The sequence below is a fragment of the Neovison vison genome, chromosome 7 (assembly GCF_020171115.1).
Source record: "Neovison vison isolate M4711 chromosome 7, ASM_NN_V1, whole genome shotgun sequence".
In the NCBI taxonomy this organism is placed as follows: Eukaryota; Metazoa; Chordata; class Mammalia; order Carnivora; family Mustelidae; genus Neogale; species Neogale vison.
In genome coordinates this window covers 43,048,664-43,158,694 of record NC_058097.1, presented here as the reverse complement: position 1 = coordinate 43,158,694, position 110,031 = coordinate 43,048,664, and the positions used below count along the sequence as shown (strand labels likewise).

At 39.0% G+C, this 110,031-nt stretch overlaps 2 protein-coding genes and 2 pseudogenes across 5 annotated transcripts in view; all 4 read right to left on the bottom strand.

Moving 5' to 3' along the window:
* LOC122913301 (calcyclin-binding protein-like) overlaps positions 1-1,833 on the bottom strand; it is a 5,401-nt gene extending 3,568 nt beyond the window's left edge. The window contains 1 exon segment of the mRNA XM_044260067.1: positions 1,807-1,833. Within this exon segment, the coding sequence (XP_044116002.1) occupies positions 1,807-1,833 (27 nt within the window).
* Positions 1,834-6,136: 4,303 nt separating this feature from the next.
* On the bottom strand, positions 6,137-88,989 carry LOC122911612 (zinc finger protein 260). 4 transcript variants are annotated; one of them, XM_044256518.1, is made up of 8 exons: positions 88,472-88,989; positions 87,367-87,426; positions 72,073-72,167; positions 70,812-70,938; positions 63,589-64,968; positions 20,990-20,998; positions 8,377-8,619; positions 6,137-8,307 (listed from the first exon to the last, which is right to left on the bottom strand). In XM_044256518.1, exons 3-8 carry the CDS (start codon positions 72,124-72,126, stop codon positions 7,415-7,417), a joined length of 2,706 nt encoding a protein of 901 aa, XP_044112453.1. In that variant the 5' UTR covers positions 72,127-72,167; positions 87,367-87,426; positions 88,472-88,989; the 3' UTR covers positions 6,137-7,414. The 4 variants fall into 4 exon arrangements, with proteins under 4 accessions (XP_044112453.1, XP_044112451.1, XP_044112452.1 ...); XM_044256515.1 differs by lacking the exons at positions 6,137-8,307; positions 8,377-8,619; positions 20,990-20,998; positions 88,472-88,989 and adding an exon at positions 87,592-88,459 and having other exon boundaries at positions 63,094-64,968; XM_044256516.1 differs by lacking the exons at positions 20,990-20,998; positions 63,589-64,968; positions 70,812-70,938; ... (1 more) ...; positions 87,367-87,426; positions 88,472-88,989 and adding exons at positions 18,773-18,981; positions 21,663-21,709 and having other exon boundaries at positions 6,137-9,101.
* On the bottom strand, positions 39,384-40,363 carry LOC122914618 (annotated as a pseudogene).
* On the bottom strand, positions 58,913-60,166 carry LOC122911617 (annotated as a pseudogene).
* Positions 88,990-110,031: the final 21,042 nt, after the last annotated feature.

Genomic DNA, 110,031 nt, shown 5'->3' with positions numbered 1-110,031 from the left:
TTCACATTTCATCGAAGACTACTAGCTTGTAGAGAAGTTTGCTGGATTGCTCAGGCCAGATGTGATTCATAGTCATTAGGCAGTTAAGTGAGCAGAGCGTAAGAGATAGGTATATAGAGGGTCTTTGGGGCACCACTGTGGACACTCCTGGAACCTGGAGCTGTAGAGAACTTTCTCTGTAGGAACCTAGCACATATCCATGAAGGTGTTGGGCCAGAACAGCTCCAGGTAGCTATGTGGAACAGAGGTCAGATTATTTGCTTGCATGAGCCCCCCAGTGTGCATGTATAGGCTTATGAAGAGGGTACAAGGAGTACAGACCTAGTTGGGGTATAGACACATGTTTGAAAATCTGCTGTGATGCCTCTGACTCGGTCAAGAATGGAGAAAACATGGTGGCCAAAAGCTAGAGAAAAGTCTTCAGAGGCAGTTTGTAATGAAGTAAACTATGGGGCAAAACTTCAGAAAAGAGAACCTACTTCCAGAAACCTGGAAAAGAAGCCACACCAGAACTAAGGAGAACTCACTCCTTTTGAAATCTCTCCAGTACCCTCTCATGACCAAGCTTACCATTATGCCAGCTAGTTAAAAAAAAAAAGGGAGGGGGGCGCCTGGGTGGCTCAGTGGGTTAAGCCTCTGCCTTCGGCTCGGGTCATGGTCTCGGGGTCCTGGGATCGAGCCCCGCATCGGGCTCTCTGCTCATCAGGGAGCCTGTATCTCTCTCTCTCTCTCTGCTTGCCTCTCTGCTTACTTGTGATCTCTGTCTGTCAAAAAATAAATAAAATCTTTTAAAAAAAACAAGTTTAAAAAGATCTGTTATCACCCATCAGGCAACAAAAGGTTAATTTGGACCAGAGAGTCAATAAATTCTCCAATCAACTATTTGGATTTACCTCTCTAGAAGAGAAAAAGTAGGACAAGAAGCCAGGAGTATTTAGGAGGAAAAAAAAAACTCTTCTCTTGAAGAATAGATGAGTGGGGGAAGATGCATTCTTCACTAACATTCACAAGCTTTTTCTTCAGTTAATTCAGTGAATCTGGCTAGAAGTAACCCTCTGAAACCCATAGTTTACTAGTATAGTCTTGCCTGCATCTTTTTTTTTTTTTTTAAGATTTTATTTATTTATTTGACAGACAGAGATTACAAGTAGGCAGAGAGGCAGGCAGGAGAGAGACGGGGGAAGCAGGTTCCCTGCCGTGCAGAGAGCCCGATGCCATGCAGGGCTTGATCCCAGGACCCCAAGATCACGACCTGAGCAGAAGGCAGAGGCTTAACCCACTGAGCTACCCAGGTGCCCCTTGCCTGGATCTTCTTGAGACCAGTGCCTCCATACTAACTCTTGCTATCTAGGACATCCTTTTGTTTTGTTTTGTTTTTGTTTTTAAAGATTTTTTTATGAGAGAGAAAGAGAGGGAGGGAGATAGTTAAGAGAGAACATGAATTGGGGGGTGGGGAGAGGAAGAGGGAGAAGCAGACTCCCCAGGATCATGACCTGAGCCAAAGGCAAACACTTAACTGACTGAGCCACCCAGGCACCCCCAGGACATCCTTTTGAATTGCTAATGGACATGTATAATTTGTCTCCAGTAGTCTCTGAAATGGGTCATTAATAACACAGTAAAACTAACCCCAAGGTCTTGTTTTGCCCAAGGGCCAACAATTCAGTGACAAAGATTCTTGGATCAAACTTTAGACTCCTGAACCTTCTAGACCTATCTGTGTACTTGTTTATAAACTCAAGATTTAGTAAGAATCCTTAGTTTAACTAGAACCCTCTACCCTTAATACGTGATCACCCCTGATACCTGATCAGGTTCCTCATCCTCCACCATCTCTCAGGTGGTGTGTGATCATGCTGGCCTGCTTTCAGCAGGAATCCTGTTTGGTTGATTTAGCCAGAACACCCTTACCCCTGGTGTTTCCTCTTAGAAATTTTCCCTCCACCGACCCTCACCCTGCTCCATGACTATGCATCTCAACTTGCCCAGTCTTCTATTCAGACATGGATTTGCAGTCTTGTAGATTTTTTTTTAAAAAGAGTTTTATTTATTTTACAGAGATCGTAAGTAGGCAGAGAGGCAGGCGGGGGGGTGGGGGTGGGGGGAGGCAGGCTCCCTGCCGAGCAGAGAGCCCGATGTGGGGCTCTATCCCAGGACCCTGAGACCATGACCCGAGCCAAAGACAGAGGCTTTAACCCACTGAGCCACCCAGGCGCCCCCATCTTGTAGGTTTTATGAGCAGTGCCTTCTCCTTTTCCCCACCTGCATTTTGAGTATTGTCAAACAGATGGTACTTGCATCCTTCCTTCATGTATCCTCAAGAGAGGTTGGAATGGATGTACACAATAATTTACAAACATGGTCCACTCTGCTTCCTCCAATTTGAGGGGGAAACTGGGTTGCTACCTGCTCAAGACCATGATTAATACCATGCCAGGGAGGGTTGGGACAAGAATAAAAATGACACAAAAGAGACTAACATTTGACGATGGCTTTTGACTTGCTTGGGCATTTGCTTGTTTGTATAAACCACTGACTAATTTCCAGAGGTACTACAGAGGAAGTTTTTGGCTTTTTTGTTTTTAAGTTTCTGTAAGGGAATGATAGCTTGATGATTCCTAGTTGAACATTTTCAAGATGTCACCCCTGGAACTGTATTTTTCACTTTTCCTGTTTCACCAATTTTTATTTTTAAATGAATAAGGTAGGGGAAGTTTTATAAATTGCTAAAAATTAGACCTTATTAATAATGTAGTTGGGATTTTACTCTCCTAATGAAAAGTGCTTTTGTCTTACCATATACTAGGAGCACAGGAGAATTAAGCAGGAAAGGGATTGTCTTAGTTCAGGCATTAAAACAAAATACCATAGACTGGGTGGTTTAAACAACAGACATTTATTTCTTACAGTTCTAGAGGCTGGGAAATTCCAAGATCAAAGTGCTGGCAAATCCTGGGAAGGTCCAATTCCTGGAGTAGACAGCTGTTTTCTCACTGTGCTGCACTCACATGACCTTTCCTCAGTGTATGCATGAGAAAGAAATCTCTTCTTATAATCTCTATCTTCCACTTCTATATATGGGTACTGTTCCCATCATGAGTGTCCCACCCTCATGACCTAATCTAAATCTAATTCCTTCCTAATAGCCCCATCTCCAAATACCATCACACTAGGGATCAGGGTTTTGAAGTATGAATTCTGAGGGGGCTACAAACGTTTAGTCCATAATATGGACTTTTCTCATTCACGCAACTAACAAAGTTTTTAAAATATAATATTAAGCAGGGATGGCATTCAAATCCCTTTATTTAGGACCCTCATGCTGAAAGACAGGATTACAGTTTGAACAAATGCAAAGGCACACTACAATTTGGGTCAGAAAGCCTTAAAATCCAAATGTCCTTTCTCCCAAAATAAATATATAAATTTAATGCAGTTCCAACTAGAGTATCAAAGGGTTTTTGTATTTTGAGAACAGTCTTCAATTATATAGGAAGAAAACTTAGAATAGCCAATAAAACAATGAAAAATGGCAAGGACTTGGTCTGTTACGCAGTATCAAAATACAGTAAGGCTAATGTTAAACCAACTTATTAATATGGTATTAGTATAGAAGTAGAAAAATAGATTAGTGAAACAAGAGAATACAGAAATAGGTCTTGGTATAAATGAAAGTACAAGGCAGTTTCAGTTGAATGAGGAAAAAATCATGTGGTTAAAGGATTATATAGCTGAGTTTCAGCTGAATAGAAAAGGATGGTGTTGGTGAGGAATTAAGAACAGGTCTCTCCCACTGACCCATATCTGGAAAGAGGACCTTAGATTTGACTTTCTACCAGTTTCCTTGATGAAAACAGCTACTGTAGATTCCTCATTTGTACCTGGTTGGGGGTGGGGAGAACTGTGAATTGGCATGTAGACATCGATAGCCTATGGGACTAAGGCATCATAAATCTTGGGAAACCAAGGCAGCAGTTTCACTGTGCTCAAGTGGGTATCAGTCTTACAAATGGATGTGCTGCAAGGGGGCACACCACACGGATGCAGTAGTGGGTTATCATAAGATGTCCTGGATGAGAATGTTAGTGTTTCAGCGCTTAGGTGAACCACACCCCTTCTGACCTTTTCTCCCCCGAGCCACACGGAGGCCTTGGAAGCTTGTGCTGCTTGCTTGGGCAGTTGCAGTATTGTGAAGGCAGTTATGTTTTTGTTTGTTTGTTTGTTTTGGTCAGGGCAAGGCTAATAATAAACTGGGTTAAAGCCTGTTCTCTTTGATTGCTGGTTCAAATCCGTGATTGCTGCTGGTGGACACCACAAGTTGGTGTCAGAACTGTGTGACTGGCTGCTAAGTAGATGGGTTATTTTAACAAATTGTGCTTGTATAACTGGAAACCCATCCAGAAGAAAATAACAAGGAATCCTCATTTCAAATGACATTAAAAATTAAGTTCTAAATGGATTAATATTTACATATTGAAAAAAGCAAATAATAACTTGCAAGAAAACCTAAGAAATAGACAATCTAGAGGTTAAAGTATCTTCTTAACCAACCCATAAGCTTAGAAAAAATTAATACATATCTGGTTACACAGAAATTTAGAGTATTTTTATGGAAAAATCATTTTTATAACAAAAATTAGACAATTCCTAATGTCTATTAAAGAGCTAACAATATGAAAATTTACAAAGAAGCAAATCTAGGAGCAAGTGGTTACATTCATTAAACATGAATTTAAGTAGTATGTTACCATCCATCTGTTGCAGGGTTAAAGGAAAAGTTGTGTTTTTGAAAATGATAGCATCTATAAAAATTTTAAAAATAGCCTATGTCCTTTGATCTAACAATGTCTTGCCTGTAACCTATCCCCCAGAAATAAAAACATCTGAAATTTAAGTCTGATTTTGAGAGTATTTACCATAGTGTTGTTTGTGGTGACAAGTAACTACCAAAAAGTTGAATCAACAGGGGAATGTCAGAGTAAATTTAAAGTATACAGTATCACAGATATTACTCATCTTACTCTATGTGACGATCCTAATCATTGTTGCACCCTGGCACTAGCTAACTATAGGCACCAAAAGGTAATCCTAGTTTAGTCTGAACTGAGAGTTCTTAGTTGCTCTGGTGATGTCAAAGCTGCACAAGCTCAAAGGCAATCAAAAACACTTAAGAAATATGAGAGAAATGCTTACTGAGGAATGGAAGAAAATAGAGGATAATTTAGATTCATGTAGATATACATGTTATTTGGGTATGTTACCCCAGACAAATCAGTTCCCTGGCATTTATAATCTTATCTCAAGGCCAACCATCAAAACCACTAACAAGCAGTGTAGTGGTATGGTTCTATTAGCATTTCATTATTTTGAATTTAAAAGGAACTGATATATTTGAAATATGCCTAAGATATGAATGTTGGCTACACATTTTTATCACTATTCGAAAAGAGCACTAACAACTTTTTATATGTCAAATTGTTGTGGAAAGGGACCAAGTAAACAAAAACCCTCAAAAAGATTTGCTTCAAATATAAGAATATTGTTTAGGTCTCAGATCTCCTTTTTTAGCACCATTTTCTGCAAGGAAACAAATGGGGGATTGGTTGAGTATATCTAGCAGAATAGAAAAAAAAAAAGTGAGGTTAAAACTGAAGGAGAGTTGACATTTTACTCAGTGGCATATTTAAAAATTTAAGGGTAACTTGGTTTCCTCATTTTAAAACACCAAATCCTTAATGCCAATACTGGTTATGTGTACTTTTAAAGTTTCTGATAAATATTTTCAGTAGAAACCAATTCTTAATATCAAGTCTGTGCATGTATTATTAAATGGTATGATCCTTAAATGTGTGTAACTCAACCAACCTGTAGCACATTCATGCTATAATTTTAAGTAGAGATCACACAGATTAGTGATGTCACATGCAAGAGTAAATTTAAATTAAGCTACCATCCCAATTTTAAGAAATGACTTACAGTAAAGATATTATTTTAGAAATATTTCCTATAAAATATTAATATCTATCTGGGATTGGGAGTCTATTATTACATATACTCCATGTACAGCTTTCCTACCTCTATGTTTTTTAATTTTCAGAAATATCACAAAGAAAAGAACACACATATTACCACAACCCAGAGGTAACTAACATTTTGTCAGATTTACTTAGAATCTTTTTAATGATAGGTATTTAACCAACTGAGCCACCCAGGCGCCCCTATGATAGATGTTTAGATACAAAACTGAAGTATCTAACTACCACGGTTGGTTCCATTTCTTTTCCACTACCATTCTTTCTAGAGGCAACCACCTTTGGGAATTCGAGTGTGTATCTTTACAATCTATTCTTTAGTTTTACATAAAAATGTTTATCCATAATCAACACTTAATACTAGTGTTTGCTAGTGTTGATTTAATTCAAATTCACAGTTATGATTATATTTATCCCTTCGTTGTTTTTACTCTACATGACTTTTCAGGTCTTTCTCTGTTAATATATTTAAATATATATCACCTGTTATACTCAACTACTAGAGAATATTCTGCTATGTGCCTATAACACATTTTATTTATCCATTTCACAAGCAATAGACATTTGTTTCCAGTTTTTTTGCTAATGTAATTCATGCTTCAACATAAAGATACATGACTCCCTAGACACATGTATTGGTTTCTTGGGGATATGCATGTATACTTGAGAGTATCCTGGAATCTATTTTAGAAATTCCCTCCTACTCCACAAAAGTTTTAAAACATTCTCCTACAAAATTCTTATATTATGAAGTTTTGCTTTTTGCATTTTAGTCTTCGATACTTTTGGATTTCATAATAAATACTTTAATGTATTACCACAGCAGAGATCTATTATTTTCCCACATGAAGAGTCCGTTACCCTGAGACCATTTTTTGAATCATCCATGATTTCGTTTCCCTACCAACCTTGAAACCACCTCTATCAATTAACAGTTCCCTATAAATACATGCATGTTTCTGAATACAATATTCTATCCCAATCTCTGTTTTCTACAAATGAATTAAGAACAAATAATTCTGATTACACATGTAGTGAAACACTTTTAAAATGACAATTTTGTCTCTCAGTGTCAAATCTTTATACCTCTTCATGCATCAGGGAGGCCTTCCAGAACCATGTTGCTTAGTGCTCATGACTGGATCCGTACTTAATGAGATCGCTCCTAAAAGTACAACATTAACAGTGTCTGTTGTGGGAGTTCTGGGAATAGAGGTTTTCATGATATTACGATACTTACTAAAATTGTTAGTATTTAAATTTTGAGTTGTTGAAGTATTTTCCACATTCACGTCGCTTTATTGTAAAACAAATTTTCAGTATACCATTAAAGTGTGAGTTCTGATGAAAGTTTTCCTAAATTCAAGGCATTCGTAGAGCTTTTAGTGAGTATGGATTCTCTGGTGTCTAATATGATGTGACTTCTGGCTAAAAGCTTTCCCACATTCACTACACTGGTAAGGTTTTTCTCCAGTGTGGATTCTCATATGCAGAGCAAGAGTTGAGAACTGAGAGAAGGCTTTCCCACATTCATTGCAACCATAGGGCTTCTCACCTGTATGGCTTCTCATATGAACAGTAAGAGATGAGCTTTGACAGAAGGCTTTCCCACATATTTTACATTCATAAGGTTTATCACCCGTATGAATTCTCACATGTACAATGAGTGATGTGATTCGAGAGAAGGCTTTTCCACATTTATTACATTCATAAGGTTTCTCTCCTGTATGAATATTGTGATGTTTAATGAGGTATTGCTTCTGCCTAAAGATTGTTCCACATTCATTACATTTATAGGGTTTCTCTCCAATATGAATTTTCTCATGCTCAGTGAGATTTGATTTGCCACTGAAGGCTTTCCCACATTCTTTACATATATAGGGTTTCTCTCCTGTATGACTTCTCTGGTGTCTAATGAGGCTAGACTTCTGAATGAAAGCTTTCCCACACCCTTTGCATTCATATGGTTTCTCTCCAGTATGTATTCTTTGATGGATGATGAGGTTTTCCTTCTGGCTAAAGGCTTTTCCACATTCGTTACATTTAAAGGGTTTCTTTCCACTGTGGATATTCTGATGTTTAATGAGGTATTGCTTCTGGCTGAAGGCTCTTCCACATTGATTACATTCAAATGGTTTCTCTCCCGTATGAATTTTCTCATGCTCAGTGAGATAGGATTTGCCACTGAAGGCTTTTCCACATTCCTTACATGCATAGGGTTTGTTTCCAGTATTATTTCTCTGATGTTTAATGAGACCTGGCATCTGAATAGAAGCTTTCCCACATTCATAAAGTTTCTCTCCAGTATGATGTTTCTGGTGAGAAAGGAAGTTTCTTTTCCGGCTGAAGGCTTTTCCACATTTATTACATTTATATGGTTTCTTTCCTGTATGACTTCTCAAATGTAGAGTAAGGGATGAGACTCGAGAGAATACTTTACCACATTCAGTACATTCATGTGATTTTTCTCCAGTATGCATTTTTTTATGTTCTATGAGGTTTTGCTTCAGGCTAAAGGTTTTTCCACACTCATTGCATTCATGAGGTTTCTCTCTACTATGAATCTGATCATGCTGAAGGAGATCTGCTTCAGGCTGAAGGCTTTCCAACATTCTTATCATGCACAGATATTTTTTCCAACAAGAATTCCTCAGTATTTCTTGACATTTGACATAAATAAAAGCTTTTCCACATTCATCAAATTCATGTGTTTTCTCTCCAATATTAATCCTTAGGTGGCTAATGAAGTTGAATTTATGATGAAAGACTTTACATTGTTTATACTGAGATTAGACAATTACAGATTGGAATGAAATATATGACATCATTGTATTCTTAATCGATCTTTCTTACACTGAAGTATAAACTATGTTCTAAACTTCCTTAAACTGAATCCCATACACAGAGATATAATCTTAAAAAATTAGTGTCTGTGTTTAGAGGAAATACTTTTCTGTTACCCAGGTTTTCTGAATTTCTTCTTAACTGTATTTCCATGGAGAAGGAGGAAACTTAATTCACATGTCTTCCATGTTGTGTCTATTGACTTAAAAATTTCCCAGACCTTTTCTAAAAGGGAATACAAAACAGAACAAACAACAAAAGAATCACTGAAAAGAGCTAATAATATACCATGCCTAGCATGTAGTAAAAATTCAATAAAATAGCTGTTATATCATCAGTATCACTCTACTTGTGATTTTTTCCCAGTATTATTAATATAATTTCAGAAATGTGGTATTATAAAATAGACTCATTTCAAACCTAGTCTACCATTATAAAAGAAAGCATAGATACAAATAACATTCATAGATACATGTAGCTTAAACTGCTTTTATTATATAGGATGAAGGGAATTGAAGGGAATGAAGGGAAATGAAAAGAATTATTATTAAAAAAGGATGTGTGGTGGGCGCCTGGGTGGCTCAGTGGGTTAAGCTGCTGCCTTCGGCTCAGGTCATGATCTCAGGGTCCTGGGATCGAGTCCCGCATCGGGCTCTCTGCTCAGTAGGGAGCCTGCTTCCCTCTCTCTCTGCCTGCCTCTCCATCTACTTGTGATTTCTCTCTGTCAAATAAATAAATAAAATCTTAAAAAAAAAAAAAAAAGGATGTGTGGTTAAATAAGATTCTGTGTCTTTCTGAAACTCCATTAAATAACAGTTAAGAGATGAAGGCCATATGCTCATAAACATTAAGAGGTTGAGGAGATATCAGTGGATGAAAGTTTTAGGAAATTTTGAAAAGAAAGCAAATAACTGTAAGTTAACAGCAGAATCGAATGACTTAAATAGAAAGCCAGCAGAAGGGGCTGACACCTAGAACCAAGGTTATTTGGGACACAGCTGGCAACATAAAGGCTCTGTAACTGGAGAGACTGGGTGAAAATGGAAGGGGAGACTTATAAAAATTATAAAAGCAGCAACTAATGGTATAAATGGGATGCTCCAAATTTAGTGATGACAGGCATAGAAGATCACAGTAACATATTAAAAAGAAGGTAATGAGTAAAAGTTCATATGCAGACGAGGGCCCCAACCCCTTTCTACTGCTGCTTGTTAGAAAAGCTGGTGGTTGCTGGTGTCAGGCAATGGAGGGGTTCTTTTCTGAAAAAATGAGAAGACCATGAAAACATTTATAGATATTAACATATGGAGTCATATAAAAGAAACATCTAAATAGGGACGCCTGGGTGGCTCAGTTGGTTGGACGACTGCCTTCGGCTCAGGGCGTGATCCTGGAGTCCCGGGATCGAGTCCCACATCAGGCTCCCAGCTCCATGGGGAGTCTGCTTCGCTCTCTGACCTTCTCCTCGCTCATGCTCTCTCTCACTGTCTCTCTCAAATAAATAAATAAATAAATAATCTTAAAAAAAAAAAAAAAAAAAGAAACATCTAAATATCTGACTGAATGATGCACAGCAAAGCCCACCATTTTGTAAGCCCCAACCTTGCACACAGATTACAGCAATATTTCAGGTACCTCATTGTTAAATATTAATATAGCACTAAGGATCACAAAAATTTGATGAAAGCCCTAAGGTGAAAGATAGATCAAACAGGAAAAAACAAACAAACAAACAAATAAAAAAAAACAAGAAAAGGAACAAAAGAACACACATACAATATTATAATTAGTATTACAGAAAGCTAAAAGGTTGTATAGCACTGACATATTAACTTCTATAAAGAAGTATTTTTTTTTAAGATCTTATTTATTTATTTGACAGACAGAGATCACAAGTAGGCAGAGAGGCAGGCAAAGAGAGAGGAAGGGAAGCAGGCTCCCCAGTGAGCAGGGAGCCTGATGCAGGGCTCGATCCTAAGACCCTGCGATCATGACCTGGAGCCGAAGGCAGAGGCTTTAACCCACTGAGCCACCCAGGCACCCTTACAGAAATGCTTTTTGCAATAAACAATATGATGTTGACCTAAAAAATTCAATAGCTTTGGGGGAAAAAAGTCCAGGAAATCTCCCAGAATCAAAAAAGGAAGAATGCAAAGAACAAAGGGAGAAAGAAATAATGATTGGAAATTTGTGGGTTAGTAGAGGCATCTAGGAGGTTCAACATTTCCTTAAAGGAGTTCCAGAGAAAATAAAAAGGAAAATGAATGCAGGAAATTTTCTGGATCTCTGCATGTTAACAATCTGACTATATATATAAATGATGTATTTTAAAAGATTTTATTTTATTTATTTTAGAGAGAAAGAGAAGATGGGGAGGGGCATAGGGAGAAAAGAAACTTAAGCAGACTCCACAATGAATGTAGAGCCCGACAGGGGGCTTGATCTCAGAACCCTGCGATCCCTACCTGAGCTGAAACCAAGAGTTAAACACTTAACCAACTGTACCACCCAAGTGCCCCTAAAGTATTTTATTTTTATGTAATCTCTCCACCCATTGTCAGGCTCAAACTTAAAACCCTGAGATCATGAGTGACATGCCCTACCAACTAAGCCAGCCAGTTGCTCCCAAGCTGATATTGTTTTAAAATGGTTAAATCAAAAGTAGGCAAAATAGCTGTATAAAATGTGGGAATAAACACCAGTAGACTCAGTTAAATGAGATGAAAGTGTTGCCTATGTGGGGCAGGAAGGATGGAGCAAATAAAACTATAATCCTATTTCACATAAAAAGAAAAAAAAAGTCTTTTATTTAATGTCTACACCCCACGTGGGATTCGAACTCATAATCCTGAGATCAAGAGTTGTACACTGCTCTGACTGAGCCAGCCAGGTACCCCCTATTTCACTTTTAAAGGCCCCAATTCATTATATCTACAGAGATGTCCTTGACTTGAGCCTTTCAACTTGAACTGACCTATAACTGTACAGTAACTATAGACTTTGCTCTTTTTATCTGGTTGCAATGGAGTTTCACATGGCTAAACAAAGTACATAAAGATTTAGTGAAAAAAAGGAAAATAGGCCAGAAAACTGTCATTTTTGCTTTGAAATCTGCTTTACTGCAGTATTTTGATGATTGATACTATCATTTCTAGATACAGAAACGGTTACTGCCATCAATTTCAGTTTTCCTTTCATTATTCCTGAAATAAGTGGCACCAAAGCTCTTTTGTGAAGAGCTGTTTTCTTGTCCTCCCTCGGAATTCTTTATTTTATAATTGCTTTCTGTCCATTAAGTGGAAATCTTCCATGTGATCCTGCTCTGTCTTGTCCCTCTCAAAATTTTAGCTTCATTTTTTCTTTTTTTGAAAGATTTTATCTTAAAGATTTTATTTTTAAGCAATCTTTAAAAATTTTATTTATTTATTTATTTGACAGAGAGAGAGACAGACAGACAGACAGACAGTGAGAGGGGAATGCAAGCAGGAGGAATGGGAGAGGGAGAAGCAGGCTTCCTGCTGAGCAGGGACCCTGATGCACCCAAAGTGGGGCTCAAACTTACAAACCTGAGATCAAAGTCCCATGCTCTATGGACTGAGCCAGCCAGGTGCCTCTCCTGAATTTCTTATAAACCATTGCAAGAACTGACTCTGGTAGTACACTATCCCTCATATCAATGCTATAATTTACATAATTAGAAAACAAAAGCCCTCAACCTTTATGCCATATGCAAAAACTCACTCAAACTGAAACAAAGACCTCAAATAAGTGTTAAAACTATTCATATAAAAAGAAAAAATGGTAGACTTCATCAAAATTAAAAACTAATGCCCTTCAGGGGTGCCTGGGTGGCTCAGTCCTTAAGCGTCTGCCTTCGGCTCGGGTCATGATCCCAGGGTCCTAGAATTGAGCCCCAAATAGGGCTCTCTGCTCAGTGGGAAGCCTGCTTCTCCTTCCACTCCCCCTGCTTGTGTTCCCTCTCTGTGTCTCTCTCTGTCAAATAAATAAAATCTTAAAAACAAACTAATGCCCTTCAAAAACACAGTTAACAAAAAACTCAAAAAGATAAACAATCTAGTTTTTAAAATGGGCAAAAGACTAGAACAGTCATTTTACAACATCAGATATATGGATGAAGTACATTAGACTTTCATTTTAACTAGTGATCAGAAATGCATATTAAAATCCCAGTAAGGGGTGCCAGCGAGGTTTAGTTGGTTAAGTGTCTGCCTTTTGCTCAGGTCATGACCTCAGGATTCTGGGATCAAGTCCCATCTCAGTCTCCCTGCTCAGCGGGGAGTCTGCTTCTCACTATGCCCCTACCCCCTGTTCATTCTCCCTCTGTCTCTCTCTCCAATAAATAAATAAAATATAAAAAACAACAACAACAACAACTCAGTGAGATCCATTATACACCCACTAATACTAAAGCTAAAACAACTGCCAAACCAAGTGTGAGACTGTGAAGCAACTAGAACTCTGAATGATGGGAGTAGTAGGTGGGGATGAAAAATGGTTCAACTACTTTGGAACACAATCTGAGAGTATTTTTTAAAGTTAAATATACACTTACTATTCTATGTACCAATCCCACTCCTAGTCATTTATTTAAGAAAAATTAATATGAATGTTTGCACAAAGACTTAATATATGAATGTTCGTAACAGCATTATTCATAATAGCCCAAAATGGAAATAATCTAAATGTCTATCAACTGATGGGTAGTTGTCCATACTTATAATAATAGCAAAAAAAGGAATGAAATATTAATCTATACAATATGAAGTAATTTCAAAAAATTTAAAAGAAATTAAATGTTAACGATTAAGCAGTACATGACCACATTTATACTGAAATTCTAGAAATAGCAAGCTATTGTACATAAAGCCAATTAGTGATCACCAGGGATTGGGGGGGGGCATGGTTCAACTGCAAAAGGGTACAAAGAACTGTTGATGAATCTGTTCTGCATGTTTGTTTCAGTGTACGTTTTTTGACTGTATACAATTACCAAATTTATCAAATAATATACTTTTATGGTAACTTTTATGTAAATTAAACCTCAATAAAGCTGAAAATGTAAATCCACACTTGAAGCTCTGTAACAATCACTGATTATTTAATAATCATTTTGCTTGTGCTTGAGGACTGCAGATCCAAAGGATAAAATACTGGCCTTCCTCTCAATGAGCTCTAATGTATGCCTTAAACATGAAGTAGAAATATAAAAGAGTATGTACTTAGGATCCTGTTGCTCTGGAAGCTATAATATGGTATGTGAGTAGAGAGATTAGAGAGACTGGGCTGAAAGTGATAATGATACATTTTAATAAAAAATGAAGTTCAAGGATAAACCATGGATAGGACTTTGAGAGATGGGATTACTGCACAATCAAAGACAAAGATGCAATTTCATATATATGATGGGGAAGGCAAGAAGAATGAGGCTGATCCTGTTTAAAACTAGAATAATAATCGCAATCACCAACTGTGTGGTAAAGAGAGGAGGGAGACTGAAAACATACTAATGTATAAAATACATATAACTCCTTAGCAGGGGCTAAAGAAATGAAGGATGAAGACTAAGAAAGTTACAAATGTAAAGGCAACCAAGAGAATATTATAAAATAATAAAATATAATAAGCTTTCCAAATTTTCAGAAGGAAAGACATTTATATCCAAGAAAGGAAATCAAAGATACTAAAGGATAAAAAAGATGAGGTCAAATTTAAAATAGAATGCATAATATTAAATATGAGAACCAATACTAACCATATTGTTCCTCTCAATAAATACAACTAAAATAAAAAAACTATTAAAAAAACTATAGGGGTGCCTGGGTGGCTCAGTGGGTTAAGCCTCTGCCTTCGGCACAGATCATGATCCCAGGGTTCTGGGATCAAGCCCCACATGGGGCTCTCTGCTCAGCGGGGAGCCTGCTTCCCCCTCTCTCTGCCTGCCTCTCTGCCTACTTGTGATCTCTCTCTGTCAAATAAATAAATAAAATCTTTCAAAGAAAAAAAAATCTTCAAAGGAAAAAAAAGGGAAAAGAAAACAGGAATAACATCTTGTTGGTAACCAAAACTCCTTGAAGTTTTATAGGGATGACATCAATATACTTCATACATATTGATCAGAATTGAATTTTTCATACTGTAAATTTTTTAAAAAGATTTATTTTAGAGAGCAAAACAGAGAGCGAGCTAAGGGGGAAAGAAAGAGTGAGAATCTTAAGCTGACTCTTTACTGAGTGTGGAGCCCAACGCAGGGCTTGAACTCACCACAAGATCAAGATCTGAGCCAACATCAAGAGTTGGACCCTTAACTGACCTAGCCACCCAGGTGCCCCTCATACTGTAAAATTCTGAACTGAACTAGGCAACATCATCTGAAAACCAGGCAAAATGGTTCTTTCAATAGCATTTAACTTGTGGTTTAAAAAATATTTTCAAGGGACGCCTGGGTGGCTCAGTTGGTTGGACGACTGCCTTCGGCTCAGGGCGTGATCCTGGAGTCCCGGGATCGAGTCCCACATCAGGCTCCCAGCTCCATGGGGAGTCTGCTTCGCTCTCTGACCTTCTCCTCGCTCATGCTCTCTCTCACTGTCTCTCTCTCTCAAATAAATAAATAAAATCTTTAAAAAAAAAAATTTTCAAAATAGAAATCAAGATAATCTAATGCTAAGCAAACTACTTTTGTGCTGTTATGTCTGATCTGGGTAGTCGCAGCAGAAATCCTATGGTCTACAAAGCCTTATGTATTTACTATCTGGACCTTTACAGAAAAAGTTTATTGACCTCTTGGCCCTACATGATGATTTCTTCCTCCTCCACCTGGCTGGAACCAGGAATGCACTGTTGATCCCGTTTCAACCACAACTGAATGATAAAAGAGACAACCTGGAAGAAATCTGGATCCTTAAAGAACCGCAAAGACCAAAGCGACCATGCAGCTCTTCACTATTCACCACCTTAACTGTTATATGACCAGGAAATCAATTCTTACATTCCTTAAAGCAGTACATTTAGGGTTTATTATAGTCACTTAGCTTTACCATGACTGATACACTTTTTTTAGTCACATGCTTTACAGTATCAAGTATCTGCCGATGCCTGGCTCAACTCAAGCATTTGTGGTAACAGAAGGTAGTCACAGACAATAAGAAAATGAATGGACAAGATGCACCGTAGATGGCCATGTTTCGATATTCACAAAAACACGTACTAGTATATAGTTTGCCAACCCCTGCTCTAACAGGTCACCATTTCCAAAGAACATGTTTGTTTTTTTAAAAAATGATTTTATTTATTTATTTGGCAGACAGAGATCACAAGTGGACAGAGAAGCGGGCAGAGAGAGAGAGCAGGAAACAGGCTCCCAGCTAAGCAGAGACCCCCAACTCGGGGCTCGATACCATTATGCTGGGATCGTGACCTGAGCCGAAGGCAGAGGCCCCAACCCACTGAGCCACTAAGGCGCCCCTCCACATAATATAGTTAAGAGTTTGCTTGACATTTGTGCATTCTGATATAATATTTTGAAAATATTTAAACACTAGTCTGGACCTCTTCCCTCAACTGATTCACATATCCACTCTCCACTCAAAATCTGCACTTGGGGGACGCCTGGGTGGCTCAGTTGGTTAAGCAGCTGCCTTCGGCTCAGGTCATGATTCCAGCGTCCTGGGATCGAGTCCCACATCGGGCTCCTTGCTCAGCAGGGAGCCTGCTTCTCCCTCTGACTCTGCCTTCCACTCTGTCTGTGCTCACTCTCGCTCGCGCTCTCTCTCTGACAAATAAATAAATAAATAAATAAAATCTTAAAAAAAAAAAAAATCTGCACTTGGATATCTAACAGGGGTCTGTTTTACCCTGCCCCAGACCAAACACTTGTTCTCCCAAATGAACTCCCTCTAAATTCTTCTCATCTCATTAAATAGCAACCTCATTTTCCCAGTTGCTCAAGCCTTGAACAACTGTCTCCTAGATCACACACCTATTACATCTCCACGTCCTATTGGCTTTATCTTCAAAATATGGTTAGGATCTGGCCATTTCTCATAATCCTCACTCACTAGGACCACCAAAGTATAAGCCACATCATGCCCTGACTGGACGATTTAACAGGCTCCTCATTGGTTCTTTCTGCTTTTGCCTTCGCCTCTTTATAACTCTTCTCAACACAGCAACAGCTGTTTATTCTTGTCACAGTTAAATCATGTCATTGTTCTGCTTGAAAGCCTCCCTGTATACTCATAAACACATTTAGAAGAATACACAGTTAATAGTGGCTGCTTCTGGGAACAGAAATGGAGAAGTAAGGGCCAGGATTGAGAAGACATATCCATTATTTTACTCTTCTATTGAGTATATGTATTGGATTTTTTTTAATTTATTTTTTTAAAAGATTTTATTTTTTTGATAGAGATCACAAGTAGGCAGAGAAGCAGGCAGAGAGAGAGGAGGAAGCAGGCTCCCTGATGAGCAGAGAGCCCGATGCAGGGCTCGATTCCAGGACCCTGGGATCATGACCTGAGCAGATGGCAGAGGCTTTAACCTACGGAGCCATCCAGGCACCCCTGTATTGGGTTTTAAAGAGAATATTATTACTTATTTTTAAAACTAACAGGTGAATTCATAGGATGTCAGGACAGATTTCTGAGCCTGCTTATATTGTCAAAAAGGAAGAGGGGGAGAGATGTTGTGCTATGATGGCTGGAGGTAGGAAGAGAGTAAGAAATAGGATAGGGGTACCTGGGTGGCTCAGTCATTAAGTGTCTGCCTTCGGCACAGGTCATGATCCCAGCCTCCTGGGATCCAGCCCCACATAGGGCTCCCTGCTCAGTGGGAAGCCTGCTTCTCCCTCTCCCACTTCCTCTGCTTGTGTTCCCTCTCTCGCTGTGTCTCTCTTTGTCAAATAAATAAATAAAATCTCTATTTATTTAAATTAAATAAACTAATTTTAAAAAACAAAATAGGATAAGAGGGTAAAATTCAACTCTGAGAAATATAACAATGGAAGTAGGGAGAAATGACAGAAAGTTAAATTTTATTAGAATTTTTTTTTTTTAAACGATTTTATTTATTTATTTGAGAGAGAGACAGTGAGAGAGAGCATGAGCAAGGAGAAGGTCAGAGGGAGAAGCAGACTCTGCATGGAGCTGGGAGCCCGATGCGGGACCCGATCCCAGGACTCCGGGATCATGACCTGAGCCGAAGGCAGTCGTCCAACCAACTGAGCCACCCAAGCGTCCCAGAATTTTTTTTTTTTCTAAGAGAGAAAGAGCAAGCAGGGGATGGGAGGGGAGAGGGAGAGAGAGGAAACTCCCTCCCAGGCAGGCTCCATGTCCAGCATGGAGTCCAATGCCGGTCCTATCCCATGACCCTGAGATCATAACCTGAGCCAAAATCAAGAGTTGGATGATCAACCGCCTAAGCTGCAAGGCATCCGTAGAAAGTTTAATTTTAAAGAAAAGAATCTACATGCTAATATTTGACAGATACAGATCTTGTAATCCTTGGCAAGATGACTGAATGCTTAAGGGAAGGAGTCTAGGTATCTAAAGAGAAGTAAAAAATGAAGAATGTTAGTGAAAGAGAGAACACAACATGTAAGTTGTAAAATTTATCAAACTGAGACTATAAATGAAGAGGCTGGCATCCAGAAGAGAGGTTAGAGGGGCAACCAGTCCCCCAGAATCTGAGAGAAAAAAAACACTGATAAGCAAGTGTATCTGGAAATGTTATTTAGATATCTAAAGAATTTCAACAATTGTTACTCCAAATGATAAGGGCTGATAAGACAATGGCCTCAAAAAAATTTTCAGAGATTGCAGGTTGAGTAACTCTAATGAGCCTTTATCCCATTGATACCTGTTGGGTTCTTTCTTACTCACCTGGATAGCACCTCCTTTACATTTCTCTCTCAGACATCCGTTGATCTTGTTAAACTGGCACCTTAAACTTCCAAACAGTGACACAGGACTTGGACATTATTGTTGAGGGTCAAAGCAGCATCCCATAATTCAGGTTGAGGCCACAGGACTCCTGGAAGTTTTAAAGGACAAGGCAAGTGCAGTTCCTGTGGATGGACGAGGAAGAGGGCCTGTGAGAAAGAACAAAGTAATAATGACCCTTTGGCTTAGAAGCTGGTACATACGCATACATGTGAGCACATGGAAAAAGAGAGTATTTATACTCTGCATCCCAGGCCAAAGCCATCATGCCATTTAAAGGCCCCACACAGGAGCACCTGGGTGGCTCACTCGATTAAGCACCAGCCTTCAGCTCAGGTCATGATCTCAGGGTCCTGGAATTGAGTCTACGTCAGGCCCCCTGCTCTTCGGGGAGCCTGCTTCTTCCTCTCCCTCTGTCCCTTCCCCCTGCTTGTGTGTGTGTGTGCTCTCTAATAAATAAATAAATTTTTTTTAAAAAAGGCTCCACACATTTCAGAAATGGGAAACATCATTTTCAGGGATTTAGGCGATACAGAGAAATTACAAGACTGAGTTGTTAAAAGAGTTCTACAGAATCACAACCTAAACAGGTATCTTGGAATAGGTACCACTTGTGGCCTTGCTCCTGACCGAACAGTCACAGTTTTGAATATCATTTCCCCTATAAAAACACTTTTCTCATAAATCTGAAGTCATCAACCTTAAATGATATGGATAAAATGTAAAGGAAGTTATTCATGTATTCTTCATGATCAGAGTTCTTAAAAGTTTTAGCTGCCTAATATTTTACCTAGGTTATGTTACTCTAGGAGGAATTAAATATTATAAATGCTCTATAATTACATGGTCATTCACTGATTCAGCAAACATACATATTTATCATTTATTTTGTGTAAGAAATCTGGGCCTCCAATTTGTAATGGGTTATGACAGACAAGAATCAGACTTACTCAAAAGCTCTTCCCTTACTCAAATATAAAAGGCTTCGAATCTGGCTGGACAGTGTTATGAACTGACAAAACAGATAATACAAAGGGGAACTGGATGGAGGCAGGAGATATCAGTGCTAACATTTTGGGCATAAAGAGTTTGAAGTTCCTGGGCAACATAAAGGTGGAGCTGTCCATTAGGTAATTTGGCTATATGAGTAAGTAGCTCAGGATTTGGCTCAAACAGGAATGGACATTTGTTAGTCACCTGTCACGTGAGGCCACAGCAATGGAATTTTGTTCTTAGAGGGTTAAAAAAAAAAAAAAAAAATATATATATATATATATATATATATCTGAAAGTGAGAAAATTAGGAACACTAATAATTAAGGGACAAACAAAAGTTGCTAATGGAGCTTTTTTGGGGGGAATGGTTATTCCTTGGTTTTGACTGGAATTGTTCAAATGAGTAGTCTACTGGAAGACAAGGAAACATTCAAAAATGAGACAATGCTAAACATCTGAAAAGTAATGGAGTGAACACAGAAACCTAATTTCTCCATTCCAGTTAAAAATGGGCATCTACAAAGAGGCAAGCAAAAATGTGTTTCTAACCCTTGCTCTAGCTGTTCCATTTCCCTCCTCATCAACCTTTTTTATTTTCTGTGTAAACTTCAGAAGTTTATGCACCTACAAATATACATTCTTATTCCCACTTAATAAAAAGGTAGTATATTACATATTACCAAAGAGGCACTTAGCTTTCTTCATGAAACAAAATACCTTGCGGACTTTTAAAATCTAAGATATAACATATATTTTCATTTGCTCAAGTCGTCTTTTGGGTTTAGTGTTATATGGATTTTATATATTTCTTGTTTATCCCAAGGTGCTTTGTCTGATTTGTTGCTATTGTAAATAAAGTACTGTCTTCATAAATATTACTGGTTACTTTTTGTATATACCAAAGATATTATTTGTGTATATTTGAGTTTTTGTACCGTGATACTTTTTCATTTTATTAAAAGTTATGTTAAGTGTGATAGAATACTGAAAGAAAGTGTCGTTCTCGATAGAAGAAAATTTGTTTCATTACATTTACAAAGGCCATTTGGTCTGGGGAAAACCTAGTCAAATTACGAGTCACTGCCACGTCGCTAAGAAACAAAGAGGTATTAAATCAGTTACTTGATATCTAGGCACCAAAGACAGGATAACATCCTTCACAATTCTGTGCTATCTACACTACTAGAAACTAGCTCTTAAAGCTCCTCCTTAGTCCAGGGCTTTTCAAAGCTGCCTCACCAAAGTTCCTCCAAAGAATTACGAAAAGTCCATGCACAGGGGGAGTCTAGTAATTCAGTAACAAGTTTTTCGGAAATATTTACTTTTAAAAATTGTTGATCCTGATTTTGTTTCCTACTCCACAATGAGCCTGCCTTTATATAAAAATTACTTTAAAAATTATTCTCTCTTGATGTCTTAGCTATTTTCCTTTCTTTCAGAAAAATGGATACTCCGGAAAGATACGTCTTTATCATCATTATTTTAGAAACGAGAAAAGTGAGGTTGAGGTTGCTACCCCATAAAGCTCACCATGCCATCCATCCTCACAAACTTGGAACCACACAATTCTCACGCCAGTTACACCCCTACAACCCTCTCACACCCTCCGTAACCCTCCCGCGAACTCGCCCCGGTTTCCTCCTGTGCCCCTGCCCCCATCCGCACAGGCTTTGAACACTGCACGTCACAGAAAGCGATTCCTCCCTTTCAGCCACCCCAGCCCTATCGCGGGTTCTAAGAATCCTCCCCGACAGCCTCCCTAACCGGATTCTGAGTCCAGAACCCCAGGACCCACGCCCAGATCTGCGCCTTGCGAGGCCGAAACCGCACTCACCCGCAGACAAAGACGACTATGGCGAGCCAGAAAGTCTGCGCCTGCGCACTCCTTGGCTAGCTAGCACTCCCAGAGGTCTCCTGGGCTCCGCCGGGCTCAGTACCGGACAGAAACTGTCGGTATTGGCCGGTCCTCCGCTTTTCTGACTGCGGACTACATTTCCCATAAGTTCCAGGGGTCCGAGCGCGCTTTTCGCGCTTTCTTTACTGCCCCAGTTTGTGGGACTGTCTCCCTGAGTCAGAGGACGCAGTTTAATAGTCTACGTCTTTTAACTCTACCTTTGGGAGAGGGCAGTGGTGTGCCTTGGGGTTTAATAAACTCAGTCCAAGCATGTCGGGCTTACTCCAAGTAGGAGCCAAGGTGTAAGACCGAAACATTTCGGGGCGCAGTTCAGGATGGGCGAGGGTCGGACGGACTCTCCGGCACGACTCAAGCCGGCTACCTTCTCCATCGCTAGTGCGGAGCTTAACTACTTTTCCCAGGAGGCATCGCGCGTCCATCGCTCCTCCCCACAGGGAGGCGGGCGGCTTTGAGCTGAGCGGTATTTAGGCTCCAGCTGGGGTCTTTCAGCGGCGCGCTATGGCCACAAATTCGTTTCAGAGGAGGCAGGGGTTGAAAAAAGCCCAGAGCCTGGCGCCGGGACCGAGACTGAGTGTTAAGTAAGTCTGTTAGGGCAGAAGGGGCTGAGGAGGGGCGGTGGTGTAATTTTGTGACTGTCAAGTGATGTGTGTATTGTGCGACTGTGAATGTGTGTGATGCTGTGTGTGCGGGGGTGGATTAGCTTATAACGCTGTGAGTCCTCGTGGTATGATTGTTCATGTGTGACCGTGTGTAACACTGTGGTTGGGGGTTACCTGTGACTGTGTTCCCTGTAGTGGGTATGCCCTTGTGACTGTGTGACCTGGTATTCCACTTTTTGTGCTAGTATAATGAGCTGTGTGACTGAGCCGCCGTGGGTATTGTAACTGTGGAGCGCCGTGTGGGAAGGGAAGGGAGGGTGTTGTGACGCAGGGTGTGATTTTGTGTCTAGTAGTGGGTGTGCAACTGAGCAGCACTGTGTGAATTTGGGGAGATTGTGTTGGTGACTGTGTCACACATAATCATATATGGGAGCAAAGACAAGAAGGCTCTGGCCCTTGACGGTGAAGGCCTTGACTCTTCTCTCTGACCCTGACATTGATTTGGAAGCTCTGGTTTCCTCTCATGGCTAGGGGAGACGTGTGGCAGGTGTAACCAGTTGACTTTCTCATCCGGGCCCCAAGAACGGTCAGCTGTCTCCTTCCCCGTCTCTATCCTTCTCCAAAAAAGGTCTCCGTTGGAGAAGGAAATAATTGTTGTGACAATTAAAACTTAGGTTTAAGGTGACTTAGTATTTTCTCTTTATCTCCGAAATGCTTTATTTTTTCAGACTTGATTTTTTTTTCTTTCTTGGTGAAGGCCTAACAAAGACCCATCAAGTTTTCTGAAACCTCTTTTTTTTTTTTTTTTAGATTTTATTTATTTATTTGACAGATAGAGATTACAAGTAGGCAGAGAGGCAGGCAGAGAGAGAGGGGGGAAGCAGGCTCCCTGCTAAGCAGAGAGCCTGATGCGGGGCTCGATCCCAAGACCCTGGGATCATGACCTGACCTGAGAGGAAGGCAGAGGCTTTAACCCACTGAGCCACCCAGGCCCCTACCTGAAACCTCTTGTTTCTCTTAGAAAATATCTTCCTTGCACTCCCAATTTTTTAAAATTAATATAGCTAATAGTACATTTTTATTTATTTTAAAAGATTTATGAGAGAGAGGGAGAGAGAGATAATGTGCGCACAAATCACAAATGGGGGAGGGAGAGGGGCAGCAGGAGAGAAAGAGAGTCTCAAGCCTACTCTCATTTTTTGCGTGGAGCAGGAGGCAGGGTTGGATCCCGGATCCTGAGACCAAGACGCGAGGGAAACCAAGAGTGGGTTGCTTGGCAGACTGAGCAACCCAGGCCCACACAAATAGTACATTTTATTGAGTGCTGAGTATATTGGTTGTACTTATATACATATAGTAGATTCATGTACACACATATATCCATATTTTCGTTTAAGTGGTACTGTAACATCACATAATTGAAAATTCTTTGAGAATATAGTTTTTTTATTATAATCTCATGGGGGCGCTTATTACACATGCACTCCTTCATTCCTATCACCTGTTTCCAACAATTTATTCCTCCTCTTCCCCCACCCAATCCTCTTACTCTCTGGTAACCGTCAGTTTCTTGTTTATAGTTAATAGTCTGTTTTTTGGTTTGTGTTTGTTTTTCCCCTTCGCTCACTTAAACTCCACATATGAGTGAAATCATATGGTATTTGTCTATAACTTATTTCACTTAGCATTACACTCTCTAGCTCCCTCCATGTCCTTGCAAATGGCAAGATTTCATTCTTTTATTGTGGCTGAATAATAATTCATTGCATGTATATACCACACTTCTTTTTCCTTTCACAATCAGTGGACACTTGGGCTTCTTTCGTATCCTGGCTATTTTTTTTTTAAAGATTTTATTTATTTATTTGACAGATCACAAGTAGGCAGAGAAGCAGGCAGAGAGAGAGGGGGAAGGAGGCGCCCTGCGGTGCAGAGAGCTGGATGCGGGACTCAGTTAGGCAGAGGCTTAACCCACTGAGCAACCCAGGTGCCCCATATCTTGGCTATTTTAAGTAATGGTGCTATAAACATAGAGATGCATGTATCCCTTTGAATTAATGTTTTTGTGTTCTTTGGGTAAATACCCAGTAGTATGATTTCAAGATCAAGTGCTTTTTCTGCATCTATTGACATGGTCATATGGTTCTTATCCTTTTTTCTATTGATGTGTGATGTGTCGGGTATCATTTGCACATATTGAACCACCCTTGCAACCCAGGAATAAATCCCCCTTCATCAGGGTGAATGATTTTTTTTTAATGTATTCCGTTTTTAATTTTTTGAGGAAGCTCCATATTGTTTTCCATAGTGGCTGCACCAGTTTGCATTCCCACGAAAGTGCACAGGTGTTCCTTTTTCTCCACATCCTTACCAACAGCTGTTGTTTTTCGTGTTGTTGATATCAGCCATTCTGTGAGGTGAGATCTTGTAGTTTTGATTTGTATTTCTCTGATGTGGTGTTGGACATCCTTTCATGTGTCTGTTGGCCATCTGTGTATCTTTGGAGAAATGTCTGCTTATGTTTTCTGCCCACTTTTCTTAGATTGTTTTTTGGGTGTTGAATTTAATAAGTTCTTTATATATTTTGGAAAGTAACTCTTTATTGGATATGTCATTTGCAAGTATCTTCTCCCATTCCAGAGGCTGCTTTTGGTTTTGTTGATTTTTTCCTTCACAGTGCAGAAGCTTTTTTATTTTGATGTAATCCCAATAGTTTATTTTTGCTTTTGTTTTCATTGCCTCAGGATACCTATCTAGAAAAAAGTTGCCATGGCCCCAGTGTTCGAGAAATTACTTCCTGTCTTCTTTTCGGCGATTTTTATGATTTCAGGTGTTACATTTAGGTCTTTAATCCATTTTGAATTTATTTTTGCATATGATGCAAGGAAGTGGTCCAGTTTCACCCTTTTGCATGTTGCCGTCCAGTTTTCCCATACTTGTTTTTTGAAGAGATTCTTTTTCCCATTGAATATTCTTTCCTGCTTTGTCAAAGATTAATTTACCATTTAGTTGTCGGTTCTGTTCTGTCATTTCTATTCTAATCTGTATGTCTGTTTTTGTGCCAGTACCATACTGTTTTGATTACTACAGCTTTGTAATAAATATAATGTGAAGTCAGGAATTGTAATGCCTCCAACTTTGCTTTTCTTTATCAAGATTGCTTTGGCTATTCAGGGTCTTTTGTAGTTCCTTACAACTTTAGGATTGTTCTACTTCTTTGAAAAATGCTGTTGGCTGCTTCATTATTGGTGGGTAGATACGCATTAGGTTTTTATAGGTTTATTTTGTATCCTGACACTTTACTCTTTTCATTTATCAGTTCTAGCAGTTTTTTGATGGAGTGTTTTGGGTTTTCTACATATTGTATCCTGTCATCTGCAAATACTGAAAGTTGTACTTCTTCCTTACTGATTTGGATGCCTTTTATTTCTTGCTGTCTGATTGCTGTGACTAGGACTTCAGTTACTATGTTAAATAAAAGTGAGAGTAGACATCCTTGTCTTATTCCTGACTTTCCAGGAAAAGCTCTCAGTTTTTCCTCACTGAGGATGATGTTAGTTGTGGGTTTTTTGTATATGGCCTTTATTATGTTGAGGTATATTCTAATACTACTTTTTTGAGGGTTTTTATCATGAATGGGTATTGTACTTTTGTCAAGTGCTTTTTCTGCATCTATTGACATGGTCATATGGTTCTTATCCTTTTTTCTATTGATGTGTGATGTGTCGGGTATCATTTGCAAATATTGAACCACCCTTGCAACCCAGGAATAAATCCCCCTTCATCAGGGTGAATGATTTTTTTTTTAATGTATTGTTGGTTTTGGTTTGCTAGTATTTTGTTGAAGATTTTTGCATCTCTGCTCATCAGAGATACTGGTCTGTAGTCCCCTTTCTTTATGGTGTCTTTATCTGGTTTTGATACTAGTAATGCTGGCCTCATGGAATGAATTTGGAGGTTTTCCTTCCTCTTTTTTTTTAATAGTTTGAAAATAAATATTAAATCTTTTTAAATGTTTAGTAGAATTTGCCTGTGAGGCCACATCTGGTCTTGGACTTTGGTTTGTTGGAAGTTTTTGATTATTGCTTCTGTCCAAATTTTCTTCCTGCATCAGTTTTGGTAGGTTATATGTTTCTAGGAATTTATCCATTTCTTCTACGATGTTCAGTTTGTTGGCATGTAGTTTTTCATAATCTCTTGCATTTCTGTGGTGTTGGTTATTTTCCTTTCTCATTTGTGTTTTTATTTGGTCCTTTCTCTTTCTTTCTTGATAAATATGGCTAGAGGTTTATCAATTTTATTGATATTTTCAAAGAACCAGCTCCTGGTTTCATTCATCTGTTCTAATGTGGTTTTTATATTTTTGTTTTTTAGTTTCTATACCATTTATTTCTGTTCTAATCTTTATTATTTTCTTCCTTTTGCTGGTTTTAGGTTTTGTTTATTGTTCTTTAGCTCCTTTAGGTTATGTTAGCTTCTAAGCTTATGTTATTTGAGATTTTTCATGCTCCTTGAGGTAGGCCTGTGTTAGTATAAACTTCCCTCTTGGAACCACTTTTGCTGCATCTCAAAGGTTTCAAACCATTGTGTTTTTATTTTTGTTTCCATGTATTTTTTTATTCTATTATTTCCTGGTTGACCCCTTCATTGTTTAGTAGCACGTTATTTAGTCTCCATGTGTTTGTGGTATTTCCATATTTTTTTCTTGTGGTTGAATTCTAGTTTCACAGTGTTGTCAGAAAAGATGCATGGTTACAACTTCATTCAATCTTTTTTTTATTTTTAAGATTTCTTTTTTATTTGGGAGAGAGATAAAAAGAGAGTACAAGCAGGGGGAAGAGCAGAGGGAGAAGGAGGGAGAATTCCAAGCAACATTTCTGTTGAGCCCAGAGCCCACAACAGGGCTCAGTTCTACAACCCATGGGATCATGACCTGAGCTGAAACACTCAACTGAGCCATCCAGGTGCCCCCAACTTCATTTAGTCTTTTGGAATTTGTTGAGGTTTGTTTTTTGGCCTAATATGTGATTTGATGTGGAAAATGTTCCACATGCCCTTGAAAAGAGTGTATATTTCACTATTTTATTATGGAATGTTCTGAATCTATCTGTTACATCTGTTACATCCATCTGGTCTAGTGTGTCATTCAAAGCCTTTTTTTCCTTGTTGACTTTCTGTTTGGATGATATGACCATTGATGTAAGTGGGATGTTAATGTCTCTTACTATTATTGCATTATAGGTTAGTTTCTTTATATTTGTTATTAACTGTTTAAAGTGCTCACATATTGTGTAGGTAAATATTTACAATTATTGTATCTTCTTGTTGCATTGTCCCCTTAACTGTTATATAGTGTCCTTCTTTCTCTCTTGTTTTAAAACAACAGCCATTGTTTTTTTTTTTAAAGATTTTATTTATTTATTTGACAGAGAGAGATCACAAGTAGGCAGAGAGGCAGGCAGAGAGAGGAGGAAGCAGGCTCCCTGCTGAGCAGAGAGCCCAATGTGGGACTCGATCCCATCAACAGCCATTGTTTTAAAGTCCATTTTGTGTGATATATTTATTGCTACTATGGCTTTCTTCTGACATCCATTTGCATAATAAATGTTTCTTCATTCTCTCCCTTTCAATCTGCTGGTGTCTTTAGTTCTAAAATGAGTCTTGTAGGCAGCATATAGATGGGTCGTGTTTTTTTTTTTTTTATCCCTTCTGTCACTTTGTCTTTTTTTTTTCTTTAAAGATTTTATTTATTTTAGAAAGAGAGAAAGCGTGCATGCAAGTTGCGGGGGAGGGGGCGGAAGGAGAGGGAGAGAGAGAATCCGAAGCCAACTCAACACTGAGCGAGGACTCTGACTCAGGGCTGTATCTTTTTTTTTTTTTTTTAAATTTATTTTTTATTTATTTTCAGCATAACCGTATTCATTATTTTTGCATCACACCCACTGCTCCATGCAATCTGTGCCCTCTCTACTACCCACCACCTGGTTCCCCAAACCTCCCCCACCCCCGCCACTTCAAACCCCTCAGATTGTTTTTCAGAGTCCATAGTCTCTCATGGTTCACCTCCCCTTCCAATTTACCCAAAAGCACATACCCTCCCCAATGTCCATAACCCTACCCCCCTTCTCCCAACCCCCTCCCCCCAGCAACCCACAGTTTGTTTCGTGAGATTAAGAGTCACTTATGGTTTGTCTATTTATTACCTTTTTATTACTTGTTTTGTAGTTGTTTCTGAAGACTTTCTCTGATACTTTCTTATCTTTCACTCCTTCGTGGTTTGCTGGTCTTATTTAGTGATATATTTGGGTTTCTTTCTCTCTCTTTTTTTTTTTTTAAAGATTTTATTTATTTATTTGACAGAGAGAAATCATAAGTAGATGGAGAGGCAGGCAGAGAGAGAGAGGGAAGCAGGCTCCCTGCTGAGCAGAGAGCCCGATGCGGGACTCGATCCCAGGACCCTGAGATCATGACCTGAGCCGAAAGCAGCGGCTTAACCCACTGAGCCACCCAGGCGCCCCAGGTTTCTTTCTCTTTTTCTTTGCATATCTATTAGTGATTTTTGGTTTATGGTTTCTCTTAGGTATATATATGACATCTACATATAGCAGTGTGTATTAAATTGATGGTCATTAAAGTTTGAACCCATTCTTTACTCCTCCCATCCCGTTATAGGTATAGGGTGTCATATTTTACATTCTTTTTTTTGTGTGTGAGATTCTTGACTGATTTTTTTATAGAAATATTATTTTTTACTACCTTTGTGTTTCCTACCTTCATACTGTCATTTTTAGTTTATCCTTTCCACTCAAATAGTCCTCTTTAATATTTTTTGCAGAGCTTGTTTAGTGGTCATGAATTCTTTTGGTTTTTGTTTGTGTGGAAAACTCTTGCTCTCTCCTATTCTGAATGATAACGTTGCTGGTTGAGTATTCTTGGCCACAGTTTTTTCCCCATTCAGCCCTGAATTTATCATGCCAGTCCTTTCTGGCTTGGAAAGTTTGTGCTGAAAAGTCTGCTGAAAGCCTTGGGGTTCCCTTTGTATGCAGCTGTTTTCTTTCTTTCTTTTTTTTTTTAATAGATTTTATTTATTTATTTATTTGACAGAGAGAGATCACAGGTAGACGGAGAGGCAGGCAGAGAGAGAGAGGGAAGCAGGCTCCCTGCTGAGCAGAGAGCCCGATGCGGGACTCGATCCCAGGACCCTGAGATCATGACCTGAGCCGAAGGCAGTGGCTTAACCCACTGAGCCACCCAGCGCAGCGCCCCTGTATGCAGCTGTTTTCTTTCCTCTTGCTGCTTTTAGTATTTTTTCTTCTGTTACTGTATTTTGTCAACATGATTATGATTGTCTTGATGTGGATCTGCTTTTGTTGATTTTGTTGGGGGTTCTCTGTGCCTCCTAGATCTGGATATCTGTTTCCTTTCCCCACATTAGGAAGTTTCCAGCTATTGTTTCTTCAAATAAATTCTCTGCTTCCCTTTTTCTTCTTCTGCGACTCCTATATAATATTGTTATTGATGGAGTCACTGGGTTCCCTAAATCTGTTCCTGGTTTGCATAATTCTTTTTTCCCCTCTTTTGTTCAGCTTGATTACTTTTCACTACTGTCCTCTAGGTCATTCATTTGTTCCTCTCTTTCTTATAGACTATTGTCATTCCATCAAATGTGTGTCTTATTTTGTTTATCGAACCTGTTATCTCTGCTACCTTATTCCTTATCCCTGGGTTAATTGTTTCACTGATATCTTCCACTCTTTTGTCAAGACCAGTGAGTATCTTATAATCATTGCTTTAAATTCTCTATCAAGCATATTACTTCTGTTTTGCTTAGATCTCCAGCTGTGGTCTTGTCCTGTTCTGTGGCCTTGTCCTGTTCTTTCATTTGGGACAGATTCCTCTGTCTTCTCATTTTGTCTCTGTACCTGTTTCTCTGTGTTAAAAAGGTCAGCTGTGTCTTCTGTTCTTGACTGTAGTGGCTTTATGAAGAGGAGGTCCTATAGTGCTCTACTGTGTACTGTCCCATGTTCCCTAGGGCCTTTTGCTTCTGGGAGTTTTTCCAATGTGTTCTGCATGTGCTCTGCTGTTGTGTGCAGGCTGCTGTATACTCCAGGTCAGTTGACTGTGAAGGCTGTCTTTGCCTGTTCTGGGCAGTTTTTGGTCCCTGGCCTGAATGTGGTACATTTTTACTAGGTGTGCTCTGGTCTGCTTGTGAAATCAAACCTGTCATTGCTGCCACTGGAACCAAAAGCTCCCAGGTCTGGAGACAAGGTGTTGGCAAGGATTAGAGCTTGTCTTCTGGGGGAGCTGGCTTGCTATGCTGGAACAGAGGAAAGCTGAGTGGGAAGGACCAATCTTCTGGAGTTCTGGGGCTGGGTGGGGAGTTTTAGTGTAAGTAATTTAGGTAGGGAGGGTGGGCCCTGCACTAGTTCCCACAGGTGGCCCTGTGCTTATGCTGACAGGTGAGGGAGGGAAATGGCTCTTGCCATTTCTTTGTTCCTAGAGGGGTCTCTCTGACTGCAAAGGCTACCTGTCTGTGACACACTTTGAGTTGAGTAACTAACCTTCCCCCTGTGTGCCCCAGGTGCCAGATCGTTATTTCCACACTGTAAGTTTACAGGCTCCTTGTCCTGTCTTCTTTCTAAGAGAAGATCCAGTGTCCTCCAAGCTCTCCCAGTCCTGCTGGTTATTTGGAATTGAAGAATCAGTTTATGGAATACAGATTCTGGGATTAACCAGAAAAGTATCCCACCTGCAAGATGAAAGCAAGGGGTTTTTATGAGAAAAGATGTGGGGGGCAATTACCTATTTGGATAAAAGAAAAAAAGTGAATTTTTTTTTTAAAGATTTTGTTTATTTATTTGACAGACAGACATTACATGTAGGCAGAGAAGCAGGCAGAGAGAGAGGTGGAAGCAGGCTCCTTACTGAGCAGAGAGCCCGATGCGGGGCTCGATCCCAGGACCCTGAGATCATGACCTGAGCTGAAGGCAGAGGCTTAACCCACTGAGCCACCCAGGTGCCCCAAAAAAGTTAATTTTTATTCATGGGCAGAACCAATGTGATTACATTGTGTACAATTACAATTACATTGTGTACAATTGTGTTCTCTTGGTGTTAATAAATGAAATTATTCCTCCTATGCATTAGTTATTCTGTCTTCAGAAAGTCCACAGCCAGCAATTTTATTGATCAAGATGTCATTGCCCTGTTGATTTTACAGATAATTGCTTGTAAAACAGTTGCCGCTTCTGGGTCAGACCAAGGGTCTTTTTGCCCAGTTCAAGATTATTAGATCATTAGCCATTTGATTTTTGTTGTTGTTGTCTTTTTAAGTTTGTTTATTTATTTATTTGACTGAGAGTGAACAGCAGGGGGCGTGGGAATGGGAGAGGGAGAAACAGGCTTCTCGCTAAGTGGGGAACCCAATGCAGGGCTCCATCCCAGAAGTCTGGGATCATGACCCGAGCCCAAGGCAGATGCCCAGTGACTGAGCCACCCAGGCGCCCCTAGCTATTTGTTTTGGAAGGGAAAATGGAGTCTTTCTTTTCTCCTTTCCTTCCTTCCTTTTTTTTTTTTTTTTTTTTAAAGAATTTATGTATTTATTTGAGAGAGAGAGAGAATGTGTTCATGAGAGCACAAATAGTGGAGACGGAGAAGTAGGCTGCCCATTGAGCAGGGAGCCTCATGCGGTGCTCGACCCTGGGATCATGACCTCAGCCAAAGGCAACCGCTTAACCGACTGAGCCACCCAGGCTCCCTGAAAATGGAGCTTTTCATGGGGTGCCTGGGTGGCTCAGTTGGTTAAGCATCTGTCTTTGGGTCAGGTCATGATCTCGAGGTCCTGGGATCGAGCCCCGCAGCAGCCTCCCTGCTCAGCTGGGAGCCTACTTCTCCCCTCTCCCCCACACCCTATTTTCTCTCTTTCTCAAATAAATAAGAAATTTTAAAAAAGAAGAAAGAAAGAAAAGGGAGCTTTTGTTAAAAATGAAGTCTCATATCCAAAAATTTTATACAATTATACAATATTAAATTATAATAAAGAATTTAAAGTTGTACATATAGGAAAGTTACTTGGTAAAAAATATTTATAGATATGAAATATGTAGTAGCATTTCTCCATTGTAACTATGAGATTTATGAAAGGAGTTTCTTGTCAGTTTAGTTAAGTCTTCATTTAACACAATGACTGGCACATGAATGGTGCTCAGTAGCTATTTGATGAAAGAATAGTAAATACTTAATAAGTGATAGCAGTGATACTTTATGGTTGCACAGAAGAAACACACACAGAATGCCTTAAGTTTGTGTTACTCTGTCTAAGGATCCTCTACATGTGTTAACTCTGCCTCTAGAGGAGGGCAGTCTTGTGCTAAGGAATATATTAATCCTGTGTTGTTCAAACTGAGTATGAATGTTTTAGCATCTGCAGGACTTTTGATGTGGTCGAAAGATAGTCACTGTTGGTCATGTTTTCTTCAAGGCTTATGTTATTAAATTTCTATATCTACTGAACAGTATTTCAATAACCATCTTTTCAAAAGCATTTAAGCAATCACTAATTTTGATTAGTATAAATTCCTTAAGTTGTTTAAAGTTCAGTTGCAACTTTATTAAGTGTGATACTGTAATTTATAGTAAATAAATGAATTTGTTCTTCACAGCCTTTTCTGGTACAGAGCTTCTAAAACCCTTGCAATTTACTAAGCATAGAGACCTATCAAGATATTTTTGTTTTGTTAATGCAGTGACTTTGGGAAACTATTAGATAACCAAAGCCTGGGCTGCTTGCTAATGGCCCCACAGGTGATTGGCGGGTAAGAAGTTTTAGTCCCTCTCCAACTTTTGTGGAGGGAAGGTTTGGAGGTTGAATCAGTGACCAATGGCCAATGATTTAATCAATCGTGACTACTGTTAAATTTAAAAAATTCAACAGAGTACATTTTAAAGATTCAATTAGCTTTATTAAATGCTTCATGAATGTGGCAGCATCCCATTGTTGCTGAGCCCTGAAATCTGCCCTTTTGCCCTATCAAGCCGGTGGTTATATGCTTAGTACTCAAGGAGGAGGGGACATCCAGGGGGTATTATATCATAAATATCTTTGAAGTTCTATTTGTACATTTCTACTCCCATGATTTCTCTGGTACTTATCATTCAGTTCAGTATTAACTATCAGTGAAATTTACAGGCAGTCATGAAACCCTTTAAGAATGGAGCAGTGAGCATGTATTTAAACCTTATCGGAACTATTCAGGCTATAAGTCAGCCTTTGGGGCTAAAGGTGAACATTTTTCTGCTTCTATCCTTGATCGCTTATCAAGCAGCCTGCATCCCCCGTTCATGTAGCTAGTATTGGGGGGAAAAGAACAAAGTTAATAATTCTTGCAGGGCTGTAGAAGACTATGCCTATGCGTGGCGTGTGGAAATACGTGACAAAGCAGTTTAGTTTATATGAATAAAGAAGTATATGCCCAGAATCACAATCTAGCAAGTAGGGAGAATCCACAATGAGCTACAGAAAGAAGTTTTGTTTTGTTTTAAAGATTTTATTTATTTATTTGACAGGCAGCGATCACAAGTAGGCAGAGAGGCCGGCAGAGAGAGGTGGAAGCAGGCTCCCTGCTGAGCAGAGAGCCCCGTGCTGGGCTCCATGACCTGAGCCAAAGGCAGGCATTTAATGACTGAATCACCCAGGTACCCCAGAACTAAAATTTTTTAAGTGATATAGAGATACCACAAATCTATAAGAGGAAAACATAATTCAAAAGAAATTGGACAAATAATATATATTGTTCATAGAACAGGAAATAAAAATGACTTTAACTATGAGTTTATTAGTCTTCTCAGGCTGTCCTAACAGAATAATACAGACTGGGTAACTTCACAGAAATTAATTTTGGCATGCTTCTGGAAGGTAAAAGTCCAAGATCCAGGTGTCAGCAAGTTGGTTTCTGGAGAGAACTCTATTTTTTATTCAGTTAAGTTGACATGTCACTTAGTATTAGTTTTAGATGTACAATAAAGTAATTTGTTATATGTATATATTACAAAATGATTGCCACAATAATTTTACTTATCATCCATCACATTGTTAGAAAATTTTTTGAATACAAGTCTACTCTCCTAGCTGCTTTCAAATATATCAAGGTCCATCCATGTTGTTGCAAGTGGCAAAATTTTTTTCTTTTATAAGGCTAAATAATATTCGCTTGTGCGTATGTACAAACAGACGTGCGCGTGTGCACACACACACACACACGCACACAGGCACACAGTTTCTGTATCCATTCATTCATTGATGGATGTGTAGTTTGATTCCCTGTCTTAGCTGTGCTAAATGCTGCTGCAGTGAACATGGGGTACAGATATCTTTTCAAGATAGTGATTTCTTTCCTTCAGTAAATACCCAGAATTAGAATTGCTGTGTGGTTCTGTGATATGGTGGTTCTGTTAAGTCTTTGAGGAAACTGGTATTTTCCATAGTGGCTATACCAGTTTTCATTCCCAGCAACAGTACAGAAGCATTCCCCTTTCTCCACATCTTCACCAACACTTGCTACTTCTTGACTTTTTGGTAATAGCTACTCTAGTAGATGTGGTGATATCTCACTGTGGTTTGCATTGCCTTGGTTTGCATTTTCCTGATGATTAGTGGGTGTTGGGTACCTTTTCATCTATCTGTAGGTCATTTGTATGTCTTTGGAAAAATGTCTTTTGAGAGCCTCTGTTAAATTTTTAATTGGATCTTTTTTTCTATTGAATCATATGAGTTCTTTGTATATTTTGGATAATAACCCCTTATATATTATTTGCAAATGTTCTCTCCCATTTCATATTGACTTTTTAATTTGATCTAATCTCACTTGTTTAGTTTTGCTTTAGATGTCAAATCCAAAAAATCATCAGGAAGGAGGTCTATGAGCTTAATCTCTGTAGTGTCCTTCTTTACCTGTTGTTACAGTCCTTGTTTTGGAATTTATTTTGTCCAATATAAGTATTGCTACCCTGGCTTTGTCGTCAGTTCTGTTTATATGGTAAATGCTTTTTTATCCCTTCATATTCAATCTGAATGTGTCTTTAGGTTTGAAATTTAGTCTCTTGTATGCTGCATGTCTTATGTTTTTATTCATTTCATCACCCTCTATCTTTTGATTGGAGCATTTAGTCCACTTACAAAGTTTAGTCCATTTATAGTCAAAGTAAGTATTGAAAATTACGTAGTGATATTTGTTTTATGGTTGTTTTGTAGTTCATGTTCCTTTCTTCTCTCACTGTTTGCTGGCTTTTGTTAGTGATATACTTGGGTTCCTTGGGTGGGTTTTGAGGGGTTTTTTTTGCATATTTATTACCAGTTTTTAATTTTTGATTACCGTTAGATTTCTATATAACATCATTGTGTATAGCAGTCTATATAAAGTTGATAGTCACTTAACTTTGAACCCATTCTAAAATTACTAAATTTTTTTCTTATCTCCACCCCCCCATGTTTCAGGTAATGTTGTCATATTTTACATCTTTTTATTTTGTAAATCCCTTGACTGATTTTCATAGATATACTTAATTTTACTGCTTTTGTGCTTCCTACTTTTCTTATTCCTGTTAATGGTCTTTCCTTTCTGCTCAGAGTCCTCTTTAACATTTCTTGTAAGGCAGGTTTAGTGGTGATGAATTTCTTTAACGTTTGGGAAAGTTTATTTCTCCTTTTATTTTGAATGATAGCCTTACTGACTAGAATATTTGGGGCTGCAGGTTTTTTCTTTTAGTACTTTGACTATATCATGCCATTCCCTCCTGGCCTGCATAGATTCTGTTGAAAATCTAATTGTCTTATAGGTTTCTCTTGTATGTAACTGTTTTCTCTTGCTACTTTTAAGATTCTTTCTTCTTCACTACTTCTTTTGCATTGAAATGATGTGTTTTGGTGTGGATCTCCTTGGGTTGATTTTGCTGGGGAAATCTTTATGCCTCCTGGATCTGTATTTTTATTTCCTTTCCCAGATTCAGAAATTTTTCAGCTATTATTTCTTAAAGTCAAATTTCTTCTTTCTTTGTCTCTTCCCCTTCCGGGATACCTGTACTGCAAATGTTATTATGCTTGATAATGTTGCTGACTTCCCTTAGTGTATTTTTATTTATTATTATTTTTCTTCTTATTCAGCTTTATTGCTTTCCATTACTCCAGGTTGCTGATCCACTCTTCTGCTTCCTCTAGTCTACTGTTTATTCCATGTAGTGTATTTTTTTAAAAAGATGTTATTTATTTATTTGACAGAGAGAGAGCGATCACAAGCAGGCTGAGAGGCAGGTGGCGGGGTTGGGTGGAAAGCAGACTCCCTGCTGAGCAGAGAGCCCAGTGCGGGCCTCAGTTCCAGAACCCCGGGATCATGACCTGAGCCAAAGGCAGAGGCTCAAACCTCTGAGCCACCCAGGCGCCCCATCATGTAGTGTATTTTTAATATCCGTTATTAGGTTCTTCATCTCTGATTCGTTCTTTTTTATGTTTTCTCTTAGTTGAGTGTCTCACTGAGGTCCTCCATTCTTTTCTCAAGTCCAGTTAGTATCTTTATGACCACCACTTTAAACTCTTAGGTATTTTACTTATTTCATTAGCTCTTACTATGGTTTTGTCATGTTCACTCATTTCATTCCTCTGTCTCCTCATTTTGTCTCACTCTGTGTTTGTTTCTCTGTGTTAGGAAAGTTAGCTTGTCTTCTGCATTTGAAAGTGGTGGCCTTATGAAGTAGAGCTGGAGTGTCCTGCTGTATAACATCCCCTGTTCATTAGAATCTGGCACGGCAGGGGACTAAAGTTCAGGGGAATTCAGTTCAAGGACACTTTAGTGGTGTGTGTCCTACTCTTGTAGCTGAGCCATGTTTGCCTTCAATCCAGTCATCTGGAATGGCTCTGTTGTGAGCAGGGTTTGGTCCCTGTGTTAATGGGCCAGTTTGGGATTGCCTTGGGTTTGAGTTGGGCACACCAGACATTTGCCGGAGCTGTGGTAGCCCCAAACTCAGGGGACTCTCCCTGTGTTGATCCCCGAGAAGTTTTTTGGGTGGGCAAAACCTGCAGTCAGACCAGATGTCTACCCCCCCTACTGCTGGGCCCGCAGTTGAACTGATGTGTGTGGTTAGCTTCTCTCCTCAGGGCAAGAGTCCCTTTGGTGTGGTGCTGGTTTCTTTTTGGGCTGCTTGTACACTGTCAGGTTCTGGCAACTCTTTGGAAGGACTCCTGCTATAGACGGGTTGGAGTAGGCAGTTCCACAGGAGAGCCACGAGGGGGAAGGGACCATTCGCATGCTAGGTGGAGAGTGTTTGCATTGGGTCCCACAGGTGTCCATGTATCTCGGTTGGGGGTCAGAGAAGGTAAATGGTGGCCGCCAGCTTCTCTGTTCCTGGAGAAGTCTGAAAATCCCTGCCCCTCCAACACACCTTCCAACATTAACCAATAAATCCTTAGCAAATACCCCAGGTGCCTCACACCACTGCTTGTATGCTGTATTTCATTCAATGTGGCTGTTTGTAATGGTATCTGTTTTAGGGAGGGAACTCTGTTTCTTTCAGACCCCAGCTATTGATTTTTTTAAATTAAGATTTTATTTATTTATTTGACAGAGATCACAAGTAAGCAGAGAGGCAGGCAGAGACAGAAGCGGAAGCAGGCTCCCTGCTAAGCAGAGAGCCTAATGGGAGCTCCATCCCAGGACCCTGAGATCATGACCTGAGCCAAAGGCAGAGGCTTTAACCCACTGAGCCACCCAGGCATCCCAAGCTATTGATTTTTAAAGTTCCCAGTGTTAAGCCTTATTGTAAGAACTTTGTAAAAGTTGTAAAATCTCCCTACGCTTTCAAAACCAAATGTTATGGGGATTCATCTTCCCAGTGTGGGTCCCCCATGCCTGGAGTGCCTGGTGTGGGATCTGCTCCTCTCCCCGATTAGTGCCTGTGGAGGGTGTACCTCCCTCTCATGGACAAGCTTGGTTCCTAACCAAATCTCTGCCTTTCTTAGTACTTTTGATGTGGCCTGTTCTCTGCATCTGCTTGTACAGAGTCTGTTCTGCCAGTCTGTTCATTTTCTGGATTATTTACCTTGATGTCGGTGTTATCTGAGTGTATCTGTGGGAGGAGGTGAGCTTAGGATCCTCCTACTCTACCGTCTTCTCCAGAATTATACTTAAGATCTTTGTTTCTTAGTGTAGGTGATTATTGCTATGATCTTCCCACTTAGAATGGTGTTATAGTTCATCCCATAAGTTTTGCTGTGTTTTTCTATTTTCATTTGTCTCAGTATTTTTATTTTTATTTTTTTAAAGATTTTATTTATTTATTTGACAGACAGAGATCACAAGTAGGCAGAGAGGCAGGCAGAGAGAGAGAGGAAGAGAAGCAGGCCTCCTGCTGAGCAGAGAGCCCGATGCGGGGCTCGATCCCAGGACCCTGAGATCATGACTTGAGCCGAAGGCAGAGGCGTTAACCCACTGAGCAACCCAGGTGCCCCTTGTCTCAGTATTTTTAAATTTCTCCCTCTCTTTTTGAAGATTTTATTTTATTTTGTTTTATATTTTAAAAATATTTTATTTATTTATTTGACAGAGATCACAAGTAGGCAGAGAGGCAGGCAGAGAGAGAGAAAGGGAAGCAGGCTCCCCACTGAGCATAGAGCCTGATGCGGGTCTTGATCCCAGGACCCTGGGATCATGGCCTGAGCCGAAGGCAGCAGCTTTAACCCACTGAGCCACACAGGTGCCCCTAAAGATTTTATTTTTAAGTAATCTCTACACCCCATGTGGGGCTTGAATCTACAATCCCAAGATCAAGAATCACATGCTCCATTGACCGAGCCAGGCAGGTGGCCCTTAAACTTCTCTTTTGATTTCTTTTCTGACCCATGGGTTGGTTAGGAGTGTATTGTTTACTGTCCACATATAAGCAAGTTTTCTTCTTGTGATTGATTGTCTAAAACATGTCTTCTTTGTAGCAGCTAGGCCCTGCCACCACTGTGTTGGCTGAGTTCACAAATCTGTTGTAGCCTGTAGCTTCCCTGTCACTTCTCTGGCTCTCCTCTCCTGTTAAGCTTTGTTTCGTGGCAGTAACTAAAACCTTCTCCACTGATGTAGCTGCTGCTGCTGCTGGAACCACCATAGCCACCTTGGTTTCGTGGTTTGGCGAAGTATTGGCCTCCACTACCATAAGGGCCAGAGCTTCTGCCTCCAAAATTGCCTCTTTTCATGGGTCCAAAATTTGAGGATTGTTGTAATTGCCAAAATCATTATAGCTTCCGCCACCTCCAAAGTTGCTTCCATCATTACCAAATCTGTTATAGCCATCCCCACTGCCACCATATCCACCTTGACCACTGAAGTTTCTTCCGCGACCAAAGTTGTCATTCCCACCAAAACCACCTCCACGACCACCACCAAAGTTTCCAGAACCACTTTGACCTCTTTGGCTGGATGAAACACTAGCCATCTCTTGCTTAGAGAGCGCTTTCCTTACTTCACAGTTGTGGCCATTCACAGTATGGTATTTTTGAATGACAGTCTTGTCTACAGAATCATGGTCATCAAATGTTACAAAAGCAAAAGCCCTCTTTTTGCCACTGTCTCGGTCAGTCATGATCTCAATCACTTTGATTTTCCCATACTGTTCGAAATAATCTCTTAGATGATGTTCTTCAGTGTCTTCTTTAATGCCACCAACAAAAATCTTTTTCACAGTGAAGTGGGCACCAGGTCTTTGAGAATCTTCTCTTGAGACAGCCCTCTTTGGTTCCACAACTCTTCCATCCACCTTGTGTGGCCTTGCATTTATGGCTGCATCCACCTCCTTCACAGTGGCATATGTGACAAACCCAAAGCCTCTGGAGTGCTTGGTGTTTGGATCTCTCATTACCACACAGTCCGTAAGTGTTCCCCATTGCTCAGAATGGCTCCTCAGACTCTCATCGGTTGTTTCAAAGCTCAGACCTCCGAGGAAGAGCTTCCGCAGCTGTTCAGGCTCTTTGGGAGACTCTGACTTAGACATGATGGCGGTGGGAGGGGGGACTTGAACGATGCTTACTCGGCGGCGTCCACAGGCAGAAAGCTACATTGAGTTCTTTTAATTGGGTTTTATCTTCTTTATTTTGAATCGTATTCTTTTGTTTTCTTCATTTTTCTTTTACCTTGTTAGTTTCTGTGCATTAGATAAAACAGTTACCTCTCCCAGTTTTAAAGAAGAGGCCTCACTGAAGAGATGAAACTTACTGTTGAATCCTGCTTCAGCTCTCGGATCTTCCAAATCTTTTTGATTATTCATGTAGCGATTTTGTTGTTCACTGTGGCTCCCAGTAGTTGTGTGTGCTGAGCCTCTTCCAGTATGTGATTTTCTTGTCAATCTGATGTATAGGAATTGCTCAGCTGGTTTCTGGATTCCTTCCAGAGGTTATTGTTTCAGGAGCCTCCTATTTTGTCATCACAGACTAGAGCCCCCAGAACTTTCTTTTGACTGCCGCCTTTCTGTGTCTTCACATGGTCTTTATTATATATATTATTTGCATTCTCAGAGCAGAGTGGGGTTTGGTGTCTCTTACTTCTTTTTTATGGACATTACCCTTTTGAATTATTTAGCTTTAATTACCCCTTTAAGGCTTGGTCTCCAAATACAGTTATTTTGGTGTTAGGGCTTCAACATGTGAATTTTGGCAAAACAACTTAGTCCATAAAAAATGTGAAAAAATATCCTCACTGATAAGGATAAAATGTTAATTAAACTTAAAATTTTTACCTAGCAAAAGTTTAGTATCAACTAGATTTGTCAAGGTGAGGGAAAATATTTTCATACATTACTGGTGTTCATGTTAATTGATATATGCTTTCTGAAGGACAGTTCAGTAATATGCATCAACATTAAAATGAACGCTTAGGGGCACCTGGGTGGCTCAGTGGGTTAAAGTTTCTGTCTTTAGCTCAGGTCATGATCCCAGGGTCCTGGGATCGAGCCCCGCATCAGGCTGTGCTCGGCAGGGAGCCTGCTCCCCCCTCCCCCTGCCTGCCTCTCTACCTATTTGTGATCTTTGTCTGTCAAATAAATAAAAATAAAAGAAAAAATGAACCCTTAATGAAAGTTTTTGAAATATAATTTACATAATATAGTTCACCCATTATAAATGTGTAACAATCGTTTTTTAAAAAATAACAGTGGGGGCACCTGGGGGCTCAGTGGGTTAAGCCTCTTCCTTCGCCTCAGGTCATGATCTCAGGGTCCTGGGATCGACCCCCATCGGGCTCTCTGCTCAGTGGGAGGCCTGCTTCCCCCTCAGTCTCTGCCTGCCTCTCTGCCTGCTTGTGATCTCCCTGTCAAATAAATAAATAAAATCTTAAATAAAAATAAAAATAACAATGGAGCTTTATTTTGTTTTAAAGATTTTATTTATTGAGAGAGACAGAACATATAGTGGGAGAGGAAGATCAGAGGGAACCTGATGCAGGGCTTGATCCTGGGACTCCAGGATCATGACCTGAGCGAAAGGCAGATGATTAATTGACTGAGACACACAAGCACACCATTTCAGTCATTTTTAGTAAATTAGTTGTGTAACCATTACCATAATTGGATTTTAAAACGTTTTTATTATCCTAAAAAGATCGATATGCTGTTTACAGTCAGTTCTTGCTCACACTCTCACAGAGGCAGTACCTGAAGTTCATAGTATATGTGTAGATTTCCCTTTACTAGAAATTTGATGTATATGAAAATGTAATGTATATTCTTCTTTTGTTTGGTTTCTTCAACTTAGCATAATGTTTTTGAGGTAAACCTGTGTTGTATCACTGATCAGTAGTTCCATTTTATTCCTGAATTGTATTCCATTATATAGTTTTACCCCATGTTGTTTATCCATTCTCCGCTCAAGAAGTATTTGGGCTGTTTTCATTGTTGGGCTGTTTATGATTTTTTAAAAAAAGATTTTATATATTTATTTGACAGAGATCACAAGTAGGCAGAGAGGCAGGCAGAGCAGGAGGGGAAAGCAGGCTCCCCACTGAGCAGGGCACCTGATGCTGGGCTTAATCCCAGGACTCTGGGATCATGACCTGAGCTGAAGACAGAGGCTTTAACCCACTGAGCCACCCAGGCACCCCAGCTTTTGCTAATTTTTATAACTAAGTTATTTGCCTTCCTAATATTGAGTACTAAGTTATGAGAGTCTTCTACATGTTTGTTAGAAGTCCTTTATCAGATTTATAATTTGTAAATATTTTCTCCCAGTGTAAGTATTTTGGAATGTGTTTTCATTTTCTTTTCTTTTTTTTAAAAGATATTTATTTATTTGATAGACAGAGATCACAAGTAGGCAGACAGGCAGGCAGAGAGAGAAAGAGAAGGAAGTAGGCTTCCCTCTGAGCAGAGAGCCCAGTGTGGGGCTCGATCCCAGGACCCTGAGATCATGACCAGAGCCAGAGGCAGAGGCAGAGGCTTAACCCACTGAGCCACCCAGGCACCCCTGTGTTTTCATTTTCTTAAAAATGTCTTTTGCATAGCAAGGTTTTCGAATTATAATGAAGTACAGTTTATGAATTTTTTTCATTTAATGTTTGTTTTTGATGTCAAACTAGGAAATTTTTGCTCAATCCCAAGTCACAAAGATTTTGTCCTGTGTTTCTTTAGATTTCTATTGTTTTGGCTCTTGTACTTTTGTAGTGATCCATTTTATTTAAGTTTTATTGCATATCATATTAGGCATGGATCTTAGTTCTTTTTCTTTTTGTATGTGGATGTGTAAATATATGAGTACGATTTTTTGAAAAGACTAGACTTTCCCCATTGAGTTACATTGGCATCTTTGTGAAAAATCAGTTTACCAGGGCACCTGGGTGGCTCAGTGGGTTAAGCCTCTGCCTTCGTTTCAGGTTGTGATCTCAGGATCCTGGAATGGAGCCCCACATCAGGCTCTCTGCCTAGCAGGGAGCCTGTTTCCCCCTCTGTCTCTGCCCGCTGCTCTGCCTACTTTTGACCTCTCTCTCTCTGTGTCAAATAAATAAATAAAATCTTTTTATATAATATCTTTTATATAAAATATAAATATAAAATATAAATCTTTTATATAAAATAAATAAAATCTTTTATTTATTTATTTGACAGAAAGATCACAGGTAGGCAAAGAGGCAGGTGGGGGGCGGGGGAAGCAGGCTCCCTGCTGAGCAGAGAGCCCGATGCTGGGCTCGATCCCAGGACGCTGAGATCATGACCTGAGCCAAAAGCAGAGGCTTAACCCACTGAGCCACCCAGGCACCCCAAATAAATAAAATCTTTAAAAAAACCAGTTTACCATAAATACAAGGGTTTCTTTTTGAACTTTCTATTTCATTGAGATATATGGAAGTCCTTATGCCAATACCAGACTATCTGAATTACCGTAGTTTATGAATTTTGAAATCTTGTAGTGTAGGTTCTCTATTATCTTTCAAAAGTGTTTGGCTATTATAGGTTCTTTATATTTCCCCATAAAATTCAGGATTCTTTGGTCATTTTTTTACAAGAAAGCCTGCTGGGATATTACTGGGAATTTTTGTTGAATCCGTAGATCAATTTGGGTCAAAATGCCTTCTTAACAATATTGAGTCTACTATCCCTCCACTTATTTGGATCCTTATTTTCTCTCAGCATCCTTTTTTGGCTTTTCTTGTACAGTCTTATACTATTTTTTAAAAATATTTTATTTATTTGAGAGAGAGTATAAGAGTGGGGGGAAGGGTCAGAAGAAGTAGACTCCCCACTGAGCGGGGAGCCTGATGTGGTGCTCTATCCCAGGACCCTGAGATCATGACCTGAAGGCAGATGCTCAACTTACTGAGCCACCCAGATCCCCAGGTCTATGTTGTTAAATTTATTTCTAGGTGTATTGTTTTTTTTTTTTTAAAGATTTTTTATTTATTTATTTGACAGAAAGAAATCACAAGTAGATGGAGAGGCAGGCAGAGAGAGAGAGAGGGAAGCAGGCTCCCTGCTGAGCAGAGAGCCCGATGCGGGACTCGATCCCAGGACTCTGAGATCATGACCTGAGCCGAAGGCAGCGGCTTAACCCACTGAGCCACCCAGGCGCCCACTAGGTGTATTGTTTTTCATTCTGTTGTAAATCAAAGTGTTTTATTAGTGTTTTCATTTTCATAGTCTGCATATAGTATATAGAAATAGCATTGATTTTTGTGTATTAGCTTTGTATCAGTGACCTTCCCAAACCTGCTTATCAATTTTATAATATTTAGCCATATAATATTTTATAAGTCAGTTTGTATTTTCTGAATCCAATTGTCAGACTTTTTCTTAAAAGATCAAGTAGTGATGATTTCAAGACTGTGGCCATGTGGTATCCTTTGCAAGTACAGTTGACCCTTGAACAAAATGGTTTAACCTTCATGGGTACACTTATATTCCCCCCCCAGTAAATACAGTACAGTACTGTAAATGTATTTTCTCTTATGATTTTCTCAATATCATTTCTTCTTAAGCCTACTTTATTGTAAGAATACCGTACATTTTATATATATATATATATATAAATACCAAACGTGATAATCAATTGCATCTTATCAGTAAGTCTTCCGGTCAACAGTAGGTTATTAGTATTAGTTTGGATAGAGTCCATAGTTACACACAGCTGTTCGACTGTGCAGGAGTCAGCACAGTTGTTCAACTCTGTTGTTCGATTCTGACATGAAAGCATTATTCAGCAATACTACATAAATGAATGGGCAGGGCTGTGAATCAGTACTTTATTTACAAATTTACGTACTCTTTGTATTTTGTAGGTAAACCACAGGCTGTAGTTCTCTAATCCCTTTTTTATATACATAGTTATGTCATTTACAAATAAACACCATTTGTGTGTGTTTCAGTTTATAATCTTTTTATATCTTGTTGTCTTTTAACATTGGATAGAAAATACTGTAGAAGATAAATGAATAGTGTAAAATCAGAAATCTTTGTCTTACTCCTTATCTTAGGGATAAAGAATTCAACATTTCACTGTTAAGAATAATGTTAACTGTAGAATCTTTTGTAAATGCTCTTTATCATGATAAGGAAATTCTCTTCAAATCTCCCATTGTTGAAAATTTTTAAAAAATCTCAAATGTTTAAGTGCTTTTTAATCATTTATGATAAAACATCATCATGAGATTTTTGTCCTTTATTCTTTTAATAAGGAATATTATATTAATTGGCCTTTAGCTGTAAACCAATCTTGCATTCTTGGGATAAATCCCTTTGGTCATGTTTTATAATCTTTTTTGTTAGTTGCTAAATATGGTTTGCAGTTTTTTTAAAGTAAACTCTATCCCAACCTGGGGCTTGCACCAATGACACCAAGATCAAGTGACATGCTTCACTGACTGAGCCAGCAGGTGCCCCTGATTTGCTTCTTTTTTTTTTTTTTTCTTTTTCTTTAGTGACCTCTGTGCCCAACATGGGGCTAGAACTCACTCATGACCCTGAGATCAAAAGTTGCATGCTGTATTGACTGAGCCAGCCAGGGTCTCCTGGTTTGCTCTGTTTGTTTGTTTGTTTGTTTGTTTAAAGATTTGTACCTCTATGTTCATGGGTATTTTGGTCTCTAACTTTTATGGTGACTTTTTCTAGTTTTAATACTGGGGCAATACTGGCTTCATTGAATGAATTGAGAAATATTCCCTCCTTTATTTTCTGAAGGAGATTGTGAAGAATTGGTATTATTATTTTTTTAATTTTATTTATTTATTTGTCAGAGAGAGAGAGGGAGAGAGAGTGAGCACAGGCAGACAGAATGGCAGGCAGAGGCAGAGGGAGAAGCAGGCTTCCCGCTGAGCAAGGAGCCCGATGTGGGACTCGATTCCAGGACACTGGGATCACGACCTGAGCCAAAGGCAGCCGCTTAACTGACTGAGCCACCCAGGCGTCCCAAGAATTGGTATTATTAAAACAAACAAACATCTCACAAAGAAGCCATGTAGCCCTAGGCTTTTCTTTTGGGGAATTTTTTAGACTCTGTTTCTAAGACTATGCCCATTTTCAACATGGCTTCACATGAAATTAAAATTTTTTCTTTTATTCATCTGGATTTTTTTTTAAAGATTTTATTTATTTATTTGACAGACAGAGATCACAAGTAGGCAGAGAGGCAGGCAGAGAGAGAGGAGGAAGCAGGCTCCCTGCTGAGCAGAGAGCCTGATGCGGGGCTCGATCCCAGGACCCTGAGATCATGACCTGAGCCAAAGGCAGCGGCTTAACCCACTGAGCCACCCAGGCGCCCCTATGCATCTGGATTTTGAATAACATTTAAAACTTTCCTTTTCATCCAGCAGCACACCAGTCAGTTCTCAAACATTTCCATTGCTGCTCCTCCATCCACTCACCACTCTCTCCGGTGACTCTTTTGTTTCTCCCCACAAAGCAATGTAAGTCTTCTGAGTACATCTGAAAAATCAAGGAAACATGATCCCCGCAACCAAGGAATACAATTTTCCAGAACCTGACTCTAAAGAAATGGAGATCTGTGTTTTCCCTGATGGGAGAATTCAAAATACGTGCAAGGAGGAAACTGCAAGAAAATACAGATAGAATGCAATGAAATTAATAAAATGATATGCAAACAAAATGACACTTACTTCAGAGAGTTAGAAATAAGAAAAGAACCAAAGAGAAATACTGGAACTTAAGAATACAGTTAAATAATAAAAAGTGAAATATAGAGATCAGCAGTAGACTTGACCAACCAAAGGAGATAAACTATAAACTCGAAAAGAGGTCATTTCAAACCATTTTGTTAAAGAAGAACAAAGAAAAAAATTAAAATGGTTAAGAAAGCCTATATGAATTAAGGGAGACCATGAAGAAAAGCAATTTATATATTCTGTGGACTCCTGGAAGGAGAAGAGATGGAGAAAGGGACAGAAAGCTTATTTGGAGAAATAATGACTGAGAACTCCTCAAATCTGAGGAACAATTTGGACAGTCAAGTTTAGGAAGCTCATAGGTCCCTAGATTTAACCCAAGGAGATCTTCTCCAAGATGCATTATAGTAAAATGGTCTAATAACAAAGACAAAGAAAATTTTAAAGCAGGAAGACAAAAAAAAAAAGTCCTCATCTATAAGGAAACATACATGAGGCTATCAGTGGATTTAACCTTGTAGGCCAGGAAAGAGTGGGTGTATATATTCTAATGGTGAAAGAAATAAGCTGCCAATAAGAACATGTTATCTAGCCATTGCTTTAGAAATGGAAGAGAAGAGACTTTCCCAGATGAACAGCTGAGGGAGTTTACCACTTCACCAGCCTTACAAGCAATGCTAGGAGGAGTTACTCAAGCTTAAATAAAATGGCACTAATTAATAATATGGAAAAATATGAAAATGTAAAACACATTGGTATAGGTACATATACATTCAAATTCCATTATTGGAATATTGTAATATGGTGTAATATTGTAATATGAATATTGTAATAACCATTTGTTTTTAATATAATTGTTAAAGGACAAAAGTATTAAAAAATAACCATGGCTACAATCATTTGTTAAAGGATACACATTAAAAAATGTAAACGGAGACCTGAAAAATGAAATGTGTGTGCTCAGTTTTGCAACACATATACTTAAAAATTGGCATGATTCAGGGGTGACTGGGTGGCTCAGACGGTTAAGCATCTGCCTTCGGCTCTGGTCATGATCCTGGGATCCTCGAGCCCCGCATCGGGCTCCCTGCTTGGTGGGGGGCCTGCTTCTCCCTCTCCCTCTCCTGATGCTTGTGTTCCTTCTCTCACTGTCTCTCTCTCTCTCTGTGTCATATAAATAAATAAAACCTTTAAAAAATATTGGCATGATTCAGAGAAGATTATCATGGTCCCTGCACTAAGAATGACACGAAAAATGAAATGTGTGCACGGGGATAAAAGAGTAGAGTTTATATGCATTCTAAATTGATTTATCAGTGTAAAAGAGACTATTATATCTGTAAGTTGGTTTATGTAAACCTCGTGGTAACCAAACAGCAAAACCAATAGTAGATAAAGAAAAGATAAAGAAAAGGGAGTCAAAGCATAGTACCACAGAAAATCATCAATTCACAAAGGAAGACTGCCAAAAAGGAAGAAAGGAACAAGGGTACTATAAACAGCCAGAAAACAATAAAATGTCAATAATAAGACCTTATCTATCAATAATTACTTTAAATATAAGTGGATTAAATTCTCAAATTGAAGGCATAGTGTTGCTGAAAGATTGTAAGAATAAGACCTAATTGTATCCTGCTTATGAGAGACTCATCTCAGTATTAAGGACATATAGGATAAAAGTGCAGTCAAATGCTCTACCACTGAGCTATACCCCCTATATAGGATAAAAGTGAAGGAACGGAAGAAGATGTTCCATGCAAGTGAAAACCAAAATATAGGGTAACTGTACTTATATTAGAAAAAATACACTTTAAAGTGGAAAGCTTTAACAAGAGAAGGTCAGTCCATCAATTGACATCAACTGAAGGTCAGTTCAGCAAGGCATAGTAATTGTAAATATACATGCAACATTGGAGCTTCTCAGTATATTAAAAGAATAGCAGATATGAAAGGAGAAATAGATGGAAATACAATAATAGTAATGGACTTCATTACCTCTTTTTCAACATGGATAGATCATCCAGATAGAAAATCAGCAAGGAAACACTGAACTTGAACTACCCTTTAGAAGAACTTCTTTCAGTTTCCCCTATAATTACTATCTTGTAAGGTGTATGATACTTTTGTTATAATTAATGAGGCAACATTGATATATTATTAGTTGAGCCTCATAATTTACATTTGGAATCACTCTTAGTGTTGTATAGTTGTATGTGTTTATAAAATGCATAATGTCATGTGTCAGACAGCATCATGTTACTCCGATAGAAGATCACACAGAATAGTTTTACTGCCCTAAATATCCCCTGTGCTCCAACTGTTCATCTCTCCCTCCTATTCCAGGGCATCCATTGATAATTTCATTGTCTTTGCAGTTTTGTTTTTACACAGTGTCATGTAGTTGGAACCATACAGTATGTAGCCTCTTCAGAGTGGCTTTATAAAAAATTGTCCCAGGATTTGTTTTAATCAGCTGTGGTAAGACACAGCTACAGAGATGACTGTCAGGAAGGGAGTTGTTTTTATACTTAGAGGAGGTACAGTGTGCAACATAGGCTTACATGGGGAAGCACCTGCCTCTGTTTTGAGGTAGAACAAGGGGAAAAAAATGGACAAGAGACTTTACTGTGATTTCTGCAAAGAGGAATGGGTGGGATAGGGTAAGCAGGCTTAGATTTGATTAGTTTGAACAATCTCAGAAGGCTTTATGGCAAAGTGTTGTCCCTAGTTGCTAGTGTATGTGATTAGGGCAATGGAATAGTGGCCCTGAGTATGAGCCCAGTAAAGGAGGTTCAAGTTTGTGCTCTGGTTGGTTGGTTTGCATGTGAAAGGCATGCTTCCAGGTAAATTTTTAAATTTTTTATCTGTAAGGAATTGGTTGCCCTAGGAGACACAGGTAGCCACAGAGACACACACTCTCCAGAGTCTGTAAATCTCCTGGTATGAAATAATCAGAAATCGAGAAAATAAAAAGGCACTTATTTCATTCACTACACAGTATGCATTTAAGCTTCCTCCATGTGTACTTGTGGCTTAGTAGCTTAATTTTTTTTAAATCACTGTACAAAAATCCACTGTATAGATGTATCACAGTTTGTCTTCGTCTTTTGAAGACCTTTTAAGGACCTCTTGGTTGCTTCCAGTTAGAGAAAATTAAGAATACTGTGAACATCCAAGTGTGGATTTTTGTGGACATGAGTTTTCTACTTATTTGGGTAAATATATAGGAGAAAGATTGCTAGTTCATATGGTAAGAGTAAGTTTAGCTTTGTGAAAAACTGCCAAATTCTCTTCCAAGGTGGTTGATCCATTTATCTTTCCTACCAGCAATGAATAAATGTTCTTTTGCGAGGTCTTTGTCAGCATTTTGGATTTTTGCCATTTAGATAGGGGTATATTGGTAGTTCATTATTTTAATTTGCAGTTTCCTAATTGCTCTAAGATAGTGAGCATCTTTGCATAAGCTTATTTGCTATCTGTATATACTTTTAAAATATTTTATTTATTTATTTGATGGAGAAATAGAGAGCACAAGTAGGCAGAGTGGCAGGCTGAGAGAGAGGGAGAAGCAGGCTCCCTGCTGAACAGGGAGCACCACTCAGGGCTCCATTCTAGGACCTTGGGATCAGGACCTGAGCAGAATGTAGCCACTTTAAGGTCTGAGCCACGCAGGCACCCTGTGCTATCTGTATATCTTCCGTGAGCAGTCTGTTCAGATCTTTTCTGTTTTTCAATTGAATTGTTTGCTTTCTGTTAGGTTCTAAAGAGTTCTTTGTATGTTTTAGATTCAAGTCATTTATCGTACATGTATTTTCCAAATAATTTTCTCCTACCCTGTGGCTAGTCTTTTTATTCTCTTAAGAGTGTTTTTTTGCGGGGCGCCTGGGTGGCTCAGTGGGTTAAGCCTCTGCCTTCTGCTCAGGTTGTGATCCCACCGTCCTGGGATCAACCCTCACATCAGGCTTTCTGCTCGGCGGGAAACTTGCTTCCTCCTCTCTCTCTCTCTGCCTGCCTCTCTGCCTGCTTGTGATCTCTCTTTCTGTCAAATAAATAAATAAATAAAATCTTTTTTTAAAAAAAGTGGTTTTTTGCACAGCAGAAATTTTTAATGACAACTGACTTAAGAGGTTTTATTTTTCATGGATTATGCTTTTGGTTTCTTAAGAAATCATTCCCAAGCTACCTAGTTACCTAGATTTTCCTCTGTTTTATCTTCCAGAAGTCCTTTTAGTTTTGCATTGTACATTTAGGTTTGTAATGAATTTTGAGTTTTTTAAGAAGTTTGAAGCCTGTCCGTAGATTCATGTTTTTAATGTGGATATCCAGTTTTTCCATCTGCTTTTGTTGAATGACACCTTTCCTCATTGTATTGTATTTGTTCCTTTGTAAAAGATCAGTTGGCTCTATTTGTACGGATTTATTTCTGAGCACTCTGTTCTGTTTCATTGATCTGTCCGTTCTTTTGACAGTACATAGTCTTGATTACTTTATCCTTGTAGTAAATCATGAAGTCAGTGTTAGTGCTCCAACTTCTTTATCTTCAGTATAGTGTGGACTTACTTTGGGTCATTTGCCTTTCCATATGAACTTCAGAATCAGTCAACATCTACATAATAACATGCTGAGATTTTGATATAGTAATGATTCTGTAGCTCAAGGTTGGAATAACTGTCATCTTAACAATACTGAGTGTTCCTATCTATGAATATGGAATATTACTTCATTTATTTAGTTCTTTGATTTCTTTCATCAGTTTTTTAGTTCTGTTATACATATTTTTTTAGATTTATTCCTTAGTACTTTTTTATGTGCTAAATGGTTATGTGTTTTTAATTTTAGTTTTATATATTCATTGCTTGTATGTAGAAAAGAACTTGACATTTGTATGTTAACCTTGTAGCCTGCAACCTTGGCTATAATCACTTATTAATTCCAGGAGTTCTTTGTGTTGATTCTTCTGGAGTTTTACATTGTCAATCATGTTGTCTGCAAACAAAGATGGTTTTATTTCTTCCTTTTATTTATTTATTTATTTATTTTTAAAGATTTTATTTATTTATTTGACAGACAGAGATCACAAGTAGGCAGAGAGAGAGAGAGAGAGAGAGAGAGAGAGAAGCAGGCTCCCTGCTGAGCAGAGATCCTGATGCGGGACTCGATCCCAGGACCCTGAGATCATGACCCGAGCCGAAGGCAGCGGCTTAACCCACTGAGCCACTCAGGCGCCCTATTTCTTCCTTTTAAATCTGTCTTCCTTTTAGTTATTTTTCTTGACTTGTTCCATTAGCTAGGACTTCCAGCACAATATTGAAAATAGTGGTGAGAACGGATAGGTTTTGGTAGGCGTTCTTATCAAATTGAGTAAGTTCCCTTCTATTCCTAGTTTGCTGTGAGATTTTTAGTCATAAATGGGTATTGACTTTTTTTTAAGAATTCTTTTTCCACATCTATTGACATGATACTATGACTTTTCTTCCTTTAGCCTGTTGATGTGTAATGGATCACATTACTTGATTTCACAGTGCTGAGATAGCTTTTGCATGTGTAGGATGAATCTCAGTTGATTGTGTTGTATAATTACTTCTATACATTGTTTCATTTGGTATTGTTTTGTTGAGGATGTTTGCTTTTATGTTCACGAGAGATACTACTATGTAATTTTTCTTTCTTATAATGTTTTTAGGTAATTTTGGTAGTAAGGTATTCTTAGCCTCATAAAATGAGTTAGGAACTCTTGTTCTATTTTCTGGAAGATATGTAGAGTGTTATTATTACTTCCTATTTATTTATTTAAAGATTTTATTTATTTATTTGACAGGCAGAGATCACAAGCAAGCAGAGAGGCAGGCAGAGAGAGAGAGAGGAGGAAGCAGGCTCCCTGCTGAGCAGAGAGCCTGATGCGGGACTCGATCCCAGGACCCTGAGATCATGACCTGAGCCGAAGGCAGTGGCTTAACCCACTGAGCCACCCAGGTGCCCCTATTACTTCCTATTTAAATGGTGGGTAGAATTCACCAGATGAAACCATCTGTGTCTGATGCTTTCTGTTTTAGGTTGTTAGGGATTCAGTTTCTTTAACACGTACAGACATAGGTTATCTTTCTTTTTGTGTGTGTTTTGCTAATTTTGACTTTTTAAAAATATTTTATTTATTTATTTGAGAGAGAGACAGTGAGAGAGAGTATGAGAGAGGAGAAGGTCAGAGAGAGGAGCAGACTCCCCGTGGAGCTGGGAGCCTGATGCGGGACTCCCATCCAGGGACTCCAGAATCATGACCTGAGCTGAAAGCAGTCACCCAACTGAGCCACCCAGGTGCCCTAATTTTGACTTTTTAAGACTTTGTTTAATCTAAGCTATCTAATATGCTTTCATACAGTTCATAGCATTTTTTAAAAATAGATTTTATTTATTTGACAGATCACAAGTAGGCAGAGAGGCAGGCAGAGAGAGAGAAGGAAGCAGGCTCCCTGCTGAGCAGAGAGCCTGACGTGGGGCTCAATCCCAGGACCCCGGGATCATGACCTGAGCCGAAGGCAGAGGCTTTAACCCACTGAGCTACCCAGGCACCCCTTCATAGCATTTTCTTATAATACTTCTAATTTCTGTGATGTCAGTAGTCAGGCACTTTTTCATTATGGATTTTAGTAATTTTAACCTTTTCCTTTTTTTATTTTCATGATCATTTCAGATAAACATTTCTAATTTTGTCGATCTTTTAAAGAAACATAGTTTTGTTTTATATATGTTCTCTATTTTTTTCCTATTCTCTCATTTATTTTTTACCTAGTCTTTATTTCTTTAATTCCTTTTGTATCAAGTTTTTCTCCTTAGTTTCCTTTTTTTTTTAAGATTTTATTTATTTATTTGACAGACAGAGATCACAAGTAGACAGAGAGGCAGGCAGAGAGAGAGGAGGAAGCAGGCTCCCTGCTGAGCAAAGAGCCCTATATGGGGCTCGATCCCAGGACCCAGGGACCATGACCTGAGCCGAAGGCAGAGGCTTTAACCCACTGAGCCACCCAGGCGCCCCTCTCCTTAGTTTCTTAATGTACAAAGTAAGGTTATTCTTTTGAGATTTTTTTTTTTTAAGATTTTATTTGACAGAGATCACAAGTAGGCAGAGAGGCAAGCAGAGAGAGAAAGAGGAGGAAGCAGGCTCCCTGCCAAGCAGAGAGCCCGATGCGGGACTCAATCCCAGAACCCTGAGATCATGACCTGAGCTGAAGGCAGAGGCTTAACCCACTGAGCCACCCAGGCGCCCCTCCTTTGAGAGCTTTTAAAAATATTGGCAGTTACAGGTCTAAATATACCTTTTTGTAATGTTTTATATGTATCTCTTATGTTCACTTTCATTCATCTGAAAGTATTCTAATTTTCCTCATGATTTTTTCTTTGACATTTTAGTTAGTTAAGAGTGAGTTGTAGGGGCACCTAAGTGGCTCAGTCAGCTAAGCATCTGATTCTTGGTTTTGGCCCAGGTCATGATCTCAGGGTTGTGGGATCAAGCCCTGCTCTTGCTCCACACTCAGTGGGGAATTTGCTTGGGAGTCTCACTCTCCCTCTGCACCTCCCCCAGTGCTCTCTCTCTAAAATAATTTTTTTAAAGATTTTATTCATTTATTTGACACACAGAGATCACAAGTAGGCAGAGCAGCAGGCAGAGAGAAAGGGGGAAGCAGGCTCCCTGCTAAGCAGAGAGCCCAATGTGTAGCTTGATCCCAGGACCCTGAGACGATGATCTGAGCTGAAGGCAGAGGCCTAACCCTCTGAGCCACCCAGGTGCCCCAAAAATAAATAAATCTTCTTAAAAAGTAAGTTGTATACGTTCCACATAGTTGTGATATTTTATTTTTTTCACATTTTTGTTATTGACTTCTAATTCATTATTAGAATATACTTTGTATGATTTTAATTTCTGCAAACTTATTGAGACATGGCCTAAGACATGTTCTAAGATGTATTCTATCCCGGAGAATGTGTTGTGTACTTGAGAAGACTGTGTATTTTGCTATTATAGATTAGCGTTTTTATTGAGGTCTTTGATCTGGGCAGTTTATAGTCTTGTTCATGTCTTCTGCTTTTTGTTGAACATCTTCCTAGTTCTTCTAGCCATTATTGAAAGTGGTTTGAATGTTCTTAGTACTGTTAAATTGTCAGTTGTTACTTCATGTATTTTGTAACTATGTTTTTAGGTGCATTCTTTGTCACTGAAGCATTTTTATGATAGTAGCTTAAAAATACTTGTAAGATAATTCTAACATGTTTGTACATCTTGTTAGTGTTTTTTGGTGGTCTTTTCTCATTTAAGTTGAGTATTCCTCATTCTTGCTAGGATGAGTAAGTTTTGATTATACTCTGGTAATTTGGTCTTATGACATTCTGGTTTCTAGGTAGATGTTATTGATGAGCTGGAATTTAGTCATGGCTCTATTCACACACGCAGTTTGTGGAGGCCACCACTTGGTGGAAGGGGAAAAGGCCGTTGTTCCTGCTGTGTTAAGAGCGGTAGTGTCTGATTATACACTGCCTCTTCAGATGCCTGTCAACTAGTAGAAGGTGGAACACCAGCTAATAGATGCCAGGTCACAATGATAGTCAAGGCCCTAATCACACTCACACCTTCCCAGTGCACCTGTCCACCAGGAGAAGATGAGGTGGGTTTTATTTCTGGGCTATGATGTCAGTGTTCCACTCACATCTTTTTAGGGTCCACATTATTGATGTGCCAGGATTGGCATGATTTGGTTTTTTTGTTTGTTTTGTTTTGGTAATTATTTACATCCGGTGACCTTACCAATTTGCAGTGTTCTCTGGTAATCAGATCTGAAGCCAAAAACAAAAACAAAACCCAACTCTCCTCCAAGGAAGTTACCACTGGGTTGGGTTGTTCCTTGAGTCCCAAAGTCCATAACCAGTTTGCCCCCAATTCTGTTTCAGATTCTTCTTACGTTTGTTTCATGTACTTATCCTCATGGACTTTGTCTAGTACATGGGGAGGAATGGGGCAAAATATGTTGACTCCATCTTCAGAATGTTTTGGGCTATCTTTACTCTTTTGCACATAGGATTTTTGGGTTTTTTTTTCCTCCTGATGTTAAGATTCTTTTGTTATGGCGGCACCTGGGTGACTCAGTCATTGTGTCTGCCTTTGGCTCAGGTCATGATCCTGGGGTCCTGGGATCAAGCCTCACAGGGAGCCCGCTTCTTCCTCTCTTACTCCCCCATCTTATCTGTCAAATATACATAAAATCTTTAAAAGAAAAAAAAAAAGGATTCTTGTTATTACTGATTTTAATCCGTTTGGTTGTGATTGCTTTACTGTGATTTGCTTGGATGAGTTGAACTCCCTGGGTGTGCGGGTTTATAGTTTTCACCAAATTTGGAAAATTTCTTTAAATTTCTTTTTTGGTCCTGCTCATTCTATTTGCTCTCTTCCAGAGACCCCAATTATAATAAAGAGGTTGGCTGCAATTATTCCATAGTTTTGTTACCCAATTTGCTTAAGTCTGATTTTCTGTTTCAACTTGGCTAGTTTTTGATGCTATGTTCTCAAGCTTACTATTTTTTCGTAGTGTCTACTCTATCTCGTTGATTGTATTTTTCAATCTTATTTTTTAACCTCTAGAATTTTGTTTAGGCCTTTTTAATATTGTCCACTTCTTAACATAATTTCTTCTTCCTTGTTGGGCATGTGAAATAGACGGTTGTAGTGACAGTATCTATTGCCAAATATAAAATCTAGCAAATCAAATATAAAATCATTTTGTCATTTCTGCAAATAAACTCTTCCCCCCACACCCCTGCCACACCCAGACTCTAGCAGAGCCCAGCTGTCGAGCGAGCAAGGTTTGGTATAAGCCTCAGATGGCGAAGCATCCTCCCACCCCCATGTTATATATTGTACCTCAATTGCTAATTCTTTAAGTGGTCACTTTGGTTTGCATCTGTAAATGAAGGCCTTGGATGTGGTTTGTTTGTCCTTAAAAGAAATAAAACTTTTCTGCTGAGTTTAAAAAAAAAAAAAATTCTATTGATTTTTCTTATTGTACTCATGTAATCCTGCAATTTTACGCTCCTGTTTTGTTTCCTACCAGTCATACATCATAAAATTTGCTGTTCTTGGTATTTTTATGGTTCTAGAAATATACTGAAGCTTTGTTCTGCAATATAACTATGTTACCTGGTAACAGTTTTTTCCTATTTAGGATTGTCTTTAAACTTTATTAGGTGGGACCAGAGAGCCTTTAGTACTAACCTGCTTCTATATTGAGGCAATAACTTTTCAAGTAATCTAACCAGTGCCCTTTATATCATGAAATTTATTGCTCTGGATGACGGGGACACAAACTATTCCTGGCTGTGTGAGCTCCCAAGGGTTACCTGTGCTTTATCTAAGCATTTCTTTTGCTGGCTTCAGGTGGTTACCTCCATGCACTGATCAAGACTTGCTCTAGTAGTCAGGCCTGCAAACTAGCTTTCTGTGCCTCCCTGGACTCTCATCTCCATCTTGGCATCACGATGCTCCCCCTGTATTCCTCCTTCCTATGCTGAGATGTGGAAATGTCTACTAGGAAGTAAGTAGAGTCAAAAATATAGATATCACATTTGTTTACACTTGGTTAGGTGTTTCTGCTTTCCATTGTTCAGTATCTGAAAACAGTTGCTGCTTGTATTTTATCTGTGTTCCTTTGGGCAGGAAGGTAAATCCAGTCTATTCTCCCATTTTGACTGCAAACAGTATTTTTTTTTAAAGTTCTGTTCTTAAAGAAAAATTGTCAGGAACACAAAAATTCCATACATTCTTCTCCAAGTTTGCATAATATTAACATATTACATTACTATAATAATAGTGATCAAAACAAGGACATTAACATTGGCATAGTGCTGTCAATTAAATACTGGCTTTTTTTTTAAGATTTTATTTATTTCATTTTATTTTAAAGATCTTATTTATTTGACAGAGACAGTGACAGTGGGAACACCACCAGTGTGAGTGGGAGAGGGAGAATCAGGCTTCCCACTGAGGAGGGAACCCAATGTGGCACTCCATCCCAGGACCCTGGGATCATGTCCTGAGCCTAAAGTCAGACACTTTAGTCCTGGGATCATGACTGAGCCATCCAGGTGCCCCAAGATTTTATTTATTTTAAAGACAGAGAGTGGGAGAAAGAACAGAGGGAGAGGGACAGACTCTGTGCTAAGCACAGAATCCAAAGCGAGGTTCAGCTCCATGACAGGGATTATGACCTGAACCGAAATCAAGAGTTGGGCGCTTAACTGACTGAGCCATCCAGGTGGTCCTAAAGTACCAGTTTTATTTGAATTTCCCCAAACCTTCTCCACTAATGTCCCAAAGATCAAATCCAAATTCCTGCATTGTATTTAGTTGTCAAATATCCTCAGTCTCTTCCAGGCTTTTGGGAGTTTTTCATTCTACCCTTGCCACTTATGACCTTGAAAGGTCATGGATTTCTGAAGTACTGGGTAAGTTATTATATAGAAAATTCTTCATTTTCAGTTTATCTGCAGTTTCCTCATGATTACATTATGGTTATGCTTTTTTTTTTTTTTTTTAAAGATTTAAAGAGAGAGAAAGAGAGCACAAGAGGCGGGGAGGGTCAGAGGGAGAAGCAGACTCCTTGCTAGGCAGGGAGCCTGATGTGGGACTTGATCCCAGGACTCCAGGATAATGACCTGAGCTGAAGACAGTCACTTAACCAACTGAGCCATGCAGGCACACCCCCCCCTTTTTTTTAACTAATTAAAAAATTGTATTTACTGGGGCACCTGGGTGGCTCAGTGGGTTAAGGCCTCTGCCTTTGGCTTGGGTCATAATCCCAGGGTCCTGGGATCGAGGACCACATCGGGCTCTCTGCTCAGCGGGGAGCCTGCTTCCTTTCCTCTCTCTCTGCCTACCTGTGATCTCTGTCAAATAAATAAAATCTTAAAAAAAAAAATCGTATTTACTTAGAAGCATTCAGAATGTCAACAAAACAGCTGCAACTTTTTTTTTTTTTGGAATTAGAGTAGTGTTCAGTTAACGGAACAATAATTATTTTGTAGAAGCTGCATCAGAGACAACTGAAGATGAAAAACTACCATCCCCGTATATAACTAATTTGTTATTAACAAATAGTGCACCAACAAGAACCTGCTTTAAGTTTCCATGCCAATTTACAACCCCCATACTGTACCAGGCAAGGTTAGTGGCTATTAAAAACACCGCCAGGACAGGGCTATCTAAAGACACATTCGGTGGTGTGTTAACTAGATTAAAAAAAGACACCATACAGTTTAAAAACAAATCTTACACAGCCTATGTTAAAAATTTTTTTTAAAGACTGAGTTGTATACAGGTGGGTTAAATGCTTTATAGACCAAAAAACCTGCTAGAGCCGCCTTACTCATCATCATCATCATCTTCATTTGCCCCCTCCTCCTCCTCATCGTCGTCCTTTTTCTTGCTCTTTTCAGCCTGGACAACTCCCTTCTTTGCCGCATCAGACTTTCCTTTAGCTCGGTATGCAGCGATGTCCTTTTCATGTTTTTCCTTCAGCTTAGCAGCCTTCTTGTCATAAGGCCGCTCGTTCTCTGCAGCAGCGTCATTCCACATCTCTCCCAGTTTCTTTGCAGCATCACCACCGGATAGGCCAGGATGTTCTCCGTTCATTTAGGGGCGGTCCTCAGAACAAAACAAGAAAAAGGCCGATGGAGGCCTCTTGGGTGCGTTGGGATCCTTGAACTTCTTGTTTCATTTCTCTTTCATAACAGGCCTTGTCCGCCTTTGCCATCTCTTCAAATCTTCCTTTCTCTTCCACCTTTTTGAGGGCTTCTTAGAAAACTTTGAGAAGCTGACTGCAGCATCTGGGTGCTTCTTTTTGTGCTCCTCTTGGCAAGTTGGCACAAAGAATGCATATGATGATGTTTTGCCTCTTAGGATCTCCTTTGCCCATGTTTACTTCCCTCAGTGAGGCACAGAGTCACCCAGTGACTGTCTGGCTCTCACTTGCTTCAGCGGGTCTTTTTTTTCTTTCTTTCTTAAGTCAGACTACTCCTCCCACGGTAAGCCCTTCTTAGTGCCTCACTCTGGGTAGTATACACGCCCATGTCTTACTACTGGTGATAATTTCAAAAAGGTGGTTATATGGAATGTTCTCCTTGTAATGTATCCCATATATATATATATATATATATATATATATATATATATTCCAATATATATATTTGGGATAGATACTTTGATGTAATTCTAATGGCTTGTTTCTCTTTGAACTTTTACCTTTATGTTTTAGTATCCATCAACAAATTTTGTATGTAATTATTACTATTATTACAGTGTTTTCCTATCTTCCTCATTCCTTTTACATCTATTAATTAGAATTCTTCACCACTAAGCAGAAAAAGGATTCCATTATTGGAAGCTAATTTCAGGGTTCACTGCAACAATAAACAAGATAGTGGGTGGAACATTCTCTTGTATTTGGGGGGAAAAAAACCAAAAACTTGTATGTAGACTAGGGAAAATGTGGAAAGGATAAAGTACCACATGAAAATGGAAAGGAATGAAGTTTTAACAATTTGAGCACCGAGAGAAGTAGCAAAAAAAAAAAAGTTAATAGTAATAATTACATTATGGTTTATTGAACCAGCACTCTGTGAAATGACAGGGGTTCTTAACAAAGTCCAAAGAAAAATGTTAATGTAATGTGACCAAAATATAGCTGTAATTACAAATAAGACATAATAAGGATATCTTGTATTTATTGAATTTTCTTTTTTCTTTTTTTCTTTTTTTTAAATATTTTATTTATTTATTTGACAGAGAGAGAGAGAGAGAGAGAGATCACAAGTAGGCAGAGAGGCAGGCAGAGAGAGGAGGAAGCAGGCTCCCCGCGGAGCAGAGAGCCCGATGCGGGGCTCGATCCCAGAACCCTGGGATCATGACCTGAGCCAAGGCAGAGGCTCAACGCACTGAGCCACCCAGGCGCCCCATATTTATCGAATTTTCATTTACTTATTAATCATTTCAAAAAGTAAGTGCCAAGATATATGGTTATTTTGTTTCTGTCAATTTTTAAGTGTGTATATATATATGTATATACATATATATATATGTATGTAATTTGTTCAGGTCAGCGAAAAGGAAAATTATAAAATACACAAAAGCGTGTAAGGCAAGGAGTTCTAAAGTATTAACAATAAGAGAGAAAGAAATCAGCATTGATGGTAACTCAGAATAACCAAATAAAATGGGATCAAAGAGCAAATCAGCAGTGTGATCACATTACAGCCCAGTAAACCGGACTGTAATAGAATAGAGTTGAACTGGTGCCTGGGTGGCTCAGTCCGTTAAGCATCTGCCCTTAGCTCAGGTCATGATCCTAGGGTCCTTGGATTGAGTCCCACATTGGGCTCCCTGCTCCATGGGGGAGCCTGCTTCCCCTTTGCCTCTCTCTGTCTCTCATGAGTAAATTTTTTTTAAAATCTTTTAATAGTTCAACTTTTTTTTTAAAGACATTAAATAGCATATATCCTAATAAAAAGATTAACAACAGAGACTTATTCTTATTTTGTAGCATGATACATCTACCAAATGTGCACATACTTTATGTATACATGTATATGTGTGTGTGTACATATGTGTATCTATGTGTGTGTATACATCTATATCTATGTATACATATAGTTTAAATATTTTATTTACTTGAGAATGAATGGGTAAGCAAGAGAGAAAGCACTGGGAAGGAGGAGAAGCAGATTCCCCACTGAGCAAGGAGCCCAATCCCAGGACCCTGAGATCATGACTGGAGCCAAAGGCACATAGATGCTTAACTAACTGAGCCATCCAGGCACCCCTAAGTGTGTATATTTAAAATTTGATAATTTAAATAAAATACTAATTAGGAATATATAAAGCAAAACAATTCAATATATCCAGTAAGAATATTGCTGGGTCATGCAAAAATTCTGGGGAAGACCAGTTTGAAAAACTAAAATCCCCTAATGGTGACATAACTGTATCTAACAATAGGTAAATTTTCTTAAAAAACATCTGATAACCAGTGGCTCATAATTAACATTAATTGCATAACCAGGTCAACTCTCCTGACTAAAGAGATGATGGACAATTAAGAATTGCAATTTTATCTCTGTTCACTAATTTTTTCTTTTGTTTTTCCTTTCCTTTCTAAAATCGAAGTTCTATTGATTGTTAAGTTGCCACAACCCAGCAAGCCAACACTAACAGGGAACAAAAAGTATAAATATACAAAACCCAATTGAAGCCATGGTAATAATAGAGTTGTAGACCCTCCAAATGTAAGTTTAACTAAGTTTATAATCATTACAATAGTTGTAGATTTTCTCCTCCTTTATAAATCTTAAGAGACAGATACAAATGTCTTAGTAAATTTTACAGAAGATTTATAAGTGCCCCTTTCCTTTGGATGCCTTTTGGTACTGCCTAGAGGTCAAAAGGCTCTTTAAAGGAATTGTGTTGTGGTTGGTAGTTAGCCGGCTAAGTCTGTCACGTCAAAACAGAATTTTTTTTTTTAAGATTTTTATTTATCTACCTAACAGAGAGAGAAAGATCACAAGTAGGCAGAGAGGCAGGCAGAGAGAGAGGGGGAAGCAGGCTCCCCACTGAGCAGAGAGCCTGATGCTGGGCTTGATCCCAGGACTCTGGGATCATGACCTGAGGTGAAGGCAGAGGCTTAATCCACTGAGCCACCCAGGCGCCCCCCAAAACAGAAATTTTAAAAGAAATCAATCACTTGATGGCAATGGAAAGAAAATTACTTATCTAACATTAAAAACAATAGAAAATTAAAAACAAATCTACAAAAATATCAGGAAGGGCCATAAGACTTTAAAACCACATACATAGGGGCACCTAGGTGGCTCAGTGGGTTAAGCCTCTTACCTTCAGCTCGGGTCATGATCTCAGGGTCCTAGGACCGAGCCCCGCATTGGGCTCTCTTCTCAGCGGGGAGCCGGCTTCCCCCCCCCACCTGCCTCTCTACCTGTCAAATAAATAAAATATTTTTTAAAAAACCACATACATAGTATGCGACTAGAAGTTTTAACTCTCTGGAGGAAGAAAAGTACATCATGTGTAACAAAAAGTTAGAATGCAAAAGATTTATTTGAATAATCTTACAAATTAATAAGTCAAAAACAATGAATAGACAAAAGAACGAAAACACAAACATGTAACTATAAACAAAACATGTCTGGAAAGAAATTCATGTGAAATTGACTCTAATTAATAGGTGTGGAAAATGTTTCACTAATTATCAGAAATGAATAGGGACCATCCTATCTAAATAGATATTCAGAATGTTAACCGATATAAAAAGGAGAAATGAAAACAAATATTTAGCAATATCTAACAAAAAAAGCATACATCACCTGTCACTGAGTAATTCTGCTAAATAGAGTTGCCAGGAAGTCTGGAAACAATAAGAGCAACATAATCCTCTTGATTACTTCTTATTACAATGCATGGACTTCCCTAGTAAAACTCAGAAGCAAAGGCTTTTGTACATGTCTTTCATTCAAAAGATGAAACACCAGTACAACTTTTTTTTTTTTTCTGTCAAGTAAGGTGCTTACCCACACTAAAGGCACTCCCGCATTCCTTACATTCATAGGGTTTCTTACCAGTATGAATTCTCTGATGTTTTGTAAAGGAGGAACTGTGTCTAAAGGCCTTCCCACAGGCCTTGCATTCATAAGGTTTCTCTCCAGTATGAATTCTCTGATGCTCAGTAAGGGCTGAACTATGTCTGAAAGCCTTCCCACACACCTTACATTCGTAAGGTTTTTCACCACTGTGAATCCTCTGATGTTGTATAAGTGCTGAAGTAAGTCTAAAAAACTTTCCACACTCTTTACATTCATAAGGTTTCTGACCACTGTGAATTCTCTGATGTCGAGTAAGTTCACTGCCTACTCCAAAAGCTTTCCCACATTCCTTGCATTTATAGGGTTTCTCACCAGTATGAATTCTCTGATGTCTAGTCAGCGATGAACTGTTTCTAAAGACCTTTCCACATGCCTTGCATTCATAGGGTTTCTTTCCGGTATGAATTCTCTGATGTCGAGCAAGTTCTCTACAGACTCCAAAGGTCTTCCCACATTCTTTACATGCATAAGGCTTCTCACCTGTATGAATTCTCTGATGTTCAATAAGCTGTGAACTAATTCTGAAGACTTTCTCACACTGTATACATTTGTATGGTTTCTCACCAGTATGAATTCTTTGATGTTCAGTTAGCTGTGAATGGAACCTAAAGTCCTTGCCACATTCCATACATTTGTAAGGTTTCTCATCAGTATGGATTTTCTGGTGTCGAGTAAGTTGTGTATGAACTCTAAAGGATTTACTACAGAAAGTGCATTCATAGGGTTTCTCAGCATCATGAATTACTTGAAGTGGAGGTATTTCTTCAACTCTTCTAATGGTCCTTTCATATTTCTTACATTTATAGCACTTCTGATCATCATGCATTTTCTGTATACTAAGGTCTTCATAAAAACTAAATGCATTCTCAGATTCCATATATTTACAAGGTTTCACACCACTATGTATTTTCAGTTGTAGGGTATGTGGGTCATCGCCAAAGGTCTTCCAATATGCATTATATTGATATGTCTTCTCACCAGTGTGTATTCTCTCATACTCACCAAAATTTAAGTCAAAGCTAAGGACCTTCCCATATTCCTTATATGCATGGGGGTTTTTGCTATTATGAGTTGTCTGATGTGATATAACAGACTTGTTATTGGGCACCTTTTCAGAGTTGATTTTCATTTGACTGAAATATCCCACTTCAGATCTTTGTACTTCAGACTTGCCTTTGCTTTGCTGGTCATTTCTGAAAATAAAGCTCTCAAGACCAATGAATTTACTTTCTGTTACTTTGCACTGAGACCCACTGTTTTCAGTGATGTCCTTTCTAGTAGATGAACACTTCTTGTCATAGTTGGAATCCAAATCTGAAAGAGAGGGGAAAAGAAACACAATTTTTGTTTTTGTGTGCCATAAAAATGAAACATTTATGCGATGCAGAGGAGAAAATCTGTGAATACGAACAATACAAGTGATACAAGTGAGTGATTAAAATACCTCAATTAAATTTTAAGAAAATCAGAGAATAATGAAAGCATAATGTAAAATTGTGACGTTTGTGATAAGGGAAACAGATAAAGTCAGTGGGTCTGACATTTAGGTGTTGATCATCACTTAGTAAGCTTATGAGAGTGCTAATGTTTGGGAACCAATCCAGGTAAACTGATCAACATCTAAAGAGGTAGAACAAGTCAGTATCATGTACAGATACAGCTAATGCAGATCAGAATTTGATAATCTATACAAACTAGCAATTTTTTTTTTAAAGTAGGCTCCAAGCCCAATGTGGAGCCCAGTGAGGACCTGAATGCATGACCCTGTGATCAAGACCTGAACTGAGATCAAGTGTCGGACACTTACCTGACTAAGCCACCCAGGCACCCCAGGTATGTTTTTTGTTTTTGTTTTTCTTAACAGTAGAATCCAAATACTTTACTGTGGAAACAAGGTGTTTATAAGACCTCATCTTAATCCATTATCCCCTTTCACCTAATCTTTTTCTGACCTCTTTTTTTTTTTATTTTTCATTTTTATTTATTTATTTTTATTTGACAGACAGAGATCACAAGAAGGCAGAGAGGCAGGCAGAGAGAGAGAGGAGAAAGCAGGCTCCCTGCTGAGCAGAGAGCCCGATGTGGGGCTTGATCCCAGGACCCTGGGATCATGACCTGAGCCAAAGGCAGAGGCTTAACCCACTGAGCCACCCAGGCGCCCTTTTTCTGACCTCTTAAAACAAACGTAATTTCCACACACAGATGTTTCATGGCTCAGAAATGAGTTCTTTACATACCACCCACATTTTATTATTCAGATCTAAAAGTTACTACCCTCGGAAATGAGGTCCGAACTGACTGTAAATTCACATTTATGTTTCTGTTCCAGTATCTAGTTGCACGCCCTCACACTCTTCATTTTTTTTTTCAGTGTATTTGGTAACTTTCTGTTGTTAGGGTGTTTAGCCTTATTCCTTAAATTCCAGACGGAGAGATGTAATCATTATATGCCACTGAATAACAAGCCCCAAGGACAAGTTGATAATTACAGGGAAATTAAACACTGAATGAAAAGAAGACAAAAAGAAAATACTATAAAAATCAGTCACTGGGTAACACAACTGATCATCAAAACAATTATGTACAAGGGCATCTGGATGGCTCAGTTGGTTAAGGGTCCTCCCTTGGCTCAGAACATTTATCCCAGCATCCTGGGATCAAGTCCCCATCAGGCTCCTTGCTCAGTGAGGCTTCGCCCTCTCCTCCCAGCTTGTGCTCTGTCGCTATCTCTGTCTCTCTCTCTCAAATAAAATCTTAAAAAAAAAAAAGTTATGTACATATAAGAATAATGCAGTCCCTTGTCTCCGTGCCTTCCAACCCGCACACTACACTGCAGTGATCTGTATTCACACACATGACTAGTGTTTATGAACGATTTTTTTCTAATTGACTCTTTACTTAAATATACTGTCTCCATCACTGCTGTTCATTTCCTGCTCTGCATAACCATGATTTTCTTTACCTAACATGTCAATAAAGATGAAGAATTTTATTTACTGTTCATTAGCTTTTTCACTGTGACACATCTATCCTACTGAAATCCTAGTCTGTATTTAAATGTTTCCTTCATGCTCTTTCCCAGATAAGCTCTTTCCTTCAGGCTCTTTCATTTTCCTGTACTCAAAGTCAACCATTGTTACACTCTGCAAGGCAGTTTCAGAATATTTTAGATACTACAGTAGGTATAAATCATACCATAAGGCTTATGCAATTCTGAAAAGGGAAGAAGCTAATAGAATGATGTGGAAAAGGTGGTACAGGTGAGCAAGAATGGAAGGAACTCTGTAAAAAAGAATTTGTTGAGCAGTGGCTAGAGACTGGCAATTAGATGAGGAGGTAACCAGAGGAAAATCCAAAATGAATGATAAACACTGTATGATACAGGGCGAAAATAACTTCCTGTGACTGAATTATGTTGTAAGTAACAAAGGTATAATAATGCAACCATTATTTGATTAGAATAATAAAATGATAAATGAACACCAGTATCAGTAAATCAAAATGTACTTCTACCTAAAAATCAAAGACTTTCCACCAAATATGGAAAGGTAATTGAAATTACAATAATTTCAGAGAATGACCACATTGAAAATGCAGCTGACCCTGAAACTGGGTTGGGGTTCCCATGCCCTGCACCTTCAAAAACTATTATAGAACTTTTGACTCACCCCAAACTATTAATAGCCTACTATTGACAGAGGAAACCTTTCCAAGAACAGTTGATTAATACATATTTTATATGCTTATATATTATGTATTTTTACTCATACAATAAAGTAAGCTAAAGAAAAGAAAATGTTAAAAATGTAAGAAGGGCACCTGGGTCGTTCAGTTGGTTGAGCGCCTGCCTTTGGCTCAAGTCATGATCCCAGGGTGGGATCAAGGCCCGCGTCTGACTCCCTAGCCTGAGGAGAGCCTGCTTCTTCCCCTCTGCCTGCTGCACCCCTTGCTTGTGCGCTCTGTCAAATCAATATAGTCTTTAAAAAAAGAAAAAATACATCCACATATTATATACTACCTTAATCAAAAAATTCACGTGAAAGTGGACCCACACAGTTCAAACCTGTGCTGTTGAAGGGTCAACTGTATTACATATTAAAGTCTATGGAAGTCATCATTAGTCAAACAAAAAGTAAGGATTTAAATGTTTACTAGGGGCGCCTGGGTGGCTCAGTGGGTTAAGCCGCTGCCTTCGGCTCAGGTCATGATCTCAGGGTCCTGGGATCGAGTCCCGTATCGGGCTCTCTGCTCAGCAGGGAGCCTGCTTATCTCTCTCTCTCTGCCTGCCTCTCCATCTACTTGTGATTTCTCTCTGTCAAATAAATAAATAAAATCTTTTAAAAAAAAATGTTTACTTATTTTCATTTTTCCTTATTAACATAATGTGTACATCCCAATCAAGAAGATGGGAAACAACATAGTGACCTAAGAAGTTGGTTGGGTGACTGACTGTCTTTGGCTCAGGTCATGGTCCTAGAGTCCCAGGATTGAGTCCCACATTAGGCTCTCTCTGACCCTCCCCCCTCTTGTGCGCTCTCAAATAAATAAAATCTTTAAAAAAAAAAAAAACAAAGGACTGAGTCAGAGATACACAAAAATCACCATAAGAAAGAGCCGTACAACTGGGCATCAAGAATTAAGACTGGTGGCGCCGGGATGGCTCAGTGGGTTAAGCCGCTGCCTTCGGCTCAGGTCATGATATCAGGGTCCTGGGATCGAGTCCCGCATCGGGCTCTCTGCTCAGCAGGGAGCCTGCTTCCCTCTCTCTCTGCCTGCCTCTCCATCTACTTGTGATTTCTCTCTGTCAAATAAATAAATAAAATCTTTAAAAAAAATAAGAATTAAGACTGGTGAGCTAAAATAAACTGAACCAGTAAAAAATCCAATAAAAAATTCCATAATGAGACACAAACAAGAGAAAATCAGAAAATTTCAGATGCACCATTTTAAGTCACTAATTAGTTACAAGCATAGGAAGAACATAAACACTCTTGCTGGTAACAGAACAACAGGGCAACTAATAAGTGCAGAAGGAATGATAGAAGAAAACACTGATATAAATGAAAAAAAAATCTTTTTAAAGATTTTGTTTATTTGACAGATAGAGATCATAAGTAGGCAGAGAGGCAGACAGCAGGTGGGAAGCAGGCTCCCTGAGCCACCCAGGCGCACGATAAATGAAAATTTTTAATTGTAAAAATCATTGGGCAAATTATTAATAAGGAACTATATATTCATAGAATGACAAACTAAGACCACAGAGATTTCTTTTTTTAAGTACACCACCACAATGCTTGAACTCACAACCTTGAGATCCAAACATGAGCTGAGATCAAGAGTAGGATGCTTAACCAACTGAACCACCCAGGCGCCACTTATGGAGATTGCCTTCTGACCATACTGTATGAATTCACTTTCTCCCTCATTCTTTATTCCTTTGCTGTTATTTTTACCTTTCTTTATAGCACTTATCACTACTGTATGGGGTACATTTCCTAATTATTTGTTTTCCTGTTTATTATACATCTCACTAGTGAGTCAATTCCATAGTAACTATCAATTTTTCTCACCTCGTACTGATAGGGCTACCACAGTATTTATCTCAGTGCACACATGGTTTTTTGTTGAGAATTTATAGAAACCCAAATAGCAACATGGAAAAAACACTGGTTGTATGGGGGAAGATCTTAATTGGCTTCCCCAAGTGTTGAGCTTTTTTCCACAGGGCTTTGAATGGAGTTTTCCAAAAACATCGCAGGGACCCACTTCTTCCCAGAAAACCTAGGCTTTTTATTCTGATGATGGCTTTTCCTCTCTTACCAGCCCTCACTCACCTGATCCTCTGTTCTTGTCCTATCCCTCCCAACCCTCCAGAACAACTTCCCTTCCTCCAGTAAGGTGATCCGAAATGGCTTAAAAATGGAACAATCTGCTTACAACAAAGAAATGTAACCTAAGGGATTAAAAAAAGAACTAAAATTATATAAAACACTTAAGAGAATTGGTTAAGTTTTGATAAATGAAGTTGAAATAATACTGATAGATTTCAGAGAAGAGAAATGTGAGGAGACTGAAAAACCATTCACCTTAGAGTGACCACAGAATTACAAAGTATACAGAGTTCTTTACTCAAACCCATTTCAACTCTTTGTCTTGTGAGGCAATTTATTATACCAGTTAACAACATCAGCTTTTGCGTCAGACTTTTTGGGTAGAAAACCTCCTTTGGGGGCACCTGGGTGGCTCAGTGGGTTAAAGCCTCTGACTTGGGCTCGGGTCATGATCCCAGGGTCCTGGGATCGAGCCCTGTATCAGGCTCCCTGCTCAGCGGGAAGCCTGCTCCCCCCTCTCTCTGCCTGCCTCTCTGCCTACTTGTGATCTCTGTCTGTCAAATAGATAAATAAAATCTTTAAAAAAAAAAAAAAAGAAAAAGAAAACCTCCTTTTGACACTGATGAACTATGTAACCCTGGAGAAGCTGCCTAAATACTCTTTATCTTAGCAAATAATACAAATATTCATGCATAGAGCTGATGAAGAATTAGGATTCAATAGATTAAAAGTGCTCAGAACGGGGCCTGATACCTGGCAAGAACTATGTGATCTGACAGGAAAACAGGTAGCTTTCTAAAACATTAAGAGATCCTTGCTGGAATTCTGACAATGTTAAATGCAACGTTCTTTAACCACAGAACAGGTATAAGAAAACAGATGTGAGGCAATGAAAATGAATTCTGTTTATCCACCTAACATACAAATTATGTAGATTCTTTTAATAATCCTAAATCAAGACACAGGTTCTTAGCTATTCTTCAAGAAGGTGGAATAGAAAATAGCAAAGCATTTATAGCAATTCTCACTTTCAATCACAATATAAGAGCTATCTCAAAGGATGTGCTGTATGTCTTCTAAAATTCAAATTAAACTCTCTGGGTATCAGGGAAAGTAGAAATATGAAGGGACTGAGAAGATACAGACATCACGAAGAATGATGAAAGTGCTTATGGAGGTGTCCTCTCCAACTCATAGTTCAACCGTGCCTCTGGAAACAGGAAAAAGAAATGTACCTATTTTCTTTCAAGATAGCCTTGGGTTTACTAAAAAGCACCTGATATTCAATACAGCATATTCTAAATTATATGAAGCAGATAAACTTACCCAGTGAGACCAAGTTGCTATAGTTCTCCATCATCACATCCCAATACAAGTTCCTCTGAGCTGAATCCAGATATTCCCATTCCTCTGGAGAGAAGGTGATGACCACATCCCTGAATGTCACCAACTCCTGAAAGAACAAACCATATATAGGTGAAATTGAAGGAAATGTTTTGAGAAAAAAAGAAAAGAATTACATTATGGTAAGTAGACTAAACAGTAAACTAGTAGGCCAGGGGTAGAAGGTTATGGTATGAGAAGTAAGGAATTGAGTGCTCTGATAACAGGACCATCTACATATCTTTGTAAATTCATTTCCAGAAAATGGATTTTTTTAAATTTCAAAGTGTATTCATGCACATTGCATACATACTACATGCCTGCTGCATGAACTAATAATGGTGAGTTTCTACATCCTTGAAGTTAGAAATACCTAACTTCGAAAATGAGATGTGGGGGCGCCTGGGTGGCTCAGTGGGTTAAAGCCTCTGCCTTCGGCTCGTCATGATCCCAGGGTCCTGGGATCGAGCCCCGCGTCGGACTCTCCACTCGGCGGAGAGCCTGCTTCCTCCTCTCTCTCTCTGCCTGCCTCTCTGCCTACTTGTGATCTCTGTCAAATAAATAAAATAAAATCTTAAAAAAAAAAAAGAAAATGAGATGTGAACACTACTTTATAATTTTTTGCAGCCCCAAATTCAGCACTATGTTAAGTATTATTTAACATGATATGATCAGAATTTTTACTTCTAATGACAGACTATTTAATAAGTACTTGTTAGTGGCTATAGAGTAGTCTGTCTGGTGAAAAAAATATTGGCTTAATTGTATTTAGACATTTATATTGGATAAGGTCTTCTCCCATTCTGGAAGTCTATAATCTTCTATGCATGATGGAAACCAGTCAAGATCAAATCCAGTCTACCCAGAAACTCCTGTCTCTTCAGGAGAAGTACAGAGTTTGCCCATATGTAATCAAATGGATATATCTGATCTTTTTCTCTATCCAAGAATATGAAAAAGGATGGTAAATGCCTCCATCTAGGGATTCCATTTATACTCTACTTGCTGTTGACAAAAGAATGAACACATAAGAGTGCTGAACATTATTTGGAGAATAGATAGGCATATAGGAGTTATACCATTTATGTGTGGTTCCAACTCTCACTAGAAAGTGAAAAACTATGGTAATGTGGGGCGGGCTCTATTTGGTAGGGAGGTTCAGAAAAAGGAAATGTTCACAAAGGAAACAGATTCAGCAACTTACATGGTCCATGCTTAGAACTGTGAAGAATTGGTCTGGGAATTCCATTTCTGCCATGACAGCGTGAGGAACTCTGTTGACATGTTCCTCTGTCAAAACTGGTGAAAATTATATATAAAAATATATAGTAAATGAAAAAAAAATTGTTCAAGAAAATCTACTAAAACTTATTACAAACTGAAATTCTGTAGTATCTGAACCAAACCGTTCCTTGTTCATCCCATCTTAGTGACAAAAATACTCTATACTGGTACAGTCAAGGCTTCCTTACCACTTGTCAGCTCTTGCTCCCAGATAGATGGTCATCCTCCATGGAGGAGCAAGACATCAACATTTCTCATCCTTCCCACACCTGTCTATTGCTCAGGAAAATGCAGCCAATGGATAGATTTTCTTCTGTCTAGCAGCCACAAACAAAATATATACCCTGGATGTGGCACTGGTAAGAATACCGGGGTTCATTTGTCTGCCTTGGATCATGGGAGAGGATTGTGGATCATGCCGAGAGCAAACTGCAACCCCTGACTGAAGCATCTTCCCCCACCTCCCCCCCCCAACCCTGCAGCCAATCTACCAAGCACAGTTCTTAAAAGCAGAGGTGTGACTCAGAGGGAAGCATGTTAATACCCCTAACTGCAGTACTAGATCTGTGGCTCAGGATTTTGTCCAGGGGGAGAAGCAGGCCACAGACAAGAGAGCTCTATATCCCTCTCCAAAGGAAATTACTTCATTTGTAATGATGGAAAAGTTTAAGCCTAAGGGCATTCTCAAAAACAGGGACATTTTGGTAGAAGACTATTAGGAAAAGACTGAAAGTGCTCACTGGAGGTGAGTATTTGATTTTCACAGGCAGTATATACATTTTTTTTTTAACTTTTCTCTTAACCATTCTGAATATCAACTGTATAAAATAATGTACTTTTGGGCCTATTACATATAAAAGTATAATATTTCCATTAATAATGTAAAGGAGATAGGTAAAAGCAAAGCCAAATTGGGCTAAGTAAATGAATATTAATGGTACTTCAGATCCACAATATCAAATCAAAACAAACAGTAAATAAAGGGCACCTGGCTGGCTCAGCAGGCATAGCATGTGACTTTTGATCTTAGGGTTGTGAGTTCCAGCCCCATGTTGGGTGTAGAGTTTACTGAAAATTATACATAAGATTAATGTAACAAAAGCTATAGACATATGCAGGCTTTCTTTTCTTCCCATACTTTTTTTTTAAAAAAAAGATTTTATTTATTTGACAGATCACAAGTAGGCAGAGAGACAGGCAGAGAGAAAGGAGGAAGCAGGTTTCCTGCTGAACAGGGAGCCCGATGTGGGGCTCGATCCCAGGACTCTGGGATCATGACCTGAGCCCAAGGCAGAGGCTTTAACCCACTGAGCCACCCAGGCGCCCGTGTTCTCATACTTTTTAAAAAAATTTAAATTAAAAAAAATTTAAATTCAATTAACATGTATTATTGGTTTCAGAGGTACAGGCCTGTCTGTCTTCATCAGTCTTATATAATACCCAGTGTTCATTACATCACATACCCTCTTAAGTGTCCATCGCCTAGTTATCCCATCCTTCCACCCCACCCCTCCACTTCCAGCAACCCTCAGATTGTTTCCTATGATTAAGAGTCTCTTATGGTTTGTCGCCCTCTCTGGTTTTGTCTTGTTTCATTTTTTCCTCTCTTCCCCATGATCCTGTTTCATTTCCTAATTTCCACATATCCATGAGATCATACATCTCTGACTTATTCCACTCAGAGTAACACCCTCTAGTCCCATCCACATCATTGCAAATGGCAAGCTTTCTTTTTTTGATGGCTGTGTAATATTCCATTGTATATATATACCACATCTTCTTTATCCATTCATTTGTCAGTGGACATCTGGACTCTTTCCAGAGTTTGGCTGTTGTGGATACTGCTGCTATTAGCATTGGGATGCAGGTCCCCCTCAGATCATTACCTTTGTATCTTTACAGTAAGTACCCAGTAGTGCGATTGCTGGGTCGTAGGGTAGCTCCATTTTCACCTTTTTGAGGAACCTTCATGCTGTTTTCCAGAGTGGCTGCAGAAACTTGCATTCCCACCAACAGTGCAGGGGGATTCCCCTTTTTGCTCACATACTTTATTTATTTATTTAAAGATTTTATTTATTTGACAGAGAGGGAACACAAGCAGAGGGAGTGGGAAAGAGAGAAGCAGGCTTCCCACTGAGCAGGCAGCCCGACGCGGGGTTTCCATCCCAGGACCCCGGGATCATGACCTGAGCCGAAGGCAGATGCATAACTACTGAGCCACCTAGGTGCCCCTGTTAACATACTTTTTAAAAGACAAGTACCACTTCCCTGTCTCATTGGATTTTATATGGGAAGCTGTTTCTCATTAGATGTATACATTAAGCTCTGGATCAACCACTAAAAACAGGTGCAAATCATGTATCTCATAAGGAGTTAAATACCCAAAATACATAAATGACTCCTCAATTCAGTATTAAAAAAAGACACAATCCAGGTAAAAATGGGCAGAGTATCTGAATAGACACTTTCCCCAAAAATACAAATTGTAAACAAATACATGAAAAGGTGCCGCATATCATTAATCATCAGAAAAATGCAATTCAGAACCACAACGAGATACTGCCTTATACCTGTTAGAATGGCTGTTATCAGAAAGACAATGAATAACAAGTGTTGGTGAGATGTGAAGAAATGGGAGCCTCCTGCACTGTTGGGAATGTAAACTGGTGCAGCTGCTATGGAAAACACTATGGAGGTTCCTCAAAAAATTAAAAATAGAACCACCACGTGATCTATGCAATTCTACCTCTGGATATTTATCTGAAGGAAATGAAAACTCTCGAAAAATTTCTGCACCCCCTGTGTTCATTGCAGCATTATGGACAACACACAGGCATGGAAGCAAACTAAATGTTCACTGATGCATGAATGGTTAAAGAATATTTGACGAGTACACAGAATAGAGTAGTATTCTGCCATAAAAAGTAAGGAAATCATGCCATTTGCAATTGGTTAGCCTTGAGGGTATTATGCTACCTGAAATAAGTCAGAGAAAGGAAAATACTCAATCTCACTTATATCTGGAATTAAGATTTAAAAAACAACACAACTTCACAGATACAACATAGTGGTGGTTTCCAGGGTTGGGGGTGGGGGGAAAGGGGATGTGGGTGGGCAAAATGGATGAATATGGTCAAGGAATGTACAAATTTCCAAGTATAAAAGTCAGTCAAGGGGATGTTAATGTATAGCATAGCAATTACACTTGATGCTGTATTGTATGTTTGAAAGTGGCTAAGATAGTGAAGCTTTAATGTTACCAGGAGAATAAAAAGTTCTCAGAAGAAGGTGATGGATGTTAATGGAATTTATTTTGGTAATCACTTTGCAATATATGCATATATTAAATCATGTTGTACACCTAAAACTAATGCATTACATGTCAATTATATCTCAATAAAGCTAAGAGAAATAAAGAACAACAGTGAAGGCACCTGAAAGGCAAATATATAATCCAATAATATTGTATTTTGTGTTTGTTCCTTTTTTCCAATGTCTTTAAAGACCTGCATAATATATAATTATAAACCTATTTAAAGGGCACACAATGGAAACTCTTTATCTCTCCATCCATTTTGAATGTCAGTCTTGCTGGATAAAGTATTCTTGGCTGCATGTTCTTCTCATTTAGTGCCCTGAATATATCTTGCCAGCCTCTTCTGGCTTGCCAGGTCTCTGTGGACAGGTCTGACGTTATTCTGATGGGCTTCCCTCTGTAAGTAAGGAGCCTCTTTGCCCTGGCGGCTTTCAAGAGATTATACCTACAATTATAATTTCTCAATTTGACTATCAGGTGTCGTGATGTTTTTTTGGAGTGTATGATCTTGGGTGGAGACCATTCAGCCTCTAGTACATGAACGCTTGTTTCATTCGCGAGATTCGGAAAATTTTCATGAAGGACTTGTTCCACGATATCTTCTAGACTTCTTTCTTTCTCCTCCCCTTCAGGAATTCCAATAATTCTGACGTTGGAACGCTTCATGCCATCATTTATTTCCCTGATTCTGCTTTCGTGGGATCTAAGCTGTTTGTTCCAGGCTTCCTCCTGATCCTTTCTCTCTATCTGTTTGTCTTCCAGATCACTAATTCTATCTTCTGTCTCAGTTACCCTAGCTTTGAGAGAGTTTAGATTGGATTGGAACTCATTGAGAGCATTGTGGACCTCCTCCCTGGTAGCTTTAAGCTCCGCCCTAACATTGTGAACATCCTGTCTGGTCGCTTTCAGTTCAGCCCTAATCAATTCTGTTTGGTCATCCATGGCTTTCTCCAACCTAGCTATTGCCTGGATAATTGTTAGCCTGAATTCTCTTTCTGACATATTGTCTATGTTGATAGCCGTTAGCTCTGTTGCAGAAGGTCCATCCTCTGTATTTTTCTGGGACTTCATCAAAATCAAAAGCTTCTGCACAGCAAAGGAAACAGTCAAAAAAACAAAGAGGCAACCCACGGAATGGGAGAAAATATTTGCAAATGACAGTACAGACAAAAGGTTGATATCCAGGATCTATAATGAACTCCTCAAACTCAACCCACACAAAACAGACAAACACATCAAAAAATGGGCAGAAGATATGAACAGACACTTCTCCAATCAAGACATACAAATGGCTATCAGACACATGAAAAAATGCTCATCATCATTAGCCCTCAGGGAGATTCAAATTAAAACCACATTGAGATATCACCTTACACCAGTTAGAATGGCCAAAATTAACAGAACAGGAAACAACATGTGTTGGAGAGGATGTGGAGAAAGGGGAACCCTCTTACACTGTTGGTGGGAATGCAAGTTGGTGCAGCCTCTTTGGAGAACAGTGTGGAGATTCCTCAAGAAATTAAAAATAGAGCTTCCCTATGACCCTGCAATTGAGTATGAAAAGCATGAAACACAAAAGCTGTAAAATAAGTATATCTATAAAACTCAGTCAATGGATTTATAAAATAAAAGAATATAAAACATTACATCGTATACCTAAAATGTCAGGATAGGAAGGAGTAAATAGATTCAAACTTAAGTGATAATCAACTTTAGATAGACTTCTTTTTGCAGAAGATGTTATGTACAAACCAAATGACTAATGACAAATCAAAAACTAGTAATAGATAGGCAAAGAATAAAGAGAAAGGAACCTAAGTATATCATTAAAGAAAGCCAGCAAACCATGAAAGAGAGCAAGAGAAGGATCAGAGAAAACCTACAAAAATAACCACAAAACAAGTAACAAAATAGCAACATATACATATCTATCAGTAATTACTTTGAATGTAAATGGAGTAAATGCTCCAATCAAAAGACAGAGGGTAATGGAATTTTTTTTAAAAAGGCCCATTTATATGCCTACAAGACTCATTTTATTTTTTATAAAGATTTTATTTATTTATCTGACAGAGCAAGAGATCACAAGTAGAAGAGAAGCAGGCAGGCAGAGAGAGAGAGGGGGGAAGCAGCCGCCCTGCTGAGCAGAGAGCCCAATGCAGGGCTCAATCCCAGGACCCTGAGATCATGACCTGAGCTGAAGGCAGAGGCTTAACCCACTGAGCCACCCAGGCACCCCAAGACTCATTTCAGACCGAAAGTCACCTGCAGATTGAAAGTGAGGGTATGGAGAAATATTTATCATGTAAATGGATGTCAACAGAAAGCTGAGGTAGAAATACATCAGGCAAAACAGACTTTAAAATAAAGACTGCAACAAGAGACAAAGAAGGACACTATATAACAATAAAAGGAACCATGCAGCAAGAGGATACAATAACTATAAATATGCACCCAACATGTTAGCATCCAAATACATAAAACAGCTAAAAACAAACATAAAGGAACGGATAGTAATACATTAATAGTAGGGAACTTGAACACCCCATTTCGTCAATGGACAGATCATCCAAACAGAAAATCAAAAAGGAAACACAGCTTTGAATAATACCCTGGATAGAGGATGGTTGTAACAGAAATGTTCAGAACATACCATCCTGAAACACCAGAATACACATTCTTTTCAAGTGCTCACGGTACAATCTCCAGAACAGATTACATATTAGGACACAAAACATGTTTCAACAAATTCACAAAAACTGAAGTCATACCATGCATCTTTTCTGACCACAAAACTATGAAACTGGAAATCAACCACAAGAAAAAAATCAGGAAAAAGCACAAACACACGGAGGCTAAATAAGATGCTACTGAACAATGGATGGGTCAAGCAAAAAACCAAAGAAGAAATCAAAATTATATAGGAATAAATGAAAATAAAAATAAAATGGTCCAAAATTTGGGGGATTCAGGAAAAGCAGTTTTAAGAGGGAAGTTTAATGCAATACAAGCATACCTTGAGAAATAAGAAAAATCCCAAATAATAACCTAACCTTACATCGAAAGGAGCTAGAAAAAGAACAAACAAAATCCAAAACCCACAGAAGGAAAGAATAATGAAGAAATGAAGATTAGGGAAGAAATGAGTGATCTAGAAACTAAAATCAGAAACAAAACCAAAAGAACAGATTAGTGAAACCAGTAGCTGTTTCTTTGAAAAGATCAATAAAATTGATAAGCCTCTAGGAAGAATCATCCCAAAAAGGGGACTCAAAAAGAAAAGAAAAAAAAATAAATAAAAACAGAAATAAGAGAAATAACGACCCATGGCACAGAAATATAAACAATTGTAACAGAATATTATGAAAAATTATATGCCAATGAATTGGATAACCTACAAGAAATGGATAAATTCCTAGAAATATATAACCTATCAAAACTGAAGCAGGAAGAAATAGAAAATCTGAACAAAACAATTGCTAGCAAAGAAATTGGCTCAGGAATGCCAAAAAACCTCCCAACAAACAGAAGTCCAGGACCAGATGGCTTCATAGCAAATTTGACCAAACATTTAGGGAAGAGTTAATAAGCTTCTCAAACTATTTCAAAACATGGACAAGGAAGGAAAACATCCAAATTCTTTCTATGAGGCCAGCATTACCCTGATACCAAAACCAAACAGACACCACAATAAAACAGGACTATAGGCCAATTATCTCTGATGAACGTACATGCAAAAATCATCAACAAAATATTAATAAACCAACTCCAACAATACATTACAAATAATTCACCATGATGAAGGGGGATTTATTCCTGGGCTGCAAAGGTGGTTCCGTATTTGCAAATCAATCAGTGTGGTATATCACATCAATAAGAGAAAGAATAAAAACCATATGATCATTTCAACAGATGCAAAAAAAGCACCTGACAAAGTACAATATCCACTCGTGATAACCTTCCACAAACTAGGTTTAGGAAAAATACTTCAACATAATAAAGGCCATGAAAAACCTACAGCTAACATCACACTCCGTAGGGAAAAACTGAAAGCCTTTCTAAGATCAGAAACAAGAAAATGATGTCCACTCTCACCACTTTTATTCAATATAGTACAGAAGGCTTAGCCATAGAAATCAGACAAAGGAATAAAAAGCATCCAAATCAGTAAGGAAAAGAGTATAACTTTACTATTTGCAGATGACATGATACTATATATAGAAAACCCTAAAGACTCCACCAAAAAACTACCAGAACTGAAAATGAATTCAGTGAAGTTGCAGGATACAAAATCAATGGACAGAAATCTGCTGCTTTTCTCTACACTCAGAAGAAAAAGAAATTTTAAAAATAATTCTATTTATAACTGCAGTGAAAAGAAAAATACTAGTAATAAACTTAAGTATAGAGGTAAAATACTTGTACTCTGAAAAGTAGAAAACAATGATACAAGAAACTGAAGATGACACGAAGAAATGTAAAGGCATTCCTTGCTCATGATCGAAAAACAATTACTGTTAAAATGTCTATACTACCCAAAGGAATTTACAGATTTAATGCAATCCCTATCCAAAATACCAACAGCATTTTTCACAGAACTAGAACAAACAATCCTAAAATTTGAATGGAAGCACAAAAGACCCCAAAGAGCCAAAGTAATCTTGAAAAAGAACAACAGACTGGAAGTATCTCAATTCCAGACTTCAAGTTATATCATAAAGCTATAGTATTCAAAACAGTATGGTCTTGCTTAAAAACAGACAATGATCAGTGAAACAGAATAGAAAGCCAGAAATAAACCCACAACTATATGATCAGTTAATCTTCGACAAGAGAAAAGAGACTATCCAATGAGACAAAGATAGTCTCTTCAACAAATGGTGTTGGGAAAACTGGACAGCAACATGCGAATGAAAGAAACTGGGCCACTTCTTACACCATACAAAATATAAACTCAAAATGGATTAAAGACCTAGATGTGAAACCTGAAACCATAAAAATCCTAGAAAAGAGTATAAGCGATAATTTCTCTGACGTGTGCTGTAGCAACATTTTTCTAGGATCGAATGCCTCTCCTGAGGCATATAATCCATCATAATAGAAATATGTCTCTTGAGGCATAAACTCCATCAAAATAAAAAGCTTCGGCACAGCAAATGAAATAATCAACAAAAGTAAAAGGTAATTGAATGGGAGAAGATATTTGCAAATGACATATGTATAAAAGGTTAGTATCCCAAATATATAAAGAACTTACATAGCTCAATACCCAAAAAATAAATAATCCAATTAAAAAACAGCAGAAGACATGAACAGACATTTCTCCAAAGACTTACAGATGGCCTACAGACACATGAAAGGATGCTCAACATCACTGACAATCAGGGAAATGTAAATCCAATGAATTATAATGGGATATCAACTCATACTAGGCAGAATAGCTAAAATCAAAAACAGAGTAAGTGTTGGTGAGGATGAGGAGAAAAAAGAATCCTTTCTCTTGCACTGGGAGTGCAGACTGGTGCAGCCACTGTGGAAAACCATATGGAGGTTCCTCAAAAGATTAAAACTAGTGATAAAGGGTGCCTGGGTAGCTCAGTAGGTTAAGCCTCTGCCTTCAGCTCAAGTCATGATCTCAGGGTCCTGGATGGAGTCTCGCATCAGGCTCTCTGCTCAGCAGGAAGCCTGCTTCCCCCGCAACTCCTCTGCCTGCCTCTCTTTCTACTTGTGATCTCTATCAAATAAAAACACTAATTCAAAGGGATCCATGCACCCTGATGTTTTCTCCAACAGTATTTATAATAGCCAAATTATGGAAACATTCATCAATAGATGAATGGATAAAGAAATAAGAGAAAGACAATTACTGTATGATTTCACTCATATGATTTCATTCATTTACTGTATAATTTCACTCATATTTAAGAAACAAATGAGCAAAGGAATAAAAAAAAAAGATTAAGAGACAAATCAAGAAACAGACTCCTTACTACAGAGAACAAACTTATGGTTACCAGAGGGGAGGTGGGAGGGAGGGGATGGGTGAAATAGGTGATGGGCATTAAAAAGTACCACTTGCCATGATGAGCACTGAGCAATGTACAAAATTGCTGAATCACTATATTGTACACACTCTTTGTTTTTTTCACTGTTGCCTTTGCTGTGCAGAAGCTTTTGATTTTGATGAAGTCCCAAAAGTTTATTTTCGCTTTTGTTTCCTTTGCCTTTGGAGACATATCTTGAAAGAAGTTGCTGTGGCTGATATTGAAGAGATTACTGCCTATGTTCTCCTCTAGGATTCTGATGGATTCCTGTCTCACGTTGAGGTCTTTTATCCATTTTGAGTTTATCTTTGTGTACGGTGTAAGAGAATGGTCGAGTTTCATTCTTCTACATATAGCTGTCCAGTTTTCCCAGCACCATTTATTGAAGAGACTGTCTTTTTTCCCAGTGTATATTTTTTCCTGTTTTGTCGAAGATTAATTGACCATAGAGTTGAGGGTCCATATCTGGGCTCTCTACTCTGTTCCACTGGTCTGTGTGTCTGTTTTTCCAATGAAGACATACAAATGGCTATCAGACACATGAAAAAATGTTCATCATCACTAGCCCTCAGGGAGATTCAAATTAAAACCACATTGAGATATCACCTTACACCAGTTAGAATGGCCAAAATTAACAAAACAGGAAACAACATGTGTTGGAGAGGATGTGGAGAAAGGGGAACCCTCTTACACTGTTGGTAGGAATGCAAGTTGGTGTAGCCTCTTTGGAGAACAGTGTGGAGATTCCTCAAGAAATTAAAAATAGAATTTCCCTATGACCCTGCCCTTGCACTATTGGGTATTTACCCCAAAGATACAGATGTAGTGAAAAGAAGGGCCATCTGTACCCCAATGTTTATAGCAGCAATGGCCACGGTCGCCAAACTGTGGAAAGAACCAAGATTCCCTTCAACGGACGAATGGATAAGGAAAATGTGGTCCATATACACTATAGAGTATTATGCCTCCATCAGAAAGGATGAATACCCAACTTTTGTAGCAACATGGACGGAACTGGAGGAGATTATGCTGAGTGAAATAAGTCAAGCAGAGAGAGTCAATTATCATATGGTTTCACTTGTTTGTGGAGCATAACAAATAGCATGGAGGACATGGGGAGTTAGAGAGGAGAAGGGAGTTGGGAGAAATTGGAAGGGGAGGTGAATCATGAGAGACTATGGACTCTGAAAAACAATCTGAGGGGTTTGATGTGGCGGGGGGGTGGGAGGTTGGGGGTACCAGGTGGTGGGTATTATTGAGGGCATGGATCACATGGAGCACTGGGTGGGGTGAAAAAATAATGAATACTGTTATGCTGAAAATAAATAAATTTAATTTTTTTTAAAAAGTGTGTTTCCCGTTTGGGGTATATACAATCTACGATCTGCAGTGATCAAGACACCCACTTCATTGGACAAATCATACAAGCCTTAACAAAGACCTTATAAACTTCTTGAAATCCTCTCAGTATATAACCTTCTGCTAATCCTTTATTGTCTCATGCTAGTATGACCAGCTACTCTAATGTCTCTAATGTCTTATCATCTATAGGTAAAGAAACCTTCCTGGATCCCAGTTCAAAGGGTATGGTTTGTCAGTACAGAGCCTGGTAATTGGGTGTTCTCCAACAATCACCAGAAAAAGACAACCCGTGAGCCAGTTGTAAAGAGGGCGTTACTTACCAAGTGCTCCTAACTGCTAACACTGCTGCAAAACTAGAAGGTATGGAGCCTTGGGTATACATCACACAACTAAAGAAGGTTCCACATGACACTTGATGGCATACAGATGCTGGAGGTTTATAAATCAAATTGACAAGGAAGAGAAGTAGCTGACATCAAGGTAGACTACTTTCACCCACAACTACAGATCAAGACTTCATACTTTAACTACATATGAAACCCTTTCTCCTTCTATTCCTTTACTTTCCTTTGGTATTGGCCTAGAAAGAGAACACCCTCTTCTTTATCTCCCAGGCCATTACTGGGGGCAGAAGGGGTAACCTTTGGAATTTAGAACCTTTTATTTCAGGTGAGGAGAAAATCTGTGCCCCTAACTTTCCATAAGTAAAATAAGACATCTGAATTTCCATCATCAAGTTATAAAGGATCTACAAGGAGGCATTCATGATTCAAGATTCACTTGTTTTGGCAGGTTCCTATCCTTAGTGGTTAGGGACTGATAAAAATGAAGCTAACGTCTTAGTTCTTGAGATTTTTTCAGAATCTGCTGCTAACGCAGTAACTGTCCGAAAAAAATCTTTAGACTCTCGAGAAAAAAGTTTTTGTGTGTGTGTGTGTGTGTGTGTATTTTTTTTTGAGGGGGAGGCGGGCAGCAAAGCAAGATTTATTGAGGGATAGCAAAGTGATAGTACAAAGCTCCCAAAGAGGAAGGGGACCTGAGAGGGCTGGCCTAGACAAAGTTGTTCTTGCTAACGGCATAACTCTCAATTATCTTTTAGATGAGCAAGGAGGTATCTGTGCTGTGTACACCACCATCTGCTCTACCTGGATTAACACTCCTGGGGAAGTAGAAAATCAATTACATAAGATCACCAAAAAAGCCACTTAAAAAGATGATGCCTTCCGCAGGAGTTTATTTTGTTGTTTTTTTTTTAATATTTTATTTATTTATCTGACAGACAGAGATCACAAGTAGGCAGAGAGACAGGCAGAGAGAGAGGAGGAAGCAGGCTCTCCGTGGAGCAGAGAGCCCGATGCGGGGCTCAATCCCAGGACCCTGGGATCATGACCTGAGCCCAAGGCAGAGGCTTTAACCCACTAAACCACCCAGGCACCCCTCCACAGGAGTTTTTCTTTAACTTACTTGAGTTTGATTTGTCTGGGTCTTGGGGATCATGGCTTCAAAGTGCACCCCTAACATTGAGAATTATCCCACTTACAGTCATCATAATAATCTCCTTGATGCTTTATATTCTCTCAAAAGCATTAGGTGCACGTTTGCAGCCACTAACCACTAACCAAATGATCTAAGACTGGAAAATCAGGAAGGAAAAAAGAGGATGACTGACTTAAAAACTGTGAACCTAAAGTTGTAACCTATGAATATCAGAGATAAAGCCAAAAGTCAGGAACTGTGAATGTGGCGCAAAGAATCACCAAAAGCGGCAAGAACTAACAAATGGTAGCGAATTGTACTAATGTGTTAAATTCTGATCTCTCAGTTAAGCTGATCAAAGGAGAGGAATTGTTAAAAAGAAAGCCACAGACCCAAAATAGCATCACTTAGGTTGGGCCCTAAGTCAGTAAACTGAGACTTAATACCTAACCTAACTGCAATTTCAACCCCCAAGGAATGTAACCTTTAACCAGTCAACATGGAATTTTCTAGTCAAAACTATGAAATTTATTGATGGACCCTGTCAGCTCTTTTTAGGAGGTTAATCCTGCTTAAACAATGCATTAAAGAATTTTTAATGCCCTCTCTGCCTTTTAAAACCTTCCTTTTGTTCAGCTCAGTGGAGCGCCCTACTATTTGTTAAATGGGATGCTGCCTGATTCATGAAATCCAATTAGATCTTCAAATTTACTTGAATTTTGGTTCAGTTTTCCTGAATTTTATTAAAAAAAGACTAAGTTAGAAAACGTGTGTGAGGCAAAAATGTGTTTCATACAGAGTGTGTGCTTATACACGCCTTCATTCCTTTATTATTCAATGAGTGATATTTTAGATATATTCTTACAAGATTGCTTACAAATGCAATCTTAGTAAAACTGATTCATATATAATATTAGCAATATGAAGTATTCTTCTTCCTATGGAAATATATTGTATAATATTAATATCATTTTTCCTTTTTAAGACTACATAGTTTTTCTTACCTATATGTTATTATATCACATTTATGGAATGTGATTAACTTAGTTTTTAACTTTCATATATGTTTCATGTAACCCCAAGAAATTAAAAATACTCTGCAAATAAAACAAACCAAAAATAAAAATAAAAAATGTTAGGCATTATATTAAATGATTTTGAATAGAATTTCAAGAGATTTATGGTCCCTGTGAGAACAAAAATAGAATCAATTTGCCTTAGGTTAAGAAGTATTTTGTTTTTTGTTTTTTTTCCCCCCAATTTATTTTTGAGAGAAAGTAAGCGAACAGGAGCTGGGGGAGAGTGGAGAGGAGAAGCAGACTCCCCACTGAGGAGGGAGTCCCATGCTCTCTGGGATCATGACCTGAGCTAAAGGCATTCCCTTAACAGACTGAGCCACCCAGGTGTCCCTAGGTTAAATTCTACTGTAGGACATCAGCAAATGTGATTTTCAAAGACTCTTTTAAATGGTCATCAAGGGGTGCCGGAGTGGCTCAGTCGTTAAGCATCTGCCTTCAGCTCAGGTCATGATCCCAGGGTCCTGGGATTGAGCCCCACATTAGGCTCCCTGCTTGGTGGGAAGTCTGCTTCCCCCTCTCCCACTCTCCATGCTTGTATTCCTGCTCTCGTTGTCTCTGTCAAACAAATAAATAAAACCTTTAAAAATAAGTAAATGCCCATCAAAATTAATTTTATATTTTCACTGTTCTTGATTTATAGAAAATTTACAGTGAATACTTAGAATCTTCACATAACAACAGTTTTGTTGCTTGAGTACAAAGTTTTGTTTCTTGTTAAGTGCAAGACTGTTATTAAGTGCTCTTGGGCTATGCCCAGATTAATGCATCCAATCTTTACAAAAACAGGCATTAATATGATCATTATCTACATTTTACAACATAAAATTATAAAACATAAAGACTAATAACTACTGACCTCCTTGAAATGTGGCTAGAGTGAACAAGGAACTGAATTTTCCATTTTAATTTTTAATTCAAATACAAAAGCAATATAAAATGTTTTTCAATTAAACACAACTTAATTTTTTTGTTTTATTGTTTTGATAAAACTTGTTTTGATATAACTGGGCTCCATAGCTCAGGGGTTAGAGCACTGGTCTTGTTTTGATAAAACTACACTTTACCATAACCATTGAAAATTTAGCATTCAAACTGAGAAGTACTATAACAGTAAAATATGTATCAGACCTTGAAAACTTAGTATGAAGATAGGAATTTAAAATATTTCCACTTATTTATATTATTACATGTTGAAATGATATTTTTAAGTTATATTATCCAACTTAATTTCACCTGTTTCTTTTAACTTTCTCAAATGTGTGCAAAAGAAATTTTTAAATTACACAAGTGGCCTGCATTGTATTTCCATCAGAAGATGCTGCTTCTAACTCAAATACCAATATACCATGCTGCCTCTCGCAGTTTATACCACTTCATGGTCTGAAAGAGAGTCCTACTGCCAAATCTCAAGACATAATAATCACCATTCAAATCTCATGGACTCTCGGGAAAAACTCCCTGCCCTTCTTCACACGAACCTCTCTTCACAAAACTCCAATCATATCCTATTCCTAAAATGTCTTCCTGATTTTGAAAATCAAGTCTATGAATAAAATCTAAGGTTATCTGGTATTTTATTCTACCAAACCACCAGTCTCTTCCTTGACAACACACATTCTAAAATAAGTCCTTAGTTTATCCTTGAAGAGTTCAACTAGTTCTATTTCTGTACCATCCTTTGGAAAGAAAAGAGCACATGGGGAAACTGAATAAACCAACAGCAATGTGAATATTAACTGAGAAGGAAAAAGGCATTTGCAAAGGCACTGGAAGAGAAGGGGACTCATCCCTATGGTCCTGTTATGAATTGGGTAGGAGCAACCTAGGGACCAGGTAAATGGACAGCACACAATTAGGTCTTAACATTTAGAATGATAGCAAATATTTAACGTTCTGTAGAATAAATATACATGACAGAAAAATAAACATGAACTGACCTTGAACAGGCTTTTAAGTGGCAACGCTCTCCTCCACTTCAGGGGGCTTCTCTTGCAGAACTACAGGACCAAGAAGCAACTCTTGAGACCCTGGACAGGCTACATAAGAACACACTGTCCACCATCCGACATAACCCATTACCCATCACACACCCAGATGGAAGTTAAGAGATAACTAGAATACTGCTGACTTTTACCAATATCAGAAAAACAGGTCAACATCACCTGTAACCAGTGCTGGAATCTAAGTTCATAGCAGTTTCTAGGCGGCACAGGTGTGGTTCTGAAACATGTAAATGCCCTCCGGTGTGTGAAAAGAGGTTCGCTCAGGAAGAAATCCTTTCCCTGTGCCCCTCCCCTCGTGTCTTCCCAGAAGTCTGTCTTGAAGTCAAGCGCAAGGCTAAATTCTCATCCCATGACTTCGGATGTACCTTCCTGCTTGGGACTTTCATTCTAGGCATGAAATCAATGACTTCCCCTCTGATGCCTGGTTCTCTACAGCTAGACTAAACTGGCCCTAGGGTGTAAGAACAGAGGAGAATCCAGGGAAACACGTTCCAAGGAACCATGGAACTTAGAGTGGATCCTGGGTGGGCAACACTCACTTCACCAATGTCCCCTCTGTGTTGAGCAACCAGGCTGGGTACTGAGGACAAGGTCATATATATATGTAAAAAAACCTATTTTACACACTCTTACAAGCTCATCAAAACAACAACGACAACAACAAAACTTCAAACTCCTACAGGTTTACACCCACTTCCTTCAAACTGAGTACAACTGAGCTGTCACAGAATCACTCGGTCCCAGTATCGGACACCCACATCACCGGAGGCTATTAACTGATAGTCCCACTAACCCAACTGTCTACCAGTCCTGGCACTTCAGGGCCCGTCACACACTCTCACTCACACGCATGCGCGCGCGTGCTCTACCACCACACAATGAACTCGTCACAGACAATAACACCGTAAACCAACGTCCACCCGGGTTCACGCCGGGGACGAGCCCCCTGGCTCCACCCGCCCCACCCCGCGCCCGCGGAGCTTAGGGCCTCCACACCGAGAGCCGCTCCCACAGCGCAACCTGGGTCAGCTCAACTCACCAGGCATACTCCAATAACCACGATGATACCGGAAGGGGAACCAAAAGTCGAAGTTCATTCGTGTCCCTGGGGCCTGTGGGAAACGTAGTCCAACACTGAAACTGTCCCGGTTTTCGAGCGCAGCCGGGAGGGCAACGGTAGCAAAGTCCGCGCCACCCCCGGGAAAGTCCTGGGAGTTACAGGGTGCGCGGGTCGCTCCTCCTGGGCGAAGGACGGTTGCCACGGACGGCCCTTCAGACGCCGAAGAGCGAGGTGGAGTCCTGGGTTGAACCAGAGCCCCAGCCGAGGAAGAAACTGGAAACCTGGTTGGGGAAATAAGGAAAAGGGAAGCGGAAGCCAGCCGGAGGCGGGGCGAGGAGGAGGATGGAAGAAACCTGTGTCCGGGAGGACCTGGAGAGAAGCGGAATCCCCAATCCCGGAGCGTTGAGAAGGAAAGAATCCGAAACCTGGCGTAGGAGGACCAAGAAGGAATCGGGAATCCGTGCTGAGGGCGATCGGGCCAAGAAAGGCTGAATGGGTACCACAGTTTGGGCGGAAATGGCTGAGACGAGAATGGGGAGACTGTGGAGGTTTCTCTCCCCTCAGGCCTGCATGTTGCGGTACCCCAGGCCCGGGGTCGTGAATCAGAGGGTGAAGAGTTTTCTTGTCGGTTTTGCCCTTTGAGAAAGCCCCAGCACCCAGAATGGCATATGGCACACAACAGAGGCTAAGTATGTGTATTCCTGCCCTGGTGCGGGTTTTATACCATCACTGCCAGGAAGTTCTCTGGTGTCTTTTTCCAGTCAGTCTCACAACAGAAACAGCCAGTTATGAGATACGTCGCCGTAATTTAGTTTTGTCAGTTCTGCAATTACATATGTCTCCTTTTGCATATCCCAGTTTTGTGATATTTATTAATGTGTGGTTCATTCTTTTTATTTATGGACAGCATTCAGTTGTGTAAATATGCCAGTTTGTTTGTTCGTTTTTCTCTTGGTGAACACTTGTTGTATTTCCAGGTTTTATATATTATGAATAAAGCTGGCACGTTTCCATTTCTCCTGGGTAAATACCTAGAAAAAAAAATGCTGGGTAATAGGGTCAGTTTATATTTAGCTTTTTTGAGATTTTATTTATTTGACAGAGAGAGAGATCACAAGCAGGCAGAGAGTCAGGCAGAGAGAGAAGGGGAAGCAGGCTGCCCGCGGAGCAGAGAGCCCCAAGAAGGGCTCCATCTTGGGGCTCGAACCCAGGACTCTGGGATCGAGACTTACTGGAAGGCAGAGGCCTTAACCCACTGAGCCATCCAGGTGCCCATATATTTAGCTTTCTAAGAAGTTGATAAACCTTGCAGAATAACTGTTAGTGACATGTGTTTGAAGCTCATTGTGTCTATGCAGTAAGTGGTTTCAAAGATATGGTATTCTTGTATGGAATTATGAGATGGGCTTAGTAGAGTTATGTAAGGTCCGTGGGATTGTGGTTTTGTGAAGTGGATGAGATAGGAAACTGAAGGTGTCTGTACAAACTCTTATCATGATTTTGTATATTCCACGGTGACTGTGAAATAAGAACTGCACATGGTATTAATGAATAATTGAGAAGCACTGTGTCTAGTCAGATATGTGTCATCTTGATTCTGCTTGTGGAATTACGACTGTTTCTAATTAAGTAAAATAGCAATATAGAGCTATCCAAAGGAAATGAAAACAAGATATTGAAGAAATATCTGCAGTCCCATACTCACTGCGGCATTCTTCACATTAGCCAAGGCACGGAAACAATCTAAGTATCCACTGATGGATGAATCAATGAAGCAAATGTGTATATATATGCAACAGAATACTATTCAGCCTTTAGAATGAAGTACATCATGCCATTTGTGACCTTGGATCACCTTGGATCGACCTCGAGGTTGTATGATCTCCCTTACATGTGAAATCTAAAAAACCAAACTGGTAATTGCCGAAGGGTTAGGAGGGTGGGAGAAATGAGATACTGGTCAAAGGATACAAAAGGTGAGTAAGTTCTAGAGAATCTAATGTACAATATGGTGACTATAATTAACAATACTTGGGGCGCCTGGGTGGCTCAGTGGGTTAAGCCGCTGCCTTCGGCCCAGGTCATGATCTCAGGGTCCTGGGATCGAGTCCCGCATCGGGCTCTCTGCTCAGCAGGGAGCCTGCTTCCCTCTCTCTCTCTCTGCCTGCCTCTCCGTCTACTTGTGATCTCTCTCTGTCAAATAAATAAATAAAATCTTTGGGTGGCTCAGTGGGTTAAGCCGCTGCCTTCGGCTCAGGTCATGATCTCGGGGTCCTGGGATCGAGTCCCGCATCGGGCTCTCTGCTCAGCAGGGAGCCTGCTTCCTCCTCTCTCTCTCTCTGCCTGCCTCTCTGCCTACTTGTGATCTCTGTCTGTCAAATAAATAAATAAAATCTTTAAAAAAAAAACAAACAATACTGTATATTATGTCTTGAAAGTTAAGAGATTAGATCTTAAACATTATCACCACAAAAACAAAAAAGATAATTATATGAGAGGATAGAAGTGTTAACTAACCTTATAGTGGTAATCATTTCATAATATATGCATGTTTCAAATCATCACATTGTAAACATTAAACTTACATATGTTATTTTTTTAAACAGAATAGGAAAGTAAGAGGTAAAATTACAGATGAGAGGACTACATACTTGGAACACTATTAGCAAATCCTAATGTGTTGAACTGACTAGGAAAATTTTAAAATAACAATAATAATAATAAAGAAATGACCAGGATTCAGTAGTAGCACACAAGAACAACACTTTTTTTTTTAAGATTTTATTTATTTATTTGACAGAGAGAGATCACAAGCAGGCAGAGAGGCAGCAGAGAGAGAGGAGGAAGCAGGATCCCTGCCGAGCAGAGAGCCCAACGCGGGGCTCCATCCCAGGACTCTGAGATCATGACCCGAGCCGAAGGCAGCGGCTTAACCCACTGAGCCACCCAGGCGCCCCGAAAAACACTTTTTTTTTCCAATTTATTTATTTTTAGAAAAACAGTATTCATTATTTTTTCACCACACCCAGTGCTCCATGCAATCCGTGCCCTCTATAATACCCACCACCTGGTACCTGCTACGAAAAACACTTTTTTAAAAAATATTTTTTATCACTATGTGCTTTTAACAGATTTGAAAGGTTCCCCGCCTTTTCCTAGATGAAATCATGGTGATTTAATAATTTTTCAGACACTCTAAATACTCTGCAATACTTCTAGTCACAGTCTTATTCTCTAAAAACAATTTGCTGTAAAAATTAATATTTGAAACTTTATTTAGAAGAAAAATTTATTCCGTATGACAAGCCTGCAGTGCAGAGAAGTACATAATCAGTTTCTTCTCTATTACTCAACCTGTATTGCTGAATTTTTAACACACTGATTCTTAATAGTAAATGTTTACTACTTAACTAGGCAGATTTAACCAAGTTATTATGGAAATTCTTATGGTAAGTAGGGTTTAACATTGCTTCTTTTACCTCTCTTGTCTCCCTTGTTCACTTTTCTAACAAAGAATCCAAAAGAGAAAAAGGTCTTTTCTTGCAAATGTTAAAGCCATGCCTCAGGTAAAATGTTTCTTCTGTCTTTTTTGAAATACTCTTTTTCCCTCTAGTATATATGAGCATTTTCCCATCTTGAAACTTAGTGGAGATATGATTCCCCTTCACAAAACTGGTCATTTCCTTTTATTCTCACCAGATAAACCTGTGCCTTCTCCAGGTTCTTCTAATTTTAAATAATGTTCACTTATTAATTGGGTATTTCACTTAGTATCTCCTTTCTCATCCCCACAAATGTAAATATATTCTCTTGAATTAAATAACTCTAAACTTCTTGAATGAACTGTCCTGTCTAGATAGTGATTTGATATCTAAGTAGTGAGTGCTTAGGAGAACCCATACAAAGGAAAGACTTCTTCATGTCCACAGACCCTGGTTTTCCAGTAAGTAAAGGCAGAGGTAAAATCAGATTACTAGATTAGTATATGGCGAGAAGGGAGGTCCCATTTCACACTGTGTCCTCCTTCCTTTTCCAGCTCACCTTTCTGGATCATGTTTCTGCATCTCTCCCTTGTAGTCACATCCCAGGAATGCCTTGCCTTGTTTATATGCCTCCACTTGCTAACAGACACCAAAGGCATGGAAGTAGTCTATGGTTGAAAGAACAGATGGGAAAGCCTACTTTCTTTTTTTCTTTCCCACTTTTTTTTTTTAAAGATTTTATTTGAGAGAGAGCATGAGAGAAGAGACAGAGGGAGAAGCAGACTCCCCGTGGAGCTGGGAGCCTGATGCGGGACTCGATCCCCGTACTCCCGGATCATGACCTGAGCCAAAGGCAGTTGCTTAACCAACTAAGCCACCCAGGCGCCCAGAAAGCCTACTTTCTATACACAAAGCACTGAAAACAAAACAAAACAAACCAGAACAAGAGGGGCAGGTTCATGATGACAAGTGCCTAGGAACAGAGTAGGCCTTGAATCTCAGTAAAAAAGGAAATGGGGTCCTAAGCCTGCCTTTGGACATAAATTCAATACTGTCCACTTTTTTCTTTCATAGACTCACTGGAGAATTTCTAAAGGATGTATGGTAGCAAGAAGTAATTAAACCTGGAAAAACAGAATGAGATAAAATTAGTAAATACGTTGTGAAGTCTACGCATATACTAAGTAACAATGATTAATTTAATGGGATTTCAAAACATTAAAATCACAAGATAATAGAAAGAACGTACTTAAAGCATTCTCCTTTTTTTCTTTTTCTTTTTTTTTTAAGATTTATTTGAGAAAAAGAGCGTAAGGGGGAGAGACAGAGGAGAGGGAGAAAGAGTCCCAAGCAGAGGCCACACTGAGCGCAGAACCCAATGCAGTCCCATTCCCAGGACCCCAAGATAATCTGACCTGAGCCCAAACCAAGAGCTGAATGCTTAACCAACTGCACCACCCAGGCACGCCAGTACTTAAAGCATTCTAAGGTGTTTCTCAAAATGCCAACTCAATATGAATCAAAGATAAAGTTAAAAATTTAAGGGTAACCTCTAAAAGCGATAGAATATTTTTTAATCCAGTTGAGGAAAAAGAAGAATAAAGAAAACTTGATAGATCCAGTAGAATTCAAATCTAACAGAAGAACCAAGTAAAAGCTTGAATAACAAGACATTAGGGAGGTGGGATGTGGCACTAAAAGGAGGCTTGAGCAACAGCTATTGGAAGATGAAGGCTCAGCAGGATAATGGGTCAGTTGTTAAGGCTAATGAGCAGTGTCATTGCTTTTCTTAGTCTGTGTATTTGGGAAAATGAAACCTGCTGACTGTAGAAAGAAAAAGTATTGGTTAAAGATTCAAGCCTATCACTTTGCACTCCCTGCCCTCCCACTACTCCCAGTTTAGAGGTTTATGGGGGCTAAAGTATGAGTGTGAAGTTTTTTAACAATCTGATGTAAAATGGGCTGCCTCCTGACCAGCAGGTATTCCCAGATCCAACCTCGTGTGGAAAGAGTCAGATACAGGTTAATGTTCATGAGTTCTGGGGTCAAACAGATCTAGATTCCAGTCCCCACGGGCAGCATTTTTCATTAGTATCACGGAGACTCATTCTCTTCAGATAAAAAATGAAGATAGACGTGCTGCTGCTCTGCCCATTCTCTGTAAATGAAAGGGTATTTATAAAGAATATAAAGTGCCTGCAGTGTAGTCATTCAATAAATGTTTTTCTACCTGTATGTCACAAAACTAAAAAACAGCTGAAAGTTGTATAATATAAGGCACTATGCACACCAAAAGAGATTGCTATAAATTCTTGTTAATTAGCTAAGTAAATCGTATTGATATGCCCCCTTCCCTTCAGCAGTGTCAACATGGGAGGTTGCGTTTTGGTGGGACAAGAGGTAATGACAGCCTGGATCCTTACTGAATCCATCACTGGCTGATGATGGTTAATGGTACAGACAGCCCGGTTCCGAAATGGGTCAGTAACTGTGGATCTGTAAGCAATGTCGTATATTTACCCTTATGTCTTGTGAGTATGAGTATATATGGTTTCTTGATGTACATGCTACATTGTTTAGGTGGCTCACATATTCATCATGAGGCAGAAGATGAAACAGTGAGAAATCGGTGAAGACAGGATTGTATAAGACGGAACATGAAATCTCATCCTAACTACAGAACATCAGATGCTCTACATTATATTGTGTCTTTTAAAAATTTCCTCTGCATTTTTCTATTATATTTTGAGCTTTTAAGTCCTGTTTCATCTTACAAAGTAAACATCTTAGCCTAAGGCTTAATTTATTTAAAAGAACCTGATATAATAAGGTGTTGAACTGAGAATAGTAAATGGATATTGGCCTCATTCTCCTTTCCCTTACCTTCTAAACCTGTAAACCTAATTAGTTGTTTATTCCACTGTTTGCTAGCCTGGTAATAATATTTAAACTGTCATTGGTATTTTACTGAATGCCATAGATACTTACAAGATTTTATGTTAAGGGAATGGTTTACTTTCTGTATATATAAAGGTGTAATACGATCCCATGACCTCCTTTAGCCAACAGGCTAAAGTTATAGTTCAGGCCCTACTATTATGCAAAGCAAAATAATAATAAAATAGTACACACCCACAAGGATGGCTATAACCAAAAATAAAGATAATGAGTATTGGCAAGGACACAGGAAAGCAAAAACTCATAACACTGCTGGGCAAAATATAAAATGGTGAGTTACTGTGGAAAATAATCTAGCAATTCCTCAGATGGTTAAACATAGATCCACAGTTCTACTCCCATGTATATACATAAGAGAAATGAAAATATATGTCCATGCAAAACATACACATATGTTCATAGCAGCATTATTCATAACAGCTCCTCAGAAAGTGAAACACAGAATTACCATATGACCCACCAATTCTACTCTTCCATATATATCTAAGAGAATTAAAGCATATATTCAATGAAAACCTTGTACATGAATATTCATAATAGCATTACTCACGATAGCCCCAAACTAATAACAACCCAAAGGTCCATCAACTGATAAAGGGATAAACAAAATGTAGCATATCCACACAATAAAAAGAAATTAATACTGATACATACTATATACAACATGAACCTTCAAAACTCTATGGTAGGGGCACTGGGGTGGCTCAGTGGGTTAAAGCCTCTGCCTTCAGCTCCGGTCATGATCCCAGGGTCCTGGGATCGAGCCCCACATCGGGCTCTCTGCTCAGCAGGGAGCCTGCTTCCACCTCTCTCTCTCTGCCTGCCTCTCAGCCTACTTGTGATCTCTGTCTGTCAAATGAATGGATAAAATCTTTAAAAAAAAAAAAACTCTATGGTAAATAAAAGAAGTTAGTCACAAAGGACCACATGTTATATAATTCCATCTATATGAGATATCCAGAAAAGGCAAATAAAAAAGTGAATTAATGTTTTTCTAGGACTAGAGTATATTGAGGGGTACTTAATAAGGGCAGTTGATATTTTTCATACCTATGGATACAGTATATACAAATTTTATATCAAAAAGCCCTAAAATACAGTAAAACAATGAGAACATTTAAAACTATTTTCCCTTCCCTTGCTCTCTTTTTCCCACCAGCTAAGGGTGACAGTGTTTAGAGCAGGAGTGGATCAGCCCTTCTATATTCCCGGCTTACCTATTCCTCCCTCTTTAATTTCCATATTGAGGTCAGAAAGAAAGTGATGCAGTATACAACAGATACTCTATCAAAGCCCAAGCAAATGTTGTTCTTTTCAGCAAGTTTTAAACCATGAAGCCAAACATCAGTTTCCCAGAATCAAACTTTGTAAAAACAACAACAACAACAACAACAACAACTCTGTTTTTGGTTTGGTTTGATTTGGTTTGGTTTTGCTTCATTTATACCCCTTCACTGGTTTTTTTGGGCATGGAACAGTTCAGGCCCTTCTTCCATCTCCTCTTGAAAACACCATTTTCCTCTGACATTTTCCTAAGCTGGTAAATGCAGCAATAACAATATCTTATCTAAAATGTCTATTTGTGGGCCAGCTGGATGTCTCAGTTAAGCATCTACCTTTGCTCAGGTCATGATCCCAGGGTCCTGGCACTAAGCCCTGCATCAGGCTCCCCACTTGGTGGGGAGTATGATTCATACACTGGCAAAAAGAAAATCTGCCTGTTTGAGCAACAGATGTCAGATTTAACACACAAAGACTTCAAAGAAACCACTGTAAATATATTCAAAGAACTAAAGGGAATCATATTAAAGAAATAAAAGCATGATGACAATGCTATATCAAATAAGGTTTCTCAAAAAAGATAGAAAATCCTGGGGCGTCTGGGTGGCTCAGTGGGTTAAAGCCTCTGCCTTGGGCTCAGGTCATGATCCCAGGGTCCTGGGATTGAGCCCCGCATCAGGCTCAGACTCTCTGCTCACCAGGGAGCCTGCTTCCTCCTTTCTCTCTCTGCCTGCCTCTCTGCCTACTTGTGATCTGTCTGTCAAATAAATAAAATCTTTTTAAAAAAGAGAAATTCCTTCAAAGAACCAAATGGAAATTTTGTTAGAAGGGCTCAACAATATATTTGAACTAGCAGAGGAAAGAATTAGCAACCTAAAAAATAGGTCATTAGAGAGTATACATGTTGAAGGACAGAAAAAATAATGAAGAAAAGTGAGCTTCAGAGAAATGTGGGGCACCAGTGAAGTGTGCCACCATGTGCATAATGGGAATACCAGTATAAGCAGAGAGGGAGAAAAAGGCATAACAAAACTTAAAAACTCCCCAAATTTATTGACAGTAATGAGAGTTTAGCTATACTACTTTATGGTATTGCTGCTTTCGCATACATTTTGTCTGGCTAAGTGCCTCGCCAAAATCTTAAACTGACACTAAGCCCCTCATAAAAGCACATGCCCAACTCAGCAGTCTGTAGAGTTATAGCAAGTGGAAGCTCCTGTTACGATTTCCCAAAAGCCTTCTGTTCGAGTCTCCCCTGCCTCCCAGCATCTATGTGCCTAATGTGCTCCTGAAATAAGACCGCTGTGAGCCTTACTAAAATGCCACTCTCAGTTTGTATTGACCAATTCAGCCCCAACCCAGGAACCCTAACACATTCCATCCATGGACTCTAATAAAGACCTGTGCCCCAGGTACTACCTCTCTCTGCACTCTGCCTTGACCTTACCATCTGGCCTCTCGAGGCATGCTGTGTACTTCCTCCAAGACCTGTGAGTAATACACTTCTCTATTTCAACTTCTCTTGTGTTCTGTTGTCAAACCACAACTCACTGGCATTCTTTGCTTCAATTAACAAATGTTATTTTAACAATCATAACAATTTATGCGTCCAGGAAGTTCAGCAAATTAAAGTAGTAGAAACACAAAGAAATCCACAAACATATCAGAGTAAAAATGCTTAAAACAAAGGCAAGAACATCACATCTTGAAAACACCAAGAGAAAAGAACTCATCACTTAAAAGGGAGCCCAAATTAGATTAACAGGGGACTTCATATCAGAAACAATGGAGGCCAGAAGGGAGTGGGGAAACAAATTCAAATCCTGAAAGAAAAATCCTTTAGTCAAGAATCCTATACGTAGAAAGAGCAGCTTTCAAAAATGAAAGCTAGGGGCATCTCGGAGGCTCAGTTGGTTAAGCGTCTCTCTTTTGGCACAGGTCACAAGCTCGGATGTCATGAGATGGGCCTTGTGGCTGACTCTGAGCTCGGCAGGGAGTCTGCTTAGGATTCTCTCTTCACTCTCCCCTCCCCTCACTCACACTCCAAATAAATAAAATATGGCTCCTAGGTGGCTCAGTGGGTTAAGCCTCCGCCTTCGGCTCAAGTCATGATCTCAAGGTCCTGGGATCAAGCCTCATAACGGGCTGTCTGCTCAGCAGAGAGCTTGCTTCCCCCTACCCCAACCCTGCCTGCCTCTCTGCCTACTTGTGATCTCTATCAAATAAATAATATCTTTTTTTAAAAAATTAAATAAAATATTAATTAAATCTTTTTTTAAAATTAAGGTTAAAGAAAGACACCAAGAAAAACAACAACTGAGAGAATTTGTAGCCAGCAAATCCACTTTAAGAGACTCCTAAAGTAATTGGTTCAAGCTGAAAGCAAATGAGCCATGACTCTAATTTTCATCTATATTAAAAACAAGGAGCACCTGTGAAAGCAATTAGGTAATTATAAAATACAGTACAAATCACATTTTTCTACTTTACATCCTTTATAAAAGCAATTGTATAAAAAATGTATATAATGTGTTGGAAAAATAATGCAAAATGTTAATATGTAATACTGCTATACTAGTAACAGCACAAAAGAACAAAAGAGGTGGGAGAAAACAATACCATAGGGAGGTAAGGAAATGACGCCAGATGGTTACTCAAAACCGTAGAAACAAATGAGAACCAGAATAATAAGAAAATATCACAAAATCTGTAAATATATACGTATTCTATTAGCTTTAAAACATGTATAGTTATAGAAAGTAATAATCATAGGAAAGTACTGTAGAGTTTATAACATAGATGGGAGTATGTATAATAATAATACCTCAAAAATGGAGAAAAGGGAATAAACACATAGGAGTAACAATTCTCTTACTGGATTTAAGTTAGCATAAATCTGAAGCTGTTTCTGATAAGCCCCAGAAGATTATTTAAGGAAATAACTCAAGTAACTATAACAATATATGGGGTGCCTGGGTGGCTCAGTCATTTAGTGGCTGCCTTCTGCTTGGGTCATGATCCCATGATCCTGGAATCAAGTCCCGCATCGGGCTCCCTGCTCAGCGGGAAGCCTGCTTCTCCCTCTCCCACTCCCCCTGCTTGTATTCTCTCTCTCAATGTGTCTCTGTCAAATAAGTAAATAAAATCATAAATAAAAATAAACTTTAACAATATAGCAAGAAATCATTAGTTACATTAAGATATTAGAAAATATTCACATAAAAGAATGTGGTAGGGCGCCTGGGTGGCTCAGTGGGTTAAAGCCTCTGCCTTCGGCTCAGGTCATGATCTCAGGGTCCTGGGATTGAGCCCCGCATCGGGCTCTCTGCTCAGCGGGGAGCCTGCTTCCTCCTCTCCCTCTGCCTGCCTCTCTGCCTACTTGTGATCTCTGTCAAATAAATAAATAAAATCTTTAAAAAAAAAAAAGAATGTGGTAAATTAGAAATAGGGGAAGAAAAAGGACATGACACATATAGAAAACCAAATGTACAATGATAGACATGAATTCAACCATGTCAACGCTATCCCAGTGGCTCTCACCTAACTGGGGAGATTTTCAAAAAGAGACAAGAAGCAGAAGCAGACACACGCCTGCTGTCCTCAAAAAAAGCACACAGCCATGTTGTGACTAGGGTTGGGGTGTTGGCGGCTAGTGGCCTCTAGGAGATGAAAGTGACCCTCAGCCAACAACAAGCAAGAAAATGGGATCTCAGTCACACACCTTCAGGGAACTGAATTGCACTAACTACCCTAGTAAGCTTAGAAGAATCTCTACCTCCAGATGAAACCGCAGCACCAACCAGCAGTCGAATGATACAGATAGATACAGTCTAATGTATCTATTCCCTATCATTAGGTAACTCTACTTCTGTGTAAAGAATGGCAATAAGGAAAAAAATGCAGATAAGTTTTGGAAACTGAACTGCATCCATTACTTCTGTGATAGGCTAAAGGTGCACATTTGCTAAGTGAAAATCAGGTACACAAATCATCCATGACAGTGTAACCAACACTACAGAGGTACATGAAGGGATTGATGGAAATGCTGCTATTAAGTTATAGTACAATTTTGTACAGCACCTGGAACTATATATTGGTAATGAAACATAACTCATTAAATGTATGTAATGTCATCAAATATGTATTTTATTGTAATATCAATAAACCATTTGCTATGTATATTCATATTTCTAGATTTATGCCTACCTTATGTATATACCTCAGAGAAAATTCTACTTACATAAAAGAGGAAGACAAATATAATAGTGAAAAAAATTTTGTAATAGTGAAAAGTGTTTCAACAAATTAAATCTTGAAGAATGGGAAAAATATATTCCTATATATGAGTCAGAAGGATTTCCATTATCAAATTTATTACATTAACAGGGGTATTTATTGGCATGAATTTAAGTATAAGATGAGTTGAAAGTAACATGAATAAAATGAAATAGCTTATCATTTATTACTGTGATGAAAAGAAAGTAATTTTCAAATTTACAGACTTTTTTTCTAATAAGAAGATCCTAATATTCAACAAGAGGAGGAATTAATGAAAGTTATTAATATTAGTTCAATACATTAAAAATTATCTGATTCTTAGAAAGTTGGGAATGTTGTTATAAAAGCCTTAATACATCTCTTATATTTATATGTTTTCTCAACATATAAGTTCTGCTTGTCATTAATGTGTGAATAAAATCTTACCGTTACCCAAATTTCTATTTCATAGTGTCTTGGGTCTCATCAGGAAACCTTTTCTGATATACTCAAAAGTATCTTCCAAAAAAAGGCCTTGTCATATTCCCTAAATTCATGGGACTTACCAGCAATATGAATTCTCTAAATTCTCTAAAGCTCTTCCTACATTACTTACATTCATGTGGTTTCTCAATAGTGAATTCTTCAATTATTTTTAAAGTTTCTACTAATCCTCAAAGCCCTGCATATTACTTGCATTAACAGGTTTTCTAATCAGCTGGAAATACACTGTTGTGGTTTTAGAAAGCAGTTATCTTGCTAATAAATGCTATGTGGAAATGAAATGCCTATTAGAGGGTGATGCTCTTCCAGCATATTTTTTAGTCTATTTGTTTAAATTGAGCTATAATTCATGTAACTATAGAATTTACCCCTTTAAGCATACAATTCAGTAATTTTTAGTCTATTCACAAAGTTGTGCAATCATTACTACTAATTCCAGAACATTTTCACTATCCCAGACAGAAACACTATAACCATTAGCAGTCACTCTCCATTCTTCCCTCTCCCGAGCCCCTTATAATCACTAATCTACTTTCTGTCTCTGTGGTTTTACCTATTCTGAATACTTCATATAATCATACAATATGTGGCCTTTTGTGTCTGGCTTCTTTCACTTAGGATGATATTTTCAAAGTTCATCTATGTTGTAGAATGAATCAGTACTTTCCTTTTTATGGCTGAATAATATTTCATTGTATGGATAGATAATATTTTATTTATCCATTCACCATCTGATGGATATTTGGGTTAATGTGCATATTTTTGAGTGGGTCAGTTAGACTCTGTGATTCACAAAAAAAGCAATCTAGGCTTTTTCTGCCGCCAAAGAAAAACTACTGGCTTTTTTTTTTTCTTGAATCCTGAATTCATTCTAATTGCCTGGGCCTGACACTTTTTTCTTTAAGACTTTATTCATTTATCTGTCAGAGAGAGAGAGAACAAGCAGCAAGCAGAGAGAGCATTAGGCAGAGGGAGAAGCTGGCTCCCTACTGAACAAGGAGCCCATTGTGGGACTCAATCCCAGGACCCTGGTATCATGACCTGAGCTGAAGGCAGATGCTTAACCGAGTCACCCAGGCCTCCTGCCTAGGCCTTTTTTAAATTAACATACAATGTACTATATGCCCCAGGGGTACAGGTCTACAAAACATCAGGCTTACACATTTCACAACACTAACCATAGGACATACCCTCCCCAATGTCTATCACCCACCCATCCTTTCCCTCTTCCCCCACCCCCAAGCAACCCACAGTTTTTTTTTCATGAGATTAAGAGTCTCTTATGGTTTGTCTCCCTCCTGATCCCATCTTGTTTCATTTTTTTCCCTCCCTACCCACCACAACCATCTGCCCTGCCTCTCAAATTCCTCATATCAGAGAGATCATATGATAATTGTCATTCTCTGATTGACTTATTTCGCTCAGCATAATACCCTCTAGTTCCAGCCAAGTTGCTGCAAATGGCAAGATTTCAGTTTTTTGATGGCTGCATAGTATTCCACGGGATATATACACACCACATCTTCTGTATCCATTCATCTGTTGATGGATATCTAGGTTCTTTCCATAGTTTGGCTATTGTGGACATTGCTGCTAGAAACATCTGAGTGCATGTGCCCCTTTGGATCACTACATTTGTATCTTTAGGGTAAATACCTAGTAGTGTGATTGCTTACCCAGTAGTGCGATTGCTGGGTCATAGGGTAGCTCTATTTTCAACTTTTTGAAGAAGCTCCATACTGTTTTCCAAAGTGGCTGCACCCAGCTTGCATTCCCACCAACAGGGTAGGAGGGCTCCCCTTTCTCCGCATCCCTGTCAACATCTGTTGTTTCCTGACTTGGTGATTTTAGCCTAGGCCTGACTCAAGATGAAACCTGACCCTGAGCTGGATAAAAATTGGATAAAATTGCTCTGTTCAATAAACAGGGCTCAGACTCTGGAACTGTTGAAGATTTGGAACACCCCACTGTGGGGCCATAAACCACAAAAATATCATGATGCTGGCTGGACCAGCTGGGTCACTTAATATCCACAAGTATTAAGTGATGAGCACTGAGTGATGTATGGAAATGTTGAATCACTATACTGTGTACCTGAAACCAATATAACACTGTATGTTCACTAACTAGAATTAAATAAAAACTTATAAATGGGGGCACCTGGGTGGCTCAGTTGTTAAGAATCTGCCTTCGGCTCAGGTCATGATCCCAGGGTCCTGGGATCAAGCCCCGCATCCTGCTCCCAACTCAACGGGAAGCTTGCTTCTCCCTCTCCCACTCCCCCTGCTTATGTTCCCTTTCTCGCTGTGTCTCTCTGCCAAATCATAAATAAAATCTTTAAAAATAAATAAATAAAACCTTTTTTAAAAAAAACCTTATAAATAAATTAGCAACCTTTAGAAAACCATAATGTTAGAAACAGTAAATAATTTTTTACTAGTACCTAGAGCATACAAGCATAGTGGTCAGATCATAAACTTAAATGCTTATATTAATAAAAATAAAATAATAAAGATAAATAAATGAAGCATCCCCTTCAACATGTTAGGGATAAATAAATAAAACAAAGAAAAGTAGAAGAAAGAAATTAATAAACATAGAGGTAGAATGTAATGAGTTGGAAAATATTTCAAAGTATAATAAAATTAGAGGAGAAATAACCATCAGAGAGCATATATTTCCATTTAAATGATAAACAACTCCTATGCCAATCAATTTGAAAATGTAGGCAAATTCTAGTAAATAATCTAAATCCCAGAAAACAAAACAAAAAAAAGTTGAAAGAGATCAATTTCAAGAAAGAGATAAAAGACTCAAAATTAAGGCCAAAAAAAAACCAGAAGCAACCTTTGTTGCTTATACTGTAGTCACTAAATACCAATGCCCATTTTATGAACTCCCTGGGAAAATGTCTGAATCTATGATAGGGAAAGCACAAGATAAGCTCTGAACATTTTGTGCCAGGTAGAAGTAAGCTTTCAAATACTAACTTATCATATTAATAGGCTACAGAACCACCTGAAATAGTTATAACAAGCCAGCATCCTAACTCACAAGAATCAAAATTAAAAATAGAATGTTTGTAATAGGGGCGCATGGGTGGCTAAGTGGGTTAAAGCCTCTGCCTTCGGCTCAGGTCATGATCCTGGGGTCCTGGGCTCTCTGTTTAGCGGGGGGCCTGCTTCCTCCTCTCTCTGCCTGCCTCCCTGCCCACTTGTGATCTCTCTCTGTCAAATAAATAAATAAAATCTTTTAAAAAATGTTTGTAATAAACATAATAAACATTTTTTTTAAGATTTTATTTATTTATTTGACAGAGAGAGATCACAAGTAGGCAGAGAGGCAGGCAGAGAGAGAGGAGGAAGCAGGCTCCCTGCTGAGCAGAGAGCCCGATGCGGGACTCGATCCCAGGACCCTGAGATCATGACCTGAGCCGAAGGCAGCGGCTTAACCCACTGAGCCACCCAGGCGCCCCCATAATAAACATTTTAAACAGAATAATATCTACTGATACTGAAAAAGGATACAGAAAAAGGCAGTTGTTTCAATCCAAGTGTCTGCTCATGTGAAGAGGAGGTATAAAGTTTAAGTGTGGCACATCTTGTGTCAGAAAGCAAGAATTAGGGGTGCCTGGGTGGCTCAGCTGGTTAAGCATCTGCCTTTGGCTCTGGTCATGATCCCACAGTCCTAGGATCAAGTCCCACAGGGAGCCTGCTTCTCCCTCTCTCACTCCTCATGCTTGTGTTTTCTGTCTGTCAAATAAGTAAATAAAATCCTTGAAAAAAAAGGGGGGGCACCTGGGTGGCTCAGTTAAGTGGCTGTCTTCAGCTCAGGCCATGATCCCAGTGTCCTGGGATAGAACCCTGTGTCGGGCTCCCTACCTGGAGGAGAGCCTGCTTCTCCCTCTCCCTCTGCCTGCTGCTCTACCTACTTGTGCTCTCTCCCTCTCTGTCAAATAAATAAATAAAATCTTTTTTAAAAAAAAGCAAGAATTACTTCAAATATCACAATATTAAATCAAATGTCCACAGAAATCAGTTTAGAACTTAACTGCCCAATGTTGAAATAATGGAAACATTGTGGTGGAAAATGTGGAGGTTCTGGTCCTGGGTAAGATGGAATAAGCACACTAAAGTTATTTCCGAGAGTCAGGAGTCTGAGGACATATAGCTAGGTCTTCTGCTTCAGGGTCTTTCACAACTCCGCAATTAAGTTTAATGGGGGAAGGATTTGCTTCTAAGCACACATGCTTATTGGCAACATTCAGCTTTTTGCAGGCTGTTGGACTGAGGGCCTCCTGTTTTTCTTGTTGGCACTTGCCCAGAGGCCACCCTCAGTATTTTGATACATGGACCTCTCCAGTTTGGCCACTTGCTTCATCAAAGCCAGCAAATGAGAGTCTCTTGGAAAAACTACTGTTCTAGTCTTATTTAATATAAGCCCAAATGTGACAAGCACACAGCTAGTGTCATATGTTGAGAAGCTGAAAGCTTTTCCTCTAAGAAAAGGAACAAGAGAAGAATACCCACGCTCACCACTTCTATTCAACATCATACTGGAAGTCTTAGCCACAGCAATTAGGCCAAGAGAACTGTGTTAGCTATGATTGCTATATATTTGTTTTGCTAAAATGCTAAGGGGGAAAATGGAGCTTTTTGAAACATTCACAGGTCCTTTCTAGAATGCTAACTGTTGATAAATGCAAAGTTCATGGGTTGTAACTGTCAACAACAAAGTAGGTATAAAATGATTTTTGTTGCAGGAAAAGAATATGTTCACTTTATTTTTATTTATCTTTTTTTAAAAGATTTTATTTATTTATTTTGACAGAGATCACAAGTAGACAGAGAGGCAGGCAGAGAGAGGAAGGGAAGCAGGCTCCCTGCTGAGCAGAGAGCCCGACAAGGGACTTGATCCCAGGACCCTGGGATCATGACCTGAGCCGAAGGCAGAGGCTTTAACCCACTGAGCCACCCAGGCACCCATGTTCACTTTATTTTTAAATAAATTACTTTGTTTCAATCTATTACCATGTAGAGATTATTTTTTATAATCTAAACCAATGAGGATTTTTTTTATCTAGCTGTTCTCTTTAAAGGTGGGCTGGAAATTAACATTATCAATTTGGAGTTCAAACACAATATAGCACTTGGTTCATTTGACAATGGACATACCTTAGTTGCCCCACAATTAACATCTAGCTCCCTAAGAATCAAGAAAAGTGGAAATATATAATGGGCCTAAGAAACGTCTGAATATCATGAAGAATGGTGAAGGTGTTTAAAGGAGGTGTTATCTGCAACACAAAGCTTAACTTATTCCTTTGAAAACAGAGTAAAAAACATTCACCTAGCTTCTTAAAAGATAACCTTGATATTCCAGAGAGCATATTCTGAATTATTTGAAGCAGATAGCTTCGCTGGTGAGGCCAAGTTGCTGTTCTCCATCATCATATCCCAGTACAACTCCATCTTGAGCAGAACCCAGATATTCCCCCCTCTCTCAAGAGAAGTCTAAGGCCACAATCCTGAATGTTACCCATCCCTAAAAGCACAAACAAGTATTCCTGGTGAAAATTTAAAAATGTCTTCAAAATAGAAAGTAAGTAGATAAAGGCTTGAAATCCAAGAAGAGGGCTATTACATAGCAAGCAAATAGGCTATGGCTGGAAATCTATCGTAAGAGGAGTTACAGAAATCAGTGTTTCTGATTTCTCTGTAGAGAATCAGATTCTCTACATATTTTTAAGAAATCTAGTTGTTTTAGACAAAATTTCCTATGTTTTTAAAAAAGATTTATTTATTTTTAGAGAGAGCATATGCATCCATGAGCTTGAGGCGGCAGAGGGGAGAGAGGAAGAGGGAGAGGAAGAGAGAATTTCAAGCAGTTTCCCCACTAAGGATGGAGCCTGATGTGGGGCTCAATCTCATGACCCTGAGATCATGACTTGAGCCAAAATCAAGAGTCAGATGCTTAACCAACTGAGCCACTCAGGTGCCCCATAAGTTTCTATGAATTATGTAATTCCTCAATTATCCAAACATGTCTAGAAACATGGCTAGAAATGAAGAAAATAATCACAATTTACCAACTAAGTGAAATAGTGAATATAAGCAAACTGCATGCCATACACCTACCCCATAAATTATCAATAAATGTGAATTCTTACATCCTTTTTTCCATTACTGGCTAAGAAAATATAATTATGGAATTACTTTTCTAATACAGTATTAAATCTCTAGCTTAGATAATAGAGTTCACATTAAATTTTAAAAATTTCTTGAAACCTTGGGCTCACCCTTAGGTCACATACTATTTTTTTCCTAGTTGTCATTGTTTTGTTTCATATTTCACATTATTATCCCCTACCCTGTTTGGGTTTGGATATAAGACATTATTTTAAAACATATCCTAAGCACTACCTTTTCTTATACCAAATTATTTAGTAAATTGTTGTATCGGCTACAATACAGTCTACCTTGTAGATATATGTCATCCTTAATTATTCTTTTATATGCTATGCTTAGGTTGGGATAAAAAAAATTCTAACATCTTTTCTACTGATGGAAGTCTAGAGTTATCTACTTTTAAATCCGGATGATCCACCATCTCTCACTGAATAGTTTCTTTGTTCTCTTTGAGGACACAAAATGCAGAATGGTCCAGACACACAGATAATCACACTAAAACAGCAAAACCTTTTCAGATACACAATATATCTTCCTTTTGGTATTCATCATTCCATGACTGATTCTTTGTGCAGGTCCCAGTCTTACTCCTCCTATTCAATCTTTAAAGCCTCATAAAACATGGAATCTAAACACATACTAACACTGAGATCAGTCAAGTACCAATCTTACATTTTCCTACAAAATGCAAAGAATTTTTAAGTTTTCCATGCGTAATCAAATGAGACCAACTTCTCTCTCCTCTTTTCTTTAAGATTTATTTAGGGGCACTGAGTGGCTCAGTTGGCTAAGTGGCTGCCTTCAGCTCAGATCATGATCCCAGAGACCTGGGATCAAGCCCCACAGCGGACTCCTTGCTCCTCGGGGAGCCTGCTTTTCCCTCTCCCTCTGCTTGCCTGCCTGCAGCTCCCCCTGCTCATGCTCTCTCTCACTGTCTCTCTCTGTGTGTCAAATAAATAAAATATTTTTTAAAAGATTTTATTTATTTATCAGAGAGAGAGAGAGAGAGCAAGCACAGGCAGACAGAATGGCAGGCAGAGGCAGAGGGAGAAGCAGGCTCCCTGCCGAGCAAGGAGCCCGATGTGGAACTCGATCCCAGGATGCTGGGATCATGACCTGAGCCGAAGGCAGCCGCTTAACCAACAGAGCCACCCAGGCGTCCCAAATAAAACATTTTTTTAAAAAAATATTTATTTATTTAGGGGTGTCTGGATGACTCAGTCATTGACCATCTGCCTTCAGCTCAGGTCATGATCCTAAAATCCCAGGATCGAGTCCCACATCAGGCTCCCTGCTCGGCAGGGAGTCTGCTTCTCCCTCTGACCCTCACTCCACTTGTGCTCTCTCTCTCAAATGAATAAATAAAATTTTAAAAAACATTTGTATAAAAAAGGAGATCTATTTATTTAGTTGAGAGAGAACGTAAGCAGGAGGGGTAGAGGGAGAGGAAGAGAGAATCCAAAGTGGGCTCCATTCTCAGCATGGAGCCTGACACAGGGCTCCATCTCATCACCCTGAGATCACGACATGAGCCAAAACTGAGTCAGATGGTTAACCGAGTCTACCACCAAGGTGCACCGAGACCAACTTCTCTTAATCATTCCTTCACCATTCTCTGCAGGGTCAAATATCTCTTCCTCGGGGATTAATTTTACTTCCTCGAAAGAGGACAAACTTATAAGAGATACTACATATTAATTAGAGGAACCATTCAGGAGGACTTTAGGTTGTCTGGCATTATCTTTAACCTATATGGAAAGAACTGAGCTTCTTTGATATATTTCTGCTATATATGGCAGTTCAAAATAAGAAATGTTCACGTAATCTAATGTAGAACTGTGCTAAAGAACAAGAGGGAAAGAGGCTTACTAAAGCCATGGTTAGGGGCGCCTGGTTGGCTCAATGGGTTGGGGCTTCTGCCTTCAGCTTGGGTCGTGGTCCCTGGGTCCTGGGATCGAGCCCCGCATCAGGCTCTCTGCTCAGCAGGGAGCCTGCTTCCCTTCCTCTCTCTCTGCCTGCCTCTCTGCCTACTTGTGATCTCTGTCAAATAAATAAATAAAATCTTTTTTTTTTAAAGCCATGGTTAAAAATGCTTAAAAATTTGTTAATACTCTTCAGCAGCCCCTCTTGGAGAAACACAGAGACCACAAAGACAAGAACTGGGAAAAAATTGGTTATGAAACCAGATGAACCTCTCAGCTCCCGAAATGATGAACACTAATGTGAGCTTTTCTTCTTATGTCTTCCTGCCTGCAAACAATAGCTTATGAACACACATGCAAAATGAGATAGGTGGCCTTAGGGACTATCACATATTGTAAATTCCAGTAAAGCCCACATCATCTCAGGTGCCACATGTTCTTCCCGAACTTTCCCACTTGTTCATGAAGAAGCAGAATTTATTTCTCTTCCTCTTGAAACAGAACAGGCCTTTGCGCTTCACTTGGTGAAGAGAATGCAGAGGAAATGCTATTGTTTACCTTCCTAGGTAAATGGCTAGGTTAGGAAAGGCAAAGTAACTTCCTACTCTCTCTCAAGATGCTCACTCTAAAATCCAGCCATTTAGCCATGAGGCATCCAACCAGCTACACAGAAAAGGCCATAACAACATATTCTAACAACAGTCCAAGGTTCCAGTTGACTGCCAGCATCAACTGTAAGTGACCAAGCCTTCAGATGATTCCAGCTCCAAACCTTCCAGCCACCCTAGTCAAATAGAGCAGAGACTAGCCATACCCACAAAGCTCTGCCCAATGAACAGATTCATGATGAACATAAATGTTATTTATCATTGTTCTAAAGCTCAGCCACTAAGTTTTGGGGTGGTTAGTCATGCAAAAACTAGGCACATCTGACCATCTCACACATT

Bases quoted from the DNA above. Each gene is read 5' to 3' on its own strand.
- LOC122911612 (XM_044256518.1), bottom strand. From the start codon at position 72,126: ATGGCAGAAATGGAATTCCCAGACCAATTCTTCACAGTTCTAAGCATG. The intron at 64,969-70,811 runs GTAAGTTTATCT...CCTCTCTTTCAG, and splicing joins TAGCAACTTGGTCTCACTGG to ATTTGGATTCCAACTATGAC. The intron at 8,308-8,376 runs GCCGGAAAAGAA...AATGTGGGAAAG, and splicing joins TAAATGTGGAAAAGCCTTCA to CTTCTATTCAGATGCCAGGT.